The sequence below is a fragment of the Lolium perenne genome, chromosome 5 (assembly GCF_019359855.2).
Source record: "Lolium perenne isolate Kyuss_39 chromosome 5, Kyuss_2.0, whole genome shotgun sequence".
NCBI lineage: Eukaryota > Viridiplantae > Streptophyta > Magnoliopsida > Poales > Poaceae > Lolium > Lolium perenne.
In genome coordinates, this window is record NC_067248.2 from 13,517,844 (window position 1) to 13,662,022 (window position 144,179).

The 144,179-nt window shown below is 47.3% G+C and overlaps 1 protein-coding gene across 1 annotated transcript; it reads left to right on the plus strand.

Moving 5' to 3' along the window:
• Positions 1–43,091: 43,091 nt before the first annotated feature.
• LOC139831408 (uncharacterized) lies at positions 43,092–107,913 on the plus strand. Its single transcript, XM_071820676.1, has 5 exons — positions 43,092–43,212; positions 43,296–43,634; positions 43,870–44,206; positions 103,392–103,665; positions 107,707–107,913. Exons 1-5 carry the CDS (start codon positions 43,113–43,115, stop codon positions 107,911–107,913), a joined length of 1,257 nt encoding a protein of 418 aa, XP_071676777.1. The 5' UTR covers positions 43,092–43,112.
• Positions 107,914–144,179: the final 36,266 nt, after the last annotated feature.

The following is a 144,179-nucleotide window of genomic DNA, read 5'->3' on the forward strand; positions in this document are numbered from 1 at the left end:
ACGCACGGGCAAAATTTCCTAGTCTATACCTAATAATAAAAGCAAAAGAGTTTCTTGTTGTTTCATCTTTTATTGTCCCTGATTTTCAACCAAAATTACATGGTCTGCCGCCCCGAAGTCAAGAAAACGTTTCGTCAAAGTAACATCCGTGGAATCAAGTTAATCGTACCGTGTTCTACTCGAAAAGATTTAGCCGTTCCCTACTTGTACAGATCCTGCGTCACGAGGCAGGGTATAAAATACAGGCAGACTATGTCTTTATAGAGAAGCAATAGACGAGAGTTTATTTCGTCTCCACGACACGAGACAAGAAAAGCAACAGGTGCCGTCGATAGGATCAGTGCCATGATGTTTGCGCCTACGTCGACTGCCTTAGCCCATCTCCAATGGGCGATCTATCTCACGCCCCGCACCTCCGGTTGAGTCGCTTCGGACAAAATCACGACCCAGTGTAAGGACCCATCCTAAAAATAGATGGCCGCTGACAAGGGATTGACTTGTCAATGCCTACGGGTTGTAGACTAGGGTTTAGTTCGAAGTAGAGAGTAAGTAGATCTCGAAGGTTTCAGCCGAAAAGTGCTCGACGATATGAAAACTAGGGTTTGTGAGACAATGAATCGATGTTTTCTTTGTCCCTCGACTCCCCCTTATATAGGAGGTGGAGCCGAGGGATTCGTGATGTACAAGTTACAGAGTCCGGGAAGGTTTCTAACTCCTCCCGTAATATTACAAATGTTCTCTCCTAATACAACTCTAGCTTTCCTTAATTATCAAGTTGGGCTTCCAAATTCTTCTTATCCTTCAGGTCGTGGGCCTTCAATAAATCCCGGGTACTATCTTTGGCAGGCCCATTGGGAATGCCTATGTCAGTAGCCCCCGAGATTTTGATTGAATCGTAGAGTCAGGGAAAATCTCCACTTTTATATTTACTTGATAACTCTGAACTTCACCACATATTTTTGCATATGAATTTCTATATTGTACAAGGATAATGGTAGTTGGGGCTAGTTCATCTGACGGATCAGGTACTAGTTAACTGCTCTAGTTGCAATCAGCAAAAACCTACTTCAAGATCACGTCCCTGGACATGATCTCGGGATACTGGTGTAAACTTCGACAGGTGCCGCTTAAGGTCTTACCATTCTGTCGAGTCCCAGTTATATTTATCGAGTACCTAACGCGTCCGTTAGGATTTTTCTTTGTATCTGCTGATACGGAAAAAAAGTAGAAAACCGACGTCAGAGACGGCGCCACGCCACACAGAACGGATCTGGGGTCTTACCTTCGTAAAGTTTGTGGCATTCAGAAATTGTTCGCAACTTTGGCGTCCTGAGAATATATTGTCGAGTGCTTATTCGGCTGTTGGAATAGCACATTTTATTGAGTCAATGGATGACTTATATTGCTCTCCGGATGGGAGTATATGTAGAGTTATTTATATAACTCGAAATATACTCTCTTGTTCTTCTTTATTTCTTTTTTATAATTTCATCGGGCACGCGAACAGTGTTCCCGATGGGAGTAGCCCCCGAGGCTACAGCCAAGGACTTGAACTTGGGTGTAGGCTCCACGCCTTATGTCGTTATATTTTTCTTCTCTCTTGAAATTTTCAAATCTCTCGGGTGCGCGAACAGCGCTCCCGATGGGAGTAGCCCCCGAGGCTATGAGCGAATACTTGTATTTGATCATAGGCTCTCGCCATTTCTATTTTGTCTCTCTCGAGTTTTTTATTTTTCCAAAGTAGCCCCCGAGCATTTGATCAAAGGCTCTCAAAATGATCCATAATATTCTACTGTCGCCTTTTTTATGAAGCTGTTGAGTCGAAATTTTCTCTTGCCAAAGTGACATCACTGCTGACGATAGCCACGACCGCTGTTCCTGGAAAACGCGAGAAGTTCGCTCTCGCTGCCTTGCGGGCCCAACTTACACACCATATTGACACGTCGTGCAAGTGGGGGACACACGTCCTCCGCTTTTCCTGGCGCACGTACTGTAGCTCCTGTGCTTTCGCGCCTGTATGAAATTACTTTTTACCCCTTGTCCACGTGTACACCATCTATCCCGTAATCTCTCAATCCAACGGTGCATCGATTCACCGCACCTCTATATAAAGGTATCATCTTCCTCCTTCAGTCTTTTCGCACGCGCCGCACCTGTGCTTCTCCTCTGCCAAATCCTCCATTGCTCCCATTGCTTCAAGCTCGCAACCACACTCACACCCTTCGCCGCCAAGTTCATTGATGCCACCTCGCATCCGTTTGACAAGACACAACACTCCGGAGTTGAGAATGGCGACGGCGGATCTGGGAAGCGCGGAGTGGGAAAGATCCAAGATCTCTGCCCAAGACATCAATATTCTGAAGAAGATGGGGTTCAACAAGAAGGAGAGCTCGCTCCGCTTCCCCAAGGAGGAGAGCTATCCAAAGCCTCCAATCGAGTATCGGGTCAGTTTCGTTGACCACCTCATCCGAGGTCTTTCTCCCCCAATCCACGAGTTTCTTCGGGGTCTTTTGTTTGTCTATGGGCTTCAACTGCATCAGTTGATGCCCAATTCCATCCTCCATGTGTCTATTTTTATCACATTGTGTGAGTGCTTCCTCGGGGTCCAACCTAATTGGGCTCTGTGGAAGCGCATCTTTTGCCTCTGCCGTAATGGCTCCCACAACGTCGCCTACAATATTGACGGCGTTGTTATCTGTGTTCGTTCGGACGTCGAGTATTTCGACGTCAAATTCCCCGACTCTGTCCAAGGTTGGCGAAAGAAGTGGGTGTATATCCAAGAAGAAATCTCCAATCCAGTGGAGGACAACATCGCCCCTTTTGACGGAGAAGCCAAGATTCTTCGCCGCCGTTCTTGGGATGTTGAAGCTACCGAAGCTGAGAAGTTGGCGACAGAAGCGCTGATGACTCGCATCCATGAGCTTCAAAATACCCGCGGCAAGGAACTTTCGGGTATTGAGATTACTGCCGATTTCCTTAGGATTAGAGTGCAGCCTCTCCAGGCTCGCAAAAATCCCCTCTGAAAGTATGCTGGTGAAGAAGATGTCGACAGGCTTTCAAAAGACCTTCCTTTGAAGGATTTTGAAAAGCTTATCCGCAAAATCTCGTCGCTCAACAAGAAGGATCCAATTCCATCCTCTTGCCGCATTACGCCATACAGTGGCGCCAATCCCCTACCCGAGGTAATTTTTCCTCTTAGCTGCTATATTGTCTCCTCGAATTTTACTATTTCATCGACCACTGTCTTGCTAGCTTCTTTTGCATAACTTCTTTTTTATCGACACTTTTTTCTCAGAACCACCCTGTCCTCGCTTCTCTTCCTCCTCTTCCTGAGGGTGGAGAAGTTGAAGAGCGTACTGTTGTCGATGATGACAAACAAGGCACCTCGCGTCCTGAAAGTGAAGTCGTGGGTTTTCTCAAATCTGCGGCTTCTTCTGAGAAAGACGCTGAGTCTGAGGCCACCGCTTCAACACACTCCCTTCCTCCTGTTGTTTCTTCAAGGAACAAGAGGAAGAGGGATGAAGTCGAAGATTCCGGCACCTCCAAAGCCAAAGAAGCTGGTCCTTCAGATAAGAAGGCAGCTTTCAACCCATACGATGATGCCCTCATCAACTCGTAAGTTATCCCTTGCTTCTTACTGTTTTGCTCTTGACATTTTTTCTCTATATTGCTTCTTATACTGTCACCATTTTACTGCAGTGGTGACGAGGAAGAGGCGCAAGCTATTGACGCGACTGCTCGAACGAGTACGTCGCGTACTTTAGTTGTGTCTGAAGTGCAAGTTGAAGGAGAAGAATCGTCGCCTCCTCAACAAAACACCGATCAGGCGACTCCTCCTTCAAGCCCCCTTATCCCTTCACCAAAAAGGGCGAGGGTTGAATCAGTCACGGAGCCTGCCTTACAATTGGGTGGCTCCACGACTCTTCTTCTGGATGATGTAAGTTCCTAAGTACTTTCCGATGCTATCGACTTTTTTCATTGTTTGCTTCTTTTTTGCTTTGCGCTGTCGAGCTTTTGACTATACTGATGCCTTCTTTCTCTATCTTTCTTTTACCAACCTTTGATTAAGGAATTCATCCGCTTCGGTGCCCAATTCGCCGGGTACCGTGAATATGCTAGCAAAGCTGAAGGTAATATTTTTCTGCTTCTCCTGGCCCATGACTTCTCACTCCTTTCTTGTCGTGATTTTAACTGGTTTTCTATTATTTGGGCAGAAAAACTTGCGGAAGCCAATAAGCGTGCCGATGCACTTGCTCAAAAATTGGAGCAAAGTGAAAAGGCTCGTAACAAGGCTGAATCAGATGCTAAAAAGGCCAAGGCAAATGCTGAAAAGGCCAAGGCAGATGCTGCTGGTGTTGAAGATCTTCGGAAGAGGCTTCACGACGCAGAAACTGCTTTGAGCGACAAAATAGCTGAGCAAGCTGCTCGAGAGGAAAAGATCCTCAGTCGTTTGGAGGCACAGAGTCGACGTTTTGTTAGTAAGTGCTCAAATCCTTGTGCATATCCTCGGGTTACTTCACATTTTCCGAGCATTCCTTATTGACGTACTACCCTTTGCTTATTTTTAGGGAGAACTCATCAAGAATACGAAGTGGACGGTCCTGAAGGCGACGAGCTTCTCGACGCGCTGACCCTTCTTGAAATCCATGGGGATGAAGCACGCGAAGGCCTTGCTGATGCTGAGGCAGGTCTGTCGAAGCTTTTCCCCTACTTCTTCCCGAAGAAAGAGGAGCTCAACACTTTTGTTGCTCTTGCCAAAAGCTTCAACGTGCCGGAAGATCTTGGGCTCAAACTTCACCAAGAAGGCCTGAAGGTTGGCGTAGAGGGCACCATCACGCTGATTGCTGATAGCCAGCAAAATGTCAACTGGACCAAGGTTGGCGACATAGGGCAGATGGAAACGAAGAAGTGGCAATCTCTCATTAGAGCTGCAAAACCTTCCTCAAAACCAATCCTTGCCTATCTTGGCGTGAAACCAACTCCTGCTCCAAGCGCATCCAAGCCGGAGGTCAAGTAGACCACCCTTTCTTTCTTTTCTTGTTTCTTTTGATGTTGTCGCCAAAGTAGCTTTGGCGACGCCTACCACACTAGTTTGTTAGGGCTTTCTCCATTGTAATATCTTCTAAGTACTCCAAAAATCAATGGAATTCTATCTTGCTTGATGATTGATGTCGAGCCTTTTCTTTCAGTTGACGTTCGATAACTATACTCCAACTCCTGCTCCTTCCGATGTTTTGCCTACTTCTTCTCGCTCGAAGAAAGCACTGGTGAGTAGTGACCTTGATGAAGATTCCTCGAGTAAAACTTTATCGCAAGACTTGAATGAACTTCGTCAGCAACTTCAGCGTGCGAAGAAGCAAACACTTGTGATGATGGAGCAATCCCGCAAGGCATCCGGAAAAGAGAAAAATGCCCTTCAACAAGCTCGAGAAGCCATAGCTGCCAAAGAAGCTGCCGTTTCTGAAGCTGAAAAGGCAACCACTCGAGAGAATAGTATGCTCGAACCGATGAATGAAGCCAGTGTGGATATGTCAGGTATGCTTTTTCAACCCAGAACTTCTTCTATCTTTCTGTTGTATCCTTTTTTGAATTTCTCGTGCCGTCGCCAAATAGGTTCCTTTCTCGACGCTGCTGCTGAAGATGAAAGGGTAAACGTAAGGACAAATCTTCTCGTTAACCTTTCTCTTGACCACGGTTCTCTATTCTGGGCCACTCCAGAGCGGACCCGACAGATTGTCAGGTTTCAAGACCGCGCCTGTCAGGTTCGCGAGTTGCTTGATTTCTGCACTAGAACATTGTCCCTTGTTTACAAGACGATGTTTCCTCGGGATGAGGCTCCCGACACTCTTCTTGGTTTAATGGAAAAGTTTCGGGATGCCCCTCGTATTCATAACTTTGTACGAGCTCAGTTGACTGCTGGAGCAAGATTCGCCATGATCATGATACAGATCTGTCATCCAAAATTAGATCTGACGATGATTGTCTCCAAATGGCTGGCCAAGCAATCGAAGCGAAAAAGTAACATCGATAAAATCAATGACGTTGTGACTCCTGTGGCCGAAGAAATGATGGACGAACTTCTTCGGATGGATTCTGAATTTTTTTCCAAGGGGAGCTATGCTGATCATACGACGACTGCTGCAAATAACAAAGGTCTATCCATAGATAGTATACTAGGCATTGACTGAGTTGTACTATATTACGAAAAATCATGTCTATATTTTTTGTCGAATTCTTTGTATTAATGAAGTTGTCTATATTGTGAAGTATAATCTATATTGCGAAGCCCCCGAGCCATTGGCCGGAGCTTATACTGTTTTTTCGTCTCGATAAATTTACTGTTTTGCGAGAATATATATATTTTGCTGTCGTGGGTTATGAGCCCCCGAGCTTGTCGACGAAAAAGATGTATATCACCAATATCTTTTACTATATTGCAGCACCGCGAGCCCGCCTCATTAAAAACCTTTCCAGCCCTACTCGGTGCCCTGAAAAGGAAAAGAGTGCGTCTGAAAACTCGCGGGCGTTTCATTACATTGTATTTTACAAAGGATGACTATATTTCAACTCTAAGCGTAGAACCGCCTGAGTTGCACCACGTTCCAGGGATTTTTCTCTGGAACCCCTGTCTTCTTGTCCTTGATCCTGTATGCTCCTCCTTCGATTACTTCTGTGACGATGTAAGGGCCCAGCCATGGCGACTCGAGTTTTTCAGTACTCTGCTGATTGAGCCGTAGGACTAAATCTCCGACCTGAAAGGATCTTGGCCGCAGTCGTCGACTGTGGTAATTTTTCAGGTCTTGCTGGTACTTGGTGACCCGTGATAGTACTTCGTCTCGAGCTTCATCGAGTGCATCTACATCGTCCTCTAAAGCTCTTCTTGAAGTTTCTTCATCATACTCTGTGACTCTTGGGGAATCATGCTCTATTTCGATCGGTAGTACTGCCTCAGCTCCATGGACTAGAAAGAACGGAGTTTCTTGTGTCGCCGTATTTGGTGTTGTTCGAATACTCCACAAAACACTTGGCAACTCTTCTGGCCAGGTATGTCGAGCCTTTTCAAGCGGTCCTAGCAGGTGCTTCTTAATACCGTTGCAGATGATACCATTGGCTTTCTCGACTTGACCATTGGTTTGCAGGTGCCCAACTGACGCGAAGTGCAATTTGATGCCTACTTCTGCGCAGTATGCCTTGAATTCCTTGGACGTGAAGTTACTGCCATTGTCTGTGACGATGCTATGGGGTACTCCAAATCGAAAAACAATGCTCTTCACGAATTTTATTGCTGACGCTGCATCTGGTGAATTTATCGGCTTTGCTTCTATCACTTGGTGAATTTGTCGATAGCAACAAGCATATACTCGTATCCTCCTGGCGAGGCCTTGTGTAATTTTCTCACCATATCAAGACCCCATTGGGCAAAGGGCCAAGACAATGGTATTGGCATCAGCTCTGCTGCTGGAGAGTGGGGTTTTGCGGCGAATCTCTGGCACGCATCGCAGGTTTTTACTATCTCCTTCGCATCCTCGATTGCTGTCAACCAGTAAAATCCAGCCCGAAAAACCTTGGCCGCAATAGCTCGACTGCTCGCGTGATGACCACATATTCCCTCGTGTACATCCTTTAAGATTATCCTTCCTTCTTCGGGTGTGACGCACCTTTGTAGCACGCCCGAAATACTACGCTTATATAACTCCCCTTTGACCACTGTAATGGCTTTGGATCGTCGAATAACTCGCCTTGCTTCAACTGGATCATCGGGTATTTCTTTCCTTAAGATATATGATATGTACGCTTGCATCCATGGGACTTCCACCATCATTACCAGCTCCTGGTCCTCTTCTTCTTCTGGTGCTTCTTTGAGAGCCGTCGAAGTTTTCTCCTCCTTTTCCTTCTTCTGCGCCTTCTTTGGTTTGGTGGATCTCTCGGTTATTTCTTCCCAAAACACTCCTGGTGGAATTGCAAGGCACTGCGACCCGATGTTTGCGAGAACATCGGCTTCATCGTTGCTCAACCTGCTAATGTGATTTACTTCGCATCCATCAAATAACTTCTCGAGCTCGTTGTACACTTCCTTGTATGCCACCATGCTGCCATTGACTGCATCACGTTGGTTCATGACCTGTTGAGCTACCAACTGTGAGTCGCCAAAGATTTTTAATCGGGTTGCACCACAAGCTTTCGCCATCTTCATCTCGTGTGTGAGAGCTTCATATTCTGCTTCATTGTTAGATGCGTTTGGGAACGTCATCCGTAAGACATACTTCAGTTTGTCGCCTTCAGGTGATATAAGTATCACACCTACACCAGCTCCTTCTACCCTTTTGGACCCGTCAAAATTCATAGTCCAAGTTCTCGATAAATCTGGGGGTCCTGTATTTTGCAGCTCCATCCACTCTGCGATGAAATCTGGAAGAATTTGCGACATTATTGCTTTTCTTTTTTCATACGTGATGTCCCGAGGAGAAAGTTCTATTCCCCAAAGGGAGACACGTCCTGTAGCTTCTGGATTGTTCAGTATATTTGACAGAGGTGCTTCATTGACCACTATTATCGGGTGTGCCGAAAAATAGTGGCGCAATTTTCTTGCTGTTGTGAACACTCCATATGCTAACTTCTGGTACTGCGGGTACCGCTGTTTTGAAGGCGATAAAACTTCACTGATAAAATATACTGGCCTTTGCACTCCATGGAGTTTTCCTTCTTCTTCTCTTTCGACGACTAGCGCCGTGCTGACCACCTGAGGTGTGGCTGCAATGTATAACAGGAGAGGTTCTTTCTCCCTTGGCGCCACCAAGATTGGTGGTGTCGAAATTGTGCGCTTTAAATCCTCGAAGGCTCTATGTGCCTCTTCGTTCCACTGGAATTTCTCCCCTTGCTTGATTAAAGCGTAGAACGGTAACGCCTTTTCTCCTAGCCTGGCGACAAATCTGCTTAAAGCTGTGACTCGCCCAGTTAGCTGCTGTATTTCTTTCAACTTTGTTGGCTTCCTCATTGTTACGATAGCTTGGATTTTTTCGGGATTAGCTTCAATCCCTCTCGCTGAGACTAGGAACCCAAGAAGTTCTCCTGCAGGGACGCCGAAAGAACACTTTGTTGGGTTCAACTTGAGGCAAAACTTGTCGAGGTTGTCGGAAGTTTCCTTCAGGTCCTCGATTAGCGTTGTCCCCTTTTTTGAAGTTATCAAGACATCATCAATGTAGACTTGTATGTTTTTCCCGATCTGTGTTGCTAAGCACTTCTGCATCATCCTCTGGTATGTTGCTCCCACGTTTTTCAGACCAAAAGGCATTGTTCTATAGCAAAACACGCCATAGGGTGTGATGAACGCTGTTTTGACCTCGTCTTCTTCATTCAATCTGATCTGGTTATAACCAGAATATGCATCCAAGAAGGAAAGACGTTCACATCCTGCCGTGGAGTCGATAATTTGATCGATCCTTGGGAGGGGAAAGTGATCCTTTGGACAGTGTTTGTTGAGACACGTAAAGTCGACACACATGCGAAGGACTTTAGTGTTTTTCTTCGGGACCAATACCGGGTTTGTGACCCCGGTGGCCTCTGTATGCAGCTCCTTAATGAAACCAGCTTCTCTCAGTCGATCAATCTCTGACAGCATAGCTTTGCGGTTTGGCTCCGAAAAATGACGCAAAGGTTGTTTTATTGGTCTCGCTAGTGGATCCAAGTTTAGGTGGTGCTCGGCAAGTTCCCTGGGTACTCCTGGCATGTCAGCTGGACACCATGCGAAGATTTTCCAGTGCTCACGGAGGAACTCGACGAGCGCGCTTTCCTATGCGAGGTCCATGTCCGTCGCAATGGACGTCGTCTTTTTTGGATCTGTCGGGTGAATCTGCACCTCCTTAGAATTTTTCTCAGTGTTAAAGGTTGATTCTTTGTTGGGCCTTCCTACATCTGGCAGCACATCATAATCAGTTGTGATCCTTGACGCCATGTACTCTGCTTGCATCCCGAAGGTTTCTGATAGTCGATGAAAATCCTTGTCACACTTATCGGCTAGCGCGAAGCTTCCTTTGATTGTGATTGGTCCCTTAGGTCCAGGCATCCTCCATAACAGGTACGTATAATGTGGTACCGCCATAAACCTGGCATATGCTGGTCGTCCCAACAAAGCGTGATACTGTGATGGGAAATCCACGACTTCAAATTCCAGCCTCTCTATTCTGTAGTTTTCTCGGGTCCCAAACTGGACGTCGAGATTGATCTTCCCCAATGGATAACTTGGCTTCTCCAGTGTGATGCCGTGGAAACGTGTGTCAGTTGGTTTCAGATTTGCTAGAGATATGTTCATCTTCCTTAGTGTATCTGCATACATAAGGTTTAAACTGCTGCCTCCATCTATGAACACTCGAGATACGTCGAATCCTGCAATTACTGCTGGTAAGATAAGTGCTGACCGCCCTGGTCGAGGAACATGCTGTGGATGATCCGCTATTGTGAAGCCAATGTCTTGCCCTGACCAATTAAGGTACTCAACCGTTGGTGGAGGCATCTTCTCTGCCATGAACACCTATCGCGAGATTACTTTCTGAGCTCTATTGGATGGCATGCCTTTCTGAATCATCGAGACCGCTCCGTTGGAATTGGGATCAACATAAGGTGGTGGTGCAGGTGCTGCCGCTATTCTGAGCTGGTGCCGATTTTCGTCCGTAATTACGGGAGGAGGTGGCAAGTGGATCTCACTCCTAGGTCCTTGAGGGTTTCTATGTGCTGCCTGGGCATTGGCGTGCCCTGCCCACCTTAACATTGCCTGAAAATTTCGGCAATCCTTTTGCAAGTGTCCTGACTGTCTCTTTCCATTGTTGTCGAGATAAAAATGCATCTGCACGGCCCGTTCATCATCTCCTCGGGGGACACAAAAGGTCTCTGGAACCTTGGCCCAGTATTTTGCCTGTTGTTTTGGGAGTCATCTCTATTATCGCCTCGCTGCTCGTTGCTCCTCTGATAGTCATCTCTATTGTTTCCTCCGGCGCTTGCTCGAAAGCCAGCCGAAATTTGTCCAGGAGCATCATAGCTCGAGTACTGACGAGGAAATCATCGCCTATTTTGATAATTTCGACCGCGGTCTTCCTCTGGTGACCTATGCCGTTTGTTGTGAACAGCATCTTCTCCATCTGCCCATCTGTTTGCTATCTCCATCAATGCGGATACTATTTTTGGGTTAGTTCTCCCCAAGTCCTCGACAAAATCTCCCCGCCTGATTCCTGCGACAAACGCATCTATCGCTCTCTCGTCAGATATATTTTCTGCCGAGTTTTTAATGATATTCCACCTTTGGATGTACTTCCTCATTGATTCGTCTGGATTTTGTCGACATGCCCTCAGTTCCTCTAGTGATGCAAGTTTTTTGCAAGTGGAACGGAAATTCTTGACGAACACGTCCTCGAAGCTATCCCAGTTGTCGATAGATCCTGGAGGAAGCTTTTTTATCCAAGATCGTGCTGCTCCACTTAAATGTACCTGGATGCTCTGCATAGCTGTTGCTCTGGTTCCTCCTGTCAGCTTTACCGTCTCGAGGTAATCAACTAGCCAATCCTCTGGATCTTGCAGGCCGTCGAATTTTTTGAAGTTATCAGGCAATTTGAACCCCGAAGGGACTCGAGTTTTTCGGACCCTCCTTGTGAAGCACAGCAGCCCGCACATATCCTCATCATCTAGATCTGGGGAGTGCCGATGTTCCCTTCTATTTCGTCGTGCTCTGTCCACCCTTGCTTGCGCTGCTATGTCTCTTGCTCCGCTTGTTCTCTCGGGAACTGGTGCTGCTGCCGCAGGCCGTGGACTATTTTGCCTTGCTGTTCCGTCGGGAGTTATTGCTGCAAACGCCGTTCCCATGGCCCCGACTCCTGCCATCGCCATGTTGTACAATGCCTCTCTTGGATCTCCGGGAGGTGGCCTGGATGCAAGGATAAAGGCATGTGTCGCCATAGACCCAGCTTCTGGTGTCTTGGGGATAATGTTCCCTCTCGTGTCTATCGACATAAAAGACATGTCGAGGTTTTGAACCAAGTGCTCTCGTTCTCCCTCAGGTATGTTTTGCAACCTTGATCTTGCTCTGTTCCGGGCTTCCCTGTGGCTGTCTCCCGAAGTTCCTGAATGTCGACTTAACTCCGCCCTTCGCCTGCTTGATGCAGAGGCTGCTTCCTGCCTTCTATCCAACTCAATTTTCTGCTTCTCGAGCTCCCGCCTGGTACGTGCAAGTCTATATTGGTATGCTTGTAACTCCTCAGGTGGCGCCGTTACAGTCATTGGCTCTGTACCATTAATAGCTCTTGCGACTCGATCCCACACTTCTTGCGGAAATCGCACCATCTCTCGTGTCCCGGGTCTGATATATTTTGTTCCAAGACCTCTCGTGAGATCCGCAGGATCGACATATGGATTCCCTGCCTCGTCGAAGTTCTCTGATGTCTCCTCTTGTGGGCGACTCGGATCTCCGATTGCATAGATCTGATGATATTTTGGATACTGAACCATGTTGGGTTTGGTGACACCATCATAGAGATTGGTGAAGACCTTGCCAATGGTAGTGGATCTATCGATGAAGTTGAGGCTGTCGAAGCTATTCGAGTCATCGCTTATATCTGAGTCCGCAGATGACTCGAAGGACATGTCGCTGAAGATTTTGGCGAGCTTTTCACTTGCCCTGGTGCTGATGAAGCGTGGCGATGAAGTCTCCTCTTCGCCTGACTCGATTGACGATGTTGAGCTTGAAAAATCGGAATCGACCGCCGATAATCCCGACGAGACCGGAATTTCGAGATGATACGCTCCCTCCTTCTCGACACGAAAGTGGAACCTTCCGAACGTCATCTCCATAGGCTCCTCCAGATACACATATGCATCCAAACGGGAGGGCGGGTGAGGAACAAAATCGACAGGACCAGTTGCGATCTGTTTACCTCGATCCATCACGTTGTTTGCTGTTGTTGAAGTCGACGATCTTGAACGTGCCATCGAGATCAGATCCTTGACGCCTCTAATTCCCACAGACGGCGCCAATTGACAAGGGATTGACTTGTCAATACCTACGGGTTGTAGACTAGGGTTTAGTTAGAAGTAGAGGGCAAGTAGATCTCGAAGGTTTCAGCCGAAAAGTGCTCGACGATATGAAAACTAGGGTTTGTGAGACAATGAATCGATGCTTTCTTTGTCCCTCGACTCCCCCTTATATAGGAGGTGGAGCCGAGGGATTCGTGATGTACAAGTTACAGAGTCCGGGAAGGTTTCTAACTCCTCCCGTAATATTACAAATGTTCTCTCCTAATACAACTCTAGCTTTCCTTAACTATCAAGTTGGGCTTCCGAATTCTTCTTATACTTCGGGTCGTGGGCCTTCAATAAACCGGGTACTATCTTTGGCAGGCCCATTGGGGATGCCTATGTCAGCCGCGCCGTCCGGGACAACCCAAATCCGACGCAAATCTGGGTTTCGTTTGCGTGGTCGGGGACGCCGTCACGCCGAGCGCTGGCGCCCGCGTTCTCCCCTGGCCCGCGGGTCATAGGGACGTAACACCATTTTTCATTAAAATTTCCGTCGACTCGTCGCCACGGCCGTGGATTTCACTCGAAGCGGGTGGCCTCTACGCGTGAGGATTCCACTCCACCTTACCAGCTGGGTGGCCCGACAGCGGCCTTTCTCCGGCGTTCCTCCGCGTCCACCCTCCTCCTGTCTGTCCTCGCAGCATGGGCGCGGGTGCGCTCCTCTTCCTCATCGGCGTGGTGGATGGCTTCCGCCTCCTCCTCGGCGGTGGGGTCGGGCACCTCCTCCGCGGCCTCGTACCAGCCGTCGGCGGCCTCGTACCCACCACCCACGTCCCCCTCCATCTGCTCCGCATCCTCTTCCTCCTTCGCCGCCCCCTCGGCCTGTTGGATAACGTTGCATAGAAAACAAAAATTTTCCTACCGCGAACACGCAATCCAAGCCAAGATGCAATCTAGAAGACGGTAGCAACGAGAGGGTATCGAGTCTCACCCTTGAAGAGATTCCAAAGCCTACAAGAGGAGGCTCTTGTTGCTGCGGTAGACGATCACTTGCCGCTTGCAAAAGCGCGTAGAAGATCTTGATCACGATCGGTTCCGGCGCCACGAACGGGCAGCACCTCCGTACTCGGTCACACGTTCGGTTGTTGATGATGACGACGTCCACCTCCCCGTTCCAGCGGGCAGCGGAAGTAGTAGCTCCTCTTGAATCCGACAGCACGACGGCGTGGTGTCGGTGGCGGTGTAGAAGTCCGGCGGAGCTTCGCTAAGCTACGCGGGCAATATGGAGTGGAGGAGCAAAGCTAGGGTTTGGGAGGGGGTGGCCGGCCACTCAAGGGGGGCGGCCAGTTTCTGGTCTTGGGGTGGCCGGCCCCCTCCCTTGGCCCCTCATTATATAGGTGGATCCCAAGTGTTGGTGTCCAAGTCTTCGAATAAGACCCGAAACCAAAACCTTCCATAGGAGGGGGCAAACCTAGCCCAACTAGGACTCCCACCCAAAGGTGGGATTCCCACCTCCCATGTGGGGGGTGGCCGGCCCCCTATGGTGGAGTCCACTTGGGACTCCACCCCCACTAGGGCTGGCCGGCCATGGAGGTGGAGTCCCTTGTGGACTCCACCTTCCTTGGTGGTTTCTTCCGGACTTTTCTAGAACCTTCTAGAACCTTCCATAGAACCTTCCGCGACATTTTATTTCACATAAAATGACATCCTATATATGAATCTTATTCTCCGGACCATTCCGGAACTCCTCGTGATGTCCGGGATCTCATCCGGGACTCCGAACAAATATTCGAACTCCATTCCATAATTCAAGAACTACCATTTCAACATCCAACTTTAAGTGTGTCACCCTACGGTTCGAGAACTATGCGGACATGGTTGAGTATTCACTCCGACCAATAACCAATAGCGGGATCTGGAGATCCATAATGGCTCCCACATATTCAACGATGACTTTAGTGATCGAATGAACCATACACATATATTACCAATTCCCTTTGTCTCGCGATATTTTACTTGTCCGAGGTTTGATCTTCGGTATCACTCTATACCTTGTTCAACCTCGTCTCCTGACAAGTACTCTTTACTCGTACCGTGGTATGTGGTCTCTTATGAACTCTTTCATATGCTTGCAAGACATTAGACGACATTTCACCGAGAGGGCCCAGAGTATATCTATCCGTCATCGGGATGGACAAATCCCACTGTTGATCCATATGCCTCAACTCATACTTTCCGGATACTTAATCCCACCTTTATAGCCACCCATTTACGCAGTGGTGTTTGGTGTAATCAAAGTACCTTTCCGGTATAAGTGATTTACATGATCTCATGGTCATAAGGACTAGGTAACTATGTATCGAAAGCTTATAGCAAATAACTTAATGACGAGATCTTATGCTACGCTTAATTGGGTGTGTCCATTATATCATTCACACAATGACATAACCTTGTTATTAATAACATCCAATGTTCATGATTATGAAACTAATCATCCATTAATCAACAAGCTAGTTTAAGAGGCATACTAGGGACTTCTTGTTTGTCTACATATCACACATGTACTAATGTTTCGGTTAATACAATTCTAGCATGATATATAAACATTTATCATAAACATAAAGATATAAATAATAACCACTTTATTATTGCCTCTAGGGCATATCTCCTTCAGTCTCCCACTTGCACTAGAGTCAATAATCTAGTTTACATTTGTAAAGATATAACACCTTGGCCTTCTGGTGCTTTATCATGTATTGCTCACGGGAGAGGTTTTTAGTCATCGGATCTGACACGCTCAGAAACGTATGTATTTTGTAATTCATTTGCGTCTCAACGCATCACTCATTTCCAAATGAGTTGGCATTATATATGTTTGATCTTCTCGTGGAACCTTAATTCCATTGTCTGAAATATGTCACTTATATTGTCACACACAATATAGCTTCAAATTTCTGACTCATGTCAACTACACCAAGTTCTCAAAGAACCTCTTGACTTAACATCCTTTGTCATTGTCAAAACAATGACATACTCTGCCTTCTTTTGTAGAATCCGTCACAATATTTAGAACTCTTCTAAATCTAGCATAGACAACTTCTAGCTCATTGTGCTACCTTTTAAACAACACTTTGTCTAATTTGAGATTATATTTTATATGTGACAAAACCAATATCGGTGTAACACCTTACAGCGATTTGTTTGTCATTTCTTCATATAAAAATATATATATATATATCCTTAGTTCTTCTAAAGTACTCAAGGATATTCTTACTGTCGTCCAATGATCATCATATGAATCATTCTGGTATATGCTCATAACACTTTATAGCACATGATATCTGATTGTGTACATATTATTCGTGATCTATAATCACTCATGTGTTTTTACTCATTGAGTGTCGATACACTCAAGTCTTGTTAAACCTTCACATGACAAGAACATTTTCTTAATATTTCTATATTGAACTTCTTCAATATCCATCATATGTACTTTGACTTAAACTTATTTATGTGTTTCAATCTATCTTCATAGATCTTGACACTAAATTTGTTTCAGTCCATATCCTTTCATTGAAGTTAATTCTCAATGAAACCTTTTTAATCAAGTATATAATTACATCATTTATAACCAACTATATGTCACCTACATAAAGTATTATAAATGTGTCTTAGCGCTCCCACTTAATTTCTTGCAAATGCAAGCCTCTTCATTGTTTCTGATGAAATCAAAAACTCTTTGACTATTTCATCTAGTGAAGATTCAAACTCCGCTATACTTACTTCATCAAATTGAAGTTTGTATACCTATCTAGTATTCCACGGATCAGCAAAACTCTTGGTTGTATCTTGTATACACCTTTTAATACACACTTCTGATAAGTAATGTATTTTGCCATCCTACTAACATATCTCATAAAGGAAATATGTAGTGATTACTAGAATAATCCATATAGACTTTAAGCATTGCTACGGAAGATCTAATCTTGTCGTAGTCAACTCTTTGAACTTTGTCGTAAACAACTTTTCGACAAGTTAAGCTTCTTCAAGGATATTTCATCCAAGTCCATCAATTTTATAGATCTATTTTCTTTCAAAAAGTATTCATCTATTTTGGATTTCATGGCGTATGGCCATTTTAACGGAGTCAGGGCCCATCATAACTTCTTTGTTTTGTAGTTGGTTTATCATTGATCAAAATCAATCCTTTGTCCACAAATCATTTATTTGATCACAAAGTAAACCATACCTACAAGGTTCAATATGTACTTCGATCTCCATGGCTAAAACATTTTGTAGTCATGAGAGCCATGATCGTCGTGGCCGCTTCCGAAACCAATTCCGATGCTGCGCTACTCTGATCATTATGCTCAGGTTCATAAACCTTATCAAATTATATTGTCCTCCCACTCAAATACTTCACTCGAAACAATTTTTTTCGGAAATAAGAAACATTGACAAACACTTTTGTCTTTGTCTCGTGGGAAGAATTCCCAATTAAATCTCTGGGATAACCAACAAAGACATTCATCCGATTTTGGTTGACTATTAGGGTTTATACCCATGCCATAACTTGTATGGTGTCATTTCAACGGATCATGATGATGCTCTATTCAGTGTAAAAGCGGTAGTCACTAAAGCATAATCCACAAAAATATAATGGCATCAATATTTTATCTCATCATTGATCCAACAAAGTTTGGATATATCTCTTGGATACTTCATCATCACTATGATACTCCAAGAAACGTAAGTTGTAGAACAATTTCATGACTCTCTTAGATGTTCGCTAAAACTCGTAATTCAAATATTTCCACCATGATCCAATCATAGATATTTGATTTTTATTACGATGATTTCCACTTCATGCTGAAATTTATTTGAATCCTATTCAAATGTTTCAAACTTTTCCTTATTGAATATATCCACATATATACTCAATTCATTGTTTGAAAGTTTTTCATGAAGTAGAAGAATCTTCCGCATTACACAACTATGCCCTGAACCACATATATCATTATGTATGTTTTCACTAAGTTAGTTGCCCGTTCAACTCTTCGGCCTATGAACGGTATTTCAGTCATTACCTTTTAGAAAAGATTTTGCAAGTGCCAAACGATTCAACAAATCGAATGACTCCAAAAATCCATTTGCATGGAGTTCCTTCATGCGATCCTTTCTAACATGACCTAAATTGCGGTTCCACAAATAAGTGGAATTCAAATCATTTGCCTTATGGCATTTTTAGCGTCAGTGTTATGTATGTGTGTTTCACCATTTAAGATTTATAATAACTTATCCATCATACATGGAGTAATGTCATAATTTGAACAACTCATTGTTTTCATTTGACCAGAGCAAAATAACAATTTATTAAGCTCTTTATTATAAATTCTAAGGGCTAGATAGAATGCCAACTTAGCGAACATAATAACACTTTATTTTTGTTCCAGTGAACATTCTTATCATATTCCTTGTCACCACTTAGGCCATTGTATTCTTGAATTGCGTTGTTTTGTATGACACTTCATACCAACCAATATGGTATTAATACCCAAGAATTTCATTGTGTGACTTAACTAGGAATACAACCATAACATGTATATCATTTATATACACCTGAGCTAGACTTTCTAGTCTTTTCTTTTCTGTTGCCAAAATATCTTTTGCGCTTTCTCTTTTAGCTTTCCTCATTATTCAGAAAAATATTTCAACATCAATAACTTCTAGGTTTGTTGGTCAAATACCAATAACCTTGAGGTTCTTACTTTGAAGTTGATCATCATATGACAAGTGTTCTAGATTTCACATATTAGTAACTATGATGAACAATTTCACTCATAATTTTATCCATCAATTCATGACAACTTTTTGAGACCATGTCTGTACATGCTAGGCTCATAAAGTTTAACCTTAGTATTCGCATGTGCAAATCAGGCTTGCACCCATTGTAAGCACACGTAGAATCTATAACACCCGATCATCACGTGATGCTTCAAACGACGAGTCTTAGCAACGGTGCATACTAAGGATGATAACTTCATGGATATGCGAATATCATTAGTGCCCCAATAGCTGGAGGATTGTGACGTCTTGCGTCTTCAACCTTCATACATTCCCATAAAACTTATGAGTTTATGTAGTCTCACCAAATTATATTCTATCATCTTGCAATAAGGTCTTAGATATCACATATATCTCATACCTTGATTATTTCTGAAAACTAAATTTTCAGCTCCTTATTTTTCAAACATATTTGAACTTTCAAGTTTCATGGAGACAAGATAACTTTAGGTACTAATTGAAACCATAGCTCTTTGAATCAACAATGTGAGGTTTACTAAAAAGTTTGCAATAGGACTTAATCAATTCTTGATTCTTTAACAATACGGTACCAATCCGTAAAGTTTCTTGTCGATTTTAACGGATTTCTATCTCAATAACAAGACTAGCGCATAGTAGTAAACGGATGCCAATACTACAAAATTAATTCAAAATACTACTCAGACTATGTTTATGATAATTAGTTCATGTTTTAATCTAATTACTAATGAACTCCCACTTAATACAACATCCCTCATAGTTGTTAAGTGGTACACGATCCAAATCCACTACACCAAAACCGATCATCACGTGAGATGATGTAGCTTCAATGGTGAACATCAACATGTTGATCATATCATCCATATGACTCGTGTTCAACCTTTCGGTTTCCGTTGTCCCGAGGCCATGTCTGTACATGCTAGGCTCGTCAAGCAAACCCAAGTATTCCGCGTGTGCAACATGGCTTACACCCGTTGTATGTCAAGTTTATCACACCCGATCATCACGAGATGCTTCAAAACGTCGAACAATGCAACGGTGCATACGAGGGAAGAACACTTTATTATCTTGATATTAATGTGAGGGATCATCTTATAATGCTACCGTCGCGATCTAAGCAAAATAAGATGCATAAAAGGATTAACATCACATGCAGTTCATATGTGATATGATATGGCCCTTTTGTCTTTGCGCCTTTGATCTTCATCTCCAAAGCACGGATATGATCTCCATCATCTTCGGGCATGATCTCCATCATCGTCGGTGTAGCGTCAAGGTTCATGGCGCCGTCTTCATGGTTGTTCACCTCATGTAGCAACTATAACAACTACTTTGAAATACTACTCAACATGAAAATTAAAGACAACCATAAGGCTCCTGCCGGTTGCCACAATACAATAATGATCATCTCATACATATTCATCATCATATCATGGCCATATCACATCACCAAACCCTGCAAAAACAAGTTAGACGTCTCTAATTTGGTTTGCATATTTTACGTGGTTTAGGGTTTTCGAGAGAGATCTAATCTACCTACGAACATGAACCACAACGTTGATACTAATGTTTTCAATAGAAGAGTAAATTGAATCTTCACTATAGTAGGAGAGACAGACACCCGCAAAGCCTCTTATGCAATACAAGTTGCATGTCAAACGAGGAACAAGTCTCATGAACGCGGTCATGTAAAGTTAGTCCGAGCCGCTTCATCCCACTATGCCACAAAGATGCAAAGTACTCAAACTAAAGATAACAAGAGCATCAACGCCCACAAACCATTGTGTTCTACTCGTGCAACCATCTATGCATAGATACGGCTCGATACCATCGTTGGATAACGTTGCATAGCACACACAAAATTTCCTCCCGCGAACACGCAATCCAAGCCAAGATGCAATCTAGAAGACGGTAGCAACGAGAGGGTATCGAGTCTCACCCTTGAAGAGATTCCAAAGCCTACAAGAGGAGGCTCTTGTTGCTGCGGTAGACGATCACTTGCCGCTTGCAAAAGCGCGTAGAAGATCTTGATCACGATCGGTTCCGGCGCCACGAACGGGCAGCACTCTCCGTGCTCGGTCACACGTTTGTTTGTTGATGATGTCGAAGTCCACCTCCCAGTTCCAGCCGGCAGCGGAAGTAGTAGCTCCTCTTGAATCCGACAAGACGACGGCGTGGTGTCGGTGGCGGTGTAGAAGTCCGGCGGAGCTTCGCTAAGCTACGCGGGCAATATGGAGTGGAGGAGCAAAGCTAGGGTTTGGGAGGGTGGCCGGCCACTCAAGGGGCGGCCGGTTCTGGTCTTGGGGTGGCCGGCCCCCTCCCTTGGCCCCTCATTATATAGGTGGATCCCAAGTGTTGGTGTCCAAGTCTTCGAATAAGACCCGAAACCAAAACCTTCCATAGGAGGGGCAAACCTAGCCCAACTAGGACTCCCACCCAAAGGTGGGATTCCCACCTCCCATGTGGGGGGTGGCCGGCCCCCTATGGTGGAGTCCACTTGGGACTCCACCCCCACTAGGGCTGGCCGGCCATGGAGGTGGAGTCCCTTGTGAACTCCACCTTCCTTGGTGGTTTCTTCCGGACTTTTCTAGAACCTTCTAGAACCTTCCATAGAACCTTCCGCGACATTTTATTTCACATAAAATGACATCCTATATATGAATCTTATTCTCCGGACCATTCCGGAACTCCTCGTGATGTGCGGATCTCATCCGGGACTCCGAACAAATATTCGAACTCCATTCCATAATTCAAGAACTACCATTTCAACATCCAACTTTAAGTGTGTCACCCTACGGTTCGAGAACTATGCGGACATGGTTGAGTATTCACTCCGACCAATAACCAATAGCGGGATCTGGAGATCCATAATGGCTCCCACATATTCAACGATGACTTTAGTGATCGAATGAACCATACACATATATTACCAATTCCCTTTGTCTCGCGATATTTTACTTGTCCGAGGTTTGATCTTCGGTATCACTCTATACCTTGTTCAACCTCGTCTCCTGACAAGTACTCTTTACTCGTACCGTGGTATGTGGTCTCTTATGAACTCTTTCATATGCTTGCAAGACATTAGACGACATTTCACCGAGAGGGCCCAGAGTATATCTATCCGTCATCGGGATGGACAAATCCCACTGTTGATCCATATGCCTCAACTCATACTTTCCGGATACTTAATCCCACCTTTATAGCCACCCATTTACGCAGTGGTGTTTGGTGTAATCAAAGTACCTTTCCGGTATAAGTGATTTACATGATCTCATGGTCATAAGGACTAGGTAACTATGTATCGAAAGCTTATAGCAAATAACTTAATGACGAGATCTTATGCTACGCTTAATTGGGTGTGTCCATTATATCATTCACACAATGACATAACCTTGTTATTAATAACATCCAATGTTCATGATTATGAAACTAATCATCCATTAATCAACAAGCTAGTTTAAGAGGCATACTAGGGACTTCTTGTTTGTCTACATATCACACATGTACTAATGTTTCGGTTAATACAATTCTAGCATGATATATAAACATTTATCATAAACATAAAGATATAAATAATAACCACTTTATTATTGCCTCTAGGGCATATCTCCTTCACGGCCACGACGCGGATCACCTCGTCGGCGGCGACCCACCGCGCATCCTGCCGCTCCTCCTCCGCCGTCCGCGGGAATCGCGCGTGCCGTCTTTTATAGCCGGCAGCCTTGGCGGGAAACTTGGGCGCGAGCGCGCGCCCTGGGCCTTTTCGCGCGCGCGGGAGCCGCGGTACGCGCGGAACTTTCCCGCGCGTTCTCCCGCCCGCCATTGCTATTCCGTCGAGGCCTGCCATGCCGTAGGGCCGCCCAGAGAAGACGAGCCACATGGCGGCTTTATGGGTCGCCGCGTTGGGCGCAGCGTGCGACCCAAATGGACATACGGGCGCGGGGGCTGTCCGCGTGTTCATGCGGCCACCCGATCGGCCCAAACCGAACGGCCCAACGTGTTCGATTTGGATCGCCACATTGAAGATGCCCTTATGACTTGTCGAGTTTTATCACAATTGGTGGTGGTGACAGACAGGCCGGTGACATTGCGGGGTGCCTCCGCCTGCTGGCTCTCTCTTCGAATCGCCAAGTTGCGGGGAGGCCGGTCACCCATGGAGAACCGACGGATGAGTCTAACGAGATTTCGCCCTACCGTAGGAGCTCGTGTGTTGCAGCCTTGCAGGTCATCTCAAGCAGATCAGATCGCCGGTTAGTCTCGGCGACAGTATAGGCCATCGTTCCTTCGTCTGTCGACCCGCAAACTGGCAAAGTGGCAATTCGAGTAGGACTGGTATCTGCTACCTCCCATACACCTACGGGCAACGATTCACTGGGCCACGAGCCAGAGGCTACAACATTGAACAATGCTCAGCTGAATCGCAATGGAGATCATCGCCACCCTGTGGATCTACGGCCTGTGGAGCCACCGCCCTACGCCGACCGGTTCGTCGAAATCCAGGAGAACCTCATGCCAGAAGTTCCTCTCCGACCCCTGCAGTTCCTCGCCGATTAGATAAGGTAGGTGCTCCTCTTCGAGTAGTTGCGAAGCGGGCCTCCTAGGCGGTGTAGGTGGCCGCCATGCCGCCGGCTCAGCTGCCACTCGAGCAGAGATGGTGATTCAGAGTTTCAGACCTCTGCCTCGGTGGCCCGTAGGAGAGGGAGGGGCTTCGCGCGCCCCATATGGTTGATGCGGCGACCGGCGGCCGATAGCGGCGGCGTTGTGGTTGTTGATCTGGTGCCTAATCAGCTACAAGGAGGCGCCCCGTGCCGGTCCGCTGCCCATCCGGGAGCCTGACCTTCGAGCGCGACCCTCTCTCATGTGCTTCGCTGCAGCCTGACAAGTGACAAGCGCGTTGGAGCCCAGGATTCAGAACTCGCATGTAGTGGTACTGCAGTCCAGTATATTGAGAACTCCCGTTTAGCCCGGCGCGGGGTGACAACTGACAACTAAAGCTGGAGCAGATGTCGGCCGATGGCATTTGAAAGGTAGTTGCTTCCTCGAAATAGGCTTTCGCCCCGCTTTATAAATATAGCAACCACACCATACAACAGTTCAAGCAAACAAAAGAAAAACGCTGGGGCAACAACACAAACATGCCCAACAGAAGGAAAAGATACAAAGGAAGCCAGCGGCACATCGACACAACGATAACACCCCTCAACCGTAGCACCCTCCAGAATTGTCCCACCACGCAGCAAGCACCCCGGATCACCAAGTACCAAGGCAGCACCTTCAAAAAGGAATGCGACGTCGATACGACACTGCTGCCCGGACCAAAATGGACCTAGGGGTTCCCCCGGTACTTGGGGAGGAATGGAGATGGGGTATCCTCAACGCCCTTCAAGAAGGAGTGGCGACACCCACAGGCGCCGCCGCATCGGTGCCGGAAGAACCAGGCAAGGATTTCTCCCGAACCCCATATCCGTAATTCCCCGAAGATCCGTGGCATTGACGCCCAGCGAGGTCCAAGTGCAAAGGTGGAAGGCACTACGGCCACACGCCGATGGAGAACACAGACACATACCGACGCGCAAAGCTCGGGCCTTTAAGCTCCGTAAAGCACCGCCAGATCATGGCCCGCCTGGCCCTGATCTGGCCCACACGCTCACGACATCCGTCGCCTCCGTCTCGCCGTCGCCGGCAGCCCCGCACCAACACACCCGCACGCATGGGCCTCGCCACCACCATTCACACCACACACCAGCATGTGCCGTCATGGTCCCAGAGCCAACATAACCGCCAAACCGTGTCCAAGGCCGCCTAGGAGGCATGTGGCGTCGCCGCCGGTAGATCCGGGCCCGCCTGGCCCAGATCCAGCCCGCAGAGAGCACCCCGTAGCAGCGCAGTACGTTGCCTACCTCCAAGACGGGAGGCATGTGGTGTCGCCGCCGGCAGATCTGGGCCCGCCTGGCCCAGATCCAGCCCGCAGAGACCACCCCGTAGCAGCGCAGCACGCTGCCGACCTCCAAGACACCCGGCTCGCCGCCAGGACCTCCCCACCTCCCTCCGCAGAAGAGAGGTCGAGCCACCAGCCACCGCAGCGCCGCCTCCACCTACCACTGCAGAGGCGGTCGACCGCCGCCCGCGCCGCCCCCGGCCCACGCCGCCCAAAGCCGCTGAAGCCGACGACCGTCTGTGCGCGCACCACCATCCCGCCGCCCGTCACGCCGCCGCCACGGGCCGGGCCCGACCCGAGCGCCGCCACGCCATGGCGCCCGACGGAACGCCACGCTCTAGCCGGGGAAGGGCTCCCCCGCGTCCACCCTTCCGCGCAGAGGACGAGAAGGCCTCGCCGCCGCCGGCGCCCACCGGGCTTTGCCCGGCTGCGCCCTCTGGCAGCGGCGAGGGAGGAGGGGAGGGGAGGGGGAGGGGCGGCGGGCGGGATCTAGGGTCCCCCCCCCCCCCTCCCCCCCCCCAATATCAGGAAAGGTAGTTGCTTTTACTTGTTGATGAATGGTGATGGTGAAATGACCTGCCTGTTCAAAAAAGAAATGCACCTGGATCCAGCGAGCGTCTGAGTTGTATTTTTCTTTTTCTTGTTCTCTTTGAACAAAATTGATCTCTTTCTCTTTGATTGATCGAGTACTGGTTCTGCATTATATATGTTTCAGTGAATATGTCGTCCGAGCAAAGTTTTAAGTGGAACACCAAACTAAACCATTGGGTGAACATCTGACCAGCAGAATCATACCTCCCTGTGCATGTAATTAACTTACTGATAAAAAGGTACACTGATGTTTTATTAAATCTGCAAACTAACCTACACTGCAATTTTAGGTGACTTAGATTTTATGAAATTTGAACTCTAGCTAAAGAACAATCTAGGTGATCGGGATTTATGAACAGTGCTAAACACTAGAAATTATCATAAACATATTCTCGATGGTAAGTTGTGTTTTGGTAATATAATACTTTTAGCTAAAATAGCTTTTTAAAAAGGCTTACATTTTGGAACATTGTAATATTCAGTAAGCATCAATTCCTCATCCTCTTCTTGAATATAACACGCTCCCTCCGTATCGAAATACAGAACTTTTCGGCAGTGCCATCTGAATTGCCAAAACAACTCTGCGTGGAGACTGAGAAATGCTCTTCCACGCGTGGGACCTCCCGTGCATGGTTGTGCGGTCGATTTTTCCCCTAAGATTTGTCCCACAATGTTTCGTCAAATTCACTAAGATTCATATGTTCCAATATAAGTGAACTGATTGGAACGTAACAATACCTGGTAAAGTAGCTAGTGTACAGGACAATGGCCGGACTCCGGGGAAACCTCAATCTTTTTTTTGAACAAGGGGAAACCTCAATCCATGTGCTCATTCATTACCGATAGAGGTGACTAGTGTTAGATGTATATATTTGTCTATTGTAGTTTCCCCATATGTTAGGGGGCTTTCTGCATATGTGCACCTGTACATGTACTATATATTGTGGCCTTTGGCCCCCTGGTAATACAACAAGCATATTGCCCTAACATGGTATCAGAGCAAAAGTTGATCCTCTAAAATTCCCCTGCCGACGCGGCCGACGTTGCTTGTTCCGTCGCCGTCCGTCCCGATCTTCCTCCGATTCCGTCCCTGGCGCCCGGTTCCTGCGCTGCCTCTACTGCTTGCCGTCGCCCGATTCTGCTGCTTCCGCCCGCCCCTGGCCCGCGTGAGGACGCCGCCGCCCCGCGTGAGGAATTCCCCGCCCGATTCATCCGCGTGAGGACGCCGCCCCTGGCCCGCGTGAGGACGCCGCCGCCCCGCGTGAGGAATTCCCCGCCCGATTCATCCGCGTGAGGACGCCCCCGCCCCGCGTGAGGAATTCCCCGCCCGATTCCGTCTTCCACCCGCCCGCGTGAGGCTGCCCTCTGGCTCGCCCGTGCTCCCGATTTAATCTCCGGATTCTCCGATCCTCTCAGCCGCCTCCGATCTCTGCTCGACCATCTCGGTTCGGCCGCCTCCGCCGATCTCCGCTCCTCCGTTCGGCCCCTCCGCTCGGCCCGCTCAGCCATCTCCGTTCGGCCGACTCGGCCCATCTCTCCGCTCGGCTGCCTCCAGTACTGGCCGCTCTGCTCCCGATTCTATTGTTCTCGTCTAGTTGTTTCTGATCTGCAAAAAAAAAAAAAAAAAAAAAAAAAGCAAAAAAAAAAAAAATGTCTTCCTCGGGCTATGTTGCGATCCCTCGCTGCCCGGTGATCTTTGATGGCGTGAATTACCCTGATTTCGCTGCCTTCATGCGCGTCCACATGCGCGGTCTTCATCTTTGGGGTGTTCTTTCTGGCGAGGTCTCCTGTCCGCCGCGCCCCGTTGCTCCTACGGTGCCTGTTGCACCGCCACCTGTTGCCCTTGCCCCTGATGCTACTCAGGCGGATAAGGATGCAGCCAAGAGTGCTGATGACACTGCTCTGGCTGATTATGACCGGAAGGTCCAGGACCACTCTACTGCCGTTGCGACTTACCGGGGCTGGATCCGACCGAGTACACTCGGTGGATAGATGAGGATGCTCGTGTCGTCGCTGTTCTCACTTCCAGTGTTCTCGCCTCGCATGTCTGCTGAGTTTATGAGTCTTCCCACTGCTGTCGCTCGGGCTTTTCTTCGTCAGCGCTATCAGCCGTCTGGGGATGCTCTCTATCTGTCTGTGGTCCGCCAGGAGCATGCCCTTCAGCAGGGTGATTCTACTATTGATGAGTTCTACACTCAGAGTGCTGCTATTTGGCGTCAGCTTGATTCTCCCCGTACAGCTGTGTGTGCCACCTGTCCCTGTTGTCTGACTGTGCGCGCGGATCTGGAGTTTCAGCGCGTTTTTGAGTTCTTGTCGCGGCTCCGTAAGGAGTTTGAGCCGCGCCGGGCCCAGCTGCTTGCCCGTGGTCGTGTTTCGCTCTCTGAGGTCCTTGCTGAGCTTCGTGCTGAGGAGACTCGTCTTCGTGGTGCTGGTCTTCTTGAGGTTCCCTCTGTTCTTGCTGCTCGTGGCCCTTCTGTGCCGTCTGCTCATGGACCTCCTGAAGGAGATATGCCCTAGAGGCAATAATAAAGTGGTTATTATTTATATCTTTATGTTTATGATAAATGTTTATATATCATGCTATAAATTGTATTAACCGAAACATTAGTACATGTGTGATATGTAGACAACAAGAAGTCCCTAGTATGCCTCTTAAACTAGCTTGTTGATTAATGGATGATTAGTTTCATAATCATGAACATTGGATTTTATTAATAACAAGGTTATATCATTATATGAATGATGTAATGGACACACCCAATTAAGCGTAGCATAAGATCTCGTCATTAAGTTATTTGCTATAAGCTTTCGATACATAGTTACCTAGTCCTTATGACCATGAGATCATGTAAATCACTTATACCGGAAAGGTACTTTGATTACACCAAACACCACTGCGTAAATGGGTGGCTATAAAGGTGGGATTAAGTATCCGGAAAGTATGAGTTGAGGCATATGGATCAACAGTGGGATTTGTCCATCCCGATGACGGATAGATATACTCTGGGCCCTCTCGGTGGAATGTCGTCTAATGTCTTGCAAGCATATGAATGAGTTCATAAGAGACCACATACCACGGTACGAGTAAAGAGTACTTGTCAGGAGACGAGGTTGAACAAGGTATAGAGTGATACCGAAGATCAAACCTCGGACAAGTAAAATATCGCGTGACAAAGGGAATTGGTATTGTATGTGAATGGTTCATTCGATCACTAAAAGTCATCGTTGAATATGTGGGAGCCATTATGGATCTCCAGATCCCGCTATTGGTTATTGGTCGGAGTGAGTACTCAACCATGTCCGCATAGTTCACGAACCGTAGGGTGACACATTTAAAGTTGGATGTTGAAATGGTAGAACTTGAATATGGAATGGAGTTCGAATATTTGTTCGGAGTCCCGGATAAGATCCCGGACATCACGAGGAGTTCCGGAACGGTCCGGAGAATAAGATTCATATATAGGATGTCATTTTATGTGAATTAAAATGCCGCGGAAGGTTCTATGGAAGGTTCTAGAAGGTTCTAGAAAAGTCCGGAAGAAACCACCAAGGAAGGTGGAGTCCACATGGGACTCCACCTCCATGGCCGGCCAACCCTAGTGGGGGAGGAGTCCCAAGTGGACTCCCCCTTAGGGGGCCGGCCACCCCCCCATATGGGAGGTGGAACTCCCACCTCTAGTGGGAGTCCTAGCTTGGCTAGGTTTCCCCTCCATATGGAAGGTTTTTGGTTCGGGTCTTATTCGAAGACTTGGAGACCAACTCTTGGGGATCCACCTATATAATGAGGGGCCAAGGGAGGGGGCCGGCCACCCCAAGACCACAAGCTGGCCGCCCCCTTGAAGTGGCCGGCCACCCCTCCCAAACCCTAGCCGCCCTCTCCTCCATATCTCCCGTGTAGCTTTAGCGAAGCTCCACCGGAGTTCTCCACCGCCACCGACACCACGCCGTCGTGTCGTCGGATTCAAGAGGAGCTACTACTTCCGCTGCCCGCCTGGAACGGGAGGTGGACGTCGTCTTCATCAACAACCGAACGTGTGACCGAGTACGGAGGTGCTGCCCGTTCGTGGCGCCGGAACCGATCGTGATCAAGATCTTCTACGCGCTTTTGCAAGCGGCAAGTGAACGTCTACCGCAGCAACAAGAGCCTCCTCTTGTAGGCTTTGGAATCTCTTCAAGGGTGAGACTCGATAAACCCCTCGTTGCTACCGTCTTCTAGATTGCATCTTGGCTTGGATTGCGTGTTCGCGGTAGGAAAATTTTTGTTTTCTATGCAACGTTGTCCTACAGTGGTATCAGAGCCGTGTCTATGCATAGATGGTTGCACGAGTAGAACACAATGGTTTTGTGGGCGTTGATGCCCTTGTTATCTTTAGTTTGAGTACTTTGCATCTTTGTGGCATAGTGGGATGAAGCGGCTCGGACTAACTTTACATGACCGCGTTCATGAGACTTGTTCCTCGTTCGACATGCAACTTGTATTGCATAAGAGGCTTTGCGGGTGTCCTGCTCTCCAACTATAGTGAAGATTCAATTTACTCTTCTATTGAAAACATTAGTATCAACGTTGTGGTTCATGTTCGTAGGTAGATTAGATCTCTCTCGAAAACCCTAAACCACGTAAAATATGCAAACCAAATTAGAGACGTCTAACTTGTTTTTGCAGGGTTTGGTGATGTGATATGGCCATAATGTGATGATGAATATGTATGAGATGATCATTATTGTATTGTGGTAACCGGCAGGAGCCTTATGGTTGTCTTTAAAATTCATGTTGAGTAGTTTTTCAAAGTAGTTGTAATAGTTGCTACATGGAGGACAATCATGAAGACGGCACCATTGACCTTGACGCTACGCCGACGATGATGGAGATCATGCCCGAAGATGATGGAGATCATGTCCGTGCTTTGGAGATGAAGATCAAAGGCGCAAAGACAAAAGGGCCATATCATATCACATATGAACTGCATGTGATGTTAATCCTTTTATGCATCTTATTTTGCTTAGATCGCGACGGTAGCATTATAAGATGATCCCTCACTAAAATCTCAAGATAATAAAGTGTTCATCCTTAGTAGCACCGTTACCAAGTCTTGTCGTTTCGAAGCATCTCGTGATGATCGGTTGTGATAGATTCAATAAGTACATACAACGGGTGCAAGACAGTTTTGCACATGCGGATACTAAGGTGGCCTTGATGAGCCTAGCATGTACAGACATGGTCTCGGAACACGTGATACCGAAAGGTAGAGCATGAATCATATGGTTGATATGATGAACACTTTGAGTGTTCGCCATTGAAATCACACCTTTTATCGTGATGATCGGGTTTAGGTGCGGTGGATTTGGTTCGTGTGATCACTAAGACAATGCGAGGGATATTGTTTTGAGTGGGAGTTCACTTAGATTTTTAATTATGTTGAATTAAAATTTGAACTCAATTTGTCATAAACTTAGTCTAAACTTTTGCAAATATATGTTGTAGAGATGGCGTCCCCAATCAATTTTAATCAGTTCCTAGAGAAAGAGAAACTTAAGAGCAACGGTAGCAACTTCACCGACTGGTTCCGTCATGTGAGGATCTTCCTCTCTGGCGGAAATCTGCAATATGTGCTTGATGCACCGCTAGGTGACCCTCCCGAAACTAAAACCGATGAAGTAAAAGCTGTTTACGAGACTCGGAAAATACGGTACTCTCAAGTTCGGTGTGCCATCCTATGCGATGCAGAATCCGATCTTCAAAAACGTTTTGAGCACCACGATCCTCATGAGTTGATGAAAGAGCTGAAAGCTATTTTTGAAACTCATGCGGCCGTGGAATGCTATGAAGCATCGAAACAATTCTTCAGCTGCATGATGGAAGAAGGCAGCTCCGTTAGTGAGCACATGCTCGCCATGACCGGGCATGCGAAGAAACTCAGTGACTTGGGAATAGTGATTCCTAACAGACTGGGGATTAATCGTGTCCTTCAATCACTGCCACACCAAGTTACAAGAACTTCGTGATGAACTACAATATACAGAACATGAACAAGGAGTACCTGAACTCTTTGGCATGCTAAAAGCTGCTGAGATTGAGATCAAGAAAGAGCACCAAGTGTTGATGGTCAACAAGACCACCAGTTTCAAGAAACAGGGCAAATCTAAGGGAAAATTCAAGAAGGGTGGCAAGAAAGCTGCCACACCTCCTGTGAAACCTAAGAACGGCCCTAAGCCTGATGCTGAGTGCTATTACTGCAAGGAGAAGGGACACTGGAAGCGTAATTGCTCCAAGTATCTGGCTGATCTGAAGAGCGGCCTTGTCAAGAAGAAGAAAGAAGGTATATCTGATATACATGTTATAGATGTTCATTTCACTGGTTCTCGTTCTAGTACCTGGGTATTTGATACTGGTTTGGTTGCTCATATTTGTAACTCGAAACAAGAACTAAAGAATAAACGACAACTGCTGAAAGATGAAGTGACGATGCGCGTTGGAAACGGATCCAAGGTCAATGTGATCGCAGTCGGCACACTTCCTCTACATCTACCTTCGGGATTAGTTTTAAGCCTAAATAATTGTTATTATGTACCTGCGTTGAGCATGAACATTATATCTGGATCTTGTTTAATGCAAGACGGTTATTCATTCAAGTCTGAGAATAATGGTTGTTCTATTTTTATGAATTATATCTTTTATGGTCGAGCACCACAGAAGAATGGCTTATTTCTGTTAGATCTCGATAGTAGTGATACGCATATACATAACATTGATGCTAAGCGAATTAAATTGAATGATAATTCTACTTATATGTGGCACTGTCGTCTTGGTCATATTGGAGCGAAACGCATGAAGAAACTCCATACTGATGGATTACTTGAATCACTTGACTTTGAGTCACTTGATAGATGCGAAGCATGTCTAATGGGAAAAATGACAAAGACTCCATTTTCTGGTATGATGGAGCGAGCTACTGACTTATTGGAAATCATACATACCGATGTATGTGGACCAATGAGCGTAGCATCGCGCGGTGGTTATCGTTATGTTCTAACCTTAACAGATGATCTGAGTAGATATGGGTATATCTATTTCATGAAACATAAATCCGAAACTTTCGAGAAGTTTAAGGAATTCCAAAGTGAAGTAGAAAATCAACGTAACAAGAAGATCAAATTTCTACGATCTGATCGTGGAGGTGAATATCTGAGTTATGAGTTTGGCATGCATTTAAAGAAATGCGGAATACTTTCACAATTGACACCGCCGGGAACACCACAACGAAACGGTGTGTCCGAACGTCGCAATCGAACTCTCTTAGATATGGTTCGTTCTATGATGTCTCTTACTAATTTGCCATTATCATTTTGGAGTTATGCATTAGAGACAGCCGCATTCACTTTAAATAGTGCACCATCAAAATCCGTAGAAACGACACCGTATGAATTATGGTTTAATAAGAAACCTAAGCTGTCGTTCCTGAAAGTTTGGAGTTGCGAAGCCTATGTAAAGAAGTTACAACCGGACAAGCTAGAACCCAAAGCGGAGAAATGTGTCTTCATAGGATACCCTAAGGAAACTATAGGGTATACTTTCTATCACAAATCCGAAGGCAAAATCTTTGTTGCTAAGAACGGAATCTTTCTTGAGAAAGAATTTCTCACTAAAGAAGTGACTGGAAGAAAAGTAGAACTCGATGAGATTGATGAATCTATACTCGTTGATCAGAGTAGCGCGATCTAGGAAGTTGTACCAGTACCGCCTACACCGGCAACAGAGGAAGCTAATGATAATGATCATGAAACTTCGAACGAGGAAACTACTGAACCTCGCAGATCGACAAGGGAACGTACCAGTCCTGATTGGTATGATCCTTGTCTAAATGTCATGATTGTGGATAACAATGATGAGGACCCTGCGACATATGAAGAAGCGATGATAAGCCCAGATTCCAACAAATGGCAAGAAGCCATGAAATCCGAAATGGGATCCATGTATGATAACAAAGTATGGACTTTGGTAGACTTACCTGATAGCCGAAAGGCTGTCGAAAATAAATGGATCTTCAAGAGAAAAACAGATGCTGATGGTAATATTACTGTCTATAAAGCTCGACTTGTCGCAAAGGGTTTCCGACAAATTCAAGGAGTTGACTACGATGAGACTTTCTCACCTGTAGCGAAGCTAAAATCTGTGAGGATTTTGTTAGCAATAGCTGCATTTTTTTGATTATGAGATTTGGCAGATGGATGTCAAAACGGCGTTCCTTAATGGAGACATTGAGGAAGAGTTGTATATGGTACAACCCAAAGGTTTTGTCGATCCTAAAAATGCTGACAAAGTATGCAAACTTCAGCGTTCAATCTATGGACTGAAGCAAGCATCGAGAAGTTAGAACCGACGCTTTGATAAGGTGATCAAAGACTTCGGGTTTATACAGTGTCATGGAGAGGCCTGTATTTACAAGAAAGTGAGTGGGAGCTCTGTAGCATTCCTGATATTATATGTAGATGACATATTATTGATCGGGAATGATATAGAACTATTAAGCAGTGTTAAAGGTTATTTGAATAATAGTTTTTCAATGAAAGACCTTGGTGAAGCATCATATATATTAGGCATCAAGATCTATAGAGATAGATCAAGACGCCTAATAGGGCTATCACAGAGTACATATCTGGACAAGATTCTAAAGAAGTTTAGAATGGACGAAAGTAAGAAAGGGTTCTTACCTATGTTACCAGGCAAAGTCTTGAGTAAGACTCAAGGACCAGCTACGGCAGAAGAAAGAGAAAGGATGAGTAAAATCCCCTATGCCTCGGCAGTAGGATCTATCATGTATGCCATGCTATGTACTAGATCGAATATAGCACATGCTGTTAGTTTGACTAGCAGATATCAAAGTGATCCAGGAATGGAACACTGGACAGCGGTCAAGAATATCCTGAAGTACTTGAAAAGAACTAAAGATATGTTTCTTTGTTATGGAGGTGACCAAGAGCTCATTGTAAATGGTTACACCGATGCAAGTTGGAACACTGATCCTGATGACTCTAAGTCACAATCTGGGTACGTGTTTATATTGAATGGTGCTGCAGTAAGCTGGGCAAGCTCGAAGCAGTGCACGGTGGCGAAGTCTTCAACAGAATCAGAGTACATAGCGGCTTCAGAGGCTTCATCAGAAGCGGTATGGATGAAGAGGTTCATTGTAGAGCTCGGTGTGGTTCCTAGTGCATTGGACCCATTAATCATTTACTGTGATAACATGGGTGCCATCGCCAATGCACAAGAGCCAAGGTCACACAAGAGGCTGAAGCATATCAAGCTGCGTTACCACTCGATTCGCGAGTACATCGAAGATGGAGAAGTAAAGATTTGCAAAGTACACACTGATCTGAATGTAGCAGATCCGTTGACTAAAGCTCTCCCTAGGGCAAAGCATGACCAACACCAGAATGCCATGGGTGTTAGGTATATTACAATGTAATCTAGATTATTGACTCTAGTGCAAGTGGGAGTCTGAAGGAGATATGCCCTAGAGGCAATAATAAAGTGGTTATTATTTATATCTTTATGTTTATGATAAATGTTTATATATCATACTATAAATTGTATTAACCGAAACATTAGTACATGTGTGATATGTAGACAACAAGAAGTCCCTAGTATGCCTCTTAAACTAGCTTGTTGATTAATGGATGATTAGTTTCATAATCATGAACATTGGATGTTATTAATAACAAGGTTATATCATTATATGAATGATGTAATGGACACACCCAATTAAGCGTAGCATAAGATCTCGTCATTAAGTTATTTGCTATAAGCTTTCGATACATAGTTACCTAGTCCTTATGACCATGAGATCATGTAAATCACTTATACCGGAAAGGTACTTTGATTACACCAAACACCACTGCGTAAATGGGTGGCTATAAAGGTGGGATTAAGTATCCGGAAAGTATGAGTTGAGGCATATGGATCAACAGTGGGATTTGTCCATCCCGATGACGGATAGATATACTCTGGGCCCTCTCGGTGGAATGTCGTCTAATGTCTTGCAAGCATATGAATGAGTTCATAAGAGACCACATACCACGGTACGAGTAAAGAGTACTTGTCAGGAGACGAGGTTGAACAAGGTATAGAGTGATACCGAAGATCAAACCTCGGACAAGTAAAATATCGCGTGACAAAGGGAATTGGTATTGTATGTGAATGGTTCATTCGATCACTAAAAGTCATCGTTGAATATGTGGGAGCCATTATGGATCTCCAGATCCCGCTATTGGTTATTGGTCGGAGTGAGTACTCAACCATGTCCGCATAGTTCACGAACCGTAGGGTGACACACTTAAAGTTGGATGTTGAAATGGTAGAACTTGAATATGGAATGGAGTTCGAATATTTGTTCGGAGTCCCGGATAAGATCCCGGACATCACGAGGAGTTCCGGAATGGTCCGGAGAATAAGATTCATATATAGGATGTCATTTTATGTGAATTAAAATGTCGCGGAAGGTTCTATGGAAGGTTCTAGAAGGTTCTAGAAAAGTCCGGAAGAAACCACCAAGGAAGGTGGAGTCCACATGGGACTCCACCTCCATGGCCGGCCAACCCTAGTGGGGGAGGAGTCCCAAGTGGACTCCCCTTAGGGGCCGGCCACCCCCATATGGGAGGTGGAACTCCCACCTCTAGTGGGAGTCCTAGCTTGGCTAGGTTTCCCCTCCATATGGAAGGTTTTTGGTTCGGGTCTTATTCGAAGACTTGGAGACCAACTCTTGGGGATCCACCTATATAATGAGGGGCCAAGGGAGGGGGCCGGCCACCCCAAGACCACAAGCTGGCCGCCCCCCTTGAAGTGGCCGGCCACCCCCTCCCAAACCCTAGCCGCCCCCTCTCCTCCATATCTCCCGTGTAGCTTTAGCGAAGCTCCGCCGGAGTTCTTCACCGCCACCGACACCACGCCGTCGTGCTGTCGGATTCAAGAGGAGCTACTACTTCCGCTGCCCGCTGGAACGGGAGGTGGACGTCGTCTTCATCAACAACCGAACGTGTGACCGAGTACGGAGGTGCTGCCCGTTCGTGGCGCCGGAACCGATCGTGATCAAGATCTTCTATGCGCTTTTGCAAGCGGCAAGTGAACGTCTACCGCAGCAACAAGAGCCTCCTCTTGTAGGCTTTGGAATCTCTTCAAGGGTGAGACTCGATAAACCCCTCGTTGCTACCGTCTTCTAGATTGCATCTTGGCTTGGATTGCGTGTTCGCGGTAGGAAATTTTTTGTTTTCTATGCAACGTTATCCTACACCTCCTATGCCGCCGGCTTCGTTGCGGCCTCCGGCACAGCCGATACTTCCTACTCCTCCAGTCCAGGGTCAGCGTCAGCCCCAGCAGCCTCGTGGTTCGACATCACCTCCTTGCACCTACTGTGGCAGGCCTGGCCACACTATCTCTACATGCTGGCACAGGGATCCCAGCTTACGCCCGCCGCATCTTACTCGTCGTCAGGCTGGTTCTTCAGGATCTTCTGCTGTTGTGCTCTCTGATCAGGACATTATCCGTGGTCTTCGTGGTCTACTCGCTGGTACAGGCTCTTCCTCGACGGGTACTGCTGGTTCTGTGCCTGGCTCTTCTGGCACCGCGCGACCACCACCTTCCACACAGTCAGGTACGTCATCCCCGTGGTATCTGGATTCTGGAGCTTCTTTTCATATGACCTCTGCGTCTTCTATTCTTTCTGCTCTTCGCTCTCTTGTTTCTCCTGTTCGTGTTATCACGGCTGATGGTACTTCTCTCCCTGTTTCCAGTCGAGGCATCCTTTCTACTACCTCTTTCTCTGTTCCTGATGTTTCCCATGTTCCTAGTCTTAAGATGAACCTGTTTTCCACTAGTTAGCTTACTGATTCTGGTTGTCGCGTCATTCTTGACGCTGATTCTTATGCTGTTCAGGACCGCCGTACACAGGCCCTGGTTGGAGCTGGCCCTCGCAGCCTTGAGTCCCCGGGGCTCTGGGAGTTAGACTGGCTTCGCGTTCCTTCTACTGCCACTTCATCTGCCAGTTCTCCTGCGGTTGCTGCTTCTGTCACTGGATCTTTTCAGCAGTGGCATCATCGGCTGGGTCACCTCTGTGGCTCCCGTTTATCGTCATTAGTTCGTCGTGGTCTTCTGGGGTCTGTCTCAGGAGATGTGTCTTTGCATTCGTGTCAGGGTTGTAGGCTTGGCAAACAGATTCAGCTTCCCTATCCTACTAGTACGTCTGTATCTCAGCGACCTTTTGATTTAGTTCATTCGGATGTTTGGGGTCCGGCTCCCTTTCCTTCGAAAGGGGGTCATCGATACTATATTTTGTTTATTAATGATTTTTCGCGATACACCTGGTTGTTTCTTATGCACTCTCGCAGTGAGGTGCTTTCTATATATCAGTGTTTTGCAGCCATGGTTCGTACTCAGTATTCCACGCCTATTCGTGTGTTTCGTGCTGACTCTGCAGGCGAGTATATCTCCCAGCACCTTCGTGGTGTTCTTGCTGAGCAGGGCACCCTTGCCCAGTTCTCGTGTCCCGGCGCCCATGCTCAAAATGGTGTCGCCGAGCGTAAGCATCGTCATATTTTTGAGACTACCCGTGCTATGATGATTGCTTCCTCTCTTCCGCCGCATTTCTGGGCTGAGGCTGTCGCTACGTCGACTTACCTCATTAACATTCAGCCTTCTGCTGCCCTTCAAGGTGGCATTCCTCTCGAGCGTCTTTCTGGTTGCTCTCCAGATTACTCGACACTTCGTTTATTTGGTTGTGTTTGCTATGTTCTTCTCCCTCCTCACGATCGCACCAAGCTGACCGCTCAGTCTGTTGAGTGTGTTTTTCTCGGATACAGTGATGAGCATAAGGGCTATCGCTATTGGGACCCCGTTGGTCGTCGGATGCGCATCTCTCGTGATGTCACGTTTGATGAGACGCGTCCCTTCTATCCTCGTCCCACCTCGGGTACTTACCCGGTGGATGATATCTCTTTTCTTCTTTTTCCGGATGCACCCCCTGCTATCCCATCTCCTCCCCCTCCTAGTCCTGATGCGCCCCCTTCGGCGCCATCCTCTCCTCCGTCTAGTCCACCTAGTACTCCTCGTTCTCCGGTTTCGGATCCTTCTGATGTTGTTCCTTCTTCCTCTTCTTCTGATGAGTTGTCTTCCGCTGATGACCTTCCCCCTTCACGGCCTGTTCGTCAGCGTCGTGCTCCAGCTCGTTACTCTCCTAGTCAGTATGGTCTTTCTGTTGTTTCCGAGCCGACTTCTTATCGGGATGCCGAGCATCATCCTGAATGGCAGCTTGCCATGGCTGAGGAGATCGCTGCGCTTGAGCGCACTGGCACTTGGGATCTTGTTTCTCCCCCTTCTGGTGTTCGTCCTATCACGTGCAAGTGGGTCTATAAATTAAGACTCGCTCTGATGGATCTCTTGAGCGCTATAAAGCGCGTCTTGTGGCTCGTGGCTTTCAGCAGGAGCACGGCCGTGACTATGATGAGACTTTTGCCCCTGTGGCTCATATGACTACTGTGCGTACCCTTCTTGCTGTTGCCTCTGTTCGCCGTTGGTCTGTCTCCCAGCTTGATGTTCAGAATGCTTTTCTTAATGGCGAGTTGAGTGAGGAGGTTTACATGCAGCCTCCTCCTGGGTATTTGTCGTGGTATCGTCACGGCATATGCCATAGGGTGGCTAATCGAAGTGGTTCCTGAGGGATCTCACGGCGGTATCCGGATGCGGGTATGGGCACGAGCGACACGGCGACGTACCCAGGTTCGAGGCCCTCCGATGGAGGTAAAACCTCTACTCCTGCTATGAGTGTATATGATGATCACACAATACAATGGTGCTCCTAGAGCTATGTCCGGCTGCTCCTGGGAGGCTAAGGGAGACGATGGTCTCTCTCTCAGGGCAGCTCTATGGGTGGAGTGAAGTAAGAAATGATCGATCCCCTGCACGAGAGGGGGTAGTGCGGCTTATATAGGCGCCGGCACTTTACATATAAGACCCTATAGTTTACTGGCCGGCTTGGCCGGCTCCAGCTTCCGCTCCTTCCCGAGGCGGTGACGTCAGGAGCCGTTGAGGCATCGTGGCATGTCCCATCCGGCTGCCACGGTCAGCGGTATGGAGAGGAGGTGTTCCTGTCGCCGTCAGCCACTGTAGCCAGTACGGATCGTCGTAAGCCCTGGCGGCCTGTCCGGCGCGTGGCACTATTGCTCCACAGTGCCCCGCGTTTTACAGAAGATGGAGTCAGCGTGGACTTTCGGAACCCGGATCACCAACCCGGTTCCTTCCAGTGCAAGACTCGCCAGCCTCGAGTCGGTCTGAGGTACAAACCCCAGTCGGATACGGCTTGTAGAAGCCGGCCCAGCTACAACATTGGTGGCCGTAGCCAGGCCGACTAGGACCTAGAGCCAGCCGTCTTCCGGACCAGCCGGCCACGGCGCCAGCCGGCTGCTCCTCAGCCGGCCTTTGCCGCGAGCCGGCCAGTGGCCAGCCGGCTGCTCCGCGTCCATTGCCCTATCCGGGGTCTTCCCCCCGACATTAGCCCCCGAAGCTGGCAAGGTCCTGCGTCTAGAAGGACCTAGGCAGGTTTTCCTGGCTTCTCGAATATATTTGACGGCACTTGGAGGGGCTGACTGAGAATTTCCATTCAGCCGGCTGCGCCCTCATCCGGCTCGTTTCCGCCGGCTGCTTCTAGCCGGCCGCTTTTTACACTTATGCAGCTTTTGTTTTCTCGCAAGTTTTGGTGGCGCCTCCGCCTCGTTGACGACTTTTAGTCCGAGTTGAACTTATTGTCCGGCTCCGGCTTGCGGCGCGCCGGAGTCTCCACCGCCTCGGGTCCTGTACCCGACTTGACCGGTCTGACGCCTGGCGCTGCGGTCGGTTCGTCCGGTCACATCAATGTTCCCGCCAGATCCGGTGCGGTAGTGGGGGACGTGGTGTGGCCGTTTTCGGTAACCGCTGCCGTCGTGGGGGGAGTTACAGCGCAGTAAATCCCGATCGTGGCCCACGATCGCCACGTGGCCACGCAACTGGCGCGCCAGGCGGCTATAAATGCCCCCGGTAGCGGTACCGAGGCGCCCTTCTTCTTCCTCGCGCTCTTCGTCCTCTCACTCAAGCTCTCTCCTTTCTTCGCTCGAGCGCTCCGTCGCACGCCAACACTCCTGGCGAACTCCGACGAGCAGCTGCCCCGACGTTCTCCCGCCGGGCCGCCGCCGCCACTCCACCAATCCGGCGCCACGGGGCCGCGCGTTTCCACGGAGCGTCCTCAGCCGCCGCCGTCGCCGCCGCCGTCGCAAGGCTCTTCGTCGCCGTTTCGCCTCTCGTGGTCAACCTCTTCCTCTTCTTCGACAATGGCCTCCGCCAGCGGATCGTGGAGGGGCTCATACATGCGGGAGGACGACATCGAGCGGCTGGTGCGCCTCCGCCGGATCCCATCGGCGGTGGTCTGTCGGGCGCCTGGCGAGGAGACGGAGCCCGAGCCGCAGCCCGGCGAGCGCGTCGTCTTCGGCGCGCACCTTGATCGCGGGCTGGGCCTGCCGGCTTCAACCTTCTTCCGGCAGTTCCTCGACAACTTCGGCCTGCAGCCGCACCACCTGCCGGCCAACGCGTGCGTCCTCCTTAGCTGCTTCGTGGCGTTCATGGAGGCCTACGCCGGCTTGTGGCCAGACATCGACTTCTAGAGCCGGCTATTCTACTTGAAGGCGCAAACCACCGAGGGCCGCCTGCGAGCCTGTGGCACCGCCTCGATCTACACCCGGCCTGGTACGCCCTTCCCCAAGATCCCCACCGTTGACTCGGTGAAGAACTGGCAGATGTCGTTCTTCTATGTGCGCAACGAGGGGCAGCTCGTCGACCGAATCAACCTGCCGGAGTTCAACCCGGCTCCTCCAGTCGGCCGGATCAACTGGAGCTACAACGCCCGCACGTCGGATCCGGACACCGAGGTGAACCAGCTCTGGGACTTCTTGGGGGCAGCCGTCGAGAACGGGCTGACTGCGGAGGATCTCCTCTGCACCATCGCTGAGCGCCGGGTGCTGCCGCTCCAGAGGCGCACCCACAAAATCGGGCACATGTCCGGCCGGTTCGACCCGAACCGGACGTCCAGGGCGGTGCTCACCAAGGCCCAGGTGGCCAGCCGGGTGAACAACATCACCAAGGCAAACATGCCGGACGACTGGAACTACGGGCTGGCGCCCCGCGACAGGGACCACCCGCCCGAACAGGTAAGCTTGTGTTTTTCGCCGGCTTCCGGCTTGCGGCTGCGAGGCCGACTTCTTTTTGCTTCTGCCAATTTTTGGCTTGTTGTTTGCTCATGCTTTTTCTGTCTTTCTAGCTCTTTGAGCGCCAGAACACCGAGGACGGCGACCTGGCGACGAGGAGGTGGACGCCGGATCACGTCGATCCGGCTGACCAAGCCGGCGACCAGGCCGGCGACGACGACCTGCTGCAGGCGCCTGATCTAGGCGGCCAAGGGGAGCACAATCCGCCCCCCTCACCAGAGCAGCAGGAGGACGAGGAGCCGGCGACGTCCGGCACGGGGCTGATCCCGGCCGTGCCTCTGCGCGCGAGGCCGCCAAGCACCACGGCGACTTCGGCGCGCCAGGGGAAGAAGCGGGCCAGCGAGCCTCGCTCCACTGCCGCCTTGGAGGCGAAGGCGAAGAAGCTCCGCCGACAGCAGCCGAAGAAGGTTCCGGAGCAGGCCGGGTGAGTTCTCTTTCTCTTTCTTGTTTGATTCCTTTTCTTTCCTTACTTTTTATGCTTATCTTCTCTTTGTTTGTCCGGCTAGGGCTCCCATCAAGTTTGCCCAGGGTGGCGGCTCCCGGCAGGCTCCGCGCGTTGCGTCGCCGCCGCTGCGCCAAAGGAGGGAGCCGACGCCGCAGCCTTCATCGCGCGCTCCTACGCCACCGCCGCCTGCGGGTACTGCGCCTTCCGCAGGGGCACCTTCCTTCGCCGTGCCGCTGGCCTCGGCGCCTGATCGCGGCACGCGGGTCGAGCCGACTCGGCAGCCGACGCTGGACGACATGTTCCCGCGCCAGACTCGCCTTCTGGACCCCGCTGCTGGGGCCGGCCGGGGCATGCCGCCTTCACCCGGAGCCGGAGCCGGAAGGGCTGCACCGTCCGCGACCGGAGCCGGAGCAGCAGAGCTGCGCCGCTGCGACCGGAGCCGGTGCCCCGCCAAGCGTGGTGGTGCTGGATGAGAGCCCGGAGGGGGCACCTCGAGCGCCGGAGACAGCTGCGCCGGCTGGGCCATCTGCTGTGCCCGGAGCGTCGCCGCCGCCGGAGCCGACGAGGGATGAGCCAGCCAGGCGGGAGCCGGCAAGGGATGAGCCGGCGCGCACGGAGGGCGCCGACTCGCGCGCACTGGTGAGGACGGAAGCCCCATCGGCGTCGCAGCAGGGCCTGCACGTGGCCAAGGGCGCTCTTCTTCTTCAGGTGCCATCCGCCTCCGACTCCAGCCTTGGCTCGGCTGCCACCATGGAGCAGGCGTGGCTCCGCGCCGACTCCTACGAGGTGACCAGCCGGGAGGGGAACCCTGGCCAAGCATCGGTGGAGATGTTCTTCTCCAGCCTGCAGGCCCACCTCAAGGCCAGGGCTGCCGAGACCGCGGCCAGCGTTGCCAAGGTGGAGGAAGCCGGCAAGGTAAGCTTTATCTGTTTTTTGATTTGGTTATCATCCTGGTAGCCCTCCGAGGCATGGGCCGGCTGCTTGGAGCCGGCCCTGGTTTCACCTAGCTGACTGACTTTCTTTTTTCCTTAGGCTGTGATGGATCGGCGCACCACTTTGTACAATCGCGCCGTTACCCATTACCACAAGGCCAAGCTGGACCGGGCCGACTTGGCCCGCGAGCTGGGAACCGCCAAGGGTGAGCTCTTGCTTCTTTCGACTCGATGTCTTATTTTCTTTTGAATCTTCGTTGGCTGACGTTTCTTTCCGGCTGCCTCGCAGTTGAAGCCGCCAAGGTCCCGCGGCTGGAGTCGGATCTCCGGGCTGCTCGCGCCCAGTGCGCCGAGAGCGAGGAGGCGGGCCGTTCTTCAGCCGCCAAGCTCAAGCTAGCTGAGCAGGAGCTGACACGGCTGCGCCTGCTGGAGCAGAACCACCTCTCTGAGCTCAACTCCCTTAGGACGGCGGAGAAGGAGAAGGTGGACGATCTGAGCCGGCGGCTAACGGAGGTGGAGAAGCAGCGGCTTGCGCTGCAAGAGGAGGTCACCGCCAAGTCCACGGAGCTGACGGCTACCGCCAAGCGCTGGACGGATGAGATTGGCGCACTTGATCGCGGCTTGGCGGGTGAGTGCACCTTAATGTTCCTTTCCCTTTGCCGGCTTTCGGCTGTCGGCTGCCGGCTTTCGTTGGCAGCCGGCAGCAGAAACTTCTGATGTCTTTGCTATCTCCATCTTCGGGCTGGTGGCAGTCGGTTCTTGCCGGCTGCCGCCAGGCTTTTCCTTTTGGCTTAGGACTTCGAAAATTTGCATTTTTCAGCTTATTTCGGCTTCGATGATTTCTGACTTGCTTCTTCTTGCAGCGGCCTTCCCGGAGACGCAGGACGCGGCTTTGGCAGCCGTTGGCGTTGCGCGCGAGTCCAGGAGGCAGGAGACCGGCGAGGGCAGCTCGGAGTATTTCTCCATGGAGGATCACATGGCGTCCATGGCTGCCCGCGTCGAGCCCATCACCAAGCTCGGCTGGGAGCTCCGGAAGGCGGTTGAAGAGCTGGCGCCGATGCTGTGGCCTGAGGAGGCGGTGCCGCAAGATATCTCCAGCCTCACCTCCCTGATGGAGCGGGCGCCGGATCGCTTCCTCGACAGGAAGGAGTCGGCCACGCGCGCTTACGCCGACATGGCACTGTCCTTCGTCCTCTCTTGGTACAACGAGGTGGACCTGGGGCAGCTTGAGTTCCGGCGAGCCGGCGTGGAGGACAAGCTCCCAGCCGAATACAAGGCCGCCCGTCTTGCTCGAGCCAGCACCATCGCCGACTTCATCGACAAGGCCCTCTTCGTCGCGGACCCGAACCCTCCTCCATCCGATGAGGACTACATGGAAGATGAGGAGGCGGAAGACGAGCCCAAAGACGACCCGGCAGCCGGCTCCGCGGACGCTCCTCCGGCTGGTCCTTCTCCAGCCGCGTCTTAGTTTTACCTGTCTTTCCAGTTGTTCTTTTGCCAAGACAATTTATTAAATCCCCGGGATGCCGGGTGCGCATGTATGAATATTATCGTCCTTTAATTATGTCACACGTTAATGTGTTTGTTAATCATTTGTGTGCCGAGTTGCTTTCTTTCGACTCGTTCGCTTTTTCCCATCCGCCCCACTCTTTGGCTGTGCTCTTGCCAGTCGTACGTCCGACTTGCGATCCGTCGCCGGATCAAGAGCGGGCCGCTGGGTGAGGCTGACAGTATTTCAGTCGAACGAGCTGAATTCGGCAATCCAGCACTTTCATGAAAAGTTGCAAGTCAACTCGCTTTTACTCTTTCCCTTAGTCGTTTTTCGCGTGTCGGTTCCCTAGGCCTTGCTCCCGCCAGCCGGACAGCCGGGTTGCGGTCTGTAGCTGGATCGGAAGCCGGCTGTCGGAAACCGGATCACGTTACTGAGCTGACCGCGTGAGAGGGTTCAAGCCAATTGGCGAAACAGAGGTAAAGTACGCGAAAAACTTGTCGGAAACGGCGCTCTTGGCGCGTGCTTTTTCATAGCTTACAAAAGGGATACAAGGGATACATACATTCCTGCTCTCATGTGTAAAATGGGCGGAGTAAGTTGACATTCCAGGGACGTTTAGTCTCCTCGTCAGCCTTGTCCGGCTTGTTTTTCTTAGCCTCTTGGGCATCTATGAGATAGTAGGAATCATTGCCTACTGCCTTGCTCACGATGAAGGGACCCTCCCATGGGGATGACAGTTTATGCTGTCCGGCTGTCCGCTGGATCAGCCGGAGCACTAGGTCTCCTTCTCGGAATGCTAAGGGCTGGACCTTCCGGCTGTGATAGCGTCGGAGGCTTTGCTGGTAAATGGTAGATCTAGACGCAGCCAGCAGCCGGGCCTCTTCGACCAGGTCGACTCCATCTTCGCGAGCTTCTTTGGCCTCGGCTTCAGTGTAGAGCTTGATCCTTGGCGCGTCATGCTCGATATCAGTCGGCAGGACGGCTTCGGCCCCGTATACGAGGAAAAATGGTGTGAAGCCGACTGAGCGGTTTGTCGTTGTGCGCAGGCTCCACAGCACATTGGGCAGCTCTTCAATCCAGCAGCCGGCTGCTCGCTCGAGCGGCTCCATCAGCCGGGGCCGGATGCCGGCTAGGACTAAGCCGTTAGCCTTTTCCACTTGTTCGTTGGACTCTGGGTGCGCCACAGAAGATAGGGCCATCCGGATCCCCATTTCCCCGCAATAGCGAGAGAAGATGCCTTGGGAGAAGTTGCTGCCGTTGTCAGTGATGATGCTGTGGGGGTAGCCGAACCTCACGATGATTTCCTTGAGGAATGTGACGGCTGTGGAGCCATCCAGCTTCTTGATTGGCTTGGCTTCGATCCACTTGGTGAATTTGTCAATCATCACCAAGAGGTGTGTCATGCCGCCTCGCGCCGTTCTGAATGGGCCTACCATATCCAAGCCCCATACGGCAAATGGCCATGTGATGGGGATGGTTTTCAAGGCGGAAGCCGGCTGGTGTCTTTTCTTTGCGAAGCGCTGACAGCCGTTGCACCTCTTCACCAACTCTTCTGCGTCTCTGAGCGCAGTCGGCCCGTTATAACCGTGCCGGAAGGCTTTGGCCACTATGGCTCTGGATGAGGCGTGATGTCCGCACTCTCCTTGATGGATTTCCCGTAGGAGTTCAATCCCTTCAGCCGGCTCGACGCACCGCTGGAACACCCCACTTACGCTGCGTTTGTACAGCTGGTGGTTGATGATTGTATAGGCCTTGGCCCTTCTCTCAATCTGCCTGGCCTGGACTCTATCATCAGGCAGCACACCGTCGGTGAGGTAGGAGAGGAATTCTTGTGCCCATGAAGGTACGCATCTTATCTCGAATACGCTAACCAACAGGGCCTCCTGCGTGGGAGCTTCCGGATCCGACTGCATGGTCGCCGGGTTCGGCTTGCTAGCCGGCGGGTTCGGCTTGCTAGCCCCCGAGTTTGGCGATGAAGCCCCCGGGTTGGACTGAGAAGTCCCCGGGTTCGGCATGGTAGCCGGCGGGTTCGGCTTGTTAGCCCCCGACTTGGGCGATGAAGCCCCCGGGTTCGGCTGAGCAGCCCCCGGGTCAGCCGGCACGAATATTGAATCTGAATCCGGTGACGGTATGATGGACGGCTTCTTGAGAACCGCCAAGGCGATGCCCGGCGGAATGGCTTGCCGGGTTGAGCCAATCTTGGACAAGGCGTCAGCCGCCTCGTTGTTTGCTCGTGGCACATGGTGGAATTCGCAGCCGTCGAAGAAGCCGGATAGCTGCTGGACATGGAAGCGGTATGAGGCCATGTTGGCGTCCTTCGCGTCCCAGTCGCCAGATGCTTGCTGTATAACCAAGTCGGAGTCGCCGAAGCAAATTATGCGACGCACGCCAATCTCCTTGGCCAGCTTCAGCCCATGAATGAGCGCTTCATATTCCGCCACATTGTTGGATGCGGCGAAGTGGATCTGCAGGACGTAGTCCAGCCGATCTCCCTTGGGAGAGGTGAGGACGATGCCGGCTCCCAAGCCGTTGCGCATCTTCGAACCGTCAAAGTGCATCTTCCAGTGTGTGGAATCCGGCACAGGCGGCAGGTACTGCATCTCAGCCCAGTCGACGAAGAAGTCCGCGAGGATCTGCGACTTGATGGCTGTGCGTGGCTCGTAGAGGATGGTGTGGGCGGCTAGCTCTAGGGCCCACTTGGCAACCCGGCCGTTGGCATCCTTGCTGCCGATGATTTCCGCCAAGGGCGCTGTGGCAACCACCTTGATGAGGTGCTCTTGGAAGTAGTGCTTGAGCTTCTTGGCCGCCATGTAGACGCCGTAGGTGACCTTCTGGTAGTGGGGGTAGTTTTGCTTCGACTGGGAGAGCACTTCGCTAAGGTAGTAGACTGGACGCTGGACCAGCTGCTCCCTGCCGTCTTCTTTGCGCTCCACCACCAGGACAACGCTAACCACTCGATTGGTGGCTGCGATGTACAACAGCATCGGCTCCATTGAAGCCGGCGTTGCAAGGATTGGCGCGGTTGAGAGCACGCGCTTCAAGTCACGGAAAGCTTCCTCTGCCTGCGGTGACCAGACGAACTTGTCCGCCTTCTTCATCAATTGATACAGGGGTAGTGCCTTCTCCCCCAGCCGGCTGACGAAGCGGCTCAAGGAAGCCAGGCAGCCAGCGAACTTCTGGACGTCCTTGAGGCACTGCGGCAGTTCCATCTTCTCCAGGGCACTGATCTTGTCCGGGTTGGCTTCGATCCCTCGCTGAGAGACGAGGTTGCCAAGGAGCTGGCCAGACGGCACGCCGAATGTGCACTTGGCCGGGTTGAGCTTCATCCGAAATCTTCTCAGATTGGTGAAGGTTTCTCTCAGGTCATCAAGGAGGGTAGTCGTCTCCTTGGTCTTTACAACGACATCATCCACATATGCTTGAACGTTTCTGCCGATTTGATCCTGCAAGCATTTTTGCATGCACCTTTGGTAGGTGGCGCCTGCATTTTTCAAGCCGAACGGCATAGTCGTGTAGCAATAAGCCCCGTACGGGGTAATGAACGAAGTCTTTATTTGATCAGCCGGATTCAAAGGAATCTGGTGGTAGCCTGAATAGGCGTCTAGGAAAGACAACAGTTCATAGCCGGCAGTCGAGTCTATGACTTGATCTATGCGCGGCAGGGGGAAGGGATCCTTCGGGCACGCCTTGTTCAGGCTGGTGTAGTTGATACACATGCGCCAGGAGCCGTTCTTCTTCAAAACCAGGACCGGGTTCGCCAACCAGTCCGGGTGCAGCACTTCCATGATGAAGCCGGCAGCTAGGAGCTGGGCGATTTCTTCACCGATGGCCTTCCTTCGTTCTTCGGCGAAGCGCCTGAGAGGCTGCTTCACCGGCTTGGCTTCAGGCCGGACGTGGAGGTGGTGCTCAGCCAACTCCCTCGGCACACCCGGGATGTCTCTTGGAGTCCATGCGAAGATGTCCCGATTCTCACGGAGGAAGCTGGTGAGCTCGCTTTCCTATTTCTTGCTCAAGCCGGCACCGATGGTGACGTACTTGTCCGGCTGCGCCAGGTCCAGCAGGATCTTCTTGGTGTTGTCGGCCGGCTGGAAGTGAGTCGTCCCAGCCGGGTTGCCTGCAGCCGGCATGTCTGTCTGCGCGGCTTTGGCGAGGGCGACGGCGTCGTGGATGAGCTGCTTCTCGGTGGCGATGACCAGCGTCTGGGCCATCTTGGAGCTCTGCGTGGCGCAGTCCATGGAGCGGCGATAGTCGCCGGCTACGGTAATGACCCCCTTGGGGCCAGGCAGCTTCATCTTCAGGTACCCATAATGGGGCACCGCCATGAACTTGGTCAGGGCCGGCCTGCCCAGGAGCGCGTGGTAGGGACTCACGAGGTCCACCACCTCGAACTCGATTCTCTCGGTGCGGAAGTGATCCGGCTTCCCGAACATCACCTCCAGCGTGATCCGGCCGATCGGCTGGCAGCAGTGGCCTGGCACGATGCCGTGGAAGACGGTGGGGGTGGGGCGCAACTCGGCCTCCTGGATGCCCAGCTTGCGGGCGGTGTCGCGGTAGAGGATGTTGATGCTGCTGCCGCCGTCGATGAGGACGCGCGAAAAACGCACGCTGCGCCGGGTTGTGCCGATGGTGGGGTCGAGGACCATGGCGTAGCTGCCCGGCTTCGGCAGGACAGCTGGTGTGTCGCGGCGATCAAAAGTGATGGCCTGCTCTGACCAGTTTAGGTACTGGGGGACCGGTGGTATGACCGCGTTGACCTCGAGGGAACGGCTCTGCTGGCTCGTCTTGTCCTCAGGCTCGGAGGTGAAGATGATGTAGGTAGCATCTTCGGCCAGATATCGGCCGGCATGGTGCACTTGGTTAGCCTCGTGGTGCTCGAGGTTGGCGTTCTCTGCGCCGGCTTGGCCACCCGGCCCGCCGGCTGGTGGGGGCGGGGGTGGAGGCGGGAGAGGTTCACCGCTTGTCAGCCGCTTCATGAAGTGGCAGTCGCGGGTGGTGTGGTTGGAGGGGTTCTTGCCGCTGTGGTACTTGCACGGCGAGTCGAGCATCTGCTCGAAGGTGTACTTCGGCTTCCACTGCCGGTCTTGCTTCTGGCGGCGGCTGCCGCCTGCCGCGTTGTCTGCCACGGCGGCTACGTGGGCGGAGCCGTACCGGCGGTCCGGCTGGTCACTGTGACGCTTGCCGCGGTAGTTGTCCCGCCGGCTGCCATGAGAGGCGCCGTCTGCCGGCTTGTGCTCAGCCGGCTTGTGGTGGTCCCGCCTGGAGGGAGCCGGTGCTGGGTCAGCCGGCGCCTTGCCGGCTTCTTCGGCCAGCGCGTACTTGTCCGCGATGGCCATCAAGGCGGCCATCGACTTGGGGTCACTACGGCGCAGCTTGTGCCACAGCATGGTGTTTGGCCGGCAGCCTCCCATGAAGAAGCTGATGGCCTGGATCTCGTGCACGCCCTCGCAGGAGTTGCGCATCTCGCACCAGCGCGTCGGGTACGCGCGATCCGTCTCGTCCGGGCCCTGCTTGCACATCTCAAGCTGCCGAGGCGACCCGGCCGGCGGTAGGTGCCGGTGAAGTTGCCGACGAAGGCCTCTCCGAAATCCACCCAGCCGTTGCTGCTGCCGGCGGCCAGGTTGATGAGCCACGTGCGCGCGGCGCCGACCAAAGCATCGAGGGGAGTAGCGTACCGCCCATCGCTTGTTGCCTCGAGAGATGCCGACTGCGGTGGAGTAGTCCTGCAGCCGATCCTCCGGCTTGGCGGTGCCGTCGTACTTGGGCGTGTCGCGGGGAGCTGGAAGCCGTCGAGCACGGGCTCGTTGGCGATGCGGGGCCCGAAGCACTTGGGGCAAGCCGGCGCCTCCTCTTCCGCGATGCGGGATTCGACCAGCCGATCGAGGCGGTCTCTGGCGTCGGTGGGCTCGATGCGGGGGCCCAGTCGGGAGCGTGCCGGCTGGCGTGTGCCGGCTGCTTCTGGAGCCGGCCGGTGCTGACGGCGGGGCTCGGAGTCTTGCTCCTGGTTCCGGCTCGGGGGAGGCCGGCTGCGGCTGCTGCCGCTCGGCTGGTGGCTCGGCCGGCCCGAACTTGCGTGCGTGGCCCGGGAGTCACGGTGCTGGCTTGGTGCTGGGGAGGCGGACTCGGCCGTGTCCCTGGCGCCTTCCCTGTCGTTGCCTGCAGCGCCACGAGCGTGAGAAGCTCTGGGGGCATTGACGTACCTGGGGTCGGCCGCCTGCTTGTTGGCTGCGTTGAGCAGCTCAGTCACCCGCATGGTTTGGCGGCGTAACTCTTCGCCTTCAAGGCGGTTCAGCTCTTCTGCGGCGGCTTGTGCCGCGCGCATGTTCTTGTCGGGGGTGTTGTAGACGGGTAGCTCCGCGGACAGAGTCGGCGAAGGAGCGCCGTCGCGGGCGATCTCAGCGCCAAGGTCGCGGCCTCTGCGGCGGATCTGACCGGCTCGGCTGGGACCATCGCCGCCTGGAGTGAGGCCGTGGGCGCGGTTGTACTCGCGCTGGGTGATCTCCATCTGGCGCTTAGCAGCAGCCAGTTCTTCGGTTTGCTTGAGGAGGAGCTGGCGGTGCGCCTCCAGATCCGCCTCGATGGTGGTGGGGTCGCCGCCAGGCGTGAGCGTGGTGCTTAGCTTCGCTCGGACTTCGTCCAGCCGGGACGGTGGCGGTGGCGCCTTTGGGCCCGAGCCGGAGTCGTTGGGGTCGACGTTGCGCTCCAGGTTGGGGCCACGGGTGCGCGGGTTCTTGGTGGGGAGCTCCTCGCCAGCCATCATGACTTGCACGACGACGGGGCTGGCGGGAGCGCTGCTGCCGGCTCGCGGAGGAGGGCTTGCGCAGCGCAGGACCTGCCGCGGGTAGCGCGGCGGTGCGACGGTAGCGACGTAGACGTCGTGGCCGCCGAAGGAGATGACGCTGCCGCCGGCTGGGAAGGGCCGGTCAGCGAAGCAGCCAGCGTTGTCGCTGACGCAGTCGAGGGAGCCGAATCTCCAGATCAAGCCTGAAGCGACTCGCTCGCCGGTGGTGATGGTGAGGCCCGTCCGGATGAAAACACCGGCCGAGGATGCTGAGGGCCCCACGGTGGGCGCCAAATGTCGTGGTATCGTCACGGCATATGCCATAGGGTGGCTAATCGAAGTGGTTCCTGAGGGATCTCACGGCGGTATCCGGATGCGGGTATGGGCACGAGCGACACGGCGACGTACCCAGGTTCGAGGCCCTCCGATGGAGGTAAAACCTCTACTCCTGCTATGAGTGTATATGATGATCACACAATACAATGGTGCTCCTAGAGCTATGTCCGGCTGCTCCTGGGAGGCTAAGGGAGATGATGGTCTCTCTCTCAGGGCAGCTCTATGGGTGGAGTGAAGTAAGAAATGATCGATCCCCTGCACGAGAGGGGGTAGTGCGGCTTATATAGGCGCCGGCACTTTACATATAAGACCCTATAGTTTACTGGCCGGCTTGGCCGGCTCCAGCTTCCGCTCCTTCCCGAGGCGGTGACGTCAGGAGCCGTTGAGGCATCGTGGCCTGTCCCATCCGGCTGCCACGGTCAGCGGTATGGAGAGGAGGTGTTCCTATCGCCGTCAACCACTGTAGCCAGTACGGATCGTCGTAAGCCCTGGCGGCCTGTCTGGCGCGTGGCACTATTGCTCCACAGTGCCCCGCGTTTTACGGAAGATGGAGTCAGCGTGGACTTTCGGAACCCGGATCACCAACCCGGTTCCTTCCAGTGCAAGACTCGCCAGCCTCGAGTCGGTCTGAGGTACAAACCCCAGTCGGATATGGCTTGTAGAAGCCGGCCCAGCTACAGCATTGGTGGCCGTAGCCAGGCCGACTAGGACCTAGAGCCAGCCGGCTTCCGGACCAGCCGGTCACGGCGCCAGCCGGCTGCTCCTCAGCCGGCCTTTGCCGCGAGCCGGCCAGTGGCCAGCCGGCTGCTCCGCGTCCATTGCCCTATCCGGGGTCTTCCCCCCGACAGTATTCTGTTCCCGATGGGATGGTTTGTCGTCTTCGGCGTTCTCTCTATGGTCTCAAACAGGCCCCTCGTGCCTGGTTTGAGCGCTTCGCCTCTGTGGTGACTGTTGCTGGTTTCTCTCCTAGTCTTCATGATCCCGCCCTTTTCGTTCACACTTCTCCTCGTGGACGTACTCTTCTTCTTCTCTATGTTGATGATATGATCATTACTGGTGATGATCCTGAGTATATTGCCTTCGTCAAGGCTCGTCTTCGCGATCAGTTTCTTATGACTGATCTTGGTCCTCTTCGCTATTTTCTTGGCATTGAGGTTTCCTCCACTTCTGATGGCTTTTCTATCTCCCAGGAAAAGTACATTCAGGATCTTCTTGCTCGTGCTGCTCTTGGGGATGAGCGCACAGTCGATACTCCTATGGAGCTTAATGTTAAGCTTCGTCCTACTGATGGTGATCCTCTTCCTGATCCCACCCGTTATCGTCATCTTGTTGGGAGTCTTGTTTATCTTGCTGTCACTCGACCTGATATTTCTTATCCTGTTCATATTCTGAGTCAGTTTGTCTCAGCTCCCACCACTGTTCACTATAGTCATCTCCTCCGTGTTCTTCATTATCTTCGTGGCACGATCACTCGTCGCCTTTTCTTTCCCCGTTCCAGCTCTCTCCAGCTCCAGTGCTATTCAGATGCTACGTGGGCGAGTGATCCTACGGATCGTCGTTCGCTTTCTGCTTACTGTGTGTTTCTTGGTGGTTCGCTTGTTGCTTGGAAGACGAAGAAACAGGTCGCAGTTTCCCGTTCGAGTGTTGAGGCTGAGTTGCGGGCTATGGCTTTGTTGATTGCTGAGGTGACTTGGTTACGGTGGTTGCTTGCAGATTTTGGGGTCTCTGTTACGACACCCACTCCACTTTTGTCTGACAGTACAGGTGCTATCAGTATTGCACGTGATCCGGTCAAGCATGAGCTGACCAAGCATATCGGTGTTGATGCTTTTTACACACGTGCACAGGTACAGGATGATGTTGTTGCGGTTCATTATGTGCCTTCAGATTTGCAGTTGGCGGATTTCTTTACGAAGGCACAGACTCGAGCGCAACATGATTTCTTACCCTCCAAACTCAGTGTTGTGGATCCACCATGAGTTTGAGGGGGGGTGTTAGATGTATATATTTGTCTATTGTAGTTTCCCCATATGTTAGGGGGCTTTCTGCATATGTGCACCTGTACATGTACTATAGATTGTGGCCTTTGGCCCCCTGGTAATACAACAAGCATATTGCCCTAACAACTAGAATCTAGTCCATGTTCGGTTGCCCATATGGATTTTCCTACATATGTGCATCTTGAAAGATCATTCTTATCCTCCCCGTTCTCTCTCCTGCTACACTACGTGAGAGGGCTCCCATGCTTGTCGGGCCAATCCAAGGCCAAACTCGCTGTCGAGGCCGGTCGAGGGAGGCGGAGGAGAGGCGCAGGAGTTCCTAGTGTAAATAGTAGGTGTAGGGTTCGACCATGTGTTGGTAGTTGGCATTATGCCGAGAGGGTTCCGTCGGCTTCTCTTGGGCAGATCCGGTGGTGGGGGATGGTCTTCTCCCTCGCTGACATAGGCATCCCAAATGGGCCTGCCGAAGATAGTACCCGGGGTTTACTGAAGGCCCACTACCCGAAGAATAAGAAGATTCGGAAGCCCAAGATGTTGTTAAGGAAAGCTAGAGTTATAATAGGAAGTGTTATTTGTAGTCTTGCGGGGTGAGTTAGAAACCGTCCCGCACTCTGTAACTTGTACAACACGAATCCCTCGGCTCCGCCTCCTATATAAAGGGGGAGTCGAGGGACGAGGAAGGCATCGAATCATTGTCTACAAACCCTAGATTTCACAATCGTCGAGTACTTTTCGGCTGAAACCTTTGAGATCTACTTGCCCTCTACTTCTAACTAAACCCTAGCCTACAATCCATAGGCATTGACAAGTTAATACCTTGTCAATTGGCGCCATCTGTGGGAACTAGAGGCGTAAGGATCTGATCTCGATGGCATGTTCAAGATCTTCGACATCATCAACCGCAAGCAACGCAATGGATCGAGGTAAACAGATCGCTACTGGTCCTGTCGATTTTGTTCCTCACCCACCCTCCCGTTTGGATGCATATGCGTATCTGGCGGAGCCTATGGAGATGACGTTCGGAAGGTTTCGCTTTCGCGTCGAGAAGGAAGGATCGTATCGTGTCAAAATTCCGATTTCGTCGGGATCGTCGGCGGTCGATTCCGATTTTTCAAGCTATACATCGTCAACCGAATCAGGAGAAGAAGAAACTTCGTCGACACGCTACGTCAGCACCAGGGCAAGAGAGAAACTCGCCAAGATCTTCAGCGACATGTCGTTTGAGTCATCTGCGGACTCATATATAAGCGATAGCTCAAGCAGTGTCGACAATTACGACTTCATCGACAAATCTATTACAGTGGGCAAGGTCTTCATCAATCTCAACGATGGTGTCACCAAACCCAACATAGATCTGAATACAAAATATCATCAGATTTATGCCATTGAAGAGCCAAATAATGATCAAGAGGAAACATCTGAGGCTTTCGACGATCTGGGAAATCCATACGTCGATCCCTCCGATCTGCGACGAGGCCTGGGCAATAAGTACGTCGGGCCACAGCCGCGAGACAGAGTTCAACTCTCGCAAGCAGCGTGGGATAGAGCCGCGAGAGCTATGGACGGCTCAGAACCAATGGCCACCACAGCCACGCCAGAGGAATTGCAAGCATATCAATATAGGCTCGCACGAGCTGCAAGAGAATTAGAAAAACAGACAGCTGAGTTAAACAGAAGAAAGGAGGCAGCTTCTGCATCCAGCAGGAGAAGGGCAGATTTATGTCGACAATCTAGAACCTCGGGTGATAGCCACAGGGAGGCTCGGAACAGAGCAAGATCAAGGTTACAACACATACCTGAAGCAGAAAGAGAGCACTTGGTCCAAAACCTCGACATGTCCTTTATGTCGATAGATACAAGAGGAAACATCATCCCTAAGACACCAGAGGCTGGGTATATGGCGACACACGCTTTTATCCTCACATCTAAACCACCTCCAGGAGATCCAAGGGAAACACTATACAATATGGCGATAGCAGGAGTTGGAGCTATGGGGACAGCGTTTGTATCAACGCCTCCCGAAGGAGCGGCAAGGCAAAATAGTCCACGACCTGCAGCAGCAACAGCGGCAGCCCCTGAAGGACCAAGTGGAGCAAGAGACACGGTAGCACAAGCAAGGGTCGATAGAGCGCGGCAAGGCAGAAGGGAACATCGGCAATCCCCAGAACTTAACGACGAGGATATGTGTGGCTTGCCGTGCTTCACGAGGAGAGTCCGAAAAACTCGAGTCCCTTCAGGATTCAAGTTACCTGACAACTTCAAGAAATTCGACGGCCTTCAGGATCCAGAGGACTGGCTAGTTGATTATCTCGATACGGTGAAGCTCACAGGAGGAACTAGGGCAACAGCTATGCAAAGCATCCAGGTGCATTTGAGTGGAGCCGCACGATCTTGGATAAAGAAACTTCCTCCAGGATCTATCGACAGCTGGGAAAGCTTCGAGGACGTGTTCGTCAAGAACTTCCGGTCCACATGCAAAAAGCCTGCGTCGTTGGAGGAGTTGAGAGCATGTCGACAAAAGCAGGACGAACCAATGAGAAAATATATCCAAAGGTGGAACATCATCAAAAACTCGGCAGAAAATATATCTGACGAGAGAGCGATAGATGCGTTTGTCGTAGGAATCAGGCGTGGAGATTTTGTCGAGGACTTGGGAAGGACCAACCCAAAGACAGTATCCGCGTTAATGGAAATAGCCAATAGATGGGCAGATGGAGAAGATGCTGTCCACAACAAACGGCACAGGTCGCCAGAGGAGGACCGTGGTCGAAATTATCAACCGAGGCGACGATTTCCTCGGCAGTACCCGAACTATGATGCTCCAGGACAAATTTCGGCAGGTTTTCGGGCAAACACAGGAGGAAACAACAGAGATGATTATCAGAGAAGCAATGAGCAGCGAGGCGATAATAGGGATGATTCCCGAAACAACAGGCAAAATAGCGGGCCCAGGTTCCCGAGGCCTTTCGTGTCTCCCAAAGAGATGATGAATGGCCCGTGTCAGATGCACTTTTTCCTCGACAACAACGGAAAAAGACAGTCAGGACACCTGCAGAAAGATTGTCGCAATTTCCAAGCAATGTTAAGGTGGGCAGAGCACGCTAACGCTCGGGCAGCACAGAGAAATCCTCGAGAACCCAGGAGCGAGATTCACTTGCCACCTCCTCCCGCGATTACAGAAGACAATCGACATCAGCTCAGAATAGCGGCAGCACCTCCACCACCACCTTATGTTGATCCTAACTCTAACGGAGCGGTGTCGATGATTCAGAAGGGAAGGCCATCCAATAGAGCTCAGAAAGTAATCTCACGACGGGTGTTTATGGCAGAAAAAATGCCTCCACCAACTGTCGAGTATCTTAATTGGTCAGGGCAAGATATTGGCTTCACCATAGCAGATCATCCGCAGTAAGTTCCTCGACCAGGGCAGTCAGCACTTATTTTACCAGCAGTTATTGCGGGATTTGATGTCTCTCGAGTGTTCATAGACGGCGGCAGCAGCTTAAACCTTATGTATGCAGATACATTGAGGAAGATGAACATATCCCTAGCGAACTTGAAGCCAACAGACACAAGGTTCCACGGTATCACACCGGAGAAACCAAGTTATCCATTGGGGAAGATCAATCTCGACGTTCAGTTTGGAACCCGAGAGAATTATAGAATCGAGAGGCTGGAATTTGAAGTCGTGGATTTTCCGTCGCAGTACCACGCTTTGTTGGGACGACCAGCATACGCTAGATTTATGGCAGTGCCACACTATACATACCTGTTGTGGAGGCTGCCTGGACCAAAGGGACCAATCACAGTCAAAGGAAGCTTCGCCTTAGCCGATAAGTGCGATAAGGATTTTCATCGGATATCAGAAACTTTCGGGATGCAAGCTGAGTATTTGGCGTCAAGAAGTATGACTGACTATGACGTGCTGCCAGACGTTGGAAGGCCAAATAAAGAATCAACTTTCAATACCGAGAAAAATTCTAAGGAGGTGCAGATTCACCCGACAGACCCGAAAAAGACGACGTCCATTGCAACAAATATGGATCTCGCATAGGAAAGCGCGCTCGTCAAGTTCCTCCGTGAGCACTGGAAAATCTTCGCATGGTGTCCAGCTGACATGCCAGGAGTACCCAGGGAACTTGCCGAGCACCACCTCAACTTGGATCCTCTCGCGAGACCAATCAAACAACCCTTGCGGCGTTTTTCGGAACCAAACCGCAAAGCTATGTTATCAGAAATAGATCGACTCAAGGATGCTGGTTTTATCAAAGAGATATCTACAGAAGCCACATGGGTAGCTAACCCAGTGATGGTGCCGAAGAAGCACACGACAGTCCTTCGCATGTGCGTCGACTTTACGTGTCTCAATAAACATTGTCCTAAGGATCACTTTCCCCTCCCAAGGATCGATCAAATCATCGACTCCACGGCAGGATGTGAACGTCTTTCCTTTTTGGATGCATACTCTGGTTATAACCAGATCAGACTAAAAGAAGATGATGAGGCCAAAACAGCGTTCATAACACCTTACGGCGTGTTTTGCTACAGAACAATGCCTTTCGGTCTAAAAAACGCGGGAGCAACATATCAGAGGATGATGCAGAAGTGTTTGGCGACACAGATCGGGAAAAACGTGCAAGTATACATCGATGATGTCGTCATAATGTCAAAAAAGGGGGCAACGCTGATCGAGGATCTCAAGGAAACCTTTGACAACCTCGACAAATTCTGCCTCAAGCTGAACCCGACGAAGTGTTCTTTTGGCGTCCCAGCAGGAGAACTTCTGGGGTTTCTAGTTTCAGCGAGAGGAATTGAAGCAAATCCCGACAAAATACAAGCTATCGTAACAATGAGGAAGCCAACAAAGTTGAAAGAAATACAGCAGCTAACTGGGCGAGTCGCAGCTTTGAGCAGATTCGTCGCCAGGCTGGGAGAAAAAGCGTTACCATTTTATGCTCTGATAAAGCAAGGAGAGAAATTCCAGTGGAACGAAGAGGCCGACAGAGCTTTCGAGGATTTGAAGCACACAATCTCAACACCACCAATCTTGGTGGCGCCGAAAGAAAAGGAACCTCTCCTGCTGTATATTGCAGCCACGCCCCAAGTGGTTAGCACGGTGTTAGTTGTTGAAAGAGAAGAAGAAGGAAAACTCCATGGAGTGCAGAGGCCAGTATATTTCATCAGTGAAGTTTTATCGCCTTCCAAACAGCGGTACCCGCAGTACCAGAAACTAGCATATGGAGTAATTGCAACGGCAAGGAAGTTGCGCCACTATTTTTCGGCACACCCGATAATAGTAGTCAACGAAGCACCTCTTTCAAATATACTGAACAATCCAGAAGCTACAGGGCGTGTCTCCCTTTGGGGAATAGAACTTTCCCCTCGGGACATCACGTATGAAAAAAGAAAGGCAATCAAGTCGCAAGTTCTGCCAGATTTCATTGCAGAATGGATGGAGTTACAAAACACGGGACCCCCAGATTTGTCGAGAACCTGGACCATGAACTTCGATGGGTCCAAGAGAGTAGAAGGAGCCGGCGAAGGAGTAGTACTTATATCACCTGAAGGCGACAAATTGAAATACATCCTTCGGATGACGTTCCCTAATGCATCCAATAATGAAGCAGAATATGAAGCCCTCATACACGGGATGAAGATGGCGAAAGCTTGCGGTGCAACTCGACTAAAAATCTTTGGCGACTCACAATTGGTGGCTCAGCAAGTTATGAACCAATGTGACGCAGTCAATGATAGCATGATGGCATACAAGGAGGTGTACAATGAGCTCGAGAAGCTGTTTGATGGATGCGAGGTAAATCACATCAGTAGATTGAGCAATGATGAAGCCGACGTTCTCGCAAACATCGGGTCGCAGTGCCTCCCAATCCCGCCAGGAGTATTTTGGGAAGAAATAGCGGAGAGATCCACGAAGCCAAAAAAGGTGCAGAAAAAAGCAAAAGAAGAGAAAACCTCGACGCCCCTCAAAGAAACCACGGAGGATGAAGAGGACCAAGAGCTTGTGATGATGGTACAAATTCCTTGGATGTAAGCATATATATCATACATCCTCAGGAAAGAAATACCCGATGATCCAGTTGAGGCAAGGCGAGTTATTCGACGATCCAAAGCTTTCACAGTGATCAAAGGGGAATTATACAAGCGAAGTATTTCAGGCGTCCTGCAAAGGTGCGTCACACCCGAAGAAGGAAGAATAATTCTGAAGGATGTACACGAAGGAATATGTGGCCACCACGCAAGTAGTCGAGCTATTGCAGCCAAGGTTTTTCGAGCAGGATTCTATTGGTTGACAGCAATCGAGGATGCCAAGGAAATAGTAAGAACTTGCGACGCGTGTCAAAGGTTTGCCGCAAAACCCCACTCTCCAGCGGCAGAACTAACACCAATATCATTGTCGTGGCCCTTTGCCCAATGGGGACTTGACATGGTGGGCAAGTTGCACAAAGCTTCGCCTGGAGGGTATGAGTACTTGCTGGTCGCTGTCGACAAATTCACCAAGTGGGTAGAAGCGAAGCCAATAAATTCACCAGATGCAGCATCGGCAATAAAGTTTGTGAAAGGCCTCGTTTTTCGGTTTGGGGTGCCTCATAGCATTGTTACAGATAATGGTTCAAACTTCACATGCAAGGAATTCAAGGAATACTGCGCAGAAGTAGGCATTAAATTGCACTTTGCGTCAGTTGGGCACCCACAAACTAACGGACAAGTCGAGAAAGCCAATGGTATCATCTGCAACGGCCTCAAAAAGCGCCTGTTAGGACCGCTTGAAAAAGCTCGACATACTTGGCCAGAGGAATTGCCAAGTGTTTTGTGGAGCATCCGAACAACACCAAATACGGCGACACAAGAAACTCCGTTTTTCCTCGTCCACGGAGCCGAAGCAGTACTACCAATTGAAATAGAACATGATTCTCCAAGGGTAACAGAGTATGACGAAGAAACATCACAAAAAGCTCGGGAGGATGATATGGACGCACTCGACGAAGCTCGCGATGAAGTACTTTCACGAGTCACCAAATACCAGCAAGACCTCAAAAACTACCACAGTCGACGGTTAAGACCAAGATCTTTTCAAGTCGGGGATTTGGTCTTGCGGTTAAACCAAAAAAGTACTGAGAAGCTCGAATCACCATGGTTGGGGCCTTACGTTGTCACGGAAGTCATCGACGGAGGCGCATACAGGATCAAGGACAAGAAGACAGGGGCTCCCGAGAAAAACCCCTGGAACGTAGCACAGCTCAGGCGGTTCTACGCCTAGAGTCGAAATATAGTCCTTTTCTGTAAAAATACAATGTACTGAAACACCCGCGAGTTTTCAGACGCACTCTTTTCCTTTTCGGGGCACCGAGTGGGGCCGGAAAGGTTTTTAATGAGGCGGGCTCGCGGTGCTGCAATATAATAAAGATAGTGGAGATATATTTCTTATTCTTCGACACGCTCGGGGGCTCAACGCCTTCAAATCTCAAAATACGTACAATATAGACAAATCAGATTTACTAAAATATTTCGCCTTGGTACACTAAATACCTCGCCAAATTATAAATATAGTGTACACGTCAAAAATCTTATTGCTTTGGTCCAAGATACCTCGCAACAAAAATATAGAACTTCAACATTAAGATACTCGAAGGCTTGCAACCTATTCGGTGAAAAAAAGTAAAGATATCTCCTCACGGCAAGAGGAAAAGTCTTCGAGATGGAAAAAACAGTACAAACTCTAGCCAGAAGGCTCGGGGGCTCCAACAATATAGAGCAGTTTACATTATACAACAAATTTCTTCGGAAATCAAAAAAGATAGAGACATAATGTTGTCCAATATAGTACAAATCAGTCAAAGCCTAAAATACTATCTATGGACAAGCCTCTGGTTGTTTTATGCTCAGCATAGGACCCCTTGATGAAGAATTCTGAGTCCATCCGAAGAAGCTCATCTATCATCGACTCAGCCACAGGAGTTACCATCTCATTGATTGAGTCAATATCATTTTTTCGCCGCGATTTCTTGGCCAGGCAATCAGCAACAATCTTCGTCAGGTCTAATTTTGGATGGCAAATATTTATCATAATCATGGCGAACCTTGCTCCAGCAGTCAACTGAGCTCGCACAAAATTATGAATACGGGGAGCATCTCTGAAAACCTCCAGCAATTCAGGAAGAGTCTTGGGAACTTCATTCCGAGGAAACAAAGTTTTGTAAACAAGGGTTAATGTTGTCGTGCAAAAATTGAGAAATTCGCGCACTTGGCAAGCACGATCTTGAAACCTGACAATTTGCTGGGTTCGTTCAGGGGAGGCCCAGAATAAAGAGCCATGGTTAAGGGAAAGATTGACGAGAAGATTTGTTCTCTCGTTCACTCTTCGATCTTTGGCGGCAGCATCAAGAACCGAGCCTATTAAGCGACAAGGCAAGAAATTTGAAGGGGGGCACAGCAAAATAAAGAGGAGGCATTGCGAGGTTGGAAAAACATACCTAACATATCTGTGCTAGCCTCCAACATTAGCTCGAGCATGCTATTTTCTCGGGTAGTGGCTCCTTTTGCTTCCAATACAACAGTATCCTTGGCAGCCATAGCCTCTTTGGCTTGTTGGAGAGCAAGTTTTTCTTGTTCGGATGCTTTCCGAGATTGTTCCATCATCGCAAGAGTTTGTTTCTTCATGGATTGAAGTTGTTGTCGAAGTTCTTGCAAATCTTCCGACGAATGTTTGCTTGAAGAACCTTCGAGGGGGTTATCATCGATTAGCATTTTCTTCGAGAAGGAAGAAGCAGGAGAAGCATCGGCAGAGCAAGGATTGGTCGAATAGTTGTCAAATATTAACTGGAAAACAAAGCGCCAGGATCAATGATAGTGCCAGAGGGAATTTCATTAATTTCTAGAAATACTTACATAGGCATTACAAAAGAAGTTTCTCCTAAAGGACTACCAGGATAATTGTCGCCACAGCTAAATTGGCGACAAGGGCAAAAGAAACAGAGAAAGCAAAAAACAAAGAGGCATGCAACTAGACCTCCGGCCTTGATGAGCTAGGAGTTGAAGATGGTTTGATCCCGAGATAGGCCAGGATTTTCTTCGTGTTGGGCTTGGCTGCCTTAATCAACGACCTCCATCTTGATTGCTCTATCTGATCGGTGTCGCCAACCTTCATCCAATCAACAGTTTGTTGGCTGTCCGCAACCAAGGCAACAGTGCTCTAGACAGCAATCTTCATGTTCTCCTGTCGCATTTTCAGTCCAAGGTCCTCTGATAAATTGAAGCTCCGGGCAAGGGCAAGGAAAGTCGTAGGTTCCTCTTTCTTCGGGAAGAAGTAGGGGAACAACTTCGACAGTCCCGCGTCAGCATTCGCCACGCCTTCACGAATTTCGGATCCATGAAACTCCAGATAAGAAAGTGCGTCAAGGAGAGGATCATTGTCGGGATTCTCCAGATCAAACTCTTGGTTTGTTTGGCCTGCCACAGGAAATAAATGTTGGTCAAAAACAAGAAATAAATCATTGTCGGGATTACCTTTGAAGCGCCGACTTTGCGAATTCAGGCGCTTGAGGATTCCCTTTTCATGAGCAGCCTGTGCGGCTTTGTGCTCATTCAATGCAGCTTCAGCATCCTCAAGTCTCTTCTGCAGTTCCTCGACACTAGCAGTTTTTGCTTTGGCTTCATCAGCCTCTGCTTTGGCTTCGCTAGCAACAAGTTCGGCTTTCTTGCGGGCTGCTTCACTTTGCTCCAGTTTTTGAGCAAGTGCGTCGGCACGTTTGTTGGCCTCTGCAAGTTTCTCTGTCGAAATAAAAAAGAAAGGTCAAAAATTGCGACAAACGACAGGAGCAAGAAGTCAAAAACAACGACAGCAAAAAAGTTATTACCTTCGGTTCTGCTGGCATACTCACGGTACCCAATGAATTGGGATCCGATGCGGATAAGCTCTTTGATCATGGGCTGTCAAAGAAGAACAAAGAAATAAAAACATCGGTATGGAAAAAGAGTGAAGGCGTAAAAAAGCAAAATAGAGAAAATATAGATATTGGCAAGAAAATTAACAAACTTACATCGTCCAAGAGCAGAGTAGAAGAGCCACCCAATTGAGGGGCAGGCTCAATGATCGTTTCAATCCTTATCCTTTTTGGCGAAGGATCAAGGGGGCTTGATGGCGGAGTAGTGGTGACGACGTTTCGTTGAGGAGGCGAGGATTCTTCTCCTTCAACTAGCGTATCCGAGGCAAGTAAAGTATGTGACGTGCTCGTCCGAGGAGCCACGTCAACAGTTGGTACTTCTTCCTCGTCATCGCTGTGATTCAAAATCGACAGCATAAAAAGCAAGACAAAACAAACATTTCGAGTACAGAAATAAGGAGAAATACAAATGACTTACGAGCTGACGAGGGATTCAAGATAAGGATCGTAAGCTGCCTTCTGATGTGAAGGATCAACTTCTTCGGCTTTGGAAGTGCCAGAATCTTCGACATCATCCCTTTTCCTTTTGCCTTTCGGGGAGACAGCGGGAGGAGGAGATTGTGCCGACACAGTACCTTCGGAAGAACCCGCAGATTTTCGAGAATCCACGGGTTCATTCACAAAAGATGGAGCTTCTTGATTGTCATCAGTGACAATGGCCCTTTCTTCGACTTCTCCACCTTCAGGAAGAGGAGGAAGCGAGACAAGGTCTGGATGATTTTGTGCAAAATAAAATAGGGAGAGAAGTCAGAAAAGAAGTTACAAAAAAAGTTAGCAAAGCAACAACAAGACAATAGACAAAGATTACCTGGGGGAGTGGATTGGCGGCGCTGAATGGTTTTACACAACAAGAAGCAGGGACATGATCCTTTTTGCTGAGAGATGAGATTTTTTGGACAAGCTTTTCCAAGTCTTTGACCTCCAAATCCACCGACAGCCGATCTACATCCTCGTTGCCAGCATATCTCCATAGAGGATATTTGCGAGCCTGAAGCGGCTGCACTCTAGTCCTAAGAAAATATGCTGTAATTTGGATACCCGATAACTCTTTGCCGCGAGTATTTTGCAACTCGTGGATACGAGCCATCAAGTTTTCTGTCGACGCCCTTTCTTCTTCGGTAGCCTCCGCGTCCCAGGAGCGGCAGCGAAAAATTTTCTCGGCACCATCAAAAGGAGGGATGTTGTCCTCCGCACATCCATGGTTCTCCTCCTGAATGTACAACCACTTCTTGCGCCATCCTTGAACTGAGTCAGGAAGCTTGACGTCGAAGTAGTCGACAGTGGGTCGAACAGAAATCACAACGCCGCCTATATTATAGGCGACATTGGGCGAGCCATTACGGCGGCAGAAGAAAATGCGCTTCCAAAGCGCCCAGTTAGGCTGGACGCCAAGGAAGGCCTCGCACAGAGTGATGAAAATGGAAATATGAAGGATTGAATTTGGCGTAAGGTGGTGGAGTTGCAGACCGTAGATAAAAAGAAGTCCACGAAGAAAAGGATGAATGGGGGCGGAAAGACCGCGGATGAGGTGGTCGACAAAACTTACCCGGTACCCCATTGGAGGGGTTGGGTAGCTTTCCACACTGGGGAAGCGCAATGCCTGGGGTTTCTTGCTGATCCCCAGCTTCCTCAGCATGTTGACGTCCTGAGCGGAAATCTTCGATCTTTCCCACTCCGCCGTTCCAAGATCCACGGCGGCCATGGAGGACTCCGGCGTGCTGTGCCTTGTCAATCGACGAGGTGGCATCAACAATGGCGCAGGATTCGCAGCTTGGAGGCGAGGAGCTTAGGAGGTTGTGGATCGCAGGAGGAATTTGCAGATGAGAGAAGGAGGACGGCGCGAGCGGAAGTGCTCAAGGAAGAAGAAGATGAACTTATGTAGGGGTGCGGTGAACCGACGAACCGTTGGATAAGGAAAATGTGTGACAGATGATAGCCACGTGGCAACAAGGGTAAAAAAGTAATTCAACGTAGGGGACGTTACGGGGCGTGCGCCAGAAAAAGCGGAGGACGTGTGTCCCCCACTTGCACGACGTGTCAAGATAGTGGATTAATTGGGCCCGCATGGCAGCGAGAAAAGGCTTGTCGCAAATTTTTGACAGGCAATCGTGGCTATCGTCAGCAACAACGTCATCTTGACAGAAGAAAAAATTCGACTCAACAGCTTCATAAAAGGCGACACGGAAAAATAATGATTGAGCATTTGCTCAAATACAAGTTTCTGATCAAATGCTCGGGGGCTACTTTGGAAAAAAGAAAAAAAGATCTAGAAAGACAAAATAGAAATGGCGTGAGCCTATGACCAAATACAAATATTTGTTCATAGCCTCGGGGGCTACTCCCATCGGGAGCGCTGTTCGCGCACCCGAGAAATTATAAAACTTCGGGAGAAAAAAGGAAATATGTCGGCATAAGACGTGGAGCCTACACCCAAGTACAAGTCCTTGGTTGTAGCCTCGGGGGCTACTCCCATCGGGAACGCTGCTCGCGTGCCCGATGAAATTATAAAAGAAAGAAAGAAAGAGGAAAAAGAAAGATAGAAGAGCAAAAGAGTATATTTCGAGTTATAATTAACTCTACATATACTCCCATCGGGAGAGTAATATAAGTCATCTTTGACTCGATAAAATGTGCCATTCAAACAGCCGAAAAAGCACTCGACAATATATTCTCAGAACGCCAAAGTTGCGATCAATTTCTGAATGCCGCAAGTTTGCGAAGGTAAGACCCCAGATCCGTTCTGCTGGGCGTGGCATCGCCGAAGATTGCGCTCTGCTACTTTATCCGTATCAACAGATACGAAGAAAAATCCTAACGGACGCGTTAGGTACCCGATAAACTTTCGGGACTCGGACAAATGGTAAGACCTTAAGCGGCACCTGTCGAAGTTTACACCGGTATCCCGAGGTCATGTCCAGGGACGTGATCTTGAAGTAGGTTTTTGCGGATTACCACTAGAGCAGTTAACTAGTACCTGATCCGTCAGATGAACTAGCCCCAATTACCATTATCCCTGTACAATATACATGTCAATGAGGAAAAATATAGTAAAGTCAAAGCTGTCGAATAAAAATAAACAGTGGAGATTTTCCTTGACCCTACGATTCAAGCAAAATCTCGGGGGCTATGACATAGGCATCCCAAATGGGCCTGCCGAAGATAGTACCCGGGGTTTACTGAAGGCCCACTACCCGAAGAATAAGAAGATTCGGAAGCCCAAGATGTTGTTAAGGAAAGCTAGAGTTGTAATAGGAAGTGTTATTTGTAATCTTGCGGGGTGAGTTAGAAACCGTCCCGGACTCTGTAACTTGTACAACACGAATCCCTCGGCTCCGCCTCCTATATAAAGGGGGAGTCGAGGGACGAGGAAGGCATCGAATCATTGTCTACAAACCCTAGATTTCACAATCGTCGAGTACTTTTCGGCTGAAACCTTCGAGATCTACTTGCCCTCTACTTCTAACTAAACCCTAGCCTACAATCCATAGGCATTGACAAGTTAATACCTTGTCACTCGCCGTCCATGTGTTGGTGTTGAGGTGGAGGCCTGCCGGCCTAGCCTCCAATAAGGCCTTTCCCAGGTGCGGCGTCTGCTGGTGGCTGCTGCCTTCTTCTTCGGCCTGCCATGGTGGCGAGGGAAGAACAAGGGACGCCGGCTTTTGGCTGCCTCAAACTCGTCACCTGGTGGTTCCCTTTCCTCTGATGCTCACGCACGGCGTTAGGTGGTGGTCTTGGTTGCTCTCCGATGAGCTCCCCCGGTGGGAGTTCGCTTCTGATAGCGCGGTGGATGGGGGCCTTTTCAATAAGTGTGGTGCTACCATTCTCTTGATCTCCATGTCCGACGAGGTGATGCTCCTTTCAGCCGGCCGTGGTGGCGAGGGGAAGTGGATGCCTCAACTTGTGCTATGAAGATCAAGAATATGTCCTTGCCAACGCCACACTGGTGGCTCGCGGCTGCTCTTCCTCCCCCCGGCCTGCCATTTTGGCGAAGAAGAGGATGAGGACTACCTCGAGTTGTGAGTGTTCGAGCGTTGTCTTGGCGAGCCTATGGAGCTTCAGCTCCCCTAAGCGGTTCCCAACCGGAAGCCACAGTTCGCCGCTCGATCCTTGGTCAGGAGGCTGACCCCGCCCTGCTCGGCAGCGAGGCCTACCCGAGCATTGTCTTCCTCTTGGCGAGGATCTTCCTGAGCCTCTCCTCGTCCATTCCAGCCCTTGCTGGACCAATGGTTTCGTCCCCGGTCGGGACAAGGGTGGCCATGGCTGGAGGCTGCTTGTCGCCGGCGGAGTGCTAGGATTTGGTTGCGTTTCTGCGATCTGCTTCAGGGCAAAGAATGTAATTGTGAAGCACCTTGTTTTAATTTTCCTTTTCTTTCGAGTTATCTTTATAAAAGTTCACCCACCGCTGTAATGAAAGCTCTGGATCCTTCCAGGCCTTATCCGCTAAAAAAACATATGAGCATCTTACCCCGGTGGAGATATAACGGGCTAGGAATAATTTAATTCCATGTACTGCACTTCGATTGATCAGCCACATGCCCACATCAGACCCATAAGTAAAAAAGGCAAGGCATTTGGGTAGCACTGCCTAGTGCCCAACTGGTAAGCCACAGTGCGCCGCAAATATGCCCATACAATGTGCCACTACTATACCAATAGATGCGCCGCTGATTGCTGATTTAATTAGAAAATCCCACGTGGATCTGGATTTGAGCATTGACCAGTACTACCTCTGGTCAATCGGGTCGCACTGATCAACATGCATGCGCAGGCCTCCTTCTGCGTCCATTAAAGCCAACACCGTGTTTTTATTCTAGGAAAATGATACGGAGAAGCACCGGACGCCTAGCGTTCCCGTGCCACGCGAGTCGTCATTAGGAAAAACGCACATCATTATTTTCCTTTGCCCGGTGCCTTATCTCTCGGGAGTGTTCTCCACCACACACCTCTCCGTGTGAAACCAGCAGGAAAGCAGCAGAGTCCAGCACCACGCCGCCGTGAAGAGACGAAGAAACCGCCATCACGGAGCACAGCCGGGGAGGCCACCACGGCCATGAACGGCGGTGGAGGGCGCCGCTGTGGCCGAGCACGCTCCAGCAGGGAGGCGCGGCCATGCACGACGGAGGAGGCCACCATCTCCTAGCACGCCGGGGAGGGAGCGGCCGCTGCCCTTCATGTCGGGAGAGCGAGGGCGCCACCGCGGCCAAGCTCGAAGCAGCGAGGAGGGCGCCGGCGCATCCATGCACGGTGGGAGGTTTCCGGTGTTTTCTCTAGGGACTAGGGATGCCATAGGGGTGGATTGGCACGGCCAACATCTTCGCGCAGGGGAGCATCGGGGGAGTGGTGACCATTGTTGAGCACCGAGCGGAGGTGTCGCACCATTAGTGATAGATAATTAGGTGTTTTTGTTAGAGCCAATTAGGGAGAATTACCTGATTAATTAGGTCTAACTACCATGTTTTACAAATTTCAACATTAATTTGCAGTAAATGCCCGATTAATTAGAAGGAATTCCCGGATTTATTAGTGGTAATTTACATATTAATTTGATCTAATTGCCCTATTTAACAATTGCCAGATTAATTAGGGTCTAGTTGCCTAATTAATTAGGAAGGCTAATTTTGCCACTATAATTAATGCGCGCCATGGATGGACATTTGTTTCTGTTAGGAGAAACACATTCAATAACGTGGGCCAGTTGTTTTTGCATGCACCGGCGCTGAGTTTCCGGCTATCCATACTGCTGCTGTAGAGCTCGGCCCTAGATCATTGGGCCCAAAGTGAAAGTCCATTGGGCCTGTAACATCTCAAATTTCAATAAAAGAAAGTTAGAAGAATTCCAGAGAGTAAAATTTCAAACCAACAAAAACTTTTTAAATTGCATATAGTGCCATGCATAGAATTTGTGCATTTGAGTGATATTCCATGATGATTGTTATTACTTGTTTGTGATATACTCTAATGCCCTAATGTGATCATATGAAGATCACCAACCAAATAAATCAAAGAGGAAGAAAATCCAATAAATGAAAAACCCTAAAAACCCTCACATATGCTCTATGGCATTTTTATAAATTTTGACCTTGGACCCATTTGGTCTTCACCATTAGTTGAATAATGTTACTAAACACTTATTACAACTTTTGGAATCAATGAATCACAATTCAAATGAATTTCAAACACAAATCTTGCTCACATATGATAATGGTCAAAATTGACAATTATAGTCTGATCACTACTTTGAGCCCTTGCAATTCAATTTTTTCAAACTGAATCTTGCTAACTCTTTGCACCACTTCAAAGTCAACATCAAGGTTTAGACTTTTTGTAAAGATCATCATGCCAAAATCTTTCTTGATCATTAGCTATGCTCATCCAAAGTTGCAACTTTTAATTAAGTTCAACAATCTCCACTTATCCATTTTTGCAATTCTTTGAATTAAACAACTTCACCACCACCTCTCATCACCTCTGGTCATTTCTAACTCAACTAAACACACACAATTCAAATTGGTCAACCATTTGAATTAAACCAAATTTGGACAAAAATCAAACATAGCATCTATGGCACTATTTGCCACTATTTGAAATAGTGATTCTACCCCATCTAATCTACCCCAACCTACACCAAATGGTCCCCCTGCCCCCTCTAAGCCATTCATTACCAAATAGAAACCCTAGGGAGGGCTAGCAAGGCATGGACATGGCCATGCCGGCCATGTCGCCACCTTGCCGCACCATCTCCTCTCCCCTTGCTTCTCTGCCCTGGCCACCGTGCCACAGCTCGCCACCGCACCTCCCTACACCTTCCTAGCACCGCCACTGTCGAGCTCGACGACGACCAACGCCGGACGACGCGCGCCTAGAACGCGCCCAGACGCCGCTCGTGTCGCGCGCGTGCACGCCGTGAACAAGCCCTGGACACGCGCCGCGCCACCACCTCGCGCTCGCCCTGGACCACCTCTCAACGAGTTGAGCATCTGCGTGACACCACGACGCCGCCAGACATGGCCACGACCACGACCCGTGCCCGCCGCCGGCGGCGACGTCGAGCAAACCCCGCCACTGCCGCGACATGCCTGGAAGCAATGCGACCCAACCAAGCCCTGCCCGACCAAGCTGTCGCAGCCAATAGCATCGCCAGGAACCGTAGAACACTGCCGCACCCTCGCCTAGCTCTCTAGATCGCCGGAGAAGCCGCGCCATGGTCGACCACCACCCTGCCCCGCAGCACCCTCGCGCTGCTATAAAAGGAGACCTCCCCTGGATGATCCAAGCACACCACCTCACTCCCCACCTCTCACTGCTTCTCATCCACCTCACCACTCACTCGATTCTCGCCGGAGCAAGGCCAATCACAAGATCACCGCCGCGGAAGCTCTGCAGCAATCGCCGGCGAACCAGACCACCCCGAGCTCCGCCACTGCTACCAGCCGCTTCGCCGTCGTCCACATCTACCCCGAGCACATTGCCAACCCTAGCTGGAGCCGCCGTAAGCTCTTCGACCCCCTACCCTCACCGCCAGACCCTCTGCTTCTCGTCGGAGATGACGATGAACCACGGCCGTTCGATCTTGATCTAATCCTACGCCCCTGGTTACTCCATACCGCTTCGGGTTTTAAGACCCGCTGACATGCGGGACCCCCTGTCAGGCAGCCCGCGCGTCTCTGGACCGTGGCTGGGCTGGCCTTGGGCCGTTTTTAAACCTTTCAGCCCATTTAGCTTTCCCGCTGGCCTTTTTAATTCAAACGTTATTTAAACAATTCCAAATAATTTCAATACTGCCCAAATTTTGAAATTCAATAGATTCAAGTTGGCTCAACCAAATTTAGTGAATTTTATGTTGTTGGAAAGCTATGGAAAAGATCTACACAATTCCACTGGTCCCATGCTAAGATTCATTGTATAATTAATGTGATAAAAAGAAGAAGGCAGGGACTTTTTCATATTCAAATAATTATTAAAAATCAACCAAAATAGATATTAAGTTGATTCCAACTCTAATAGCTCACATTTGACTTACACTAATTGGTTATGCAATAAAATGGTGTGGTCACTTTGCATGACCATGCCCTAGTTTAAGTAATGGATAGTATGGCTAGTTTAACTAGTTGATATTGTCCAAAACTATTAAGTAATTCATATGAAGTCTTATACTTCATTTAAATCTTGTCTCACATGAATTCATGGGATGTTTGGACCCCTGGCCCAAACTCTCTTATATGAATTACTTAGAGATTTAAATCATATGTAGTGTTATTAAATGATATGAGGTGATCTACCTCATTTAAATCATTTTCTCAAATGATGATGATGAAAATTTGACTTATGTCAATATAAGTTCACATATGATTGTTTGAGAAATTAAATCTTAAGAAGATTTCAATGAGAGGAAATTATTTCTCAAGAACCCTATGGAAACTATCATTTACATATTAAATCCAAAGAAGTGAATACTCCCCAAGCAACACAACCCATGCACCCTAATTAGATTATTTGTGTGCATAGAATAGTTTGTGTGTTTATATGTGATATATGGAATAGCCATTGAATTAGTGAGTAATTATACTCGTATTCAAATTTAGACGCTAGCACCGGAGAGTACACCGAAGAAGAAGGTTGCTACCAAGAGGAGGAGGAGGAACAGTTTGAGAACTACCAAGGCAAGCTAATATTCTTGCAAAGTGCAAAGCCCCTTGGGGCAAGGCACCATGAATCTTACCTTTTCTTACATAAGCCTATCCCAAGTTTATACATTACAAGTTTTTACTGGTTTTATTAAAGAGTTACTTTTATAGTTAACTTTGGTCAAAGTAAAGAAGTTTACTAGAGTAGTAAAGTTAGTCTCCATCAAGCAAAGCAAGATAGCACCCCTCATGATTTAGAGCTAGTGCTAATGAAATAAAACTTGACTACTCTAGGTGGGAACAACGTGAAATTGAAATGAATTTGAAACCTTGGAATGATGAAGCATTCCATTGAATGATTTTTGAAGGTGAATATGACCCGGAGAAGATGGTGATTTTTGATAAACATGATGTTGGTTTGAATGCGATACCTTTCCAATTAGCAATTACCCCCACAATACCTGATTATGGGTAGGGCTTAACTGGAAGTTTATGCATCTTAGTATGGGTTCCATCTGAACACACGTCATAGGGGTTACGCTTGAGGCTGCCTCCATTGTTGAGAAATGATGTGAAGTTGAGGTGAATTGTACGGCCAAGCCCTGTGCAGTTCCCAGGTTGACAGTTGGTCTTCACTGGGAGGCCAAGCTCATGGCGAGAGGTGCTCATACTAGGATTTATAAGTGAAAGGTTATGGTTGATGATCCGCGTACTGTGTTACGATGATTCGGGGTAATCCTGACGGATGAAATCAAATGTTGTGGCACAAGTGTGCAACCTCTGCAGAGTGTAAACCTATTCGAATAGCCGCGTCCACGGTTACGGACGGTTGGAAAGGCCATACAGTTTCCGATGTCATATCTTTGGAAAATGATATTGAATTGAGATGGTGAAATGACTTGTGGTGAATTGAATTGAAATCACCACTTGAATGGTGGGAATGACACTAATGTTCCCACTTGAGTTAGTTAGCATATGAACAAGATTTTTCTCAAATACTTGTGAACTAAAACTGGCTTTATGCGAATAAACTAGAGCTTAGCAAACCTTACTAGAATGTCTAGCACTTACATTAGTATTAGTCTGCGAGTACTTAAAGTACTCACGGCTTTGTCCCTGGCTATTCAAATGGCCAGAGTATGAAGATGAACAAGGAGATGACCAGCAGGACGCCTACGACAACTAGGAGTCTTCCGACGTCAAGCGTTGGCCTGTGGACTAGAGAGTCCTTGTATCTTACGCTTCCGCTATGAACTATGAACTTGTGTTTGTTCGTTGATCAATAGATCAACTATTCGTGTAATATGGATCATGTGATTCCAATTTGTAAGACTTATGGTTTGTAATGAATGATGACTGTGATACTTAACTATTATGCGTCGCAACAACAATATTCCTGGGATTGCGATGTATGACATAATAGGCATCCGGACTTAAAAATCCGGGTGTTGACAAGTTGGTATCAGAGCCATTGTTTGACCTTAGAAGACCTTAGTTAGAATGGGCGTTCTGAAAAACTTAACTTTGAAATCAAATGAAAGAAAATATTTGTGAAAATTTACTTACACTCTTGTCTTTGAGACTTTGCCAAAATTTGATGAAACATGTTCTATCTTATTTGTATCAACTTAAAATTTTGCCACACTTTGCACTCTCTAACTTACTCATCCAATTCCCTTTCAGATGGAGCCGAATGAACTCATCAACACCAAGTTTTACCAGCTTGGGAACGGAGGGAGCTTGATCTTCGAGCACGACCTCAACGCCCTTTCAGACTTCCTCGAGCGCCCGCACCCTGAGTTCCACGGGGTTCAGCTGGACGACACGCCCGGAGGAGAGTTGCAGTGGGTGATCACTGCCGACTTGAGGGGCAAGATGGAGCCTCCCACCTCGGAGAGGATCCTCTTCTCCTTCCGCGAGAGCAACTGGCTCGACGGACTCGCACGTGGCCTTCAGGAGGCACTTGCGCGCCTCTGTGGACAGAACGTGGTGCGCATCCTCGCTTCGCGCTTCGCGCATCTTGTGAGGCGTGATGCCATGGGAGTGCCCATGGAGGTGCAGCCGCACCTGCAGTTGAGGCACCACGCTGAGCATCTGGACTTCATGCTCTACCAGACTCAGAAGGACCTCGACGCCACTCGCGCTTACGCGAACCAGACCCATGCTCACATCATCGAGCAGGGTGAGGCGATCAAGCTACTCAACAACGACCGCAAGAGCCTTCGCCAGCAGCGTGCCAAGAAGGACGCCACGATTAAGCGCCAAGATCGCGTCACTTGAGGCCACTGTCAAGGCCTAGGAGGATCAGATTCGTGAGCTGGAGGATGACGACGGAGGCATCGACATTCAGGGAGGAGGAGCCTTCCTGAGCGACGACGACGACTTTGAGGAGGACGAGAACACCGAGGAGGAGGACTACGAGTTCCTGGAGGCAGGACCCGATGACTACGTCCCGATCGATGTCGAGGATGAGGAGTAGTTGCACTAGTCTCACTTATGTAGGTGTGAGTTGTATCCCGTCCCTTGTATCGTAGCATGAGAATGGTTCTTAAAACCATTGGAGTATGTGTGTTAGTTTGTACTATGTGTTGAATGAATGAATGAATGTTATGTTTGTCATGAAAAGATTACAAGTTTTCAAATGTTTTCAAACTTAACCAAAATAAACCATAGAATGTTCCCTCTCATCTCATGATCTTCTATATCTTCAGATGGCCCCTCCCAATCGCACCAACGATGCGATGTTGCAACTACTGCAGACCATGCTTGCTGACAGGGAAACAAAAAGAGCCGAACGCCAAGCCAACCTCATCGCCTTGCAGAAAATTGCCAACCAAGGCCATGGAAATCATGATCAACCTGGATCCAAGCTCAAGAACTTCCAGAACACCAATCCCCCGGTGTTTAGCAAGACCGAGGAACCCCTCGACGCCGACGACTGGCTCCAGACTATGGAGAACAACCTAGAAGTAGCCGGAGTGGAAGCCAACGAGAAGGTCTTGTTTGCAACCCACTATCTCGCTGGACCAGCCCGCGCTTGGTGGACAAGCACCCGTGCCATGAACGGAGGTCAGTTCATGACTTGGGAGGATTTCAAGCTAAAGTTCAGCAAGTACCATGTACCCCCGGGTCTTATCAAAAAGATGAGGGATGAGTTCCGTGAACTGAAACAAGGTCGCATGACGGTGGTTGAATACCGCGACAAGTTTCTTACACTGTCGAGGTATGCCCCTGACGAGACCGACACCGTTGAGAAGAGGAAGGAGAGATTCCTGAACGGACTGCATGATGAGATGCAGACTGTCCTCGTCAACATCCCCTTTGCTGACCTCGAAGCCCTTGTTGACTCCGCCATCCAGATGGAGGGCAAGCTGAACCAAGCCAATGAGAACCGCAAGCGCCGCATGGCAAATCAAAGTGGATCAAGCCACCCCCAAAAGTATCGCCCTAGCTCAGGCGGAGGTTTCACTCCACGAAACAATAAGCCACCGATGCGGAACTCGCGCCCCGGTTATCAGAACCGGAGTGGAGGAAACTCCAAGCCAGGAGGCTACAACAACAACAACTACTACAACCGCGCTCCGCCCCGAGCCCCCAACAACAATAACAACAACACCAACACCGCTCCCAGAACCGGAAGCAACGCCGTCCCCGTCGCGAACAAGCAGGACAAGACCACCATCACTTGCTATGAGTGTGGTGTAGTGGGGCACTACTCCAACGAGTGTCCCAAGCATCTTGCCAAGCTCGCCGGCAACACCGCTGCACCTGCTCAGCAGCAACGCCGTGTCTCCACCGGCAAGAAGTTCACCCCCAACAACCCCAATAACCGCAACGGCCGCCTCTACCACATGAACGCCGGAGAAGCCCAGGAAGCACCAGATGTTGTACTGGGTATGTTTTCTGTCAACCACATCCCGGCCAGAGTGTTGTTTGATTCCGGAGCATCTCATTCTTTTGTCACTGAACACTTTGCATCAACAAGTAAAATTCAACCCCTCAGTTTGAAGCATGTTATGATAGTTCAAATCCCCGGATCAACCACCAAAGCCAGAAAATTTTGCAAAAATGTACCAATCAAAATCCATGATGTAGATTTCTATGCCAATCTAATCATACTAGGAACCAAAGGTTTGGAAGTTGTCCTAGGAATGGACTGGATGTCCAAACACAATGGATTGATAGACTGTGCCAAGAAAGCCATAACCATGACTAGCAGCACCGGTATCGTAGTAGAGCACGTCTCTGAAAAACTACCCAGAAAATTTACCTGCAACCAAAGTGTATCCAAGCCAAATCTGGATCAAATCAGGGTCGTTTGTCGCTACCCTGTTGTGTTTCCGGATGATCTACCCGGTATGCCCCCAGATCGGGATATCGAGTTCATCATCGAGTTAATCCCCGGAACTGGACCCATAGCCCAGAGAGCCTACAGCATGAACGCAACCGAGCTTGTGGAGCTGAAGTAGCAAATAGATGATATGTTGGCCAAAGGTCTGATTAGACCGAGTGCATCCCCCTGGAGATCCCCCGTCTTGTTTGTGGACAAGAAGGATGGTGCAAATCGTTTATGTACGGACTATCGTAAGCTTAACGATGTCACCATCAAAAACAAATACCCCCTACCCAAGATAGAAGACTTGTTTGATCAACTCACCGGAGCCAAGGTTTTCTCCAAGATCGACCTTAGAACTGGATACCATCAACTAAAGATCCGAGCCACCGACATTCCAAAAACTTCTTTTACCACCAGATATGGGTTGTATGAGTACAACGTCATGTCGTTTGGACTGACCAATGCCCCCGCTTATTTCATGAATCTCATGAATAAGATCTTCATGAACTTTTTGGACAAGTTTGTCGTTGTCTTCATCGACGACATTCTCGTCTACTCCAAGTCCGAAGAGGAACATGAACAGCATTTGGAGACTGTCCTAGAAACCCTTAGACAACACCAGTTGTATGCCAAGTTCAGCAAGTGTGAGTTTTGGTTGGAAGAAGTTGGATTCCTGGGACACATCTTGTCTGTAGGAGGAATTGCCGTAGATCCCGCCAAAATCAAAACTGTTATGGAATGGCAAGCCCCCACCACCCAAACCGAGGTCCGCGCTTTTCTTGGATTAGCCGGATATTACCGCAGATTTGTAGAAGGTTTTTCGAGCATCGCTCGACCAATGACCCAACTGCTGAAGAAGGACAGGAAGTTTGAGTGGACAGACAAATGTGAAGAGAGCTTTCAACAGCTCAAGAGTAGACTAACAACAGCCCCAATCCTGATCATGCCAGATATCGCAAAGCCCTTTGACGTATATTGCGACGCCTCCAAGACTAGTCTTGGATGTGTGCTTATGCAAGAAGGCAAGGTTGTATCCTACTTTTCAAGACAACTCAAGCAACATGAACAGAACTACCCAACTCATGACCTCGAGCTTGCAGCCGTGGTCTTAGCCTTGAAAGTTTGGCGTCATTACCTCATGGGTAATCGATGCGAGATCTACTCCGACCAAAAAAGCCTCAAATACATATTCACCCAGAAGGAGCTAAACATGAGACAACGCCGATGGATCGAATTGATCAAGGATTACGACATGGAGATTCACTACCACCCCGGCAAGGCCAATGTGGTAGCGGATGCTTTGAGTCGACTGCCGTATCAGTTGAACTCCATGCTCGCAACCGAACAGCCCAGCTTGCATCAAGAGTTTGAACAGTTCAGACTTGAACTTGTTAGCGAAGGATTCCTAGCCAGCATCGAGCTGCAACCCACCATGGTTAGTCAAATCAAGGAAGCCCAGAAGGACAATGCTAGCATTGACGGAATCAAGAAATAGATAGCCGCAGGAAAAGCCCCCGGATTCACCGTAGATGAAGCCGGAGTTCTTTGGTACAAAGAACGTCTCTGCGTACCATCGGACTCAGACTTGAAACAAGTCATCCTGCAAAAAGCCCATGACACCCTTTATTCAATCCACCCCGGAGGTACCAAGATGTACCAAGACCTGAAGGAGCAATTCTGGTGGCATGGAATGAAGAGAGAAATCGGCAGCTACATCGCCAAGTGTGACATCTGTCAGAGAGTTAAGGCAGAACATCAACGACCCACCGGACTGTTACAACCCCTCCAGATTCTAGAATGGAAATGGGACTCCGTAGGAATGGACTTTATCCCCGGACTGCCCAAATCCAGCAAAGGCAATGATTCTATATGGGTAGTTGTCGATAGATTGACCAAAGACGCCCATTTCATCGCCGTCAAAACCACTTACCAAGGCCCAAAGTTAGGTGAACTATACATCTCCAGAATAGTCGCCCTGCACGGAACCCCGAAATCGATAGTGTCAGATAGAGGATCACAGTTCACCTCAAGATTCTGGCAGAAAGTGCATGAAGGACTAGGAACCCGTCTGAATTTCAGCACCGCCTATCACCCTCAGACCGACGGACAGACTGAGAGAGTCAACCAGATACTGGAGGACATGCTGAGAGCATGTGTACTAGAATACGGATCCAAGTGGGAAGACTGCCTACCTTACGCAGAATTCTCTTACAACAACAGCTACCAAGCTAGCCTACAGATGGCCCCCTTTGAAGCCTTGTACGGAAGGAAGTGCCGTACCCCCCTGAACTGGTCGGAAGTCGGAGAAAGCCAGGTTTTTGGCCCAGATGTTCTTCGTGAAGCCGAAGAGAAAGTACACAAGATCCGAGAGTATCTCAAGACGGCGCAATCAAGACAGAAGAGCTACACCGACAAGAGACGTCGGGAGATGACCTTCGAGATCGGAGACTTCGTCTATCTCATGGTATCCCCCTTGAAAGGAATGCAGAGATTCCAGCTGAAAGGAAAGCTTGCACCCCGATATGTCGGACCCTTCAAAGTTCTGAGCCGCCGAGGAGAAGTATCTTATCAACTGGAGTTGCCCGAAGAAATGTCGGCTGTACACGACGTGTTTCACATCTCACTCCTCTGGAAGTGCCTTGAAGTTCCTGAGAAGACCGAAGTGTTCAAGAACATCGATCACCGATCGGTGGATATCAACCAGGACTTGACTTATCGCGAAGTGCCGATTTGCATCCTGGAAGAAGCTTACCGAACCACCCGCACCCGAAGCATCAAGTTTCTGAAGATCCAATGGAGCAATCATACCGAGGATGAAGCCACATGGGAACGCGAAGACTTCATGAAGAAGGAGTACCCAGATCTCTTTAGTACCTAACTTTCTTTTCGATCTCGGGACGAGATCTTTTGTAAGGGGGAAGGGTTTGTAACATCCCAAATTTTAATAAAAAAAAGTTAGAAGAATTCCAGAGAGCAAAATTTCAAACCAACAAAAACTTTTTAAATTGCATATAGTGCCATGCATAGGATTTGTGCATTTGAGTGATATGCCATGATGATTGTTATTACTTGTTTGTGCTATACTCTAATGCCCTAATGTGATCATATGAAGATCACCAACCAAATAAATCAAAGAGGAAGAAAATCCAATAAATGAAAAACCCTAAAAACCCTCACATATGCTCTATGGCATTTTTATAAATTTTGACCTTGGACCCATTTGGTCTTCACCATTAGTTGAGTAATGTTACTAAACACTTATTATAACTTTTGGAATCAATGAATCACAATTCAAATGAATTTCAAACACAAATCTTGCTCACATATGATAATGGTCAAAATTGACAATTATAGTCTGATCACTACTTTGAGCCCTTGCAATTCAATTTTCTCAAACTAAATCTTGCTAACTCTTTGCACCACTTCAAAGTCAACATCAAGGTGAAGACTTTTTGTAAAGATCATCATGCCAAAATCTTTCTTGATCATTAGCTATGCTCATCCAAAGTTGCAACTTTTAATTAAGTTCAACAATCTCCAGTTATCCATTTTTGCAATTCTTTGAATTAAACAACTTCACCACCACCTCTCATCACCTCTGGTCATTTCTAACTCAACTAAACACACACAATTCAAATTGGTCAACCATTTGAATTAAACCAAATTTGGACAAAAATCAAACATAGCATCTATGGCACTATTTGCCACTATTTGAAATAGTGATTCTACCCCATCTAATCTACCCCAACCTACACCAAATGGTCCCCCTGCCCCCTCTAAGCCATTCATTACCAAATAGAAACCCTAGGGAGGGCTAGCAAGGCATGGACATGGCCATGCCGGCCATGTCGCCACCTTGCCGCACCATCTCCTCTCCCCTTGCTTCTCTGCCCTGGCCACCGTGCCACAGCTCGCCACCGCACCTCCCTACACCTTCCTAGCACCGCCACTGTCGAGCTCGACGACGAACAACGCCGGACGAGGCGCGCCCAGAATGCGCCCAGACGCCGCTCATGTCGCGCGCGTGCACGCCGTGGACAAGCCCTGGACACGCGCCGCGCCACCACCTCGCGCTCGCCCTGGACCACCTCTCAACGAGTTCAGCATCTGCGTGACACCACGACGCCGCCAGACATGGCCACGACCACGACCCGTGCCCGCCTCCGCCGGCGATGTCGAGCAAACCCCGCCACTGCCGCGACATGCCTGGAAGCAATGCGACCCAACCAAGCCCTGCCCGACCAAGCTGTCGCCGCCAATAGCATCGCCAGGAACCGTAGAACACTGCCGCACCCTCGCCTAGCTCTCTAGCTCGCCGAAGAAGCCGTGCCATGGTCGACCACCACCCTGCCCCGCAGCACCCTCGCACTGCTATAAAAGGAGACCTCCCCTGGACGATCCAAGCACACCACCTCACTCCCCACCTCTCACTGCTTCTCAACCACCTCACCACTCACTCGATTCTCGCCGGAGCAAGGCCAATCGCAAGATCACCGCCGCGGAAGCTCTGCAGCAATCGCCGGCGAACCAGACCACCCCGAGCTCCGCCACTGCTACCAGCCGCTTCGCCGTCGTCCACATCTACCCCGAGCACATTGCCAACCCTAGCTGGAGCCGCCGTAAGCTCTCCGACCCCCTACCCTCACCGCCAGACCCTCTGCTTCTCGTCGGAGATGACGATGAACCACGGCCGTTCGATCTTGATCTAATCCTACGCCCCTGGTTACTCCATACCGCTTCGGGTTTTAAGACCCGCTGACATGCGGGACCCCCTGTCAGGCAGCCCGCGCGTCTCTGGACCGTGGCTGGGCTGGCCTTGGGCCGTTTTTAAACCTTTCAGCCCATTTAGCTTTCCCGCCGGCCTTTTTAATTCAAACATTATTTAAACAATTCCAAATAATTTCAATACTGCCCAAACTTTGAAATTCAATAGATTCAAATTGGCTCAACCAAATTTAGTGAATTTTATGTTTTTGGAAAGCTATGGAAAAGATCTACACAATGCCACTGGCCCATGCTAAGATTCATTGTAGAATTAATGTGATAAAAAGAAGAAGGCAGGGACTTTTTCATATTCAAATAATTATTAAAAATCAACCAAAATTGATATTAAGTTGATTCCAACTCTAATAGCTCACATTTGACTTACAATAATTGGTTATGCAATAAAATGGTGTGGTCACTTTGCATGATCATGCCCTAGTTTAAGTAATGGATAGTATGGCTAGTTTAACTAGTTGATATTGTCCAAAACTATTAAGTAATTCATATGAAGTCTTATACTTCATTTAAATCTTGTCTCACATGAATTCATGGGATGTTTGGACCCCTGGCCCAAACTCTCTTATATGAATTACTTAGAGATTTAAATCATATGTAGTGTTATTAAATGATATGAGGTGATCTACCTCATTTAAATCATTTTCTCAAATGATGATGATGAACATTTGACCTAGGTCAATATAAGTTCACATATGATTGTTTGAGAAATTAAATCTTAAGAAGATTTCAATGAGAGGAAATTATTTCTCAAGAACCCTATGGAAACTATCATTTACATATTAAATCCAAAGAAGTGAATACTCCCCAAGCAACACAACCGATGCACCCTAATTAGATTATTTGTGTGCATAGAATAGTTTGTGTGTTTATATGTGATATATGGAATAGCCATTGAATTAGTGAGTAATTATACTCGTATTCAAATTTAGACGCTAGCACCGGAGAGTACACCGAAGAAGAAGGTTGCTACCAAGAGGAGGAGGAGGAACAGTTTGAGAACTACCAAGGCAAGCTAATATTCTTGCAAAGTGCAAAGCCCCTTGGGGCAAGGCACCATGAATCTTACCTTTTCTTACATAAGCCTATCCCAAGTTTATACATTATAAGTTTTTACTGGTTTTATTAAAGAGTTACTTTTATAGTTAACTTTGGTCAAAGTAAAGAAGTTTACTAGAGTAGTAAAGTTAGTCTCCATCAAGCAAAGCAAGATAGCACCCCTCATGATTTAGAGCTAGTGCTAATGAAATAAAACTTGACTACTCTAGGTGGGAACAACGTGAAATTGAAATGAATTTGAAACCTTGGAATGATGAAGCATTCCATTGAATGATTTTTGAAGGTGAATATGACCCAGAGAAGATGGTGATTTTTGATAAACATGATGTTGGTTTGAATGCGATATCTTTCCAATTAGCAAGTACCCCCACAATACCTGATTATGGGTAGGGCTTAACTGGAAGTTTATGCATCTTAGTATGGGTTCCCTCTGAACACACGTCATAGGGGTTACGCTTGAGGCTGCCTCCATTGTTGAGAAATGATGTGAAGTTGAGGTGAATTGTACGGCCAATCCCTGTGCAGTTCCCAGGTTGACAGTTGGTCTTCACTGGGAGGCCAAGCTCATGGGAAGAGGTGCTCATACTAGGATTTATAAGTGAAAGGTTATGGTTGATGATCCGCGTACTGTGTTACGATGATTCGGGGTAATCCTGACGGATGAAATCAAATGTTGTGGCACAAGTGTGCAACCTCTGCAGAGTGTAAACCTATTCGAATAGCCGCGTCCACGGTTACGGATGGTTGGAAAGGCCATACAGTTTCCGATGTCATATCTTTGGAAAATGATATTGAATTGAGATGGTGAAATGACTTGTGGTGAATTGAATTGAAATCACCACTTGAATGGTGGGAATGACACTAATGTTCCCACTTGAGTTAGTTAGCATATGAACAAGCTTTTTCTCAAATACTTGTGAACTAAAACTGGCTTTATGCGAATAAACTAGAGCTTAGCAAACCTTACTAGAATGTCTAGCACTTACATTAGTATTAGTCTGCGAGTACTTAAAGTACTCACGGCTTTGTCCCTGGCTATTCAAATGGCCAGAGTATGAAGATGAACAAGGAGATGACCAGCAGGACGCCTACGACAACTAGGAGTCTTCCGACGTCAAGCGTTGGCCTGTGGACTAGAGAGTCCTTGTATCTTACGCTTCCGCTATGAACTATGAACTTGTGTTTGTTCGTTGATCAATAGATCAACTATTCGTGTAATATGGATCATGTGATTCCAATTTGTAAGACTTATGGTTTGTAATGAATGATGACTGTGATACTTAACTATTATGCCTCGCAACAACAATATTCCTGGGATTGCGATGTATGACATAATAGGCATCCGGACTTAAAAATCTGGGTGTTGACAGGGCCCAAGGTGACCAAGAGCTACGCGAATGGACAGAAACAGCAGGCAAACAAGCCGCCGCACGGAAGGGCTCCGCGTGCAGCGCCGCCGCCTAGTCTAGTCCTTTATTCTATTATAAAATAGAGTAATTACAGGACCTAAATGAAAAAGAATACAATTTTGTAACTAGAACCCTAAAAATAAAAAAAACAATCAAATCCTCCATGTGGATTTTGTCAATGCTCATCCTCGATTTGATCCTCTGTTGGTGAGGATCTCATGGACCTGCCAGGGCAGACGGATCCGGTCGGAGATCTGCACATGGGCGTGATTAGCGCACCGCTGGCCCACTACTCCGATTGAGTTCGGATGTTTTTTTTTCTAAATGGGGATTAAAATCCCAGCTTCTACATCATGATGATGGACATGCCTTTTATGAAAAAGTTACTAGTACATAATTTAAACCATCTCACGCATTGCCGAGAATTGATACAAGAATCAACCAGCGAAGGAAACAAAACATAGTATGACTACACATCAACGTAGCCGCCTATTATGTCGCCAGCCAGACTGGCACAAGATATCCTGAGCGACCATCTGGAGCCGTGTGCATCCAGAAGCCATAGCATCCCGCTGCCCCTAAGGTGACAGCAGAGCCCACAGCTGAACCCAATGTGACACCATATGGATAACCTGCAAAAGGTGAAAAGATTGTTTTTTGTTTAAAATAATATCATTCCTCACCCTCCACATAGACCAACGTAAGGCAGAAACCCCAATACGGATGAATACCTGATACGCGTACAACACGCGTCCGTTGGGAACCCCAAGAGGAAGGTGTGATGCGTACAGCGGCAAGTTTCCCTCAGTAAGAAACCAAGGTTTATCGAACCAGTAGGAGCCAAGAAGCACGTTGAAGGTTGATGACGGCGGAGTGTAGTGCGGCGCAACACCAGGGATTCCGGCGCCAACGTGGAACCTGCACAACACAACCAAATTACTTTGCCCCAACGTGACACTGAGGTTTTCAATCTCACCGGCTTGCTGTAACAAAGGATTAGATGTATAGTGTGGATGATGATGTTTGCAGAAAACAGTAGAGCGAGAATTGCATTAGATTGTATTCAATGTAAAAGAATGGACCGGGGTCCACAGTTCACTAGTGGTGTCTCTCCAATAAGAAATAGCATGTTGGGTGAACAAATTACAGTTGGGCAATTGACAAATAAAGAGGGCATGACAATGCACATACATGTTATGATGAGTAGTGTGAGATTTAATTGGGCATTACGACAAGGTACATAGACCGCTATCCAGCATGCATCTATGCCTAAAAAGTCCACCTTCAGGTTATCATCCGAACCCCTTCCAATATTAAGTTGCAAACAACAGACAATTGCATTAAGTATGGTGCGTAATGTAATCAACACAAATATCCTTAGACATAGCATTGATGTTTTATCCCTAGTGGCAACAGCACATCCACAACCTTAGAACTTTCTCACATCGTCCTGCATTTAATGGAGGCATGAACCCACCATCGAGCATAAATACTCCCTCTTGGAGTTACAAGTAACGACTTGGCCAGAGCCTCTACTAATAACGGAGAGCATGCAAGATCATAAACAACACATAGATGATAGATTGATAATCAACATAACATAGCATTCTATATTCATCGGATCCCAACAAACGCAACATGTAGCATTACAAATAGATGATCTTGATCATGTTAGGCAGCTCACAAGATCGAACAATGATAGCACAATGAGGAGAAGACAACCATCTAGCTACTGCTATGGACCCATAGTCCAGGGGTGAACTACTCACTCATCACTCCGGAGGCGACCATGGCGGTGAAGAGTCCTCCGGTAGATGATTCCTCTCTCCGGCAGGGTGCCGGAGGCGATCTCCTTAATCCCCCGAGATGGGATTGGCAGCGGCGGCGTCTCTGGAAGGTTTTCCGTATCGTGGCTCTCGGTCCTGGAGTTATTATTGACGATGGCTTCTTATAGGCGGAAGGGTAGGTTTAGGGGCGATGCGAGGGACCCACACAACAGGGCCGTGCGGCCAGGTCCCAGGCCGCGCCGCCCTGGCGTGTCGTCGCCTCGTCGCCCCACTTCGTTTCCCTTTCGGACTTCTGGAACTTCGTGGAAAAATAAGATCCTGGGCGTTGATTTCGTCCAATTCCGAGAATATTTCCTTACTAGGATTTCTGAAACCAAAAACAGCAGAAAACAGCAACTGGCTCTTCGGCATCTCGTTAATAGGTTAGTGCCGGAAAATGCATAAATATGACATAAAGTATGTATAAAACATGTGTGTACCATCATAAAACAAGCGTGGAACATAAGAAATTATCGATACGTTGGAGACGTATCAGCATCCCCAAGCTTAGTTCCTACTCGTCCCCGAGTAGGTAAACGATAACAAAGATAATTTCTGATGTGACATGCTATCATAATCTTGATCAATACTATTGTAAGCACATGAGATGAATGCAGCGATTCGAAGCAATGGTAAAGACAATGAGTAAACAATTGAATCATATAGCAAAGACTTTTCATGAATAGTACTTTCAAGACAAGCATCAATAAGTCTTGCATACGAGTTAACTCATAAAGCAGTAAATTCAAAGTAAAGGCATTGAAACAACACAAAGGAAGATTAAGTTTCAGCGGTTGCTTTCAACTTCAACATGTATATCTCATGTATAGTTGTCAATGCAAAGTAATATAACAAGTGCAATAGGTAAACATGTAAGAATCAATGCACAGTTAACACAAGTGTTTGCTTCTAAGATAGAAGGAAGTAGGTAAACTGACTTAACATAAAAGTAGAAGATTGGCCCTTCGCAGAGGGAAGCATTGATTGCTATATTTGTGCTAGAGCTTTTATTTTGAAAACAAGAAACAATTTTGTCAACGGTAGTAATAAAGCAAATGTGTTATGTATATTATATCCTACAAGTTGCAAGCCTCATGCATAGATTACCAATAGTGCCCGCACCTTGTCCTAATTAGCTTGGATTTGCATGGATTATCATTGCATAGCATATGTTTTAACCAAGTGTCACAAAGGGGTACCTCTATGCCGCATGTACAAAGGTCTAAGGAGAAAGCTCGCATTGGATTTCTCGCTTTTGATTATTCTCAACTTAGACATCCATACCGGGACAACATAGACAACAAATAATGGACTCCTCTTTAATGCATAAGCATTCAACAACAAATAATATTCTCATAAGAGAATGAGGATTGCTGTCCAAAACTGAAACTTCCACCATAGATCATGGCTTTAGTTAGCGGCCCAATGTTCTTCTCTAACAATATGCATACTCAAACAATAGATCATGATAAATCTCTGATACGTCCATTTTGCTTCACTATTTTATATCATAATTTGCTGTTATTCATTGATATATTTCATATTTGGAGATGATACTTATGTTATTTCATCTATTTTGCATGTTTCATGATTATTGGAGGATCGCGCAACGGAGTCAGGATTCTGCTGGAAAAAGCGCCATCAAAATGCAATATTTCGGAAGATCAACAATTGACGGAAATTATATGAAAATTCCTATTTTTCCAGAAGACGAAGGGAGCCAGAAGGGGGAGCCGAGGAGGGGGCCCACAGCCCCCTCTGGCCTCCTCTCCTTCGCGTACATCTTCGTCCCAAAAACCTAAGCCCCAGAGGATAGTCGCGAAGAGTCACAGCCGCCTCTGTGGGGCGGAGAACACCAGAGAGAAAAGAGCTCTCCGGCAGGCTGAAATCTGCCGGGGAAATTCCCTCCCGGAGGGGGAAATCGACGCCATCGTCACCGTCATCGAGCTGGACATCATCTCCATCACCATCGTCATCATCTCCACCATCATCACCGCCGTCTCCACCGCTGCACATCGTCACCACTATAACAATTTGGGTTGGATCTTGATTGTTTGATAGGGGAAACTCTCCCGGTATTGATTTCTACTCGTTATTGATGCTGTTGAGTGAAACCATTGAACCAAGGTTTATGTTCAGATTGTTATTCACCATCATATCACCTCTGATCATGTTCCATATGATGTCTCGTGAGTAGTTCGTTTAGTTCTTGAGGACATGGGTGAAGTCTAAATGTTAGTAGTGAATTATGGTTGAGTAATATTCAATGTTATGATATTTAAGTTGTGGTGTTATTCTTCTAGTGTTGTCATGTGAACGTCGACTACATGATACTTCACCTTTATGGGCCTAGGGGAATACATCTTGTATTCGTTTGCCAATTGCGGGGTTGCCGGAGTGATAGAAACCTAAGCCCCCGTTGGTATATCGATGAAGGAGGGATAGCAGGATCTCAGAGTTTAAGGCTGTGGTTAGATTTATCTTAATTACTTTCTTGTAGTTGCGGATGCTTGCAAGGGGTATAATCACAAGTATGTATTAGTCCTAGGAAGGGCGGTGCATTAGCATAGGTTCACCCACACAACACTTATCAAAACAATGAAGATTAATTAGCTATATGAAGCGAAAGCACTAGACTAAAATCCCGTGTGTCCTCAAGAACGTTTGGTCATTATAAGTAAACAAACCGGCTTGTCCTTTGTGCTAAAAAGGATTGGGCCACTCGCTGCAATTGTTACTCTCGCACTTTACTTACTCGTACTTTATTCATCTGCTACATAAAAACCCCCTGAATACTTGTCTGTGAGTATTTACAGTGAATCCTTCATCAAAACTGCTTGTCAACACCTTCTGCTCCTCGTTGGGATCGACATTCTTACTTATCGAAAATACTACGATACACGCCCTATACTTGTGGGTCATCAAGACTATTTTCTGGCGCCGTTGCCGGGGAGTGAAGCGCTATTGGTAAGTGGAATTGGTAAGGGAAACTTTTACTGTTTGTGCTGATTTTATTTCTGCCTGCTGCCATAATTCATTATGGAGAGATCTTCTCTTGAATTTTTATTTGGAAAATCTACTACTACTACAAAGGTAGTGGATGAGGCGCCAGGTGAGGAAGAGGTTCCATACAAAATACCTATGAAAATTATTGAACGTGTTGTGGATAACCGTTATACAGGGGATGGGACTGTCCATCCTGGAGATCATTTACTGTTCTTACATGAATTATGCGGTTTATTCAAGTGTGCAGGTATTGCTATGGATGAAGTGAGGAAGAAACTATTCTCTATGTCGCTGTCTGGTAAAGCGACGCATTGGTATAAATTACTGGATGATGGGGATTCTCTTGAATGGAATGATATTGTGCCCCGATTTTATTCTAAGTTCTATCCTCCAAGTGAAATTCACAAAGACCGGAACCGCATATATAACTTTTGGCCTCATGATGGAGAGAGTATTGCCCAAGCGTGGGGGAGATTGAAGTCTTTAATGCTCAAATGCCCCATTCATGAGCTTCCTGGTAATATTATTATTGATAATTTCTATGCAAGACTTTCTTTTCAAGACAAGACCTTGCTGGATACTTCTTGTTCTGGATCATTTACATGCAACAAAGAAGAGTTTAAAAGGGACCTTCTTAATCGGATCCAGGAGAATACTGAAGGATGGGAGAACGACAAAGATAGAGAATCAGGTATAAATTATGATTATAAATGCATTGAAGCTTTTATGGATACTGATAAATTTCGTAATATGAGTGCTACTTATGGTCTTGATTCTCAAGTTGCTGCAAATCTTTATAAAGATTTTGCCTCTCATTATGAATTGCCTAAGAATAACTTTGATAAGTATCATGAACCGTATAAAGATAAAATTGAATCATCTATAAATAAATGTGTTGTAGTTGAAACTGTTGATCATGTTATTCCTGAAGCTTATATTGAAAAAACTCCTTTCCCTGCTAAAATGAAGGAGTACTCTGTTATAAATAGTGCGGTTAATAAAAGTGAAAAGAAACCTATAGAACCTGAAGAACAAATAAAGGTTGAACCTGCTATTGCAATTCTTAAAGATCTTGTGACTGAAAATGTGGAAGATGGTCATATTATTTTCTACGAAGATGCTTCTAATATTGTTTCACATCCTAATAAGTCTAGGAAAGCTAGTGTTCCTATGCTATCTGTTAGAATTGGTGATCATTGTTATTATGGTTTATGTGATATTGGTGCAAGTATTAGTGCTATTCCTTATGAGCTTTACACGGAGATTATGCACGAAATTGGTTCTTGTGAACTTGAAGATATTGATGTGGTTATTCGGCTGGCTAATAGAGAAACTATCTCTCCAATTGGTATTGTTCGAGATGTGGAAGTTCTATGTGGTAAGATTAAATATCCTGCTGACTTTTTGGTACTTGGTTCTGCTGCTAGTAAGTATTGTCCTATCATTTTTGGTAGACCTTTTCTAAATACTTGTGGAGCTGTTATAGATTGCAAGAAAGAGAAAATTTTGACTAAATTTTCTGGTGAATCTTATGAGTTTAATTTCTCTAAATTTGCCAAAACTCCTTATAAAGCTGATTCACCTAATAATGATTTTAGGGTTGAACAGTGTGCATCTATTGCTCTCGCTCCTAATAATCCTTTGCAACAACATTTGGAGAATAGTGAGAGTGAAGTCTTTAGGGCAGAAAGAAATGAGCTTGATGAAATTTTCCTTCGTCAACCTATACTTAAGCATGATTTACCGGTAGAAGATCTGGGTACAACACCACCACCAAAGGAAGATCCTGTTTTTGATTTAAAACCATTACCTGATAATCTTAAATATGCTCATATTGATGATAAAAAAATATATCCTGTTATTATTAGTTCTAAGCTTTCAGAGTTTGAAGAAGAAAGGTTATTGGAAATACTGAAGAAACACCGAGGAGCTATTGGCTACACTCTTGATGATTTGAAGGGGATTTCTCCCTCTATTTGCCAACATGCCATTAATATGGAAGATGATGCAAAGCCTGTTGTTGAACATCAGCGTCGTTTAATTCCTAAGATGAAGGATGTGGTAAGAAGTGAGGTATTAAGACTTCTTGAAGCTAGTATTATATATCCTATTGCTGATAGTAGATGGGTTAGTCTTGTGCATTGTGTTCCTAAGAAAGGAGGAATGACTGTTGTGCCTAATGATAATGATGAGCTCATCCCTCAAAGAGTAGTTGTAGGGTATAGAATGTGCATTGATTATTGAAAAGTTAATAAGGTTACTAAGAAAGATCATTACCCTTTGCCTTTTATTGATCAAATGTTAGAAAGGTTATCCCAATATACTCATTTTTGCTTTCTTGATGGTTATTCTGGGTTTTCACAAATTGCTGTTAAAACTAAGGATCAAGAGAAAACCAGTTTAACTTGTCCCTATGGAACTTATGCTTATAGACGTATGCCTTTTGGTTTATGTAATGCTCCTGCTACTTTTCAAAGATGCATGTCTACTATTTTTCATGGCTTTTGCGAGAGTATTGTAGAGGTATTCATGGACGATTTTTCCGTCTATGGGAATTATTTTGATAATTGCTTGCGGAACCTTGATAAAGTTTTGCAGAGATGTGAAGAAACTAACCTTGTTCTTAATTGGGAGAAATGCCATTTTATGGTTAATGAAGGAATTGTATTGGGACATAAAATTTCTGAGAGAGGTATTGAAGTTGATAGAGCTAAAGTTGAAGCAATTGAGAAGATGCCCTATCCTAGGGATGTTAAAGGTATTCGTAGTGTTATTGGTCATGCTGGGTTTTATAGGAGGTTTATTAAAGACTTTTCCAAGATTTCAAAGCCTCTTACTAATCTTCTTCAAAAAGATGTACCTTTTGTTTTTGATGATGATTGTAAGGAAGCTTTTGATACTCTAAAGAAAGCCTTAACAACTGCTCCTATAGTTGAACCTCCTGATTGGAACTTACCTTTTGAAATTATGTGTGATGCTAGTGATTTTGCTGTAGGTGCTGTTCTTGGACAGCGGGTAGATAAAAAATTGAATGTTATTCATTATGCTAGTAAAACTCTTGATGCTGCTCAAAGAAATTATGCTACTACTGAGAAAGAATTGTTAGCTGTAGTCTTTGCTTGTGATAAGTTTAGATCTTATATTGTTGATTCAAAAGTTACAATTCATACTGATCATGCTGCAATTAGATACCTAATGCAAAAGAAAGACGCTAAGCCAAGGCTTATTAGATGGGTGCTTCTGTTGCAAGAATTTGATTTGCATATTGTAGATAGGAAAGGTGCTGATAATCCTGTTGCTGATAACTTGTCTAGATTGGAAAATATTGCTTATGATCCTGTTCCTGTTAATGATAGTTTTCCAAATAAACAATTGGCTGTAATAAAGGTGAGCTCGCGAGATAGCCCTTGGTATGCTGATTATGCTAACTTTATTGTTTCCAAGTACTTGCCTCCAACCTTTTCAGCTCAGCAAAGGAGGAAATTCTTTTATGACTTGATGCACTATTTTTGGGATGACCCACACTTATATAAAGAAGGAGTGGATGGTATTCTGCGAAGATGTGTTCCCGAATATGAACAACAAGAGATATTGAGTAAATGTCATGGTAGTGCTTATGGGGGACATCACGCCGGAGATAGAACTGCGCAAAAGGTTCTACAATCAGGTTTTTATTGGCCAACTCTCTTCAAGGATGCAAGGAAGTTTATTTTTTCTTGTGATGAATGTCAAAGGGTTGGTAATATCTCCAGACACAATGAAATGCCTATGAATTATACTCTTGTTATTGAACCATTTGATTGTTGGGGATTTGACTTCATGGGACCTTTCCCCTCTTCATAAGGTAACACACATATACTCATTGCTGTTGACTATGTTACTAAATGGGTGGAAGCCATACCTACAAAAAGTGCTGATGGTGAGACCTCTTTAAGAATGCTTTTAGATATTATTTTTCCTAGATTTGGAGTTCCTAGATATCTTATGACTGATGGAGGTTCTCATTTTATTCATGGTGGTTTTAGAAAAACTCTTGCTAAATATGGTATTAATCATAGAATTGCTTGTGCTTATCATCCTCAAACTAGCGGGCAAGTAGAATTATCAAATAGAGAGATTAAATCTATCTTGGAAAAGACTGTTAATAAATCTAGAAAGAATTGGGCTAGTAAATTGAAGGAAGCACTATGGGCTTATAGAACTGCTTATAAAAATCCCATGGGTATGTCACCTTATAAGATGGTTTATGGAAAAGCTTGTCATTTACCTTTAGAACTAGAGCACAAAGCTTATTGGGCTGTAAGAGAACTAAATAAAGATCCTAAACTAGCCGGTAAGAAGAGATTGCTACAATTGAGTTCTCTAGATGAATGGAGAAGTGAAGCTTATGAAAACGCTAAACTCTTTAAGGAGAAAGTTAAAAAATGGCATGATAGAAGAATTATCAAAAGAGAATTTAATATTGGGGATAAAGTCCTATTGTATCGGTCTCGTCTCAGATTCTTTGCAGGGAAATTACTCTCAAAATGGGAAGGACCATATGTCATTGAGGAGGTGTATCATTCAGGAGCAATTAAAATTAGCTCTCTCCAAGGCAATGCCACACAAGTTGTGAATGGACAAAGACTCAAGCATTATATCTCAGGTGATTCTTATAATGAAGATGTTGATGTTATTCGAGTGGAAACTCCGGAAGCTTTCATCAAAGGTCAAATTGACAGTCCGCCAGAGTTCGACTTTGAATAGGTAACAGTACTGGTAATAAAAAGTTCGCGATTTACTTTCCGAACAATGTTTTTGCTGTTTTTGGAAAATATGAAAAATTACGAGATCTAAATGGAGCGGAGGAGACGCACGAGGGCGTGCCCCCATAGGCCGGCGCGGGCCCCAGCCTGGCCGCGCCGCCCTATTAGGTGGCACCCTCGTCGCCTCTCTCCGACTCTGGTTCGACCTAGTACTTTCCCTTTGTCGTAAAAAATTCCTGCTATATAATCACCCGGACCCCTGGAGGTCCGTATATCGTTTTCTCGACGTGTTTTGTTTCGAGCTGTTTTCCGCCAGGATCTGCTCCGGATCTAGATCCATCATGTCTTCATCGGAAACTCCGAAGGACAGCTTCTGCAAGGACGTCGTCAACCTGTACATGAACGAGCTGAAGATGCAACCCAAGGAGTTGTTGCTCGTTGATGGAGAGTTGCAGATCAAAGATGACCAGGGTCCTAAAGGAGAAGGAAGCTTGGAAGACAGGATGGAGAAGCTAGAACAAGAGGTTTTCAACTACAAGAAGATGGCTGAGCGTGAAGTGGACATCTTTCACAAGATTGTGTCTGAACTTATTGATGCACACAAGAAGGAGACTGCAAAGCTGTGGGACGACATCCTCTCGCTTCACGACACCACCAACAAACTCCAAGCTCAACTCTATGACGTTCAGAATCAGAACTGTGAGTATGAAAACAGGTTTAAACACATAAGCTATGCTGCTAGTTTCAGGATTCCCGAGACCAAGATGTCGTTTGTTGATGGAGAGCCTCTTCCTTGGAAGTCTGATGATGGGAATTCATCACCACCACCGCCGAAGGAGTAATTCATCATCGGTATTGGCATCCCCTTGGTTTGTTCCGAGCTTGGGGGAGTGCCACGGTATCACATCATCACTATCTTTTACTTTTTACTATCAAGTAGTGTCATATCATGAGTAGGGAAGTTATCATATAAGATGGGTTGCAGTGTGGAAGTATCTCTCCTTTAGTTGGTTGCCTATGTATCCCTTGGTGTGAGTTATCGTTATGGAATATTAATGAGAAGTCCTATCATTTACATATTGCACATCTTATTTTAGTTTGCAATCTCTATTATATGATTGATCTTGTTGTTAGTATTGGTATCACTTTGGGAGCATTGAGGTAATCTATTTGGTTTTGGCAAACTTAGCATTGGTCAATAGCAACAACACTTTAAGGTTTAAGTAGAAAAGAGAAATACATGTAGATATGTTGTTTCATTGTCTCTCTTTCTTGTTAGCTCCTTAGCTTATTATTCTGAAGTTAAAATTGTTTGTGCTTACAAGGAGGATGCATGATTGTTTCTATCGCATGTATATTTGTTTGTTTCCCTCAACTCTTGTGCTTGCTAATTAACCTTGCTAGCCAAAAACCTGTACCGAGAGGGAATGCTTCTCGTGCATCCAAACCTTAACCCGAACCTATGCCATTTGTGTCCACCATAACTACCTACTACATGGTATTTCCTACCATTCCAAGTAAATATTTCGTGTGCTACCTTTAAAAAATTCAAAATTTACTATCTCTTATTTGTGTCAATGTTTTATAGCTCATGAGGAAGTATGTGGTGTTTTATCTTTCAATCTTGTTGGGCAACTTTCACTAATGGACTAGTGGCTTCATCCGCTTATCCAACAATTTTGCAAAAAGAGCTGGCAATGGGGTTCCCAGCCCCGATTAATTAACCTTCATAATTTTACAAATAGACACTCCTCCATGGTATGTGATTGTTGGATGGCACCCGAGGATTCGGTTAGCCATGGCTTGAGAAAGCAAAGGTGGGGAGGAGTGTCATCTAAATAAAACTAAAATAAATAGGCACTCCTTCATGGTATGAGAATGATTGGAAGGCACCCAAGGATTCGGTTAGCCATGGTTTGTGAAAGTAAAGGTTGGAAGGAGTGTCAACTAAAAACTTTATGGGAGCCGCTCTTCGAGAGTTTGTCTGGCAAGGGGGTTAGAGTACCCGCTGCCATTCGTTGACAACAACAAACACCTCTCAAAATGTTACTTTTATTCTCTAGATGATTTCAAAACTGAAAAAGCTCTAGCACATGATTTAATCTCTGCTTCCCTCTGCGAAGGGCCTGTCTTTTACTTTATGTTGAGTCAGTAAACCTATTTCCCTCCATCTCAAGCAAGCATTTGAGTTGTTGTGATCAAACCATCTATATTGTGATTTACTTCATAATGTCTCTTATTCTTCCTTGTTTAGTACAAGTTTTATCCGAATGAATATAGCTTTGAAAGTTATCAATGATTATGAGGTGATTATTATGATTGAGTATGCAAGTTGTGCCATATAAACTTTAACATAAGAGCGCTGCTCGATAGATAAGTATAACATGTTAATTGTTCTCTTACCAAGAACGAAGTTCGCCATCACCAATTATGATTTCTTATGCACCTTTATTTGTGATTACCTTCTACTCATTTCAAGTTGAATTATATGAGGAAGTTGTCTACTAGAATGTCCTGTGTGAATTGATATGACTCTTCACTCCATAAACATGTGGTCCTGTTTACCGAGTTCAGTTTCGCTTGGGGACAAGCGAAGTCTAAGCTTGGGGGAGTTGATACGTCCATTTTGCATCACTATTTTATATCATAATTTGCTGTTATTCATTGATATATTTCATATTTGGAGATGATACTTATGTTATTTCATCTATTTTGCATGTTTCATGATTATTGGAGGATCGCGCACCGGAGTCAGGATTCTGCTGGAAAAAGCGCCGTCAGAATGCAATATTTCGGAAGATCAACAATTGACGGAAATTATATGAAAATTCCTATTTTCCCAGAAGACGAAGGGAGCCAGAAGGGGGAGCCGAGGAGGGCCGCCGTGGGCCCACCTCACAGGCCAGCGCGGGCCAAGGCCTGGCCGCGCCGCCTTGTGGGGAGGGGGCCCACAGCCCCCTCTGGCCTCCTCTCCTTCGCGTACATCTTCGTCCCAAAAACCTAAGCCCCAGAGGATAGTCGCGAAGAGTCACAGCCGCCTCTGCGGGGCGGAGAACACCAGAGAGAAAAGAGCTCTCCGGCAGGCTAAAATCTGCCGGGGAAATTCCCTCCCGGAGGGGGAAATCAGCGCCATCGTCACCGTCATCGAGCTGGACATCATCTCCATCACCATCGTCATCATCTCCACCATCATCACCGCCGTCTCCACCGCTGCACATCGTCACCGCTATAACAATTTGGGTTGGATCTTGATTGTTTGATAGGGGAAACTCTCCCGGTATTGATTTCTACTCGTTATTGATGCTGTTGAGTGAAACCATTGAACCAAGGTTTATGTTCAGATTGTTATTCACCATCATATCACCTCTGATCATGTTCCATATGATGTCTCGTGAGTAGTTCGTTTAGTTCTTGAGGACATGGGTGAAGTCTAAATGTTACTAGTGAATTATGGTTGAGTAATATTCAATGTTATGATATTTAAGTTGTGGCGTTATTCTTCTAGTGGAGTCATGTGAACGTCGACTACATGATACTTCACCTTTATGGGCCTAGGGGAATACATCTTGTATTCGTTTGCCAATTGCGGGGTTGCCGGAGTGACAGAAACCTAAGCCCCCGTTGGTATATCGATGCAGGAGGGATAGCAGGATCTCAGAGTTTAAGGCTGTGGTTAGATTTATCTTAATTACTTTCTTGTAGTTGTGGATGCTTGCAAGGGGTATAATCACAAGTATGTATTAGTCCTAGGAAGGGCGGTGCATTAGCATAGGTTCACCCACACAACACTTATCAAAACAATGAAGATTAATTAGCTATATGAAGCGAAAGCACTAGACCAAAATCCCGTGTGTCCTCAAGAACGTTTGGTCATTATAAGTAAACAAACCGGCTTGTCCGTTGTGCTAAAAAGGATTGGGCCACTCGCTGCAATTGTTACTCTCGCACTTTACATACTCGTACTTTATTGATCTGCTACATCAAAACCCCCTGAATACTTGTCTGTGAGCATTTACAGTGAATCCTTCATCGAAACTGCTTGTCAACACCTTCTGCTCCTCGTTGGGATCGACATTCTTACTTATCGAAAATACTACGATACACCCCCTATACTTGTGGGTCATCAATCTCCCTTACTTCAGACAAGACAAACATGCATAGCAACTCACATGATATTCAACAAAGATAGTTGATGGCGTCCCCAGGAACATGGTTATCGCACAACAAGCAACTTAATAAGAAATAAGATACATAAGTACATATTCAATTCCACAATAGTTTTTAGGCTATTTGTCCCATGAGCTATATATTGCAAAGAAAAAGAATGGAATTTTAAAGGTAGCACTCAAGCAATTTACTTTGGAATGGCGGAGAAATACCATGTAGTAGGTAGGTATGGTGGACACAAGTGGCATAGTTTTTGGCTCAAGGATTTTGGATGCACGAGAAGTAATCCCTCTCAATACAAGGCTTAGGCTAGCAAGGTTGTTTGAAGCAAACACAAGTATGAACCGGTACAGCAAAACTCACATAAGAACATATTTCAAGCATTATAAGACTCTACACCGTCTTCCTTGTTATTCAAACCCTTACTAGAAAATATCTAGACTCTAGACAGACCAATCATGCAAACCAAATTTTAGCAAGCTCTATGTATTTCTTCACTAATAGGTGCAAAGTATATGATGCAAGAGCTTAAACATGAGCACAAAAATTGCCAAGTATCACATTATTCAAGACATTATACCAATTACCACATGTAGCATTTCCTTTTTCCAACCATATAACAATTAACGAAGCAGTTTCAACCTTCGCCATGAACATTATGAGTAAAGCCAAGAACATATATGTTCATATGCAACAGCGGAGCGTGTCTCTCTCCCACACAATGAATGCTAGGATCCAATTTTATTCAAACAAAACAAAAACTAAAACAAACAGACGCTCCAAGTAAAGCACATAAGATGTGACGGAATAAAAATATAGTTTCACTAGAGGAACCTAATAATGTTGTCGATGAAGAAGGGGATGCCTTGGGCATCCCCAAGCTTAGATGCTTGAGTCTTCTTGAAATATGCAGGGATAAACCACCGGGGCATTTCCAAGCTTAGAGCTTTCACTCTCCTTGATCATATTGTATCATCCTCCTCTCTTGATCCTTGAAAACTTCTTCCACACCAAACTCAAAACAACTCATTAGAGGGTTAGTGCATAATCAAAATTCACATGTTCAGAGGTGACATAATCATTCTTAACACTTCTGGACATTGCAGAAAGCTACTGAAAGTTAATGGAATAAAGAAATCCATCAAACATAGCAAAACAAGCAATGCGAAATAAAAGGCAGAATCTGTCAAAACAGAACAGTCCGTAAAGACGATTTTTTTAGGTGCACCAGACTTGCTCAAATGAAAAGGCCCAAATTTAATGAAAGTTGCGTACATATCTGAGGATTACTCACGTAAATTGGCAGATTTTTCTGAGTTACCTACAGAGAATACTGCTCAAATTCGTGACAGCAAGAAATCTGTTTCTACGCAGTAATCCAAATCTAGTATGAACCTTACTATCAAAGACTTTACTTGGCACAACAATGCAAAAAAATAAAGATAAGGAGAGGTTGCTACAGTAGTAACAACTTCCAAGACTCAACAAAACAGTAGAAAAATAAACACATGGGTTATCTCCCAAGAAGTGCTTTCTTTATAGCCATTAAGATGGGCTCAGTAATTTTAACGATGCTCTCGCAAGAAATAAGATTTGAATCAAAAGAGAGCATCAAAAGCAAATAAGAAACACTTTTAAGTCTAACCCACTTCATATGAAAAGGAATCTTATAAATAAACAAGTCATGTAAGCATAATGCAATAAGCATAGGAAAACTAGACAAGCGCAACTTCAAGATTTTCAGCTAAAAGAGAAGTGTTTTAGTAACATGGAAATCCCTACAACCATAGTGTCCTCTCTCATAAAGATTTTCAGTAGCATCATGAACAAACTCAACAATATAACTATCACATGAAACATTCTTATCATGAGCTACATGCATAAAATTATTACTCTCCACATAAGCATAGTCATTACTATTAATTATAGTGGGAGCAAATTCAATAAAATGGCTATCATTATTATTCTCATCACCATAATCATCATATATAGGAGGTAAAGTATCATCAAAGTAAATTTTCTCCTCCATGCTTGGGGGACTAGAAATATCATGCTCATCAAAACCAGCTTCCCCAAGCTTAGAATTTTCCATAGCATTAGCAACAATGGTGTTCAAAGCATTCATACTAATAACATTGCCATTAGCACGCATATAAAGTTCCATAGGTTTTTTAATTTTCTCTTCAAACACCTCATGTCCTAACTCAAGATAAATACTATAACGATCTCTAATATTTTTGTTGTTTTCCATTAAGCCTAACTAGTGAAATAAAAACATGCATGGAATTAAGTAAAGTAAAACAAGTAACTAATTTTTTGTGTGTTTTTGATATTGAGAACGCAAACAAAGCAGTAAATAAAATAAAGTAAAGCAAGACAAAAACAAAGTAAAGGGATTGGAAGTGGAGACTCCCCTTGCAGCGTGTCTTGATCTCCCCGGCAACAGTGCCAGAAAAATGTGCTTGATATGCGTACAGCACGTGTCCGTTGGGAACCCCAAGAGAAAGGCGTGATGCGTACAACGGCAAGTTTCCCTCAGTAAGAAACCAAGGTTTATCGAACCAGTAGGAGCCAAGGAGCACGTTGAAGATTGATGGCGGCGGAGTGTAGTGCGGCGCAACACCAGGGATTCCGGCGGCAACGTGAAACCTGCACAACACAACCAAATTACTTTTCCCCAACGTGACAGTGAGGTTGTCAATCTCACCGGCTTGTTGTAACAAAGGATTAGATGTATAGTGTGGATGATGATGTTTGCAGAAAACAGTAGAGCGAGAATTGCAGTAGATTGTATTCGATGTAAAAGAATGGACCGGGGTCCACAGTTCACTAGTGGTGTCTCTCCAATAAGAAATAGCATGTTGGGTGAACAAATTACAGTTGGGCAATTGACAAATAAAGAGGGCATGAAAATGCACATACATGTTATGATGAGTAGTGTGAGATTGAATGGGGCATTACGACAAGGTACATAGACCGCTATCCAGCATGCATCTATGCCTAAAAAGTCCACCTTCAGGTTATCATCCGAACCCCTTCCAGTATTAAGTTGCAAACAACAGACAATTGCATTAAGTATGGTGCGTAATGTAATCAACACAAATATCCTTAGACATAGCATTGATGTTTTATCCCTAGTGGCAACAACACATCCACAACCTTAGAACTTTATGTCACTGTCACAGATTTAATGGAGGCATGAACCCACTATCGAGCATAAATATTCCCTCTTGGAGTTACAAGTAATGACTTGGCCAGAGCCTCTACTAATAACGGAGAGCATGCAAGATCATAAACAACACATAGATGATAGATTGATAATCAACATAGCATAGCATTCTATATTCATCGGATCCCAACAAATGCAATATGTAGCATTACAAATAGATGATCTTGATCATGTTAGGCAGCTCACAAGATCGAACAATGATAGCACAATGAGGAGAAGACAACCATCTAGCTACTGCTATGGACCCATAGTCCAGGGGTGAACTACTCACTCATCACTCTGGAGGCGACCATGGCGGTGAAGAGTCCTCCGGGAGATGATTCCCCTCTCCGGCAGGGTGCCGGAGGCGATCTCCTGAATCCCGCGAGATGGGATTGGCGGCGGCGGCGTCTCTGGAAGGTTTTCCGTATCGTGGCTCTCGGTCCTGGAGTTATTATCGACGAAGGCTTCTTATAGGCGGAAGGATAGGTTTAGGGACGACGCGAGGGACCCACACAACAGAGCCGCGCGGCCAGGGCCCAGGCCGCGCCGCCCTGGCGTGTCGCCTCCTCGTCGCCCCACTCCGTTTCCCTTTCGGACTTCTGGAAGCTTCGTGGAAAAATAAGATCCTGGGCGTTGATTTCGTCCAATACCGAGAATATTTCCTTACTAGGATTTCTGAAACCAAAAACAGTAGAAAACAGCAACTGGCTCTTCGGTATCTCGTTAATAGGTTAGTGCCAGAAAATGCATAAATATGACATAAAGTATGTATAAAACATGTGTGTATCATCATAAAACAAGCATGGAACATAGGAAATTATCGATACGTTGGAGACGTATCAATATCTTAGATTGTCTATCAACTCCATTTAACCAATTACCAAATATATTCGTAATATTGGTTGGAGGTGGAATGTTAAACGTGAAATTAACCGTGCGTCAAACTAATTTAGCTAAAGGGAAATTTATGAAGAGGTGTTCAATAGTCTCCAGCTCTCCGCGGAAAACACATTTCGTACACCCATTCCACCGTCGTTTAGCTAAATTATATTTGGTAAGCAAAACCTTATTACTCAAAAACCACATAAATATTTTTATCTAAGAGGAACTTTAACTTTTTATAGGTATTTTGTCAAAAAAGGTGTGTGGTCATTCATAAGATCTTCATACATAGATTTCGCCGTAAACACGCCATTGGTTGTAAAACTCCAAACAAATCGATCATTCTTTCCATTTAAATTAACCATCATAAATTTTTGGCATAACTATAACCACAAAGTCCATTTGTGACCCACCAACAACCGTCTGAAACTGATATTTAGAAGTGTTCGAGCTAATAGATGAGCTACCGTTACATTCCTGGGATGCAGAATCTTAACTATCAAATTCGGATCGGTTGTTCGTACGTGTACGTCGTCCGTGGCTCCGTGCGCTTCATCCCGCGAACAGCTGGGCCGAGGCCCAACAAAGCTCTGCGAAACGTTTTTTTTTTTTTTGCTCCTTTACCTTTCATCGTCTCCACTCTCTGGCTGTGGCGGCGGCTGGATCGGGCTCGCTGGTGCCTGGTGGCCGCACCTAGACTGAGTGCCCGGCGTGCTGGACGTCCTTCACCAAGTCGCGCACCTCGCGCGGGCGGGAGCTTGATGGAAGGGACGGAATCACTCAGGAGTTGTGGATGGTGGATGTGGCTACACGAGAGGTGGAGCAAGGAGGGCTAATTGTTGTTGTTGCTGCTGGCTATCATCCTGATCTGAAGCTGTCGAGAATTGAGAAAAAGATAGGTTGAGCGCCTCTGCTGCTGTGTGAGAGGACGAGAGAGGAAATTGGTAGGGCCATGCGTGCTTTGTTGTTACTGATTGCTTAGCCTTTGGCCTGCTGCTATAATTTTTCTTTTGGCCTGATTGATTACCTCTATAATTTTTTTGGGGGGAAACATTATTGATTGGTAGCTGCTGTTGATAATCTTATTGCTAGGATGGACTAATTGCCTCATGGAGTTGATGAACAACAAAACACCAATGTGAATTGTTATTATGTAAACTCAGATGTTTGTGTTTGAGGTAGTGAGACAAAGAGATTTTAGTTGTACAAAATCAGTACAATATATGTGAGTCGGATATAGATAGTTAGATTTGCCGATTCATCCGAAATGTGGATGCAAACCGAACCGTGATTTCTAAGAGCATCTCCAGTCGCGTTCCCCAAACCGTACCCAAAGGGATTTGGGACGTGCCGGATAAAAAATCGTTTCGGGTCGCGCGCCCCAAAGGTCCTCTTTGTCTGGCGCGATCCAATATGGTGTCAGCGCCCAGAGCCCGTCCCCGCTACACAGGGGACGCTCCGGGCACACCGAACACAACGAAATGAGAGGCGAGGAGGAGCGGGCCCGACGCGTCAGCGGCTCGGACGCTCAACCGCCGCCTACGTAGCGACGGTGTCATTGCCGGGAAGGGGAACCGTCACATTGGCAACCACGTCGACCGACACACCAGCGAACTCCTTGGAAGAGCAACCGCCGCTCTTTTCGACTTCTGCGCCGCCGTTCATCCGCGCTCAATAAGACCCGTACGTAGGCGCTTTCGGATCTTCAACCGGCCGCCATTCATCCAAGCTTCTCATGATGATCTACATATCTGGGCTTCCATCAGACACCGACAGCGATGGCAAGTCTCCAGGTTGGAACCATTGGTTAGACAAAGTCCGGACGCCCAGCAGCGGCGATGATTCCCTACCGCCACTGGACAGTGCGGAGGAATGGCAGGCCGTGGAGGAGGAGGCGGAGGAGGAAGGGTCTGAGGAGGCGACGGCGGCCTGGGCGAAGGAGGATGCGGACGCGAAAGCGAAGGCCAAGGCGCAGCTGGCGACCACCGTCAATGACGAGGAGGACACATGTTCCTCTGACGCGTCGACCGACACCGCCTCTTCGAAAGAGGTGACGAGCAGGAAGCTCCACCGTGATGAGGACGACGAGGCGGGGCCATCAAAGAAGAAAAAGAAGTAGTTTTAAAAAAATTATATGTAATTTGATTGTTTTTTTTCGAAATTTTTATATGTGATTTATTTATGTTGCACCGATTTGAATATTACAGAGCTTTCTTCTATCTATTAAAACTAATTTTTAAGTTCTCGGGGCGTTTGGGGGACGCGGCTGGGGAGCGACGTCCCCCAAACACGGCACGAACGAAACACGTCCCCCAAACGCTCGATCCGGCGCCGTTGGGAGAGGGTTTGGGGGACGTGACCGGAGATGCTCTAACTACACTGAGAGTTAGAAGTTTCTTTGTCCGACTTGCTCTAAGGCAGTGCCATAGTTATAGATGATGTGTATGAGATTGTGGATGACCGCACCATTCAAGTGTCCCTTCCTGTTTGTGTTGTCCATGGTTGTCTCCGTAGCAAAGCACGGGTATTATGCTAGTATTATATGAAGATGGATATTGCTGGGCTAGTGGTACTTTTCCTAACGAAGTATCTTCCAAAAAACGAGTAGTTGCTCCATTACCAACTTTGAAAAAACCTCTAGTAAAGAAGTCTTCGTTAACCCCCATCAATCCCTTCCAGAAGGGAGAGTCTGTAGGCTTAGCTTTCACCTCAGACAAGGTCCTTTGTCTTAGGTATTTATTATGTAGCAATTCTTGCCACACCCCATCCTTATTAAGAAGTTTATAAATCCACTGACTCAATAAACATCTATTTTTGAGTTCGAGAACCTCAATACCTAAGCCCCTTGATCTTTGGGTCGGCAGACAATATTTCATTTTGTAAGTCTATATTTCCTCTTATTTTCATCGGACTGTCAAAAGAATCTAGACCTGTAGAAATTCAGTCGTTTTCTTACCCCAACAGGTATCTCTAGAAAGGAGAACATAAACATAGGTAAGCTTGTTAAAACTGAATTGATAAGGACAAGTCTATCCCCATAAGATAGTAACTTGCCTTTCCAGTATCCCAATTTACTTTCAAACCGGGTCTCCACTGGATACCAATCAGAATTTCTAAGTTTTCTGTAATGGATAGGAATACCTAAGTACCTAAAGGGTAAGGAACCAGCGTCGCATCCAAATATCTGCTTATACAGATCATCCTCATCCTTTGCCTTACCAAAACAAAAAATCTCACTTTTGTGGAAGTTAATTTTAGGTCCTGAGAGCTCTTCAAACAAACATAGAATTAGTTTCATATTAACAGCTTTCAAGAGGTCATGCTAAAAAAAATGATTGTATCGTCGGCATATTGTAATATAGAGATGCCACCCTCAACAAGATGAGGAATAAGCCCCCCAACTTGACAATCATCTTTTGCTCGTTCAATTATGATGGCAAGCATATCAACTACAATATTAAAAAGCATTGGAGACAGCGGATCTCCTTGCCTCAAACCTTTTTTTGTCTGAAAATAATGACCAATGTCATCATTTACCTTTACTCCGACACTCCCCCTTGAACAAATTGTTGAACTACTCTACACCATTCAGGAGCAAATCCCTTCATTCTCAAAGTCTGTTGTAAAATCGGTTATTTCACTTTATCGTATGCCTTTTCAAAATAAATCTTAAACAAAACCCCGTCCATTTTCTTACTATGTAACTCATGAATGATTTCATGAAGAATGACCACCCCTTCTAAGATATTCCTCCCTGGCATAAAAGCTGATTATGTTGATTTTATAACTTTCGGGGCAATCCCCGTTATGCGATTTGAACCCACTTTAGTAAAAAATTGAAACACACATTAAGTAAACAAATTGGTCTATATTGCTGTATTTGAACCGTATCATCTTTCTTGGGTAATAATGTGATTAAGCCAAAATTCAGTTTATAAAGAGGCAAATCCCCATTACTGAACTGATGAAAAAGCGCCATCAAGTCGTGTTTTGTTACCACCCAATTTTTTTTGATAAAACTCCGCCGGGAAACCGTCAGGCCGGGGAGCTTTATTATGTTCCATATGTGAGATCGCCTCATAAATCTATTCCTCAGAAAAAGGAGCTGTCAAAATCTCATTCTCGATAGCTGAGATATGTGGAATGTCCTGCACCTCCTCCTCAACTAAAGAAATATTATTCGGCGCAGGTGCCCCAAACAATTTCTTATAGAATTCAGTAATATAGACCTTCATATTATCTTCACCAATAATGATTCCTTCTTGTATCTCTAACTGGAAAATTTTCTTTTTTCGATGCTTCCCACTTGAAATCAAGTGGAAGTATCTCGTATTGTTCCCCCCTTCTTGAATATGTTTAACTTTAGCTCTTTGGGCCCACTTAGACTCCTCTTCTCTTCTTAATTTATTTATATTATCATTTGCATTTTTTAGAACTCCCCTTTCCGATAAAGTCAAGTTATTTGTTTCAGCTTTCACATCTAAATGATCAATAATACCTAATAGTATCTCTTTCTTTTGTTTATACTTCCCACTTTGATTTTTTTCCCATCCTTTAAGAAATTTTCTTATGTGCCTTAGCTTATTCAACCAAACATCCATCGGATTCAAACCCACCATAACCGATTTCCACTCCTTTTCAATAATAGAAAAAAACCTTCTTGTCGCAACCAATGCAACTCAAAAGAAATTTTTGGCTTATTACCCATGTGTGCGTTCACCCCTGAATCAATAAGAATCGGTGTCTCCCCGATAGAGCAATTTCCCATGTGGCCCTTTTCAACGCACGAACAGTGACTAAGGGAAATTTTTGTTCCCAAGAGATGGAAGCTAGAACTCTATCTAGCTTCTCATAAGTTGGTTCCTCTCGACGACTCGCCCACGTAAACTGTCTCCCCGATAGAGCAATTTCACGCAAGTTCAAATGTTCAATAATTGCATTAAAGACTAAAAGCCAACGAGCCCTGAAATTATCATTTTTTTCTTCTTGCTTCCCTATAATATTGAAATCACCACCTACCAACATAGGTAATGTTTCAGCCTCACATGTTCGCACTAATTCCGCCAAAAGAAATAGAGAAACTAGATCTTCTAGTCTCCAACAAGGCTACAAAATCTAATTTATGCTCTCTAATTGCCTCTTTGACAAACAAATGCTTAGCAGTATCAAGAAAACCACCAGGATTCCAATTTATTCCTTTTAGATTCTGCATTATGAAAACTGTTTTTAATTCTTCTCCTAGGACTTTTGCGAATATTATTGGTATCATAAATTTTTCTGGTCCTATATTTCTTTTCCTTGACTACCGGCTTTAGATGTTCCAAATGATCATCTAAGTCCAGTGGGATGCCATCATCCTCAATCAAATCCTCACACAAAGTAGATACTTTTGACATCACAAGAGTCGGAGGACCTTCTTCCTTATTCACATTCTCATCCACATTCTTTTGTAAAATCGTTAAAATTCGTTCTTCTTCTACCAATTTAATTCCTTTACTAGATTTTACTACCTCCCCTTTGGATTGTCCTAAAGATATACCTAAACGATCCACCCTATGAATAATTTCAGAATCCGGGATATTAACAATATAATATTTTGGAGGTAAAGGCTTACCTGCACTAGATGAACCATCTCTCAACTGTGCATTCATCATTGCCTTCTCCATCTGGGGCATATCGACTCTAGGTTGGCATCCCAACCTATTACTAGTCCTCACTCCAAGTGAGGCCTTTGGAATTCCCCCAAATGCAATAACCTCCTCCATAGTAGGTTGAGCTGACATATTTTCACATGAGCATTCTATTAGAGATAGAGAAAAAGTAGACTTTGCAGTGTTTAGTGAAGCCCAAGAAAATAATGGAGTCTTACCATTTTTCCTTGGAGATGAGGCAATCCCCATCGAATCCTGAAGACCTATGTTAGAAAGACCCTCCCTTGTAGTCATCAACACCTCATCTGTAATACCCCCCTTCGTTTGTTCCGGTGAACAAACCAAGTTAGGCTCCAATACCGAACCTGCACCACAAGAATCTGACAAACAATGCTCAACTTTACCTATAACAGAAACATTATTATTTTTTGGAACATTAGACATACCAACATGCACAGCAGATCCCACCGAAGAATCCTCCACTATCGGCCCTGAAGCAGCAGTGCCAATCATTGGCAAATGATTGCCGCTGGCCACCACGCCGAGCCCTGGCCCGCCAGCTTCAGGCAGCAGGATCTTCTGTGGCGCTATTGAGGCACACACAACCGACAGCTTCACACCCGCCGCAGAAGATCCCACGTCGATGAGCAGGCAGATGGCCCGCCCATGGACTCCCCGTACAAGAAGCACGGTAGCCTAACGTGCTCTTGCCACCGTCTGATAGAGCGGTAGAAGGGGATGAGGTTGGCAAACGTGGGTTCGAGCTTGGGGGCAACCACTTTTCAGCAACCTTATGTAGCAACAACTGTTTAGTTTTAGTAATGTGGCTCTAGTATGGTAATTGTACTTGATTAGTTGATGTAAGTATGTAGTAGGATTTTGTTTTGGAATCGAGTAGGATGTTCCGTGCTAGCCTGAATATGCGGCTTTTTCATAGTGTGATGTGGAGTACTGATACGTCCAAAACGTATCTACTTTCCCGAACACTTTTGCTATTGTTTTGCCTCTAATTTGTGTATTTTGGATGCAACTAACACGGACTAACGCTGTTTTCAGCAGAATTGCTCTGGTGTCTCGTTTTTGTGCAGAAATCCAACTTTCAGGAAAATCCTCGGAATTTATGCAGAAGGTCCTATTTTCCCAGAATATTGGCGGAGCCAGAAGGGCAAGCCAGGTGGGGGCCCGAGGGCCCCACACACTAGGCCGGCGCGGCCCAGGAGGGGCCCGCGCGGCCCTAGTGTGTGGCGGCCTCGGTCAGCCCCCAACGCCCTCCTTCGGACTACTTATTGCCTTCGACCTAAAAACGCACGGGGAGAAGTAGAAGTCGCCAGAAGCCCTCCAGAAAGCCGCCACATCGCGAAACTCCGTCTCGGGAGCCAGAAGTCTCCGTTGTGGCACTCCGCCGGGACGGGGAATTGGAGGAGATCATCGCCATCATCATCACCGACGCCTCTTCATCAACCAGCCATGTTTCCCCCATCCATGTGTGAGTAATTCCCCCGCTGTAGGCTGAAGGGGATGGTAGGGATTGGATGAGATTGGTCATGTAATAGCATAAGATTGTTAGGGCATAGTGCCTAGTGTCCGTAATTGGTACTTTGATGATATTGTTGCAACTTGTTATGCTTAATGCTTGTCACTAGGACCCGAGTGCCATGATCTCAGATCTGAACATGTTATTGTTTCATCATGATATTCATTGTTTTATGATCTTACCTGCAAGTTGTATACACATGTCGCTGTCCGGAACCAATGGCCCCGAAGTGACAAGAATCGGGACAACCGGAGGGGATGGTAGTGATGTGAGTATCACATGTGTTCACGGAGTGTTAATGGTTTGCTCCGGTACTCTATTAAAAGGAGTACCTTAATATCCAGTAGATTCCCTTGAGGCCCGGCTGCCACCGGCTGGTAGGACAAAAGATGTTGTGCAAGTTTCTCATTGTGAGCACGTACGACTATATATGGAACGCATGCCTATTGATTGCTTTCTACTTGGACACCATTTTATTATTATCTGCAAATGTCCTGCTATGATTTTTACATGAGTTTCTCTCATCCATGCAACGCCCGTTATTTGTCCCCGTGCCTACAGTATTTTAATCCTGTTGTTTACTATAATCACTACTGCTGTCTCTGTTACTCTGCTGCTGTTATTTCACTACTGCTACTGCTATAAAACTGTTACTACTGATAAACTCTTACGAGCAAGTCTGTTTCAGTGTGCTGAATTGACAACTCCGCTGTTAAGGCTTCCAAGTATTCTTTGTCTCCCCTTGTGTCGAATCAATAAATTGGGATTTACTTCCCGCGAAGACTGCTGCGATCCCCTATACTTGTGGGTCATCAAGTACCTTTTTAGGGCATCTCTAGCGGGTGACGCATTTTGGATGCCTAAAATGTCCGCGGGCGTTCATTTGCGTCGGCTTGCGGACGCGAAAATGTTCATGCGTCTGTTTACATAGGGGTGGCTCTAGCGGTCCGACGCATTTTGGGCGCGGACCATTTTTGGTTCAGAAATTTCATAAAACATGTCAAACAATCAAATTGCACGAAATTATAGCCAGCATATTAGCTCAAATTGAGGTCTCAAATAAGTTCATCACATTTTGCACATGATACAGCGTAAAATGGAGTCTAAAAGGGGCACAACGTGGCCAGAACAGCAAATGTAGTCCAAAAGGAGGCCATGGTGCTTGACATTGGCGCCGCAGACCAGGCGTCTCGCGCGCAGATTTCGGCGCGTTTCTTCGTGAACCAGGCCCTGATGTCGTCGTTCATGCTGCTCAAGTCGGTCAGCATGATCCTTGTATCCTCTGCATGGGTATTGGCCTCGGCGGACATCTTTTGGGCCTCGGCGTCACGCAATTTGGCCTCGGCGTCTACCTTTTTGGCCTCGACATCTATCCTTTGGACCTCAATGATCTCTTTGGTGAGGTTAAGGTAGATGGCAGTTGCGGCCTCTTTTTCCAGACGCTTCTTCTCGTCCCTTTTCTCCATGGCGGCTAGATTCTCTACCATCATCTTCTCCAAAGTTTGCGTGAACGCAAGGGATGCTGCCTCCTGGGCTAGATCTTCCTTGGTAGCCTTATGGCCCCGAGGACGAGGTGGAAGGGTTTTCTGCCCATGATCGTCGTCTTAGCCTTTGACAACAACCGTTGATGTCCCATTCTTGAAATCTTCATCTTAGGCCGCAAAGCTTGTATTCCACTTTTGTGCGTCCTTCAGTTTGTCCCAGCAATGGACCATATGGAAGCCCTTCTTATATGTTGCCTTGAACCTCTCCAAGGCACAGGATACCTGAAATTGGTAAAGACCGGATCATGGTTTACAAATGATGTACATGGAATATAATGATGATGCTCGTTTGTTTACCACTGAAATCACGCCAGCGCCGCTCATGGGGTTGTTGACAACATGTTCGACGGCGGAGCAGAACTTGTTTGTCTCTTGTTTGATGTAGCTCCATCCTTTTCTGATGGACTCTTTCGTGAGAGTGCTTTTCATCTCGTAGGACGTGTGACGCTTTCTCTCATGGTACTCCTGCACCACCTTGGCCTAGTACACCTTGCCCTTTTGTTGGGCGCCATTAATGGAGCCATGGCTCGTCGTGAGCCACGCCTCGCACAAACACTTGTCCTCATCGTCGTTGATGCCGATCGGTCCCGTGGATCTCCCCCTTCTTCTTGGTACCATCATCCGTGTTGAGGACAAGCCCTGTTGGCGCCTCCCCATAGTCGTCGACGCAGACGGTTGTTGCCTACGTGGGTTGGGTGGAGAACATTCGTGCGCCATCGATGTCCACCCCATCTTGTGTCTGTGGCCACTGATCATGCGACCCTGTCCCGATGCCGATGTCGCCAACGAGGCCACCGCCGTAGATCATGGCCTCGATGTCACTCTCATTGCGTCCCTTCCAATAGGCCTACGAATCACCGTACGTCAGACGCATGACACATGGCAGACCCACACAGTGAGAGAGCTTACGTACCGGGTCATCCATCGTCGGGGCAGATGGTGTCATTTCATCAAATAGGGTGCGGGGCACCGACATGCTCTCCTCCGGGACCTGACGCATCTTCTGTGTCACGCCGGGGTACGAGTCATCGCTTCTTCACGTCCGGTTTAGGTCGGGAACCGGCGTCGCGTTGAACTGCACCGGCGCGATGCCGCAGGCAAACCGCGATGCCGCGTGAACCTGCAAGGGAGCAGGCGTTCCAGGACGCAGATGGAAACTTACCGAGCTCACCGTTGAGGCCGGTGGAGTGATGGCGACAATCCCATCTCGCTGGACGAGGAGCATGGCCTCCGCTAAGCTCTGATGGAGGCGTACTTGCCGAAGATAGTACCCGGGGTTTACTGAAGGCCCACGTCTCGAAGATTAAGAAAAATCGGAAGCCCAGATTATTATTAAGGAAAGCTAGAGTTGTATTAGGAGATAATATTTGTAATCTCGCGGGATGAGTTGGAAACCATCCCGGACTCTGTAACTTGTACGTCACGAATCCCTCGACTCCACCTCCTATATAAGGGGGAGTCGAGGGGCAAAGAAAGCATCGAATCATTGTCTCACGAACCATAGTTTTCATATCGTCGAGTACTTTTCGGCTGAAACCTTCGAGATCTACTTGCCCTCTACTTCCAACTAAACCCTAGTCTACAACCCGTAGGCATTGACAAGTTAATACCTTGTCAATTGGCGCCGTCTGTGGGAATTAGAGGCGTCAAGGATCTGATCTCGATGGCACGTTCAAGATCGTCGACTTCGTCAACAGCAAGCAACGCGATGGATCGAGGTAAATAGATCGCAACTGGTCTTGTCGATTTTGTTCCTCACCCGCCCTCCCATTTGGATGCATATGCGTACTGGAGGAGCCCATGGAGATGACGTTCAGAAGGTTCCACTTTCGCGTCGAGAAGGAGGGAGCGTATCGCCTCGAAATTCCGATCTCATCGGGATTATCGGCGGTCGATTCCGATTTTTCGAACTCAGCATCGTCAATCGAGTCAGGCGAAGAGAAGACTTCGTCGCCACGCTTCATCAGCACCAGGGCAAGCGAAAAACTCGCCAAGATCTTCAGCGACATGTCTTTCGAGTCATCTGCGGACTCCTATATAAGCGATGACTCGAGCAGCATCGACAGCTTCAACTTCATCGACAAACCCATTACTGTGGGCAAGGTCTTCACCAATCTCTATGATGGTGTCACCAAACCCAGCAAAGATCTGAATTCAAAATATCATCAGATTTATGCCATCGAAGAGCCAAGCTGCGATCAAGAGGAAACGTCTGAGGCTTTCGACGACTTGGGAAATCCATACGTCGATCCCTCCGATCTACGACGAGGTTTAGGCAGCAAATATGTCGGACCTACACCACGTCTTAGGGTTCAACTCCAACAAGCAGCATGGGATAGAGCCGCAAGAGCTATGGATGGCTCAGAACCAATGGCCACAACAGCCACGCCAGAAGAATTGCAAGCATATCAATACAGGCTCGCGCGAGCTGCAAGGGAATTGGAAAAACAGACAGCTGCTTTGAACAGAAGGAGGGAGGCAGCCTCCGCATCAAGCAGACGAAGGGCAGAGTTAAGTCGACAATCAGGAACTTCGGGAGACAGCCACAGGGAAGCTCGGAACAGAGCGAGATCAAGGCTGCAACACATACCTGAAGGAGAAAGAGAGCACTTGGTTCAAAACCTCGACATGTCTTTTATGTTGAGAGACACAAGAGGGAACATTATCCCCAAGACACCAGAAGCTGGGTATATGGCAATACAGGCCTTTATCCTTGCGTCCAAGCCACTCCCAGGAGATTCAAGGGAAGCATTGTACAATATGGCGATGGCAGGAGTCGGAGCCATGGGAACGGCGTTTGTGTCAACGCCTACTGAAGGAACAACAAGGCAAAATAGTCCACGACCTGCGGCAGCAGCGACAGTTCCCGAAGGAACAAGTGGTGCAAGAGACACAGCAGCGCAAGCAAGGGTGGACAGAGCACGGCAAAATAGAAGAGAACATCGGCATTCCCCAGAACTAAACGACGAGGATATGTGTGGGTTGCCATGCTTCACAAGGAGGGTCCGAAAAACTCGAGTCCCTTCGGGGTTTAAGCTGCCTGATAACTTCAAAAAATTCGACGGTCTGCAAGACCCAGAGGACTGGCTAGTTGATTACCTCGAGACGGTGAAACTCACAGGAGGAACCAGAGCAACAGCTATGCAAAGCATCCAGGTGCATTTAAGTGGAGCCGCGCGATCATGGATAAAAAAGCTTCCTCCAGGATCCATCGACAACTGGGATAGCTTCGAGGACGTGTTCGTCAAGAATTTCCAGTCCACTTGCAAAAAACCTGCATTGCTAGAGGATTTGAGGGCGTGTCGACAAAAGCCAGACGAATCAATGAGGAAGTACATCCAAAGATGGAATATCATTAAAAACTCGGCAGAGAATATATCTGACGAGAGAGCGATAGATGCGTTTGTCGCAGGAATCAGGCGGGGAGATTTTGTCGAGGACTTGGGGAGAACCAATGCAAAGACAGTATCCGCATTAATGGAGATAGCAAACAGATGGGCAGATGGAGAAGATGTTGTTCACAACAAACGACATAGGTCACCAGAAGAGGACCGCGGTCGAAATTATCAGAACATGCAACGATTTCCTCGGCAGTACTCAAGCTATGATGCTCCTGGGAAAATTTCGGCTGGCTTTCGAGCAAGCGCCGGAGGAAACAATAGAGATGATTATCAGAGGAGCAACGAGCAGCGAGGCGACAATAGAGATGACTCTCAAAACAACAGGCAAAATACTGGACCAAGGTTCCAAAGACCTTTCGTGTCCCCCGAAGAGATGATGAACGGGCCGTGTCAGATGCATTTTTATCTCGACAACAACGGAAAAAGACAGTCAGGACACTTGCAAAAAGATTGCCGAAATTTCCAAGCAATGCTAAGATGGGTCACGCCAATGCCCAGGCAGCACACAGGAATCCTCAGGGACCTAGGAGCGAGATCCACTTGCCACCTCCTCCTGCAATTACGGACGAAAATCGACATCAGCTCAGAATAGCGGCAGCACCTGCACCACCACCTTATGTTGATCCCAATTCTAACGGAGCGGTCTCGATGATTCAGAAAGGCAGGCCATCCAATAGGCTCAGAAAGTAATCTCGCGACAGGTGTTCATGGCAGAGAAGATGCCTCCACCAACGGTTGAGTACCTTAATTGGTCAGGGCAAGATATTGGCTTCACAATAGCAGATCATCCACAGCAAGTTCCTCGACCAGGGCAGTCAGCACTTATTTTACCAGCAGTAATCGCAGGATTCGATGTATCTCGAGTGTTCATAGATGGCGGCAGCAGTTTAAACCTTATGTATGCAGATACACTAAGGAAGATGAACATATCCCTAGCAAACCTGAAACCAACCGACACGCGATTCCACGGTATTACACCGGAGAAGCCAAGTTATCCGCTGGGGAAGATTAATCTCGACGTTCAGTTTGGGACCCGAGAAAACTACAGAATAGAGAAGCTGGAATTTCAAGTTGTAGACTTCCCATCACAATACCACGCTTTATTGGGACGACCAGCATATGCCAGGTTTATGGCGGTACCATATTACACATACCTGTTGTGGAGGATGCCTGGACCTAAGGGACCAATCACAGTCAAAGAAAGCTTTGCGCTAGCCGATAAGTGTGATAAGGATTTTCATCGACTGTCAGAAACCTTCGGGATGCAAGCAGAGTACATGGCGTCAAGGCTCACGACTGACTATGATGTGTTGCCAGATGTAGGAAGGCCCAACAAAGAATCAACTTTCAACACTGAGAAAAATTCTAAGGAGGTGCAGATTCACCCAACAGACCCGAAAAAGATGACGTCCATTGCGATAGACATGGACCTCGCATAGGAAAGTGCGCTCGTCGAGTTCCTCCATGAGCACTGGAAAATCTTCGCATGGTGTCCGGCTGACATGCCAGGAGTACCCAGGGAACTTGCCGAGCACCACCTAAACTTGGATCCATTAGCGAGGCCAATAAAGCAACCATTGCGGCATTTTTCGGAGCCAAACCGCAAAGCTATGCTGTCAGAAATCGATCGACTGAGAGAAGCTGGTTTTATAAAGGAGCTGCACACAGAAGCCACATGGGTAGCAAACCCAGTGTTGGTGCCGAAGAAAAACACTAAAGTCCGTCGCATGTGCATCGACTTTACGTGTCTCGATAAACATTGTCCAAAGGATCACTTTCCCCTCCCGAGGATCGATCAAATTATCGATTCCACGGCAGGATGTGAACGTCTTTCCTTCCTGGATGCATATTTTGGTTATAACCAGATCAGATTGAAAGAAGAAGATGAGGTCAAAAGAGCGTTCATCACACCTTATGGCGTGTTTTGCTACAGAACAATGCCTTTTGGTCTAAAAAACGCGGGAGCAATATACCAGAGGATGATGCAGAAGTGCTTAGCAACACAGATTGGGAAAAACGTATAAGTGTACATCGATGATGTCATCATAACATCAAAAAAGGGGACAACATTAATCGAAGATTTGAAGGAAACCTTCAATAACCTCGACAAGTTTTCCCTCAAGTTGAACCCGACGAAGTGTTCCTTTGGTGTCCCTGCAGGAGAACTTCTTGGGTTTCTAGTTTCAGCAAGAGGGATTGAAGCCAATCCCGAAAAAATCCAAGCTATCGTAACAATGAGGAAGCCAACAAAGTTGAAGGAAATACAGCAGCTAACTGAGCGAGTCGCAGCTTTAAGCAGATTTGTCGCCAGGCTGGGAGAAAAAGCGTTACCATTCTACGCTTTAATCAAGCAAGGAGAGAAATTCCAGTGGAACGAAGAGGCCGATAGAGCCTTCGAGGATTTAAAGCGCACAATTTCGACACCACCAATCTTGGTGGCGCCGAAAGAGAAGGAACCTCTCCTGTTATACATTGCAGCTACGCCTCAGGTGGTCAGTACGGCGCTAGTTGTCGAAAGGGAAGAAGAAGGAAAGCTCCATGGAGTACAAAGATCGGTATATTTCATCAGCGAAGTTTTATCGCCTTCCAAACAGCGGTACCTACAGTACCAGAAGTTAGCATATGGAGTGTTCACAACAGCAAGAAAATTGCGCCACTATTTTTTGGCACACCCGATAATAGTGGTCAATGATGCACCTCTATCAAATATACTGAACAATCCAGAAGCTACAGGGCGTGTCTCCCTTTGGGGAATAGAACTTTCCCCTCGAGACATCACGTATGAAAAAAGAAAGGCAATCAAGTCGCAAATTCTGCCAGATTTCATCGCAGAGTGGATGGAGCTGCAAAACACGGGACCTCCAGACTTATCGAGAACTTGGACCATGAACTTCGACGGGTCCAAAAGGGTAGAAGGAGCTGGTGCATGCGTGCTACTTATATCACCTGAAGGCGACAAACTGAAGTATGTTCTACGGATGACGTTCCCAAACGCATCTAACAATGAAGCGGAATACGAAGCTCTCATACACGGGATGAAGATGGCGAAAGCTTGTGGTGCAACCCGATTAAAAATCTTTGGCGACTCGCAATTTGTAGCTCAGCAGGTTATGAACCAATGTGATGCAGTCAATGACAGCATGGTGGCATACAAGGCAGTGTACAACGAGCTTGAGAAATTATTCGATGGATGCGAAGTAAATCACATCAGGAGGCTAAGCAACGGCGAAGCCGATGTTCTCGCAAATATCCGGTCGCAATGCCTTGCAATTCCGCCAGGTGTGTTTTGGGAAGAGATAACCGAGAGGTCCACTAAACCGAAGAAGGTGCAAAAGAAGGAAAAGGAGGAAAAAACTTCGACGGCTCTCAAAGAAGCACCAGAAGAAGAAGAGGACCAGGAGCTGGTACTGATGGTGGAAGTCCCATGGATGCAAGCGTACATATCGTATATCCTAAGGAAAGAAATACCCAACGATCCATTTGAAGCAAGGCGAGTTATTCGACGGTCCAAAGCCTTTACAGTGATCAAGGGGGAGTTATACAAGCGAAGCATTTCGGGCGTACTGCAAAGGTGCGTTACACCCGAAGAAGGAATGATCATCTTAAAGGACGTACACGAGGGAATATGTTGTCACCACGCGAGTAGTCGAGCTATTGCGGCCAAGGTTTTTCGGGCTGGATTTTATTGGTTGACAGCAATCGAGGATGCAAAAGAGATAGTACGAACCTGCGACGCGTGCCAGAGATTCGCCGGAAGACCCCACTCTCCGACAGCAGAGCTGATGCCAATACCATTGTCTTGGCCCTTTGCCCAATGGGGTCTCGATATGGTGGGAAAATTACACAAGGCCTCGCCAGGTGGATACGAGTACATGCTGGTTGCTGTCGACAAATTCACCAAGTGGATAGAAGCAAAGCCGATAAATTCACCGGATGCAGTGTCAGCAATAAAATTCGTGAAGAGTATCGTCTTTCGATTTGGAGTACCTCACAGCATCGTCACATACAATGGCAGCAACTTCACATCCAAGGAATTCAAGGCGTATTGTGCAGAGGTAGGCATCAAATTGCACTTCGCGTCAGTTGGGCACCCGCAAACCAATGGTCAAGTCGAGAAAGCCAATGGTATCATCTGCAATGGTATTAAAAAGCGCCTGCTGGGACCACTTGAAAAGGCTCGACATACTTGGCCAGAAGAGTTGCCAAGTGTCCTGTGGAGTATTCAAACAACACCAAATACGGTGACACAAGAAACTCCGTTCTTCCTCGTCCATGGGGCTGAGGCAGTACTACCGATTGAAATAGAGCATGACTCCCCAAGAGTCACAGAGTATGACGAAGAAACTTCAAGAAGAGCTTTGGAGGACGATGTAGATGCACTCGACGAAGCTCGAGATGAAGTACTCTCACGAGTTACCAAGTACCAGCAAGACCTGAAAAACTACCAAAGTCGATGATTATGGCCAAGATCTTTTCAAGTCGGAGATTTAGTCCTACGGCTCAATCAGCAAAGTACTGAGAAACTCGAGTCGCCATGGCTGGGCCCTTACATCGTCACAGAAGTAATTGAAGGAGGAGCATACAGGATCAAGGACAAGAAGACAGGGGTTCCAGAGAAAAATCCCTGGAACTTGGCGCAGCTCAGGCGGTTCTACGCTTAGAAGCGAAATATAGTCCTCTGTAAAAATACAATGTACTGAAACGCCCGCGAGTTTTCAGACGCACTCTTTTCCTCTTCAGGGCACCGAGTGGGGCTGAAAAGGTTTTTAATGAGGCGGGCTCGCGGTGCTGCAATATTGTAAAATATAGTGATGACATACATCTTTTTCTTCGACAGGCTCGGGGGCTCATAACCCACGACAGCAAAATATACATATTCTCGCAAAAACAGTAAAATCTTTGAGACGAAAAAATAGAATAAGCTTCGGCCAAAGGCTCGGGGGCTTCGCAATATAGATTACACTTCACAATATAGACAATTTCATCAAATACAAAGAATTCAAATAAAAATATAGACATAACTTTTCGCAATATAGTACAACTCAGTCAAAACCTAATATACTATCTATGGATAAACCTTTGTTACTTGCAGCAGTCGTCTTATGATCAGCGTAGCTCCCCTTGACAAAGAATTCAGAATCCATCCGAAGAAGTTCATCCATCATCTCTTCGGCTACAGGAGTCACCATGTCATTAATTTCGTCGATGTTATTCTTTCGTCTCGATTTCTTGGCCAGGCATTCGGAGACAATCTTCGTCAGATCCAATTTTGGATGGCAGATATGTATCATAATCATGGCGAATCTTGCTCCAGCAGTCAACTGAGCCCGTACGAAATTATGAATACGAGGAGCATCCCAAAAATTTTCCATCAGACCAAGAAGAGTCTCGGGCGCCTAGTCTCGAGGAAACATTGTCTTATAAACAAGGGACAATGTTCTGGTGGAGCGATCAAGGAAATCGCGAACTTGACAGGCGCGGTCTTGAAACCTGACAATCTGTCGGGTCCGTTCTGGAGTGGCCCAGAATAAACAACCATGATCAAGAGAAAGGTTAATGAGAAGATTGGTCCTCGCGTTTACCCTCTCGTCTTCAGCAGCAGCATCGAGAAAGGAACCTATTTGGCGACAGCACGAGAAATTCAAGAAAGATATAAAAGAAAGATAGAAAAAGTTCTGGTTTGAACAAACATACCGGACATATCAGCACTGGCTTCATTCATCAATTCAAACATGGAATTTTCTCGAGTGGTTGCCTTTTCAGCTTCGGAAACAGCGGCTTCCTTGGCAGCTATGGCTTCTCGAGCTTCTTGAAGGGCAATTTTTTCTCTTTCGGATGCTTTTTGGGATTGCTCCATCATCACAAGAGTTTGCTTTTTCATGGATTGAAGTTGTTGGCGAAGCTCTTGCAAATCTTGCGAGAAGTGTTTACTTGAAGAACCTTCGATAAGGTTATCCTCGACAAGTGTTTTCTTCGAGAAGGAGGAAGCAGGAAAAGTATCGACAGGATGAGGATTTGCGGAGTAGTTATCAAATATCAACTGAAAAAGAAAATTTCAGTATCAATGATCACGCAAAGCAGAATTCCATTAACCTTCGGAAAGTTTACACAGCCATTACAGAAGAAGTCTTCAAAAGAACTACTACGACAGTTGTCGCCAAAGCTATTGTAACGACAACATCAAAAGAAACAGTAAAAAAGAAGATAGGGCATTCTACTAGACCTCCGGCTTCGACGAGCTAGGAGCAGGAGTCGGCTTGCATCCAAGATAGGCGAGGATCTTCTTTGAGATGGGCTTTGCAGCCCTGATCAGTGATTGCCACTTCGTGGTCTCCATCTCCTGTGTGTCGCCGACTTTGGTCCAGTCGACGTTCTGCTGGCTGTCGGCGACCAGGGCAATAGTGCTTTCAACAGCAATCTTCATATTTTCTTGGCGAAGCTTCAGTCCAAGATCATCTGGGGGATTGAAGCACTTGGCAAGAGTAAGAAAAGTTGCGGGTTCCTTTTTCTTCGGGAAGAAGTAGGGGTAGAGCCGCGTCAGTCCTTCCCTGGCTGCGTCAATGCCTTCGCGTGCTTCATCTCCGTGAAATTCAAGGAAAGCAAGTGTGTCAAGAAGGGGATCATTGTCGGGATCTTCAAGTTCATATTCTTGAGACGTTTTCCCTGGTGAAGCAAAAATTTATTGATCAGCAAATGAGTAAAGAAGAGCAAGTCCAAGGAATGCAAAAAGTTCAGGCACTTACTGACAAAGCGATGGTTTTGCGACTCCAAGCGTTTAGTAATTGCTTCTTCACGAGCAGATTGTGCGGTTATATGCTCGCTTAAAGAAGTTTCCGCCTCATGAAGCCTTTTTCGGAGGTCTTCAACAGAGGCAGCATCTGCTTCAGCCTTCTTACGAGCTGATTCGCTTTGCTCTAATTTAATTGCAAGAGCGTTAGCACGTTTGTTGGCTTCGGCAAGATTCTCTGGAGAAAAATAGACAACGGTAAAATGACACGATAAGCATATTAAAGGAGTATACAGCAAAGAGGATAAGAGAAAAGCAGTACCTTCTAGTTTATTCGCATGGTCACAGTACCCGATGAATTGGGTACCGAGGCGAATAAATGACTGCATCACGGGCTGGGGAGCGAACCAAAGGAAAAAAAGAAATCAATATAGAAGGTGAAAAATCGACAGCAATTAAAATAAAACAAAGGGAAGAGGCAAATATCGACAAACGTCGAGACGAAAAGAAAGAAGAGAAATACTTACGTCATCCAGTGAAGGAGTGGCAGACGTATTGGCCACCAAGACAGGGTCCGTGGATAATTCTATCCTAGCCCTCTTCGGTGAAGAGGCTCGGGGGCTTGCGACTGGTGTCGGAAGTTTTGCATCTTGAAGAGGAGGCGAAGATTCATCCCCATCAGGGTGAGCTTCAGCAATAACTAAAGTACGCGACGTACTCGTTCGAGTAGTCACATCAACAGGTTGCATTTCATCCTCGTCATCACTATAAGAAAGGCGGTAGGACATTAATCAATATAGACAAAGTAAAACAATGGCGAGCAATAAAACAGAGATAGGAACTTACGAGCTGATGAGAGCATCGGCGTAAGGGTCGACAGCTGTCCTCTTTTCAGTAGGAACAACTTCTTCGACAGCAGGAGTGCTGGTCTTGGACGGACCAGAGTCGACAACTTCATCCCTTTTCCTCTTGTTCCTTGGGGAAACAGCGGGAGGAGGAGAGTGTGCCGATGCGGTAGCCTCGGAGTCAGCCTCCTTTTCAGAGTACGCCGCAGATTTTGAGAACATGCGGGTTCACTCTCAGGGCAAGGAGCACCCTAGTTGTAATCAGTGACAACGGCTCGTTCTTCGACTTCTCCACCTTCAGGAAGGGGAGGAAGAGAAACAAGATCTGGATGGTTCTATAAAAAACAACGAGGGATGTCAATAAAAGAATTATGCAAAGGATGTTAAACAAAAATGAGCAAGTTGACAAAGGCTACCTTGGGGAGCGCATTGGTGGCGCTATATGGTTTTACGCGACAAGAAGAGGGGACAGCATCTTTCTTGCTGAGGGAAGAGATTTTCCGGACAAGTTTTTCTAAGTCCTTGACCGGCAAATCTACCGATAGGCGATCCACATCATTGTCGCCAGCATACTTCCAGAGGGGGTTTTTGCGAGCTTGCAGAGGCTGTACTCTGATCCTAAGGAAATATGCTGTGATTTGGATACCCGACAGTTCTTTGCCGCGGGTGCTTTGAAGCTCGTGGATGCGAGTCATCAGTGCCTCCGTTGCCGATTTTTCTTCGTCGGTAGCTTCTGCATCCCAGGATCGACGGCGATAGATTTTCTCTTCACCGTCAAAAGGAGAGATGTTGTCTTCGATAGACCCATGATTCTCCTCATGGATATACAGCCACTTTTTGCGCCACCCTTGAACTGAGTCAGGGAATTTGACATCGAAGTACTCGACATCAGGGCGAACGTAGATAACAACGCTGCCTATGTTATAGGCGACGTTGGGAGAACCATTGCGGCGACAAAAGAAGATGTGTTTCCATAACGCCCAATTAGGTTGGACGCCAAGGAAGGATTCGCAAAGAGTGATGAAGATGGAAATATGGAGGATAGAGTTGGGGGTGAGATGATGAAGTTGCAATCCGTAAACGAAAAGCAATCCCCAAAGAAAATTGTGAATGGGGGCAGAAAGGCCACGGATAAGATGATCAACAAAACTAACCCGATACTCCATTGGTGGGGTTGGGTAGCTTTCTTCGCTGGGGAAGCGTAGTGCGTCTGGCTTCTTGCTGATCCCCAGTTTCTTCAGCAAGTTAATGTCTTGGGCGGAAATTTTGGATCTCTCCCACTCAGCGCTCCCCAGATCTGTGGAAGCCATCTTCGATTCAGGAGTGCTGTGCCTGCTCAACCTGCGCGGTGGCATCAACAATGGCGCAAGAGTACAGCGTGAGAATGGTTGAGCTCGAGGAGCTATGGGGCGCAAGAGGAGATTTTTGCAGAGGAGAGCAGAGGAGCGGCACGAGCGAAAGTGTGAAAGGAAGAAGATGAGGACCTTAAATAGAGGTGCGGCGAATCGGCGCACCGTCAGATGGAAAAAGTGTGAGGCAGATGGTGTACATGTGGAACAGGGGTAAAAAAGTAATTTCAGCACACAAGCGTTGCAGTGTGTGCGCCGGGAAAAGCGGAGAACGTGTGTCCCCCACTTGCACGACGTGTCAAACTGATGAAGTTTTTGGGCCCGCAAGGTAGTGAGAGAGCACTTCTCGCGTTTTCCAGGGACAGTGGTCGTGGCTATCATCAGCATTGATGTCACATTAACAAGAGGAAGTTTTCGACTAAGCAGCTTCGTAAAAAATGCGGCAGCAGAGGATGATGGACTATTTGGAGAGCTTTTGATCAAATACAAAAGTTTTTGATCAAATGCTCGGGGGCTACTTTGGAAAAAAGAAAAAAAATAAGATTATGGCAAAATAGAAGTGGCAAGAGCCTATGACCAAATTCAAGCATTTGTTCATAGCCTCGGGGGCTACTCCCATCGGGAGCGCTGTTCACGCACCCGAGAGATTCGAAAAGTTTCGAGAAAGAAAGAAAATATAGCGACATTAGGCGTGGAGCCTACACCCAAGTACAAGTCCTTGGCTGTAGCCTCGGGGGATACTCCCATCGGGAACGCTGCTCGCGTACCCGATGAAATTAAAAAAAGAGAAAAGAAGAAAAAAGAATAAGAGAGTATATTTGAGTTATAAATAACTCTACATAGACTCCCATCGGGAGAGCAATATAAGTCATCCGTTGACTCAATAAAAATGTGCTATTCCAACAGCCGAATAAGCACTCGACAATATATTCTCAGAACGCCAAAGTTGCGAACAATTTCTGAATGCCGCAAAACTTTGCGAAGGTAAGACCCCAGATCCGTTCTGTGTGGCGTGGCGCCGTCTCTGACGTCGGTTTGCTACTTTTATCCGTATCAACAGATACGAAGAAAAATCATAACGGACGCGTTAGGTACCCGATAAATATGACTGGGACTCGACAGAATGGTAAGACCTTGAGCGGCACCTGTCGAAGTTTACACTAGTATCCCAAGATCATGTCCAGGGACGTGATCTTGAAGTAGGTTTTTGCGGATTGCCACTAGAGCAGTTAACTAGTACCTGATCCGTCAGATGAACTAGCCCCAACTACCATTATCCCTGTACAATATAGAAATTCATATGCAAAGAAATATGGAAAAGTTCAAAGCTATCGAGTAAATATAACAGTGGAGATTTTCCCTGACTCTATGATTCAAGCAAAATCTCGGGGGCTACTGACATAGGCATCCCCAATGGGCCTGCCGAAGATAGTACCCGGGGTTTACTGAAGGCCCACGTCTCGAAGATTAAGAAGAATCGGAAGCCCAGATTGTTATTAAGGAAAGCTAGAGTTGTATTAGGAGATAATATTTGTAATCTCGCGGGATGAGTTGGAAACCCTCCCGGACTCTGTAACTTGTACCTCACGAATCCCTCGACTCCACCTCCTATATAAGGGGGAGTCGAGGGGCAAAGAAAGCATCGAATCATTGTCTCACGAACCGTAGTTTTCATATCGTCGAGTACTTTTTGGCTGAAACCTTCGAGATCTACTTGCCCTCTACTTCCAACTAAACCCTAGTCTACAACCCGTAGGCATTGACAAGTTAATACCTTGTCAGTGGCCGCTGTATTCCTCTCCTTCAGATTCTTGCGCCGGCAGCGACGCTTCGCGGCCTCGACGCCTTTCTCCTCCTTGGACAACACCTTCTTTGCCGCCTTCGGCTTAGCGTCCCGGCTGCCGGTGGCTGCACGCTTTGTTTCCGCCGGAGATGCGGCCTCCATTGGGGCTATAGTGGTGGCTATGGGGGAGTCCAGGGCAGCGGCGGCTGCGAGGGGTTCCCTCGGAATCCATGGTAGCTGCGGCGACGAGGACGTCCATCGCTATGGCCAGGAGTGCTGGCGCCGGTCTAGTTTAATTTGTCACGCGGGGAATGACCACTGGCTGGAATGTTATCGGCTTCGCTACCACTGACGCGCGGGTCCTACGCAAGTTTCGGCGGTCACTTGGCGTGACCGCGCAACGTCCACGGAGATGAAAACCTGTCGCATATTTGGACCAGATTTGCATCGCTCCGAATGGCCCGATTATTTTGCGTCACCTTGCTACAGCAGGATCCAGACGTATTTTTTATCCGCACGAATGTAAACGTTCGTCAACATCCATTTGCATCGTGCCGTTGAAGAGCGGGAGCTTTTTATCCGGGTCGAGAGGCTGTCACAGTTGGTGCGAACTGACCAAAGCATGCATGAGCGGGACATAAGAAAGAGCGGGAGTGATGAGGACATCCCTACTACACCACTACCTCCATCATTAATAAATGAAGATGAACCTGCTGTGGAGCTCAAGTCCAATGAAGTTCGGATTGGACCAATTACAAGGGCTCGTGCGAAGCTACTTAAACAACAGGTGAACTTGTTTCTAAACGGTACTTTGATTGATGAGAACTTTATACTGCCTAAGTCCTAGTACTTATGTATCATCAGGTATCAAGAAGAGACGAGCGTCGCACGAGGAGGAGAGGAGCAATTGGACATGAAGACCGACGTCAAGATGGACGTGAAGCTGGACATGAAGCTGGACATGAAGATATCTCATGGAAGCGCGAGGGAGGAGTAGGAGGCATGCGCGAGAGGAGAAGAAGACGTCCCGGCCGGTCCAGCACCTGGTCCGACCGGCCGCCAGACCGGCCAACCCGGTCGACCGGGCGCCAACCGGACGCGATTTATCGTACCGGATGAAAACCGGAAAACCTCGCAACTATCCGGTTGCCGCCCGGTTGACCGGACCCCAGACCGGCCGACCCGGTCCCTGGCCCGGTTGACCGGATTCCAGACCGGATTCGTCTGAGTTTTTCTCGACCAGATCTATTCTGGGTCGGTTATTTTTGTATCTTTTCGACCAGAACTCGTCCCGGACGCCTATATAAGTGCCCAGGACGCCCCCTAGCTGCTTTAGACCACGTTTAAGATAAACCATAGTTCTTAGTTGTTTGCTCTAGCAAAACTATTGAATCCCTACACCATATTGCTTGATATTGTGTAGATTCTGAAAAAGTCTTGTGTGATCTGCTGTTCCATTGGGAATTAGACGGTTGCAACTTACTGCTTCGTGGTCGGCGGCTACGTGCGCAAGTGTGTGGAGTTGCGAATATCTTGCAGGGTTGAGAGCTGTTGCATTGGCGATAGGGACCAATCGAGAGATCTCGTTGCGTCATACAAGTTATCTTCCACTTCATCGTCGTGTATCTCCGCTGCCATCATCCCGTGATCATCATCACCACCGTTGCTTACTGAGAAGATCGGGCCACCCCATATCATCTTCGTATCAGATTTCCAGTTTTCCTCGGTAAGCCATCCACAATCCACCCCATAGTTGAGTTGTGAGTGTTTCCTATCCAGAAAAAGCCAAAAAAAAATTAGGGTTAGGGTTTGCCATAGCCTTAGATTGCACTAACTTCAGGTTTAAGTTGCTTTTCGTAGTTGTTTTTGCGTATCTTTTCTTTCCATCTAGTTTTTTTAGGGTTTGAGTTTACTCTATCATCTTGTGTTCCTTTATCTTGTGGTGTCAGTTTTTGTTACTCCGAGTCCACATAGCGTACAGTGTGCTTGTTCCAAACCATAGACACAGCCTTTCGATATCAAGTGACTAGGAACTTTTCCAGAAGAGACTAGTTTTACCGCTCAACAGACTGCTCGTTAGGTTATCGGTGTTTTGCATATTTCTGTTGGCCGTGTTATCAAGGAGTTGTGTAAAAAAAATTGAAAAGAAGCAAAAAGAGCTACATCGCTGCGTGTGTTATACAAATAGAAAATCCAAAAAGAAAAGTGAAGTGCTAGTTGAATCAAGTGAAGGCCTAAGTTTACTTTACTGCACCTGTAGTTGAGCAATCTTGTGCTTGTCTCGTTGAGCTTTGCTAGCGTCTCTCGTGTGCATTGCAACCTTTCCCACATATAGTTGCATTGCCCCATTATATCGCCTTGTGTGAGTATCATTGGTTGTCTACTGTCAGCGCTAGAGCTTGTTATTGGTGCAAATAGGTAGCCTACCTACGGCCCCACATATACCCTGCTTTGTCGTGTGATTTGTTCTTATACCCTTGATATTCGCTTCGCTACATCCGTGCACTAGTTGTTACTACAAGTGGTAAGCAACACTAATTTACTTTGGAACGGTAAGATCTCCTTTTCTTATCAGTTTTGAGTGAGTTGTGAGAGTACCACCATATATTTTTGGTTTAGTGCACTAACCTACTAACGATGTCTGCTAGTGATCATAGAATTGTTAACCAGGAAAACAAGAGTGCTGCAGATATCATCACATGGAGGGAGTATGAGGCTCTTTGTAATGAGATGCGACGTGAATTCCGCGCTCAGGACGATGTGCTTAATGGGAAGATTGATGAGATCTCCCAAAAGCTGGATGCTACTCATGTGACCGTCACTACAATGCAAGATCAAATGACGGATGTACAACGCAATCTTGCTGATTTGCGCTTAACTGTTGAGAACTTGACCGCGCAACAACAACAAGATGATGACGATGATCCTGAGCTTCAAGATGACGCACACAATGCTCGTGATGCGCCCCATGGTAATCATGCTCGTGGTTGGGTTCCACTTGGCCGCAATGGTCGTGGACAAGATGAAGAAGACGGTTTGGGTAAGCCCAAGTTTTCTATACCCAAGTTTGAATGAGGAGCTGATGTTGAAGAATACATCACTTGGGAGCTCAAGATTGAGAAGTTGTGGAGCTTACATCCACATTATACTGAAGACCGGAAGATCAAGCTTGCTTCTTCCGAATTTGATGGCTATGCTTTGCGTTGGTGGGATGCTTTTGTTCGTAACCGCGAAGAGGATCGTGAGCAGCCTATACGCACATGGCGTGCCATGAAGGAGGCGATGACTTCTCGCTTTGTGCCTACAAATTACTTGCGGAATATATATGATAAGCTGACTCTTTTGAGACAAGGTGTGAAGACTGTGGATGAATACTACATGGAGATGGAGATGCTTATGCAGCGTGGCCGTGTCCGTGAGTCTCTTGAGATGACAATGCAACGTTTCCTCAACGGTTTGAAGTATGACATCAAAGGCATTGTTCGTCACTACAGCTACACCAACATGAATCAATTGTTACATCATGCAAGAGAAGCTGAATCACAGTTGGCTGACGAAGCAAAGATCAAAGGTCGAGCTACAGGAGCTGGGCGTTTCACACCCCGCGCGGCCCCATCTATGGCGCCGGCGCCTTCAACGCGCTCCGCCCCTCCGCCTAGTACGTCGGTCTCCAATGTGTCTAACACAAAGAAGTCTGAATCTGCTGCAAGTACGAGTGGCTCTAATGTGTCTACTGCGCGTAACCGTGATATGGTTTGTCATACATGTGGTGGCATGGGTCACTTCAAAAGAGATTGTCCTAACCGCAAAGTCATGGTTATCAATGAGGACAATGAGTATGAGACTGGAGATGATGTTGATCCTAATGCTCCAGAAGATGATGACTATGACACTGATGGTGAAGATGCATATCCGTCTGATGCTTGCACCATTGTTGTGTCGCAGCGTGCTCTTAATGTGTTGCCTAGTGCATCTACTCAGCGCTGCAATTTGTTCCAAACAAAGGCTTTAGTTGGTCCTGACAAGGCTTGCAAGGTCATTATTGATGGCGGGAGTTGCCGCAATTTAGCAAGCAAGGAGTTGTGTACCAAGCTGAAGTTGAAGTATCTACCGCACCCTCATCCATACTATATTCAGTGGTTGAGCGACAATGGTGAGATGAAGGTAAACCACATGGTGCGTGTTGAGTTTGCTATTGGACCGTATAAGGATTGCATTGATTTTGATGTCGTTCCTATGACGGTGTGTCACCTACTATTGGGTTGGCCTTGGCTCTATGACCGTTCTGTGCAACACAATGGCCGTGCCAATACATATCACTTGGAGTTCAAGGGCAAGAAAATCAATTTACAGCCTATGACACCACAGCAAATTGTCAATGAGTCTCGTCAGAAAGTTGAAGTCAATTTGGAGGATGCTTCTTTAGATAGGCGAGAGAATTGTAATGTTGTGAGTGATATAACGAAAAGTGAGAGAGTGAATTCCTTAGTCTCATTAGCCACCAAAGAAGACATGAGAGAATTTAGTGAGGATCCTACAGCCATGCCTCTTGTGCTCTTGTACAGGGGTACGGTTTTGGTTTCTACCGACATGACCCCTCTTCCTCTTGGTGTTTCTAATGTTTTGCAGGAATTTGGTGACGTGTTTCCGGATGAGGTACCCGCAGGACTTCCACCATTGCGAGGTATTGAGCATCAAATCGACTTGATTCCCGGAGCTTCACTACCCAATCAGGCACCATATAGAACGAAGCCCGAAGAAACGAAGGAGATACAGAAGCAAGTACAAGCGCTACTCGACAAAGTTTATATCCGCATAAGCCTTAGTCCTTGTGCTGTTCCTGTTATTCTTGTTCCTAAGAAAGATGGTACATGGCGTATGTGCGTAGATTGTAGAGCTATAAACAATATCACTATTCGATATCGTCACCCTATTCCCCGTTTAGAGGATATGCTAGATGAATTGAGTGGTGCTGCTGTGTTCTCTAAAATTGATTTGCGTAGTGGTTATCATCAAATTAGGATGAAAGAAGGGATGAGTGGAAAACCGCCTTTAAAACAAAATTTGGTTTATATGAGTGGTTAATAATGCCTTTTGGTTTGACTAATGCACCTAGCACTTTCATGAGACCGATGAACCATGTTTTGCGTGAATTTATTGGCAAGTTTGTGGTTGTGTATTTTGATGATATATTAATTTACAGCCGCAATGAATCTGATCATATTATACATATTCGACATGTTTTGCAAGTGTTGCGAGATAGTAAACTCTATGGTAATCTTGAGAAGTGCACATTTTGCAAAGATAAGGTCATATTTCTGGGTTATGTTGTCTCTAAGCATGGAGTAGAAGTAGATGTGTCTAAAATTGAAACTATTCAAAATTGGCCTACTCCCATGAATGTGAGTCAAGTTAGAAGTTTTCATGGTCTAGCTGGGTTTTATCGCCGTTTTGTGCCCAAATTTTCTACTATTGCTGCACCTTTAAATGAATTGACTAAAAAGGGTGTTGCATTTGAGTGGGGCGTTGCCCAAGATCATGCTTTTGATGAACTGAAACGATTGTTAACTTCTGCACCGTTGCTTGCACTTCCTGATTTCAATAAGCAATTTGAGATTGAATGTGATGCTAGTGGTATTGGAATTGGTGGTGTGTTGATGCAAGAGGGTCGCCCAATTGCATATTTTTCTGAGAAACTTTCTGGTGCTAAGTTGAACTATCCAATATATGATAAAGAATTGTATGCTTTAATTAGAGTTCTTGAGGTTTGGCAACATTATTTGTGGCCAAAAGAATTTATCATACATTCTGATCATGAAGCTTTGAAATATCTGAAAGCCCAATCTACTTTGCATAGGCGTCTTGCTAAGTGGGTTGAGTTCATTGAGTCTTTTCCATACATTATTAAGCATAAGAAGGGAAAAGATAACATTGTTGCTGATGCTCTATCTAGGAAGAATATGCTATTAACTCAACTTGATGTTAAAATTCCGGGTTTAGAGGTGTTATGTGATTTGTATGCTACTGATCATGATTTTGCTGAACCATATCGCTTATGTGCTATTGGTAAAGCATGGGAAAAATATCACATACATGATGGGTTCTTGTTTCGAGCTAACAAACTATGTGTTCCAGAATTGTCTGTGCGTTTGCTCTTATTGCAGGAATCACATGCTGGAGGTTTGATGAGTCACTTTGGGCGTGAGAAGACGCTACTCATGCTCGCTGATCACTTTTATTGGCCAAAGATGAGGCGGGATGTGGATAGGTATGTGAAGAGATGCATTACTTGCAACAAGTCCAAGTCCAAGCTGAAGCCTCACGGTTTGTATACTCCATTACCGGCACCTACTACACCTTGGGAAGATATTAGTATGGATTTTGTGTTGGGTTTGCCGCGTACTAAAAGAGGTCATGATTCTATATTTGTGGTAGTGGACAGATTTTATAAAATTTCACACTTTATTGCCTGCCACAAAAGCGACGATGCGTCGCATATTGCTAACCTGTTTTTCAGGGAGATTGTTCGACTACATGGAGTCCCGAAGACTATTGTTTCTGATCGTGATGTGAAGTTCATGAGCTACTTCTGGAAGACACTATGGGGAAAGCTTGGGACAAAGCTACTGTTCAGTACTACTTGTCATCCCCAAACTGATGGTCAAACTGAGGTGGTGAATCAAACCTTGTCACAACTGTTGAGATCCATGATCAAGAAGAACCTGAAGAAGTGGGAAGAGTGTTTGCCGCATGTAGAGTTTGCTTACAACAGGGCGGTACATTCTACCACGGAGCTATGTCCTTTTGAGGTGGTGTATGGTTTTAAACCCATTACTCCACTTGACTTGTTGCCTTTGCCCATACATGAGAGAGTTAATATGGAGGCATCCAAGAGGGCAGATTTTGTGCGAAAAATCCATGTGAAGACTAAAGAGTTGATAGAGAAGAAAGGCAAGAGCAATGCTGCAAGGATGAATAAGAAGCGCAAAGAGATGTTGTTCAAGTCTGGTGATATGGTCTGGGTACATTTTCAGGTTCCCGAAGCTGCGGAAGTCTAAGTTGAAGCCTCGTGGTGCTGGTCCTTACAAAGTGCTTGCCAAGATCAATGATAATGCATACTCGGTAGATCTTCCAGTTGATGAGTTTGGTGTCAGTAATTCTTTCAATGTTGCTGATTTGACACCATATGACGGAGAAGACCTTGGAGCATCGGGGTCGACGCCTTTTGAAGGGGGGGGTGAGATGATGAGGACATCCCTACTACACCACTACCTCCGTCATTAATAAATGAAGATGAACCTGTTGTGGAGCTCAAGTCCAATGAAGTTCGGATTGGACCAATTACAAGGGCTCGTGCGAAGCTACTTAAACAACATGTGAACTTGTTTCTAAACGGTACTTTGATTGATGAGAAATTTATACTGCCTAAGTCCTATTACTTATGTATCATCAGGTATCAAGAAGAGACGAGCGTCGCACGAGGAGGAGAGGAGCAGCTGGACATGAAGACGAACGTCAAGATGGACGTGAAGCTGGACATGGAGCTGGACATGAAGATATCACATGGACGCGCGAGGGAGGAGCGGGAGGCATGCGCGAGAGGAGAAGAAGACGTCCCGGCCGGTCCAGCACCCGGTCCGACCGGCCGCTAGACCGGCCAACCCGGTCACTGACCCGGTCGACCGGGCGCCAACCGGACGCGATTTATCGTACCGGATTAAAACCGGAAAACCTCGCAACTATCCGGTTGCCGCCCGGTTGACCGAACCCCAGACCGGCCGACCCGGTTGCCGCCCGGTTGACCGTACCCCAGACCGGCCGACCCGGTCCCTGGCCCGGTTGACCGGATTCCAGACCGGATTCGTCCGAGTCTGTCTCGACCAGATCTATTCTGGGTCGGTTATTTTTGTATCTTTTCGACCAGAACTCGTCCCGGACGCCTATATAAGTGCCCAGGACGCCCCCTAGCTGCTTTAGACCACGTTTAACATAAACCCTAGTTCTTAGTTGTTTGCTCTAGCAAAACTATTGAATCCCTACACCATATTGCTTGATATTGTGTAGATCCTGAAAAAGTCTTGTGTGATCTGCTGTTCCATTAGGAATTAGACGGTTGCAACTTACCGCTTCGTGGTCGGCGGCTACGTGCGCAAGTGTGTGGAGTTGCGAATATCTTGCAGGGTTGAGAGCTGTTGCATTGGCGACAGGGACCAATCGAGAGATCTCGTTGCGTCATACAAGTTATCTTCCACTTCATCGTTGTGTATCTCCCATGCCATCATCCCGTGATCATCATCACCACCGTTGCTTACTGAGAAGATCGGGCCACCCCATATCAGGGAGCTTTTTATCTTTACTAGTGGTTGGGGCGCCCCATGAGGCGCCTCCTCACTGAAGTTGTGCGCCCCAATCACAGCGCATGTGATAGCAACAATTTTATAATACCCTGTACCAGTGTTTTTTTTTCACAAACAACGCTACTCAATGCTCCTCAATTTGATATTAGGTATAAATATACAGAAGGGCCAATCACAGATGAGCCACATATACTCGTCTCGATTCTGGTGTTAAACACTTCCAGATCTGATACAAGGTATTCAATTACATATACAACACTTATAGGGATTAAAATTTCCAAAAAGGTAAATTGGAAGTTTTTCACCCTAAGACAAGGTTCTTCCAAGTAATATCCCTTCAAGAACAGACAGAATTAGTACATTAACCACAGAACAACTGTCACTGGACGAAGAAAACGAATTCAACAAATAATTCTCTTAAAGGACAACGGTAAAACTATACTTCAGAATCTCGCAACATGGTCAAGTGCCTACCGGTACACATGCGAAAGAATAAAGTAAGAACTTATAAATATATCTAAAAGTGTGAAACAAAGAAGTCAGGATCATAAACTTGGAAGAGAAACACCTTTATCTTAAGGGTACCCTTATCTTAATCTTTTAGTGCAACTGAGATGTGAAGTGCCAGAAAAGATGATATGTTTATAAGCTTCAAAGTTTTCTAATAAATGTGAGGTTCTAGCATATCATTTGCATGCCTTTACTAAAATTTTGGTCTGCATATATTAAATTGGTAACTTGGATCAAAAAATATATATGCAAACCAGAGTTGTATGTACGCACATTATATGCTAGAACCCTGTAAAAGAGAACGTAGTGTATATATGCATGTCTCGCGCCAATAAATGATTTCGTTTGATTAAGGCCTAAGATGAATTTTAGTGCTTACTATTATTTAGTAATCCAAAATTTAGTAGTATAAAACAGAAATAAAGATCTGAATAACAGTAATTGGAAAGGTAAAGCAACAGATATTTTACGCATAAGCTCTTTACAAAAAAAAAGGTAAAGCAATTAACTAACATACAGTATTATTATAAATAGCAAAGTTTGCAATGGGCAGCAATACCTGACGTAGGCATTACTCTTCGGGTAACCGATATTGCCCTACCCTATACGATCTAGCTGGAGGCCCATGAAGGTACCCGATGGCCAGGCGGGCCACTTGGATGGCGCAACAGAAGATTCCTTGGCGAACAAGACAAGGAAGGAGCCGGACAAGGAAAGTTTAGAGCTAGGACTACTGTAAACCTAGTCGTACTCGGTTAGACCTATTGAGACCTGGCCTCCTATATAAAGGCCAGGAGAGGGGCTTCCGAGGGACACGATCAATCATAGCAATCTTAGCCACCAAAAGTCTAGAGCTAGGTCGCCGCAGCACTTAGCCTCTCGACGAGATCTCAGCCGAACCCTTCGGCACCCCATTGTAACCCAATATTTTCATAATCAAGATCAGACAGGCAGGACGTAAGGGTTTTACCTCATCGAGGGCCCCGAACCTGGGTAAATCGCTCTCCCGCTTGTCTGTGAACCGATGTCTCGTGTCAGCCTACAGGATTCCATCAACCCTAAGCCCCAATCGGAGGGTATTGCCGAGGAGTACCCTCGACAATTAGCGCCGTCTGTAGGAAGCCTGTCGGCACCAGGCAGGTCATCGGCAGTACCAGTCACATCCGCGGCGTTCTTACTCGAGTCACCAACGCCATCAGATCCAATAGATTCAATCCACTGCGGGTCCTTCGAGTTCGTGCCACACTCCGAAGCGCCGCACCTGATCCCTACAGAGTCGTCTGGCGACATGAATACTACTTTCGGTGGTGTCCACTTCATCATCGACTCCGGGGGCTTCCTTCGCCTCCCTAGGACCAGCGCATCTAGCCTGAGGACCTCAGTTTCGAAAGGTGTCACTCCAAGGACAACCCTGAAAGTCCCATCCAGGAACATGCAAGAAAGCAACCGAGGAAGTTTCGACGTCACGACGGGGTGAAGGAAAAGACGAAGGGACTCGCGCCACGAAGAGGAAGAACGAACAGCAACTCACCTTCATCGGTTCGAACGAGGATGCCAGGACACGCTATCGATCAAGGGTCGCACTCGCTCACCGTATCTATCGGCTACGGAGCAGCTTGAGGCACCGTGTTATCTTCACTCTTACATCGATCCGAACGATGGTCTAGAGAAATCGAGCCACCTGCTAAGGAACTGTCGACATTTTCTGGAAATTCGGCAGTTCTGCGACGACCTCAGAGCCGAGGCCACGTCAAGAGTTCGCACAATGGAGAGAAGGGCAGGATCCTACAGTTATCTGCCAGAACCATACGTACCAAAGCCATACGTGCCAGCAGGAGGAGACAAGCATGTACCAACTGAGGTGTTTCCGGAGCCGTGCGGGCAGGTCAGCATGATCCATAAAACCAGCTTTTCAAAGAGAGAGATCAAAAAATTCTCCCGAGAAGTAAAGTATGCGGAAGTTGCCATGGTCGATAGAATTCATCGACTGGTCAGATCAGAGCATCTTCTTCAGTAGGGCGGATCACCCGAAGGCCGTTCCAAGGCCTGGTCACGCAGCCCTTGTTCTTGAAGCACAGATCGGAGGCTACAGTATGAGCAAAGTATTCATGGATGGAGGAAGTGGCTTGAACCTGTTATTCGCCAGCACAATGAGAGCAATGGGTTTAACAACATGATAAGAGAGTCCGACACAAGATTCCATGGCATTATACCGACTCAACCCGCTTATTCTCTTGGTAAAACATCGCTGGAAGTGGTCTTCGGCACGCCCGGCAATTTCATGAAGGAAAAGATCGAGTTTGAAGTAGTCGACTGGGAATCTCAGTACCACGCCATCCTCGGCAGACCTGCGTTTGCCAAATTTATGGCCGTACCTCATTATGCGTACCTGAAACTGAAGATGCCAGGCAACAATGGGACACTGATAACCGTTCACGGAAGCTTTACCCGATCAGACAACTGCGACAGATATTTCCAAAAGATCACCTCGAAGTTTGGAGCCAAGGAAGAACTCAACGCAGTTGACGCCATTACAGATCACACACAGCCACCAGCCGACAATCGAAACATAAGATCCGACGAGTTTGACGCTGCGAAGGAAGCCAAGAAGCTGCAGGTGCACCCCACTATTCCGAAGAAGACGGTCCACACGTCGGCAGACCTTACTGAGGCATAGGAAGGCGCGCTCATCGAGTTCCTCCGTGAGCGCTGGGAGATATTTGCATGGGAACCATCCGACATGCCAGGTATCCCCAGGGAACTCGCTGAGCACGCCCTTAATGTTGACCCAACGGCCAAACCAGTACAACTGTCGATGCGCCGATTCTCCGAGCCAAAGAGAAGAGCAATTGGCGAAGAAGTTAGTCGACTCCGCAAGGCAGGATTCATTCGGGAGCTCAAGGAAGCCGAGTGGGTGGCTAATCCCGTCATGGTGCCGAAAAAAGACACAACCACTCTTCGCATGTGTATCGATTACACCAGTCTTAATAAGCATTGCCCGAAAGACCACTTCCCGCTGCCTCGTATTGACCAGATAGTCGACTCCACAGCTGGATGCGACCGCCTCTCCTTCCTCGATGCATACTCCGGGTATAACCAGATCAAGCTCAAGAAAGAAGACCAAGAGTTAACTGCGTTCATCACCCCACACGGCGTTTTCTGCTACAACGTCATGACCTTCGGGCTGAAAAACGCAGGGGCAACTTACCAACGGTGCATGCAAGCTTGCCTTGGAGAGCAGATTGGGAGGAACATCGAAGTCTACATCGATGATATTGTGGTAAAGACGAAGCACGCTGGCACTCTCATCGATGATTTGCGGGAAACCTTCGACAACCTAGACAAATACAAAATCAAGTTGAATCCAAAGAAATGATTCTTCGGGGTGCCAGGGGGACAAGTACTCGGGTACTTCATCTCAGCTAGAGGAATAGAAGCCAATCCTTTGAAGATCAAAGCTATTCTCGACATGGAGCCGCCAAAGAATCTGCACCAAGTGCAGCAATTGGCAGGACGATTGGCAGCGCTTAGCAGATTCATCGCCAAGCTGGGAGAAAAAGCTTTGCCCTTCTATAACTTGATGAAAAAGTCAGAAAAATTCGAGTGGACGAAGGAGGCGCAGGAGTCTTTCGACAATCTGAAGAAAATCTGATCGACATCCCCAGTCCTCGTAACCCCATGCGAGAAAGAAACACTGCTTATGTACATAGCCGCAACGGCGCAAGTCTTTAGTAGCGTTTTGGTCATCAAACGAGAATAAGCAGGGAGAGTTCATGGTGTGCAGAGGCCTATTTACTACCTCAGTGAAGTACTCACACTCGCAAAGCAGAGGTATCCTCATCATCAGAAGCTGGCATACGCGGTATGGAGGTCAGCTCGCAAGCTGCGGCATTATGTCATGGAGCACCCGGTTATCGTCGTAAGCGAAGCACCATTGAAGAACATAATGACTAACCCAGAAGCGCTGTTGCGTGAGATACACGAAGGAACTTGCGGACACCACGCAGGAAGCAGGGCCCTTGTGGCAAAAGCCTTCAGGGCAGGATTTTACTGGCCAACGGCGGCATCGGATGCTCGAGATCTGGTCATGAAGTGTGACCCCTGCCAGCGCTTCTCACCAAAACCGCACTCTCCTGCGATAGATCTGATGACAATACCTTGGCGTGGCCCTTTGCTCAATGGGGACTCGACCAAGTTGGACCACTGCCAAGGTCGTCACCTGCAGGACACACGTACCTACTAGTCACAGTCGACAAGTTCACCAAGTGGATCGAGGCAGTACCTGTTCGAAACCAGAAAGCCGAAACAACAGTTCAGTTCTTCAGGGGAATAACCTGTCGATTTGGTATGCCTCACAGTATCGTCACAGACAACGGATCTAACTTTGACTCCAAAGAGTTTCGAAAATTTTCTGATGACGGAGGAATCAAACCGAAATTTGTATCAGTGGCCCACCCACAGACCAACGGCCAGGTGGAAAGGATCAATGGTCTAATAGGGGATGGCCTCAAGAAATGCCTTACGGGTGCGGCTGGGGCCTGGATCGAGGATTTACCATCCGTACTTTCGAGTTTGCGTACTACACCTAACAGGTCGACCCAATACACCCCGTTCTTCTTGGTACATGGAGCCGAAGCAGTTCTGCCAGCCGACGTTCCACTACTAGGAAAAAGCCTATAGTTGCAGGCAATAGGTGCCGGCGCACCACCAAGGACGTGCGCTGGTGGCAAGTGTTGTCGGTGCACCTCTTTTCAGCCGCGCCGGGGATGCGGGCCTTCTGCCGGCGCACCAGAGGAGTAGACTCGCCGGCGCTATTTCCTGGCATGGCCTCGGCCGATTCGGGCCAGGCCCAAGAATCATTGCCGGCGCACCGGCCCAGTGGTGCGCCGGCGGAAAATTTGCTATTGCCGGCGCACCCCTGGGCCGGTGCGCTGGCAATGATTCTTGGGCCTGGCCCGGGGGTGATATAGCCGAAAGGGCTATGTGCTACCGGCGCACCCATGCCCTGGTGCGCCGGCAGTAACCTGGGCAGTTATTTCTGCTCAACAACCACTCCCCCCACTACCACTCCACTCCTCCACACAAACCCGAGCCTTCTCCCAACCCAGCTCATTTGGGGTAAAAGAAAAGAAACATAAAATAAAGAGAAAATAAAAAATAAATAAAATAGTAATGCATGTATAACTCATACTATACTGCTAAACAAGTCCCAGGTTACAGCTGTGCTAAGGTTATTGCCGGCGCACCAGGACCCTGGTTCGCCGGGGGTATACTTGTCCCCGGCGAACCAGGAACCTGGTGCGCCGGCAATAACCTTAGCACAGGTGTAACTCGGACTTAACCGTTTTCCCTCTTCTTCTCCCCAGCCACACATCTCAATCCCCCCTGATCCCCCCTCTCAAGCGCCGCTGGCCGGAGCTTCTGCCACCACCGTCCTCCACCCTCTCGAGCGCCGCCGTTCTGCCCCGCCACCGTCCTCCACCATCCCTCCACCAGCCCCAACCACCTACCCCGTACACCGCCGCGGAAGACCCGTTGGAGAAGGAGTTGGACCCGCGCGCGTAGCAGGGGACGTCGGCGCCGCCGTTGGAGAAAAAGGAGCCGCGCGCTGGCCACGGTGAGCTTCCCTCTCCCTTCCCTCTCCCCTTCCCTCTCCCCTTCCCTCCTCGGTAGGGAATTACCTACTGCTAGTTTGGGTTAGGGTTCCTGCTAGATGCTAGTTAGGGTTAGGATTGCTCTCTAAAAACTAAATTCATGTTGCGGATACTGCTAGAGTTGGCCAAATTCTATGAACCAAAGCTTCTTTCTCTGTGAACCAATTCAACTAATGATGCACCTACTGCTAGGATAGAAGAATAGAATGGCTGACATTTTAAATAAGTGAAGGGCTTGCAGATGCTTAGGTTTAGTTTCTACATGAAATGAAAATAACATTTATGAATAACCTTATTTAAAAGAAAAACATTGCAGCAGATTTGGAATAATCTTATTTATGCTAAGTTATTTATTCTAACTTGTAATAGAGTTGTTTCATCTAATTGAGGGCAGGGGATGGAAGCATGGTTTAGTCCTTGCAGTAGCTCTCTGAAAATTTGTACATTGAATTGCTTGCAGTAAGAAAAATTGATTTACCTACTGCTAAATTGGTTTTGCTATTGAAATTCAGATGCTTGCAAATGCCTAATGCAAATTTACCTAATGGGGCTTAATTGATAGCTTGTTGTGGCTAGGTGCCTTGCTGGTGACTTATTGATTACTTTGAATCATTCTAATTATGCCAGGCTTGATAGATGTGTATTTGTGCTACATATCCAGTGATGCTATTTTATATCTCTGAATTGCTCCCTATCACTGGTTATATGATTTTGTAGCTTTCCAATATGACAGTGAGAAAAATTTCAATTTTTGAATGCTAAAATTGGTTCTCTGGTTTTGGCGATATAGAAATCACTAAATGAAAAATGCTAGCAGTAGCAGTAGCTAGTATTAGTATTAGTCTGCTTTGAAAAAATTGGCAATTGTTTGGTTTAGTTAAATGCAAATAGGGTGGTTTAGCTAGCAGTAGGTTTCAATTTTTGAATGCTAAAAATTGGTTTCAAATTCTAGCAGTAGGTTTCAATTTTTCATTATAAGTTATACATAAAATTTTGAATGCTAGTAGTAGGTTTCATTTAATTGATTTAGTTAAATGCTAAAAATTGTTCTCTTGTTTTGGTGATATAGAAATAACTAAATGAAAAAATGTAAATAGCTAGTATTAGTTGGTTTAGTTGATAAAATTTGTTCTCTGGTTGGAATTTGTTAGAGAATGCTAAAAATGTGTTCTCTGGTTTGAATTTGTTAGTTGAAAAATCCTAAAATGCTATTTATCTTAGAGAATGCTATTTCTCATGTTTTAATTTGTTCTCTGGTTTGAAAAAGGAAAATGAAATGCTAGTTGGAGAAGAACTAGGCAGATAGGAAGTATGTTAGTTCTTGATTAAATGCTAGTTGGAGAAGAACTAGGTAATTAATGCTATGCTACCTCATATTGATTCTGTGCTTTGAAATTTTGACAGAGCACTAAAATGAATTCATTCTCTGGTTTGAAATTTTGACAGAGCACTAAAATGAATTCATTCTCTGGTTTGCTAGGTAAAGAAGCAGCAGGTTTAGTTCACCAAACCATTTATAAAATGCCCAGAAAATGCTAGCATCTTGACTGGTGTTCTCTGGTTTAAAAATGCTACTGCATTTATTCTCTGGATCAATGGATCAAAAAAGAAAGAATGCTACTGGGCTCCTTTGGTTCTGTAAACATAATTTGAGAAGTACAAATACTGGGCCAGATTTGATGTTAACTGTATACATATATTCAGATGCTACTACTACTATTGGTACTATTGTTGGTTTAGACCATGTGTTTTACACATTCTTGGATGTTGTTTAGTATGTAGGTTATTGTTAGTAAGTTCTTGGAGACAAGCATGGTTTCTTTTCATGGCTATCATAAACAAATACTACTGCTGTTGGTACTACTACTGTTGGTACTACTGTTGGTTTAGATCATGTCATTTTTGTGATGTTTTAATGCTAAGTTGTTGCAAATGGATGTAGATGTGATGTTGGAAATGCTATATATGGTTGAGTTGTATATATATGTTTGCAGGGATTGAGTTGCTATTGAGTGCCGGAATGTCGATTCATTTCCGTTCCGGCAATTCTAGCACTCGGCATGACCAATTTTTAGCAAAGGTCATGCCGAATTTTTCCGTGAATTCTAACTCTTTTTCATCTTCTATTAGTGCAAGCCACCATGTCGTCTCAAGAAGAGTTAGAGGAGCACTACAATAGGCACTTCTTTAGGACGGAGGAGGATGCCGAGGCCGCTGGTGTTGGCGGCGACGAGGACCATGAGATGGAGCATGCCGCTGGGGGTAGTGCCGACGAGCCAAGCGGCAACGAGGCAAGCGGCGCCGCCGGGGGTAGTACCTACGAGCCTAGCGGCGATGAGGCAACCGGCGACGCTGGGGGTGGCGGCGAGACAAGCGGCGACGATCCTAGCGGCTCCGCCGGGAGTACTGCCACCGGGACAAGTGGTTCCAAGAGGCCGCGGAAGGCAAGGCGCCAAAACACGGTCGGCACCGGCAGAGACACAGTCAAAGAGGTGGACCCCGCCAGTGGTTTGCCGGTGGAGCCTAAGGATGTTGCCAAGGGGTACGGCAACCAACTAGCATGTATCCTCCGAGAGGTCATCAATCTCAACGAGATGGATCTCCGAGCTGAGAACAAAGCGCATTTGCGAGCCCAGCTCATTGCGAGGTTGCACTCACGATACAAGTTCCTAGGCGACTACGCCTCCACTCATGAATCCAAGAACATTGTGAACTCACAAGCCCTCCTAAAGTTCACCAAACACCTCAGCAGCTATAAGTACATGGTGCGGAAGATGATTGCTGACGGCAAAGGTTTCGAAGAGGTCCACTCTGCCTTTCCGCATGTCTCCCAGGCGGACTTTGATGCTTTTGTGACCAATGAAGAGCTACAAGCGACGAAGAATCGCAAGTTGTGGGGGAAGGAAATGCGGGAGCTTAACATCGGCAACCACAACCTTGGGAGCCATGGGTACGAGGGAAAGGAGCCCTATTGGGCGAAGGAGGACGAGGCGTATGTAAAGGCCGGCATTGAGAACCCCTGGCTCAAGTACAAGGACCCGCTTGAAAGAAGATTCATCAGGTCCCGGTACCATAAGAAGAAACTAACCGGGGAACTTGTCACGGACCCCAATGTCGTAACCAACATAATTTGGTTCACGAACGACCAGAAGGTCCTATCGTTGGAGAAAAAACTGGTAAGCAATTTACCGGTTTTATTAGATCAAGTATCGTTCATATAATAGTAGCAACATTTCTAAATGGTTCACGTTTCTTCCGCAGGAAGAAGAAAGACAAAGACTTTCTCAAGGTGACGAAGGCTCCTCGTCCCAGGCGTCGACGGCAGCAACTCGATGGCGCCGCCGTCCGCCGGCAATGACAATGTTATAATGGAGACTCCTCCGGCCGCCGGCAATGTCGCTGGTGCTAGGGATTCACCATCCATGCCGGGTAGCAGCCCCTCCGTCACTTGCACGCCCGCCGCCGCATGTGCTGGCCCGTCGACATTAGCCGAGCTCAACGCCCTCACGGTAATTAACTAATGTGTACATCAAGTTAATATAGTAGTTTCATCATCCTTGCCCTCTCTCTAACGCCATACACATGTTCTCGCATGCGCTCTCAACGCCATGCACCTTCTTGATGAGAGTAAACGACGAACTCAAAGACGTCGCGAGGGGGTCCATCCTTCGGCCCCTGGATAAGAAGTGGCACACACGAGATATGGCGGATGACGTTTACAGGGTTGAAGTGGATCGGGCGTTACCGGGCTATGAGGATTTGTTTCCTCCTAATCAACCGCATGGTGCTGATGACGATAGCCCGTTGAATCTGGCCTCACTGAAGGGTTGGGTACTGCTATGGCCGAAGAACCTAGTTCGGATCAACACCTACTCGGGGTTGACGGCAAGCAAAGACAAGCACCTTGCGGCGCCACATGTCAGCGTCCCTCCACGACAGCCAGTGGCGCCGGTGGTCATCGCCCCACCAGAACGGCCAGCTGCGCCAGAGGTCAGCGCCCCACCACAACAGCCAGCTGCGCCAGAGGCCGAGGAATATGAACGTGACAACTTCCAATGGGATATTCCTACGTCTTCACAAGTTGTCCATGAAGATGCGCCGGTCTTGAAATATGTGTGCTCCAAGAAGCTGTTCGATTCTCAAGAAACGGCTGAGGAGGAAAATCCTGAGGAGGCCGCCACCGCCGCCGTCAAAAATATGTTGAGCCCAAACACACTCCGTGCTACGGCCACTACGGCGATGGAGGGTCCATCAGTACAACCCAAGAAGAGGAAGAGGCAAAATAAGAAGGACGCCCAAGACAAGGCGGCGGCGGCCAAATCCAAGGACAAGGTCCCACTCCTTGACAAGTTGCCAAACAATTGGCGACCTCTGCATCACTTGGGTGAACCGATGCTGCCGGAGCATGTCGTGAAGAAACTCACCCCGGATATGAGGAGCTTGCATGAGACTATCTTGCATGTGGAGAACCTTCTTCTCAAATCAAAAGATCCTGGTTACCCTCTCTTCATGGCGAAGGTGCCAACTGGCATGAACTTCGTCGAGAAGTACCCCGCGGACTTGTGCTTCATCCGGTTCAACGACATCTTCAGCATCTATCGCATGCAAGCGTTCCACTTTAGTGTGGTTCGCCTAGTTGCTCTTAGCTTGTCTACCCAGATTGTTAAGGAGGAGACGCCGACCATCGCGATAATGGACCCTTTCTATATGCGGGAGAGCATCATCTGCAACGCTGGGGATCGGGCGATTGCCACCCAGCAGGTCGAGGATTTCATGCTGGTGAACATTAAAAAGGGCGCCATTCTCATCCCTTACTTCCCCGAGTAAGTAATCACTCGCTAGTCCCCCATACCATTCTATCCTATATCTCCATTTGCATTTCCAAAGGTTAATCCGTGTGTTTTCCGCAGAGACAAGTTCTGCACCCTCATCGTCGTGCACCCGCAACACTCGCATGCAGTCTATCTCGACTCGGGTAGGGACCACAAGAAAGACTACACCCACATCAAGGCCCTTCTCAATGATGCTCTCACCAGCTTCACCAACAAGGCAGGCCCCCTCGAAGTAGAGAGGAAATCCCGAGGAGGCTTGGTCTTAACCCACACAATAACCAACTTCCCCTGCCTCAGGCAGTCGACGCCCGACAATGGGATGGACGCGTGGTACGCCATCCTTCAGATGCAGGAGTACATAAAGTATGCAGATGACA

Coding starts and splice junctions, on each gene's coding strand:
- LOC139831408 (XM_071820676.1), top strand. CDS start 43,113: ATGGATCGGCGCACCACTTTGTACAATCGCGCCGTTACCCATTACCAC. Junction 43,635..43,869: donor ACTTGATCGCGGCTTGGCGG/GTGAGTGCACCT, acceptor TTCTTCTTGCAG/CGGCCTTCCCGGAGACGCAG. Junction 103,666..107,706: donor ACACCGCCTCTTCGAAAGAG/GTGACGAGCAGG, acceptor TTGGAACATTAG/ACATACCAACATGCACAGCA.